Raw genomic sequence first — 115000 nt, 5'->3', positions numbered from 1 at the left:
GGGAGGGGAGGAACATGCCAGCGGTTTCAGAACAGCTGAAAGAAGGCCTAAACAAGGCACTTTCACCTCCTCACCATCTACACAAAAACCTGCCTCCTCTCGCTAAAAACCAAACCTCAGTCCCTGTGTGACCTGTGGCCACCCCGATAGAGGGACACTGTGCGTCCAGCAAGTGGAACAAGCAGGCTTGGTCACTGAGTTACAGAGTGCATGAAGCCCTGCTCCTCATTTTCAGAGGCTCCACAATGCCAACGCAGTGAAATAAGACCCCGCTCAGGTGAAAAATCCCCGAAACAAAGAAGTGGAGATGCTCAGCACTGGAGTGAGTGTACATGGGGTTAGTGCTTGAGCTGAAGCTCATTCAGAGACTCACAGGGGTGTCTCTGTGTTACACAGAGCTTAATAAAGCTACTGTCAGCACTGTGGGTGTGGGGGGGGGTGTGGGGGGGGTGTGGGGGGGTCAGCACACGGCCAGCACGGGCAGAGCACCTGCTTATTCATATTACCTCATGTTAATCCTCCGTGTTATTCAGAATCAAAGCCCAGGTGAGAGGCAAAAGAGGACTGCTACAGTTTTACATTTCAGTACACTTCATTACTCTGTAACATCTAAGTCCAACAGCTAAACATCCTTCTATTCTTATGAGCTGATTAATTACGAATGATTATCACTCGGTTCATCTTCATTTAGCATCCTGCACAAAAGGTTACCCTTCAGTAAAGGCATGCTGGAATGTCTTCTGAGTAAGTCAAACTACAGAGGAGCTGGTCGGACACACAGTCTCACCGTCTGCCTAGAACACCTGGTACATCATTTCTGTTTCAATTACTTATTGATTTTATTTTCCAGAATACTTCAACTGAATTCTAGCATTAGATACATGGTTTGAATGATGGCATGGTAAATGAATGATAATATTTCTGTGAACAGTCATATGCCCTGTTGTTTTGGGTATATATGGGTCAGACAGGTGACAGCATGCACAGATTCCTCACTTGTAGCTAACCATGGAGGATCAGCTCTCTCATACCCCACCATACACACACAAAAACACACACCACTGTACATATGCACACCACACAGATGCACAACTACTACACATTCACACTCAGACGCACACGCACACACACACATACACATATACACACGCACACACACACACACACACGTTGAGAAGCACACACACGTTGAGAAGCACGCACACGTTGAGAAGCACGCACACGTACACATGCGTGCGCACACACACGTTGAGAAGCACACACACACAGGTACACATGCGTGCGCACACACACATTGAGAAGCACACACACGTTGAGAAGCACGCACACGTACACATGCGTGCGCACACACACGTTGAGAAGCACACACACGTACACACGCGTGCGCACACACACGTTGAGAAGCACACACACGTTGAGAAGCACACACACGTACACATGCGTGCGCACACACACGTTGAGAAGCACACACACAAACACACACACACGTACACATGCGTGCGCACACACACATTGAGAAGCAGACACACGTTGAGAAGCACACACACGTACACACACGCATGCGCGCACATACAGTGAACAGTCTCTCTCTGCGTCTGTCATGCCCTCCACTAAAGGGCAGCATTCCGAGGTCTAAGCCCGCTCCAGCACTGTGTGCTGTCCTGCCTGGGGTGAGCATTAGCACGTAGACCCTCCTCTCCCCATAATAACCCAGGAAAGAGGCACCGTCCACCTGTGTCACAATCAGTCCCTGTGTCACCTCAAACAGCAGCCACCATCAGGCCTCTGTGACACTTTCCAGGGATCTCTGTCGGAAAAGACAACAGGACACAGCTCCGCGGGCAGCTAATCCAGGATCAACACCTGATAGTGAAAGCAACCTCCCACCGAAAACCCATGACCAGCTACACATGGCGCAGGCGACCGGTCCTGACCAGTTCTACAAGCCCAAGGTGATCAGGGGCTCCAGCACCAGCGCAGGAAGTCCGGCTTGGCGACTTCCTCTTCCAGAACCGGATTTCAGGATCAGTAAAAGAATTTCCTGGCATGCACCAGAGAAGGAGAGCTGGTGTAACTTAAGATGTCGACAGCACAAAGGCCTTGGCTATCAGCTTTTAGCGGATGATGCATGGTGACCCCCACAGTGCACTGCACTCTCCATAGGCCCTGCTGTCGGACTGATTTCACTCAGAAAGTGTTCGCTGGGCACTGAGCACGTATGACAGCCTGATGAAGCAGGCCGGGAACACACCTGAGAGAGGCAGGAGGAGAGGAGCCATCACTCAGAGACAGGGGGAGACAGAGGGAGACAGGAGGAGACAGGAGGGGAGAGAGAGGAAATGGTGAAGACAGGCAGTGTAAAAGGAGAAAAGAGGGAGAGGGAAAGAGTCACACTGGGAATAGAGAGGAAGAGGAGGGAGAGACAGAGAGAGAGAGAGAGAGAGAGAGAGAGAGAGACAGAGACAGAGACAGGGGGAGACAGACAGAGAGAGACAGAGAGAGAGGGGCCCTCCTGTCAGTTACCCTAACCCCTGAGAGTGCTCGTAATGACAGCATGGCACAGCTATGACAGTCACACCCCACGAGGCTAACAGTGGCACCCAGGATTCTCCCAGTCCGCCACGCCACCGTTAATCGGAAAACATTTCCAGCACCTTTAAATACACCCGGCTGCTCGGCTGGCCCTTTCCGGAAAGAGCCGTGCCGTCTGATCTCCTCAGCGAGGGAGCTCAGCGCTGCTGCGGAACAGCTGTCGGACCCAGGCCTGACCGCTATGACCGGGCTGACGTCACCCACTCCGCAAACACAACGATGAAAACATCCGCACCATCCGAGCCGCCCGATCGGGGCGGCCGGCGGGCCCCACCGAGCCGAACAGCCCGTTTCAGAGAGAAACCGCCGGGAGAGAGAGAGGAGAAGTGGCCGGTTCGCTCTGAGAGAGACGGGCTGAGCCTGTAGCCCTGGCACTCAGCTCAGATTACAGCGCAGAAAACTGCAGAAAACAGCATGTGGCACATGTCACAGTTTGAATGAAAATATATTTAAAAAGCTAATCCTTGCATAAAACCCACATTACAAGTTACTGAAGAACACAGTCTGAGATGACAGGAAAGCACAGAGACAAAAAGAGACATCTTGTATCCAAATGCCGCAGGAAGCACAGTCCCCAGTCACGCCCAAAATGCAAATGTTAGCTTTTCTCTGGACTCGAGTCAACAAACCAAGAAATAATGGGCACTTTTCTTTTGGAAAAAGAATAACACAGCCATATCAGTGATATAACCACAAGAAATGCTGGAATTAATTGGTTCAGACTGGGCCCATTTAATGCCTTTCACCATGGTGTCATTCTAATATTTTTTTCACTCCAACATTATATCATTCTGACATTCTACCATTCTATGATTGTAACACTGAGACTTTCTAACATTTTCATTCTACCATTCTGTCATTCTCAGATTCTCGCTGAAGCGCATGCACTCTCTTTTCCGATGTTGAATGGAGGGACAGTAATCGTGCCGCACGAGGTGTGTGGGGGGGTGTGGGGGAGGAAGCATTTCACCAGCGCACGCATCCAGAACAGACCTGCTGACTATACACTCAGCTTGCCAGGTCCTTGAGACGAAAATAACCAAAGGCCCAATCAAAAACAGACAAAAATAGCCAAGAAGCACACTGAAAAATAGCCCCACATATTGCCCCAAAACCAAACTTTAAATCTTATTTGGCTAATTTTATGTCAGATTCTCTTAATTGCAGTTTTCCACTGATCAGACAGTGACTGTACACGTGAGCAACAATGACAGTGATCCAGTTAAAACTGCACGGCAGCCAAAACCACCTGGGTTTACCTGTTTAAGTTTGAAGTTCAGTGGCATCGCCACAGTCAAGAGAAGAAATCTATACAGCACATTTAACAAAAAAGAAAAATGCGGTTCATCCAGTTTTTCCTGGGAACACCTGATCTGAATTTCACGTTTTTCAAGGGTGAGGAAAGTAGTTACCTGCATCAAATCAAACAAATTATTGTTATAATGAGTCAGCTGATCAAACATCCGGATGTAAAATGCACCACCTGACGGAGTGAGTGAGAGAGAGATCTGCGCAGACACAGGCAGAATGAGAGATCTGCGCATAATGACTGCAAGATCTGCGCAGGCACAGACAGAGTGACTGCAAGATCTGCGCAAAATGAGCGTTAGGTCTGTACACGGCCAATTTAAGATCCACACAGCGCAAGTCTGAGATCTCTGGAGGGAGAGCACGACACTGCACAGGATGAGTGCGGGACGGTACAGGACACGTTTGACGTCTGCGCAGATTTGCGCAGAGCCAGTGGTGATTCTGCGCAGACAGCAGGAACACGACACCTGCCGCAGACTGTAAGACAATGTCAACGCGGCCTTCCTCTTCCCATAACCCAGTTTCATTCAGGATCTGCTGCCAAAGGAAGAAACAAGAAGTGTGACAAAAGTCTGAGAAGGACATGGGCTGGCAGCCGTTGCTGGGCAGAGACTTATCCTGCTCACTGCAATGCCCCCTTCCAGGACCCTGTGATTTTAAGGTGTTAATTAACCGTCTGGAACTACACCAACAAGCTGCCTCATACACTAATCACAGCGGTCTGCATCCCTTCAACTGACAATGTTTCAGTATTAAGGCACTAACTGGTACTAACGGTGTGGGTCGCAGCGATTTAATATCATTCTGAAACCTCTGAGCTGGAGAGCAGTGCACACCCCTGCGGTGGTGTGTTCTCACGGAAACCAAAAGCGAGATGGCGAGATTTCGGAGAGAGTTTCCTGTGGGGTGCATCCCTGCAGCGCGCCCTGCTCAGTTCGGGGGAAGACGCTTGTTTGTCGAAACGCTAAACAAACTAAACACACAAAGCCATCAAACATGAAGAAATTCACGTTCGCAGCGGTGCTCAGACATCCCACAGTGACACCCCCTCACAGTATCAAAGCTAACGTGGAACAGGACAAAGAGGGGAACTTATGAGTGAAACACGCTCATGACTAACGATCTCAAAAACAGTTTTTTAATTAGTTAAACAATGAAGGGGATATAATACCAGGACCTCACAGAAAGCACTGATCTGAGATCAGCAGGGAGCGAGGGAACCGCTGACCGTCTGAGCGTTCACCACAGCCAAACCCAGCAGACGCTGAACCGCACCAGAGAGCTGTCAGAGTGACACAGCTGTCAGGACACCTGGCCGCGACGTGCGGGGGTAACAGGGATCAAACACCACAGGTAACACAGCGAAAATGCATGGATGACTCAAAGCAACATACACCTCATCTCACAAAACAAGGAAAGCCACCTCACACGCACCGTTCTCTCATGACACACTTCCAGCACGTGGTCACAGTGCTTCTGAAGGCTTCATATAAAAATGCACCGCAGGGGGTTCCAGGCGCTGTGGCCTTATGAGGGTGTAGCTCTTCCCTGTATGCACAGCTCAGCAGCTCCACACACTGTCCTGAATCACCTGTGCACCTGCGCACCTGCGCACCTGTGGAGCGGAGCACAGGGAAAGCACCCGGCCGCATACATACTCTTTGTTTTCTGGGACTTAAAAAAGCACAATAATGTACTCGCTTCGATCTGTCATTCAAAAGTGACAGACAGCGCAAGCCCCTCCCCTTTTACTGCCTGCCTCACAATCAATATGCTCAGATAACAAATCCTCTGCAAGCCGATTAAATGAAGGCATGGAGTTAAGTATTCCTTTGAAAGACTCTTACAGCAAAGAGCCTTTCTGTGGTGTACACGCGTTAGTTTTGCTTATCCTCTCAGCATTGAACACCAGTGCGTCACCCTGAGTGACTCTGTGCGTTTGAGAGGAAGCGGGGTGACACCACAGGCCCATATTCTCTATTCTGCACGCATTTGTTTTTAAACCCCATTAATATCCATATTCAACAGGCAGCAGCATTTACAGCAACCAAAAACAAAACATTACCTGGACATTACCCCCACAAAAACTAGAGGTGTCAGTGAAAAAGGGCCTACACATATTTTTTGTTGTTGATTTATTTTAAAATAATTTTTAATCCAACAACAGCTGCTCTCCATAACGGAGAATGGTGTCTTCCACACTGCCTGCCCCCATCTGTGCTCATGCACCAACCCACAGACCAAAACTGCCTGCTTACCCTAACCTCTGAGAGTGCTCGTAATGACAGCACAGCACAGCACAGCGCTGACAGTCACACACAACGCAAAACTCGGCTTTCATAAAAGAACTGCTGCAGGGAAGCTCTGATGATGAAGCCATGTTATCTGGACTCTGCTGCACAGTGCTGAGCCCCCCCCCCCCCCCCCATAAGAGCACATATCAGAGGGTCAGGTATCCTCACACTGAGTCCAAAGGCGACATTGCCGGCCAATTGCAATGTTCCCATTTTCCCTCTGGGAACTGAACCCACGACCTTTCACTTACAGGACAGATCCTATCCCCATCTGCTGAGAGGAAAATTCCAGCATCATTCCCTCCACAGCTAAGCCTGCTTCACTGGGAAACAAGGAAGTGCTAAAGGTTTAGCGGAAGAGACTGAATATCCCTAAGACTTAAGGGGCATTCAATCAAATCACCACAGTGCCCTGACCTTTCAGCAAGTACTATTTTTTCTTGATTCTCACAAAACACTTTCTAAGAAAAATGACAAATAGCAGTAATAACACATTCAAAAGCATTGCATAAACATTCTTAATCCCTCATGCCAACTGACCCAAGCTCTTCCGCAGGGTGCAGCGTCCTCATACACATTGTGTCATTACCACGACATATTAAATCAGAGCGTTATGACAACATCCTTTATGACATGGAAAAGATATCCTTATGACAGTCAACGGAATGTCAACTGGAATAAGTGGATAAGAATGATTACATAAAGCTTATGAAGGCTTTACATAATTCCCATGAAGGACCCTTGACAGAAAGTGCTACCAAAAATTCTTCATTCATTTCAGGATCCTCCGGCCTTGTCGCGGTGCCTGACTGTGCTACACACTGATATTAGCCGCTGCAGAGTAGCAGGTGGTGCAGAGGTTGCCTGCACACTTCCTCTGCCTTTCACAGAGCGTTAACCCATTCCCTGCAGAGCCACAATGCTGCATCTGCGGTGTGAGCTGGCGAAAGCCAGAACGCTCTGTTGAAGGAGTCTGTGTGCCACGCAGACTGTACAGATCAAAGGACTTCCACCCTCTCTGACCGCTGCCATGGTGCTTCAGATGCCTCAGATGTGACATCAGAACTCAAACGTAGGAGCGGAACAGCGAGCGGTCAGAGGGTCCCGAACAGCGCCCCCTGAGGGCCAGAGGGCAGGTGTGTTTGGGCCTTACGTCACAGAGAGCCAGGGAGGAGCAGTGCTGTCTGGAGGCTTTGATGGAGGTCTGTCTGACATTTAGACATTGACATTGGCTTTACATCAGTTTTGCATCAGTGATGTGCTTGGGGGAAGCCTTTCCCAGGGACACCTACATGCTACGCACACATCCGACATCATTCCAATGACTGTTTTTACAGCAGAATCTGTGTTCTAGAGTGGACACGTGTACACCAGCAGGATTCAAACCCATGTCCGACAGGTGAGGTCCCTCCCTCCGGTGGTCTCTGCTTTGGGCAGCGACAGGCCTGCCACAGTGCTAACACTCAGCAGAGCACAGACAGACAGAGGTCACAGTCTGAACACATCAGCAGCGGTCCTACGCCACACTCATGGCTTTCTAAGCATCGCCTGTCCTGGAGACCAGACTGCCACTCCCACCCCGTCTGCGTGTCTGAGCTACAGCAACTCTTTCACCAGCACGTTCACTCCACGTTACCATGGGACGCAGAAAACACCGTTTTCTCATTATCTGAATATCTCATTATCTCATTAACACTGTGTGACACTGAATAACACTTGCTTCGGTATGCCTCATGGCGAGTCCACAACACTGTAAGGCTAGCAGGCACAGCTGATTATCTCAGCGCTGCACAAAGCCTTCGCCCTGCTCGCCACCTCCAAAGCAAGGCCACGCATTTCAGGTACATCCACCTGCCGACATCAAAGGGCCTCAGATCTTTCCCGCGAATCACCACACAGAGGCACTTTGATCTTGGGAATGCACTTCAGCATAGTGTCTCAAATGCAAACAAAAACTGAAATCATTCTCCAGCTGCTTCTTCCCCTCAAAAATGGTGCAACAATCTGATGGACATTTTCGTTTTTTTAAAACGTGAATTTCCTTTCGTTATCGCCGTTACAGGCGCAGAATGTTGACGTTTCATGACTCGCTGAACCCTCAGCACGGTTGTCCCGCTCCATCCCCATGGCGACCGCCGGCTGAAGCGCGAGGGGGTTCCTCCCGCACGCCCTGCACGGGTCTCACCCTCCAAATCCCACCGGGCTTCCCTCTGTACACTGCCGGTAGGGAAAAAAAACGAAAGGGACGAAAAAACCACTTCGGTTTTTTTGTGCAAGAACTCTTAACGTGAGCAAAATTGTGAGTGTGCTTCTGTTCACCAACTTGCAAGTCATACCGTTGCAGCAGACAACCCCCCCCCCCCCCTCCATGGAAAAAAAGGAAAAAAAGAAGAGTTCCCCGCGCAGCCTCGGGATCACCGATCGCTGATGCACTGGGAATGATGACGGGGAGACCCCGGCGGAGACGCGCACAGCACATCCCCGATCCAATGTTCCATGACCCGGTCATACTTGTTGCTGTAAAGACAGTCGTCCAGGGCCGCATATTCCGAAATCATCGGACAGCGCGGTCCAGCAGTTCACAGACACACACAAACACAATGTCTGCATTTATAGCAAGATGTGGCGCTTGATCTCTTATCTGTGTGTGTGTGTGTGTGTGTGTGTGTGTGTGTGTGTGTGTGTGTGTGTGTGTGTGTTGGGCATTCCTTGCGTGACATTACACATCAGTGCATATGGAAAGGTTTGCAAAAAACGATAACTGCAGACGGCTACGTAGACACAGTTTTCGACAAGTAGCCCGTGTTCTAGAAAGATCAGGTGCTCACCAGTAGATCGTTCTTTCTCACAGAAATGTAGTGGAGAGGCACAATGCATGCGAATCGGTGCTTACCTGTACTTGCGGAAACAATCGCGCCGTCTGAAGCTGCATTCGCCTGATCATTCGGATAGCTGCTCCCTAATCCCACTACCGCACAAATTAAGAGTCCACGTAGCACCACGAGAGCCACAGCCCGGCAGAAGGAAGTCATCGTGAGAAATGTCTGGAAATCCTTTCCACGTCGGAGGAAGAAAACAAAATAAATTTATGCCAAGCAACGTCTTACGAACGCAGATTCTGCCGGTTACAGAAGCACTACGTGTCCATCGATTGCGGTCTGGCCAGGACAACTAGCAAGAATGACTCGAATCACAAGATTGGAACGTCGGACACAACTGTTGTTGCATAAAAATACACAGTTTAAATATTCGCGATATTTTGAAAATACCAATGCACATTAGTACGAAAATATAACTATGTGAATATAGACTACTGATAAAACGATCCTAAAAGAGTTTGATCAATGTAAACACCTTAAATCTCTACAAAAATATAGCTAGCTTTATACGTTCTGTCCATGAGTCCGGAAAGATCAAAGATAATTTAAGACTTTAAAATCTCATCATTCATCGTCACAACAGTGGCGTACTTATCACTCCAAAATAGGACGTGAAGCAATTTCCTTCATACCGCGGATTTAGACTAGCTAGAGTCAGGCAAACCGGTTTGAAGCTCACTCAATTTCCAAAGAAAAAGTGCAAAATATTTTGGAATTCCCAGTCTAAAAAAAAAATAAAAATAATATTCGAAACAAAGAAATGTAGACGCTTGCTGCCAGGAAATTGTGTATCCAAGCTGGTTTAAAGTGCAATATTTCGATCCTTACGATTGAATTAAGACAAAACAGTCTCTGTACTTCCACATACAGTATGCAAACATTGGAGATGTTTTTAGCATATTGAGCACGCAGTATGGCATAGGTCCGCCTCCTCAAATGAAAGTGTCGGTGCCTCTGCAAGAGCGAGGAGTTAGCTAACGTTGCCAGCTAAGCTAGTGATCTGCCAGCTCGGTGCTTGTTTCGCCGGGGCTCGTCCGAACTTTTCGAACCGCGAACCGTCCACGGGCAGTCATCCAAAGGTCTCACCCACTTTTAAGGTGGAAAAAGTTAGCTAAATGTCAGGTCTTCATGTCTCCGTGTGACACATCGGTCCCTCTGCCGTCTCAGCTGCGCGGCGCCTGATGCGGAGCTAAAAGTGTGGGGCGGAAGTCGGTATGCAAATCGCCTGACATCAGCGACAGCAAATTTATTCTACACCCCTTTACTTGCGATAATGGCCGGTTGTGCGTGAAACGCTAACATGTGTTGTTCTGGTCTATACTGGGCGTTGTAGGGTGTCCTGTTTTTCAATGTGTCCTCTCCCTGAGCAGGCGTACGTATTTTTCCAAAATGTAAATAATACTGCCGTGTATTGGTGGGGAAGAATTTAAATAAAGATGATTGCTTTCTATTTTTCCTCTCTAAAACCACGAATGCTCCTCATTTTTAAACATCAGTTTTTGTTGGTAGTTTCCTTTTTGTGGTGACATTAATAACGCCGATTATCTGTCCATCCATGTTTTTTTGCTCGCTGTAGGTCGCTATTGGTTAGTTTGCCTAAACATGGCAGCACGGTATTGGCTGCCAGTGGATTCATTGTTGTACTTTTTTTAGGGGAAAAAAAGACAAAGCGGGAAAGAAGATGCCGGCGCGTTTCAATCTATCCGCAGCGGACCACATTGGCTTTGTGTGGCCAGATTCACCACGCGTTACATTGTAGCGATCCCTGCATTTTATGTCTTTGTCATTTGAGTGACTGCGAAGTTATGCATCGAAAGTATGTAGGCATCTAAAAAAAACGAATATTTATGTTAACTTCACTAATTCAAAGCGCGAAGCTGTTTGATGATGTGTTTGATTTTATTAGTTATGGACTAGGCTACAGGGCTAGTGTCAAGTGATGATTATTACTGTTAGTTTAATTTGTTGAGGAAGAAGCACATGTATGTGCGATATATATCGCCATTATTTGACAAATATTAAAATTCTATACATAATTGCGTGTATTATAAAGATTTTTTACTGATGGTGAATAACGAGAAAATAAAACTGTCATATCCTATAAAACTGGATCTATCATGTTAAGCAATTCAAATTAGTACATGTTTAATAATAAAATCTCCAAATGGCAACATTTTCATATCAGTATATGAACAGATAATGTTCTTCATTTGTAATTGTACGCATTGATGTATTGAAGTGAATATATTCCAGTTTTACATTAAATGATTACAGGCTCTTGTGTATGAAAGTGACTCTAACCGATACATTTCAATATCTGACCTGTGTGAGGCCTGCATGAAAATATAAACTATTCCTAACACGGAAAACTTTGTCATACATTCGCGTAGATTACTTTGGATAAGGGAGGGCGGGGTCTTCCTTTGGAAAGCACAGCAAATGTTATAATAAATAAATAAATAAATAAAGTGCCAGAGATTCGGCCCGGGAATCTGATAGCGCCATCTACAAGAAAGCTTTCAGCAGCGGCCGCGTTCGGAGTGATGAGTGACGGCGAGGTCCGCCTGTGTGCAGCGCGGCGGTGCGGCCGCGGGGGGCGCGATAACCCGGCCGGGGGGTAAAAAGCGGCGCTGGCGGTTAGCGGGGGGCGTGAGAGTGCGGGGGAAACAGGTGGCAGGCGGGGCAGGATCGCCTGGGCCGCGGAGACCAGCGTGAGGCAAGAGAGAAGCAGACGGGCAGAAAAAGAGGGAGAAAAAACAAGAGCAGCATAATTTGATATGAGCCCGCGCGGAGGACGGGCAGGGGGAAGCAGTCGCCAGTTGTCCGGTACAGACAGATGAGAGATCTCGAACCCCAGCACAGAGCGCTGGAACTGCGCTCTCTCTTCACAGGGAATGTGCAACCAGAATTACACTTAGAAGGATTGATTATCCATAAAAAACTCGGTGCAATATGGAAATAAAATAATTACGCCAGGCCATAGCAGAGAGATTTAGTCATCACCGTCCAGTGACGGAAACAAGTGGTAATGTGGCTCGATGAGCTCGTGACTTACAAATGAATGCACATCTCATTAACGACTCGATCCGTTTCTGTGGACTGTTGCCAGGTCAACTGTCAGACTCAGGCCAGGTCACAGTTCTTCTTAATTTCAAAAAAAGAATGCAAGTGTTCCGTTTTTCACTGGGGACGGTTGAACTCAGAGAAATGTGCGAGGAGAAGCGCTTGCATTTCATTCACTTTCTGAATGAATTAAATTATTATTATTATATAAGGTTAAACCCAGAGCCTGTGCGCTAATATAGCTCCTAACTTTACTGAGACAAGACGTGTCAATCCACAATATTACACCACAATACGCCACTTTATCTCCAGGTCTGAACAATAACGTAGATAGGCATATAATTACATCTTACATAGGCCTACTGTATTTGTATGTATAGGCTGGTACCACCACTCTGACCTTTCACTTTTCTTTCACATTTTCTTTCAATCAGAAATCACTTAACAGAATTTCAAAAATCCTTACCCAATTGATGTAACTCATAAATGAACAGTGAATGTATTGCTTTCCAGTTAAATAGCCGACTATTATTTTGACTGTCAGCCCTGAGGAATGAATTACATGCACTTCCTAAATACAGCCCATTAAATATGCACAATAATATTACTGAATATGCTGGTTTGTTGGATGCTTGGTGTGCTGTCAGTGAAGTTTCACCTCTGTACTTGACAGAGAAGTAGAGAAAGGAGGACAGAGAGTGGGGCCAGGCTGTACCCCTCTCTCCTCCGCATGGCCGATTCCCTGCAACCCCCACACATTAATTAGAGCAGCACTTCCCTGCTTCAGTGGCCTGGCAAAGCCAGAGCTCCTGCCCGACACTGGCTGGCCTGGGTTCAGTCCCCATGCAGAGTCATGCGGAAGACTTTAACAAGGGAGGCCCGGTGCCCCCTGTTCTCTGATCAGCACCTGGCATTAGAGAGAGATGGAGGTTACCAGTATTTCTGCTCTTCACAGCAGAACGCCATAATTGGTTCTAGTCAGTGGTGGCCAGCGCATCATGGCTGTGTCCAGTGTGAGGCTTTGGGAGTTACCAGACCTGCCACTGACTGGCTTCACAGTGTGGGGAGAGGGACCTGCTCAGACCTGGCCTCTGTCCCGGTCAGACTCCTTTAATTAGTGCAGTAATGAGGCTCCTGTCTCTGTAATGATCTCCAGGTGTGTGTCTCGGCCGGGACCCTCGGCAGGACGAGCACACCTGTGGCAGGGAAGCAGGTGGCCTCCAGCCAATCCGCCAGCTGGCACCCAGGGAATGACAGACGCACTGTGGGGACACCTGGCGTAACCTTGCTGCTAACGAGAGAATCAGATCAATTCAACACTGACATTGCTAGCTGCAGTTTCTTCTTATTTTATTCATTGTATTAAACAAATGTGTCAAACACAAAGTAATGTATGGATTTTATCTTTTTTGAAAAAAGAATAAATAAACATAGGTTACAGTAGTTCATTTCCACTGATTGCTCATGATATAAACGTACATTCCTAATGCGTTCCTTGAATAAGCACAGAAGACAATGGCACAATGAAACTTCACATGAACCTGGTCTGAGCATTCAGCAGTGCTGCACTTTAGGGGCAGTAATGGGATGAAAGACGATGGAGGGTAATGATAATACCACAGGCAGCAGTGAACAGCCAGCAGTGAGCAGCCAGCAGTGTGCAGTGAGCAGCGAGCAGTGTGCAGTGAGCAGTGAGCAGCCAGCAGTGAGCAGTGAGCAGCCAGCAGTGAGCAGTGAGCAGCCAGCAGTGTGCAGTGAGCAGTGAGCAGTGAGCAGTGAACAGTGAGCAGTGAGCAGCGAGCAGCCAGCGGTGAGCAGTGAGCAGCCAGCAGTGAGCAGCCAGCAGTGAGCAGTGAGCAGCCAGCAGTGTGCAGTGTGCAGTGAGCAGTGAGCAGTGAGCAGTGAGCAGTGAGCAGCCAGCGGTGAGCAGTGAGCAGCCAGCAGTGAGCAGTGAGCAGTGAGCAGTGAGCAGTGAGCAGCCAGCAGTGTGCAGTGTGCAGTGAGCAGCCAGCGGTGAGCAGCCAGCGGTGAGCAGTGAGCAGTGAACAGTGCTCACACCCTCTGCCCTCACAGACTCCAGTCCTGCCAAAAGCAACCATGAAAAGAGGAATACAACACAGAGTTCCATGCAATTTCTGCTTCAATTAAATACTTAAGGGTGGCAAGCATTGGCATTTACACAGTACACTCCTGTCTGAAAGGGGAGGCTCTAACTATGGTTAGTCTTCATAGTGGGCAAATTGCATGCTATAATATGTTCATGTCAGCTATGAGGTATGTAATGAGATATTGTATTTCTTGCTGAGTGAATAGTTTAAAAGCACAATGTCAGTACAAGAATAAGACAGGGAGGTATCTCTGTAATCTATGCATTTGTGTTTCTTTTTGCATCTTTCACACGCTGGACTGGGTGCAGGTCCTGTCAGACGATCGGGCGTGTTGCCACGGGAACGGCCTGGCACCCCCGCTGCCCCCGGCGATCCTCAGATGGTGGTGGCGAACAGGAAGATCTGGAGGAGGGGCATGACCTTCAGAGTTGAAAGGTCGGCGAGGACTGCCTGGGGTGAGGTGACAAAGTGCCCTGCGTCATTCTCCCAAGCTCCGCCTGGCAGGAATGTGCCTCCCCCCTACGCCCCCACACCTCCCACACCTGCGCCTTTACCACAACGTCCAAAAAAACTGGGCCTCCCTCGTCATTTAGGAAAAAAAAGTGCCTCTCACTGCACCACGATGCAATACATGCTCATCCTCACAACCAAGCAGCACATACCCTGTCCTCCGTCTTGGCCTTTTGGGATTAAGGATTAAATTTAGTGACCTATCATGTTTACAGAAGGAGGCTAATATTTCACCCTGGCCCGAGGCTAAAAATAAAGCCATGTTACGATACCTTCTCCAGAGAACCAGGTGGTACATGAGCAAGCAAATAATGTCGGACAGCATCTGAATATAGGGCCCATCTCACACGTCTGCGTCAGCTTCACATGAACTACAGCTGTCAATCAGGGGCAGGGAGGGAGGGGTCAGAGGAGCCATTTTACTGAGCCTGGGCACGACCTTACAGACCCTCATCTCAAAATGAAATCAGTCTGTCCTCCCAGTGAGTGTCGGAGGCACAAACATGGTACTCACAATTTCCATGTCCTTAAAGAGAACAAGCCAAGTTAAAATGACCTCGACTTAAAGGTAATTTGGTTTATTGTAATAACAATTTGGACAGCGCAAAATGTTAAAAACACACAAGCATGTACACTGAGGCACACTCAGGCACACACAGCACCGTATTAATTACGCTATCAAAGTTTCATCCAGGCATTTGCAGTGGCACTGGGGCTGCACATGCAGGCAGAGTTACTGGTGAGGGCTCAATTTAGGTCCGCACTGGAGCGACGATCACACACTCACACACACACACACACACACACACACACACACACTCGCACGCGCACACAGACACACACTCACACACACACACACACACACACACACACACACACACACACACACACACACACACACACACACTCACACAGACACACACAGACACACACAGACACACACACACACACTCACACTCACACGCACATAAATACACACACACACACTCTCACGCACATAAATAAACACAAACACATACAAACCCATACGAAGACACACACACTTACACAAACACAGACCCGCACACAAACACATACAGACCCATACAAACACATTCACATACATGCACACAGACACAGACATACACACACACACACACACACAGACACTCACTCACACTCACAGACACACACAGACACTCACTCACTCACACACTCACACACACACTCACACACACACACACACTAACCTCGGCTGCAGCCAGTGACATCACTTCCATCAGGTTCTCAGCTCTGTAAGCAAACACTGCCGCCGCCAGGGCTGAGGGGAATAAAAACACCCATGATGCACTGGGGCATTAGCGCCCCAGCCTGCACACTGCCCCAGCTGAATCCAGTCATGTCCCCAAAGCATTAAACGCAACACAGGGAAGCAGCCTTTCAAAGCTGTGAATTTAACACTGCAGCCAGCCCTGCGTCTTCCTCATCCACATGACTTATAAAATATAAAATATAAATATTTTATTTATTACAGTATTTATTCCCAGGTAGGGCAGCTGCCATTTCATCCCTGAAAATAGTAATTAATTTGACTCACTTAAAAAATATCTAAATAAACAACACGTAAAGCACAAGCTATGCAAATAAGTAAAAAAGAAGCAGAAATGCTTCGCAGCATAACTGTATATATAAAAACATGTGAGGCATTTATTCCACTGACAGTCCTCTCACCTGCTACGATCTCTAAGGAGTCGTAGCCCAGGATCCGGTCCCAGAGCAGCAGGAGCTGGTCAGTGGACAGGTAGCCGGAAAACGCCCGCACCATCCACTTAAAGGCAATTCGCAACCTGCCGACAGGCACGCATACACAGAGAACATCCAGAGAGACAACTTCACTCTGTTTCATACATGGGGCACAAATTATTCCTTCAACATAATTTACCTTCACACCCCTGCACCTAAAAGACCACCTCACCAGCATCTATGCGCTACAGGGCTGAGCTTATATTATTATTGGCATTTAGTAGATGCTCTTATCCAGAGCAACTTACATCAGCTACAGGTTTTTACAATGTTATCCATTTATACAGCTACAGCTGGATATTTACTGAGGCAATTATAGATACAGCAGCAGTGCCCCCATTGGGAATCGAACCGGCAACCTTTCAGTGACAAGTCCTGCTGGTTAACCACTATGCTACACTGCAGCCTGCATATGAGCTTCAGTGATTCAGTCTCTCTGTGCTGAAAAGGGCTGACCAGTAGAACAAGACACTGCAACAGTACTAAAGTACTTTTTTCTTTGTAATACCGGTGGTACGCTAAGGACTCCAAAATCTTTTCACTTACCGCCCTCAGTTTAAAATCATTTCCTATCCTCATTTTAAATGAAAAATACAGAATATATTTGACGGAAAATTCAATCCACTGCAATGCTTTTTAACCTGAAGAATCTCACCCTCCCTTTTCAAATTAGTAAAATATGTCTGAATCATACGCTGTCTGTCTTCTTTTCCAATTCACAGGCTATTAACGCTTTATGAGTCCAACAGCTGCACACAGCACATACTAAATATAGTTAAATACTAAATATTTCATGTGCAGATCAAAATTCAGTTACAGTCTTTCGTCTATCACTAGTTACATTCAGAAATCTCCAGTAAATAATGTGGCACTCAAAAGCATATGTGCAGCCTATTGCCACTAGATGGAGCTCCATCACCGTAATGGTTTCACAGGTTTCACCAAGAGGTTAGTTGGCATAAACATCTCACCGCAGAAGGGAAATCTTTCCTGGTTGCACAGAGCAATTATTCACTACTATTAGATTACCTGTCGGTGCGCATATGATACTGCATGTAGAGACACCTGAAGTGGTTTGAGGCTGGACACTAAGAAACGTGAGTGATGAAGACGATGATGTTATGGTGATAAAGAAGAGGATGTCAGTGTGAGGAAGGTGAGAACGGTGGGGTGAGCAGCAGGCTGCTGAGACCAGCAGCACACGGCAGGACTCACGGCTGAGCTCCGATCTCTCGCAGGTGGTAGAACAACTGGGGAAGGTGTGTCTGGAGCAGCTTCTCAAACTGCAGACAGAGCGAGACGATGCCCTGCAGAGACAAGCACACAGTCAGACGCACTGTAGACAGCAACATTATCCCCTCAAACACACAGTCAGACACACTGTAGAGAGAGCAACATTATCCCCTCAAACACAGTCAGACGCACTGTAGAGAGAGCAACATTATCCCCTCAAACACACAGTCAGACGCACTGTAGAGAGAGCAACATTATCTCCTCAAACACACAGTCAAACACACTGTAGAGAGAGCAACATTATCCCCTCAAACACACAGTCAGACACACTGTAGAGAGAGCAACATTATCCCCTCAAACACAGTCAGACGCACTGTAGAGAGAGCAACATTATCCCCTCAAACACACAGTCAGACACACTGTAGAGAGAGCAACATTATCCCCTCAAACACACAGTCAGACACACTGTAGAGAGAGCAACATTATCCCCTCAAACACACAGTCAGACACACTGTAGAGAGAGAAACATTATCCCCTCAAACACACAGTCAGACACACTGTAGAGAGAGAAACATTATCCCCTCAAACACACAGTCAGACACACTGTAGAGAGAGAAACATTATCCCCTCAAACACACAGTCAAACTGTAGAGAGAGCAACATTATCCCCTCAAACACACAGTCACACTGTAGAGAGAGCAACATTATCCCCTCAAACACACAGTCAGACACACTGTAGAGAGAGCAACATTATCCCCTCAAACACACAGTCAAACACACTGTAGAGAGAGAAACATTATCCCCTCAAACACACAGTCAGACACACTGTAGAGAGAGCAACATTATCCCCTCAAACACACAGTCAGACACACTGTAGAGAGAGCAACATTATCCCCTCTAACACAGTCAGACACACTGTAGAGAGAGAAACATTATCCCCTCAAACACACAGTCAGACGCACTGTAGACAGCAACATTATCCCCTCAAACACACAGTCACACTGTAGAGAGAGCAACATTATCCCCTCAAACACACAGTCAGACACACTGTAGAGAGAGCAACATTATCTCCTCAAACACACAGTCAAACACACTGTAGAGAGAGCAACATTATCCCCTCAAACACACAGTCAAACACACTGTAGAGAGAGAAACATTATCCCCTCAAACACACAGTCAGACACACTGTAGAGAGAGCAACATTATCCCCTCAAACACACAGTCAGACACACTGTAGAGAGAGCAACATTATCCCCTCAAACACAGTCAGACGCACTGTAGAGAGAGCAACATTATCCCCTCAAACACACAGTCAGACACACTGTAGAGAGAGCAACATTATCCCCTCTAACACACAGTCAGACACACTGTAGAGAGAGCAACATTATCCCCTCAAACACAGTCAGACGCACTGTAGAGAGAGCAACATTATCCGCTCAAACACACAGTCAGACACACTGTAGAGAGAAACATTATCCCCTCAAACACACAGTCAGACACACTGTAGAGAGAGCAACATTATCCCCTCTAACACACAGTCAGACGCACTGTAGAGAGAGAAACATTATCCCCTCAAACACAGTCAGACGCACTGTAGAGAGAGCAACATTATCCCTCAAACACACAGTCAGACACACTGTAGAGAGAGCAACATTATCCCCTCAAACACACAGTCAGTGCAGTCACACACACACACACACACACACAGTTACACACACTACATTATAATGGCATGATCTCTTGCAGTCACACACACACACACACAGGCTCGCTGCACTCACTGAGGGGGAGGAGGAGATGGAGTGCAGTCTGAAGAAGTATCGCAGGTACATCTCCCTGAAGATGCGGTACAGCCTGGCCGGCTCATTGTACAGGAAGCAGAGAGGAGCCACTGTAGAGGAAACACACATCACTACAGAGACATCACACACTCTGCAGCCTACAGGCCTCACTCAATACACACACACACACACGCACGCATCACTACAGAGACAACACACACACACTGGCCTTCCAGTATTCAGACCCTTATTGGCTGTACACTGTAAAACTAACTTTCAGCTTGATCTGAAACCATGCAACAGAAAAAGAATGAAAACTGTGCTCTTGAGTCAGCTTTACCTTTACGAAAAACTCACCATACATTGAGAAGCCATGAAAAGGAATTACACCTGGAAAAAAAAACAGTGTAACATTTCCACTGACATATTATACATAACTATACACTAAAAATGGCTTTAATTAATGTGTGGCTGGTGTTCATTTGTGCGTGTATTTAGTCAGTATTTAATTAGTACCTGTCAATTTGGATAGTATTTGATTGGTGCCTGTTCACTGGCTGGTATTTACTGTTGAATGAAGCAGCCCAGGTAATAGAGCTCTTACCGTTGGGAGGATAAACCACAGCATAGCCCTCTACTCCCTGCTTGCCTGTGGGAAATCATGGTATCATGAACAGAATGAAGGATAAGACATTATTCTACATATTAACACAATTGCACAAGGTAAATTCATTTACCTGTAAAAAGACATAACAGCAGCCAGACATTAGATAAGAATTCCAAAGTAACACAAGCACACACACATTCCCGTATTTCTCACCCCGTCTGAGTTTAAAGTACAGGGACAGAGATGTGAATGGTGACATTTTCAGAGCCGTGGTCCAGGGCAGGTTACCTTGGATATAGGATTTGGGAGGAGTGGCGCTGTTATATCTGAAGTGCTCCAGAACCGCGGTGTCTCTCGAAAAACACAGCAAGACCTGCGAGGACACACAGACGCACACACACACACAGGGACACACAAGCACAAACACACACAATTCAGAAAAGTACTCTGTCAAACTGTGAGCTCCCTCTAAAGACAGCCTCTTCACTGACCCCTCTCACAACAAGCGAAACGCGCTCCCCAACATCTGACATATCCAAATATAACACCCATCCTGATTCCCCGACAAACCTGGACACTTTCAAGAGAAAATCCACGCGCTGGAGAACAGCAAGGCCAGATGAAATACTACCTGCACATCCGACACTTGCTTTAAACAGCTGGGAAAACAGATCAGCGCTGCCGAGGATGTTTACCTTCATACCATATGTTTTATCCTGTTTCGTACATGAGGTGCAATTTTTTTCCTTTATTTACCTTCATGCCTGTGTGCCTGTAAGACCACCTATCAATGAGCTTATATGAGCTTCAGTGCTTCAGTATCTCTGTGCTGATAGGGGCTGACTGGGGAGCAAAAGACAATCTAACAGTATTTCCCTTTTTCCTTTGTAATTCTGGTGGCAACTTTAGGACTCCAGCATCCTAATAAAGTGAAAGAGTATGTCTGTGCAACGTTCACTCTTCCCCCTGTTGGCATTTTCATATTTAAATCGAAGTTGGTCTCACACCCACCTGATATAAGTAGTCTTCAAACACAAAGTAGTAGTCATCATTACTGGCTGTGAGCTTCACATCCTGAAGGGAGAAGGAAGACAGTGCGTATTCACCATATGCGTTTACATTTTTGAGAAAAATATTAATTTTCATTAAGACTTATTTGGCAGACACTTGTTTCCCAGGGCAAATTCTAAAAGAGTCATGGCAAGATACACAAACTGCACATCAGAAGAACTGGGGCTCCGCTACAGCATAGCAAATAACACATCAGTGCTAAACCATCAGGCTGAATAGCTGAGCTAAGAATACCATCTGCCTAGGCATAGCACTTACACATGATGATACAAGGAGCATCACTTTTTCATAGTACAGATACAGTACCTGACAGTGACCCACAAGATCTGCATAAATCGTATGCACCTACGGTAACACATTTCCAAGTGCAGTTCAACTTCTGGATACATTGAAACAATCAGAGCGAGTTTAAATAACATTATGATGTAACATTATTTTGTACCTTCATCTGATCCAGCATCTATTATATTTAACAAGTCCTAAATCACTGATGCTAATACAGAAACTGAAAAAACGCAAAACTTCCACCTGGTGAAGATATGAAATAGGACGTAAGAAGGATAAGGGTTTCTGGATGGATGTGTCACTGAAGATGTGGCGCACCTTGTAGATTAAGTTGTCTACCAACAAGTCGTGATTGATCACCCCTGACTTCAGCTGCTCGTAGTGCATGATGTCCTATGGAGACAGCAAGACACACGTTAATGTAACCTCAGACACCTTTATTACTACTTACAGTTTAAAGGAAAAGGAAGATTTAGCCTGCAAAACATATACCTTTAAAACTGCATGTTAAAATAACACCTTTAATTACATGGGATCTTTAATAAAACGAAAGAGGACTATGCCTTTATTTTAAACTAAGATAAGAGGAACTTACATCATACCCTTCATTCATACTACAATAAACTATTTACACAATAAAATAACTCACTTAAAATAAAATAAAAATGTACAAGCTAGAACAACAATTTTATTTGAATAAACACACGTGTATATATACTCTGACAGTGATTTTGTCCAGCCAGGTTTCAGTGTGGTGCATTATGTAGAATCTGCTGTCAGGAGAAAAATGAAACCAGCAAAATTATATCCCACATTCCCCTCAATCAGAGATTAGGTATCAAAACAGGACAAAGAACAGAGGAAGAAAGACAGAAAGAAAGAAAAACATTTTAACAAACTTCGCAGGCAGGTTTGAGGCCAATCTGGCAGTGGAAGAAGGGGAGACGGGGGAGCGGAGACGGATGAATTTGTGATGCGCGGGTCCCACAGAGAGAGCAGACGCTTCCAGACGTCTTCAGACACAAAGACAGGATTTAAAGCTGCCTGGACTGTGTCAGCGAGAGTCATAACAACTCCCCCAAAGTTCAAAAAGAACAAACGATAAAGTTCTGCAGAAGCCGGGGGGCAGGCAGGGGTCAGCTCCAGTCCCCCCTGATCAGAACATAGCTCGGCCAGGCAGCCCAAACCTCCTGCGTGGGTGTGAACCTGCGCACTGGCACTGAGGTGCAGGGGGGGTAGCGGGAGGATGACGAACGCACCGCTGTCCTACTCTTGGGCAAGGAGCTTAACCAATGTCAAATAATTATGCTGGGCAAATGGATACTGTATAAGTTAAATAAATGTAATATATGCATGTAATGACTTATTTGTAGTATTATACATTTTGAGGAAAACCTCACACAGAAGTATTAGGCCCTCTACCTGATGGCACTTACTCACCATGCTAACTGAGGTACCTTGGTACCTTGCTCAAGGGTAAAACGGAAATGCCAGAACTAGGACTTTCCTGTTGGTTGCCTAACCACTATGGCCTGATGATTTCAGAGTGAACACATCACGTCTTCAGATCAATATTCATCCATATCCATCACAGGTCAGAGCACTGACTGCACAAAAACTAGAGAATAAGGCAGGAGAGGATGATATGTGCAGGAGGAAAAGCACTCATGAAGAGAAACTCTTGCAGCATTGTGTCATCACAACTTCAGCGATGACTGTTGCTAACTACCGATTACCAAACATTGTGTAAGAACAAAAATGGTGAGACTTTAGAGCATGTTTAAATGCGTCATTCAAAATGCAGAAAAAGCACCAAGCTTCTGACTGACTGCTTCCTGTGTAATGAGGCTCCATCTTTCCCCTCATCTCTCAGAGTGAAGGGGAGGTTTCCGTGACAACCACCATCCATCAATAACATGTCGTTAAACAGCGTTTTTTATCCATTAGTCTCTATGCTCCAGTCAAGTAAACAGAATTAAGCTATTTTTAGACTTCCTAATTTCATATCCATACATCGCAACTGACCAACTGTGACAGAGACAAATGGCACTGTGATATCATTTCATAAATGTTCATTACTTCTGTGCAGTGTCATTAATCGTCTGATGCTGAATTCTACCTAATTCATCAATTGAGTTTCAGGTTTCATTTCTATTGATTATTTTCCTTTCAGATCCAGTGCTGCTCATGAGTGATGTCATTACTGCATACGCAGGCAAACCCGCAGTGTTACCTGAGCAGGGAGTGGACTCACTGTGTGTGTGATGGTTTCCACACAGAGGAGCACCGGAGAGTCTGTGTGACAGGGGTATACATACCCCTGCAGCAAATAATGAATCACACCCCCACCCCAACCCAGAGCCATTCATCAAGCAGGCAACGAGCCTTAAAGAGCACTCTTTCACCAGGCTGTCAAAGTTAGCAGCTCTGACCTCTGTGAGTATAAAGGATTGTGGGAAAAGTGGCCCTGGGTGGAGATGAGAAATGATGGACAGGTGGGCCCTGGTGCAGGGATTCCGGAACCCACCATGCCTCACTCATTATTATCTGTGATATTATTATCTGTGAGGCCACAATGGAACACCTCAGGGTCGTGTGTGCAGGCCTGACACAGTGCCTGCCGTGTTAAAGGGCCTGCCGGCACCGTAAAGCACTGGCCAGGGTGCAGTGTTTGTCCTTTCTCTGACGGGACAAGAAAAACGTGTCCAGACGCCGTTCGATCCGGAACATTCAGCGGGGATCAATCTTCCCCAGAGCAGGCTTTGTTTGAACTGGGAGAGGGAGTCTGGTGACTACTGCCGTATACAAACGCGGGGGAGATCGGCCGCTCGCCACACATGGAGCAAACAAGATGAGATAACTTTGCTAAATCGCCCCCGTTTGATTACGTTGGCATCCCAGCGGTGAGACAAGTTACCACGGGCTCCTGTAAACACCGCCACGGCTAATTTATGGCGAAGATGCGGCCCTGCAAAGCGGCCTTGGGAACATCACGTTGCCTGTCGTTCTCTATTTACACAAGCCGTATGAAAGACAGGCCGACCCATCAGCCCCAACTCTGACACAGGAGGTCAGGCAGCAGCTCCTGTCCGGGCCGCAGCCTCTGCTGAGACAGAATGAACTCTGTGCATTTATGCACATCCAGGTCAGCTACCATTTGTACTGCGGGTGGAGGAAGCTCACAGATTCCCTAAAGGCTCCCTCAGCGGCAATCGGCAGTAATGACATTCTACCACTAGGGGGCAGTACGATCAGTGAATTATCAGCCTGCTTGTTAAATTAATAAACAGTGAAATCACATAGACACAAATATCCATAAAATATACTGAAGCACATATATGTATAAGCACTCATACAAGTATACATACCCAAAATACACGTAAAGACTAACGTGTTCACGAATACCAAAAAGTTTAAATACACATAAATACTCATTAAGACATACAAATCCATAAATACCCAAAGGTACAAATACACGTAAATACCCACACAGACAAAAAATATCTGTGAACACCCAAAAGTATAAATACTCATAAACATGCAGCAGAGAGGATTTGTGAATTATCATTACAAATTGTAACAACAGTCTGTGTAAGTTGTAGAGCAGTCTGTTCCTTTTAGCTAAAGAGGCCCCCTCAACATCGCTGGGGTCAGTGAGATCAAAGAGCCGCAGAGAATCATTAACTTTAGTGTAGTTTTAATGTCTGATCTTACGAGAGCTGGAGCTTGGGAACCCCAGCAGCTGTGTGTGTGTGTGTGTGTGTGTGTGTGCGTGTGTGTGTGTATATGTGTGTATGTCTCTAAGTGTGTGTGTGTGTGTGTGTTTCTGTATGTGCGTGCGTGTGCACGCTCTGACCTCCGGTTCATTGGTGCAGTTGAGGATCAGAGCCCAGAGGTCGGCCCTCAGTCCCGTGGGGCAGCCCTGCCGACTGTACTGCTGAGCTGCAGCACTGTCCCGCTCACTGAGCACTGGGGGGGGTGGGGGGAAGAGAGAGGGGAAGAGAGGGAGAGAGAGAGAAAGACAGAGAGGGTGTGAGAGAGAAAGAAAGAGAGAGAGAGAGAGAGCTTTACTCACACTGACCACTGACACAGACTGAAGCTTTATCCACACTGACCATTGGAGCAGAGAAAGAAATTCAAAGAACTATTGGAGTGGGAAAGGAAGAAATGTGTAGAGGGGAGGGGTCTGTACTTCCAGCACACTGGCCTTCCTTCAGAGAATGCTCCACTGACAGACAGCACTTGCACAGGAGTGAAGACCCTTGAATCTGTGTACCTTCTCTTTCTTTATGTGTTCCCCCGGAGTCTGATTCATTTCCATCAGTGCCTGTGTGTTTACACTGCGCTCAATTTACAATCCCTGTTAAAAAGCCCTGCAAGAGGTTCCTCGCCCATTTGCACAGGATTGTGGGACGCAGGCACTTGAGCCCATCGACAGAGAGCAGCTTAAAACCCCTGCAGGCACAAACACTGCGGCTGCCGGCAAGGGCCTGTTTACAGCAGCCGGGAACCAGAGGCCAGGGTTTGGCTGGGGGTGCTGCAGTCTGTCCAAAAAAGCCCTTCCCAGATCAGGAGGGCGGGGCAGGAGGTGACCCGGCACATCGCCCGATACCCCCGAATCTGGGGCCAAAACCGGTATGGGTGAAGCGGTACTGTCCTCAGCTCACCTCTTTTCCCGATGCGAACATGCTCCGCCTCAAACAGATCTGCACATTACAAGGGAGGAGAGAAGGGGAGAGAGAGAGAGGGAGAGAGAGAGAGGGAGAGAGAGAGGGTGAGAGAGACAGAGAGAGGGTGAGAGAGAGAGAGGGAGAGAGAGAGAGGGGGGTCAAATAAACCTGTTGTCATGGAATGAGTTTCAGATACACACAAACATCCACCCCATCCTGGCGTGAATCTGGAGACTCAGGCATTTGTCAGGGGAAAGCCCTAATGACCCGTACAGCAAGTTAAATGTCACTGATAGGATATCTGCCAAACAGCTATGTATTCCAAATGGTCTTTTAACACTTTCACCTGATATTTCAGGCCATAAGAGAGGGAGCAAACATTAAAGCAGGCCTTTCGTCTTTAAGTGTGAGCTGGGAGAAGCAGAGCACCCTCGCAATAATGCTGCAGGGGGAACAGGAAAAGCCAAAACAGCCATACTGTAGAAGAAGGTGGGTTTACCTGGAGGAACGTGGGTGTGGTCATCGATGCCCAGCTGACCAGTCATCAGGCCCAGCTCAGAGAAGCCTTCTCGCTGAAACACAGGCAACAATCCCCACTGTCTGTTTCACACAACTCATTCCTACATGCATGTTTCTAAATAACAATATGGGTAAAGGATATGGATCTGGATAATGCATGTACCCAGAAGGCCTCCATGACATTATTCATTACATTATGATCATTTAGGAGATGCTCTTATCCACAGCAACTCACATGCAGTAGGTTACAGTTGTTTGGCAATTATGCGTTAAGTACTTTGCCCAAGGGCACAACAGCAGTGCCCCATCAGGGAATTGAACCAGCAACCTCTCTGCTGTGCATCTGTTAAAAAGAGGCACATGTACACCATCCTGTCTCCTCCTGGCCAATTACATTACACTATGGTCATTCTGCAGACACTCATATCCACAGCCACTTACATACGGTACGTTACAATTTTTACTGTCATCCATTTATACAGCTGGATATTTACTGAGGCAATTCTAGGTTAAGCACCTTACCCAAGGGTACTGCAGCAGTGCCCCAGAGGGAATCGAACCAGCAACCTTTCAGTGACGAGCCCCACTCTTTATCACTATGCTACACTGCAGAATCTACTCCCACCCTTGTTGGATAAGTGCGTGGTGACAGTGGGGTGGGGTAGAGGGTTAGGGTTAGCGTTAGGGTCGCTCCATTCGGGAATGTGACCGTGACCGTGGAACAGGTGGGGGACGGCACATCACACACGCCGCGGCTGCACAGACAGTTTCTGTCCCGCACTGACGGGGGGCCGGCGCACTCACCATCTCGCGCACGTCTCGGACCCCCAGCGGCACCTGGATCAGACCCCAGTGGGAGCGGCTGCTGGCCTCGTCGCTGCAGTTGTGGTTCGGGTTCCGCAGGCTGATCAGAACCTGGAAACAGAGGGTGTCACTTCTGCTGAACGGGGCATCCCCCCCAAACGGGACACCTGGCTCCCCGAAGGGGGAAACTCCCTAACAGGGGATCTCTCTAACAGGACACCTTCCTAATGGGGTATCTCCCTAAAAGGGGCACCTTCTTAATTTGGTAGAGGTCACCCCAACTACCACCAATGTGTCGAACCCAGCTGTGTTTGCCGTTCACCATTATCATTATCATTACCACTGCTACTTTGCGAATCATTTATGTACAGTACAATGCTTTGGCTATGCAAATATTGATTCAGTCATACCAATAAAGCAAAGCGAAACTGAAGAGCTGGACTGACTGCATGGTTGCCTGAATAGGTTAAACTGGTCTGACAGACAGTACAGTTTGCATATCCATGCTGTTTCAGGCCCATAAATAATAAACAAGGACTTGCGCAAAATCAGACAGGAACAAGTGCAACTGGAGCACGCAGCCTGCACGATGCTGTACTCTCCAAGTTCTGTTAGAATCCTCCAGTGAATGCACTCACCTCCAGAAAGTCTTTAGGGGCGTAAACAGGTCGGAACCGGCTCAGATCTGTCAATCAGAGAGAGAGAGAGAGAGAGAGAGAGAGAGAGAGAGAGAGAGAGAGAGAGAGAGAAAGCGAGGGGCATGGTAAAGTGAAGCCTCGGATCTGTGAGAGCACTGCCGTGACTATGCACTGACTCGGCTGTGACTCCTCTCTGTGGCAGGAGGACGTAACGAAGTAATTTTTTTAACCGCCCCTTGGTGTGGAAGGAATGTTAAAGTATTTTCATTATCCCAATCCAGGATCTCCAGTTTACCCTTCTGCCAGGCAGGCACATGTAAATGTTATCATACCCCTTTAATGACAGCAATGTTATATCAGTGTGCGGGACTGTACACAAACGACATTTCACTGAGTAAGCATGGTGTAACATCACGACAGCTCACCGTTTCCTTGTGGGTCATTCTCCAACAATACGTAAGGGCTATGATATAAGTCAATGTTGTCCTTTTAGGCCTTTCTGTGGCACCATGCATAAGTTAAGACACAGGGTAATGTTGTTCTTATAGGTCATTCTCTGCAAATATGTGAAGACTATGATATAAGGTAATGTTACTCTTACGGATCATTCTTTGGCACCATATGCACATTGTGATTTAAGCTAATGTTGCCCTTATGGATCATCTTCTGGCGGTGTGTGCCTCCTGGCACAGTTACAGTAATGTGTAATTGTTTCTTCATACAACGCAGGTTTTTTTTACCCTGCTACTGGCTATTCTGAGCCTGTGCTCTCAGTGTTTTTGATATGCCTGTCATATGCGTTTAATGTATCTTGCCATGACGTCTTGTTTTCGAAACAAGCAGCTCTGGATATAATCATCTGCCAAATAAATTAAGAAATAAGCATGAATCAAAACGTTACCATGAGTATAATTGTTGTAATTGCTGCTGTTAAGTGTCTGTGTCTGTAAACTAAAACAATACACTTACAATTCAAGTAATTATTTGCTGTTAATAATGGAAATTATCAGCATTATTAGTATTAGCAATAGTAGTGGTAAAAGTAGCTTTTATCATTGCTATTGTAATGTGATTGCATCAGCAGGGTGTGGCCGGAGACCTGGTTCATCTGTGCCCATCTCATTCCACTTGCTGATGAGCTCCCTCTGCTCATGGGCGGGTCTCTGTGGGAGAGGGGAGGAGCAACAGCAGACTCAGATGCTATTCAGAGCCCCACATCCTCATTCCCTTCCGTTCCATTATTATTACTTGTTACGCTCTTATCCAGAGAGACTTACATACAGGCTACAGTCGTTACATGTTATCCATTTACACCGCTGGATATTACAGAGGTAATTCTGGGTTAAGTGCCTTTCCCCAGGGTACAGTAGGGCATAGCAGCCGTGCCGTTACATAATCGCTGCCTCTACCACAGGGGCACAGGGGCACAGGGCACACGGAGCTGGGCTGACAGGCAGAAGGCTGCAGGTTCGATTGTCATTTCACCATTTCACAATGTGCCTAACCTGATCCGCATCAGTAAATATGAGGTCTAAATAAAAGGGTCTAAATAGCAGGCCTTTAAGTCACCCTGGATAAGAGTCTCTACCAGGTAAATAAATATTATGATGATTTGCTTGCTTCCACTTCAGTACGTAACCAGGCCATTCCACCGTCTTCACTCACGGGTGTCTTACCTTGCGAGCCAATGGGACGCCCAGCTCCGTGCACATGCTGTTCAGGCTTTTGAGGATCCGATTCTCCCAGCTCGCCTTTGTTTAAAGCAAGAACCAAGAGCATGACATCTGACAGCTTGATATTCCACATTTCAAACGTTTTCTTTCCCAGAGTTTCCTTCCATTCCACTACTGATAGTAAGAACTTTCAACACACAGTTTTAGTCTTTAGTCTAAGACACTTCATGAATCTTTCATAAACAAAATGTGTATTTCACAAATCAAACTGGTGGGGTTATCAGGTTTTACTGAGGTATGTTTTTGCTGCTCACATTAGTGTATCAAAAATCTCAAGGTTACATTACGTGTAATGTTACCAAAATAATTAGCAAATGTAAACTGAAAAGAAAATCAAAATGTGGAAAAAATCAAACTCTACAAAAACAAACATTTAATGCTATGCAACCTTTTTGATATACCCACCCACACACACATGCATGCATGAACACGCACACGCGCACACACACACACACACACCTGGGCTTTGCGCATGTACACCAGTGGCTCCTTCATGTGCTGGGGGGGTGCCGCTGGGTGGCTGGGGGGGGGCAGGCTAGAGACAGGAGACACACAACATCTCAGATAACACCTCCACAAAGAGCCCGCTTCCTCCCTCTCTGGCCTCTGGAAAAGGCGCTGTTTACACCGGCCCGTATCAGGACAGCCACCCAGACTCCCCCCCGTTACGCAGGAACAGACGGAAAACCGCTGCGGTACTGTTTACCCCTTCTGCAGGGCTCGCAGGACACAGTGCCCCCCCCTCGCCCAGCCTCGGCCACTCATCATCTCACTTAATGACTCCGCCTGTCTCAACAGGATCATGCCTCTTCAGCGACTCCTCAAACTCGTCTGGTGTCCTGAAACACTCAGTCCTACATAAACATTCCACGTTAAAACGAAGGTACGGATGACTCACGTTTGACAAAGGAAGGCATAATTCCACTTTTATGTAGTGGTGAGACTGGGAGCCATTAATATCAGCACTGGACAGGTCATAAAACCGGACACAGTAAGAGAAACAAAAGTAAGAGGAACCGAGACTATGACATTCACAGACTTCATTTTTAAGGTTCCTAAGTCTTTTACGGGTCAGATAAATATATGTCCCCCACAATCTGATGAAAGACTGATGCTCAGACTATCACGCTAAGAAATGACAGCTGTATGAATCAGTGATGTGAAACATCTGAGAACGGAGAAATGAGAGCAAGCCGAGTAAGATTCAGAAGTAAGAGTCAGACTTTTTGATATTCATTACAGCGTTCATTGCATTCAAGGTACTTAAAACAAAACCTGGGCAAAGAAAGACTTTCTGATTTTATAGATATAAAACCCTGAACCAGAATATTGATTTTAGGCATATATATAACTGTCCATTAGCACCTACGCAATCATGACCTGCGCAAAGTCAAGACCTGTCATTACATAGTGATGTAGAATCACTTCGTCATCCAAAATGCATTATTTTATGAGCCTGCCATTTGCATTATCTTTGAAATGATCATTTAAATTGAAAATCTAATAATGTGATTATTGTTTGATATTACCTTTTGGTCTAACTGATGACGGACTGTGTAAACATAATTCTATTTACACCTTATCCAGGCGGTTTAATACACTGATTGTGTGTGAGTGCGTGTGCGTGCGAGTGTGTGTGTGTGTGTGTGAGCATACCTGTCTGTCTGTCTGTGCCTGTTTTAGTCACATCCTTATATGTATACCAGTAGAGATATGGACAGGCTCCCTGTGCCAAAAGGCAAGTAGAGTGCTTTATCTTCATAATATTTGAAAGCAGGGTTTATAAGTGACACAGGTGTCTAAACATTCTAAATGAACACCACAAAATCAGAGATTCAGGGACGGTCAAGCTTTATGTCTCTCTGTGTGGCTGAAAAAGACCAGAAAACGAGAAAGAAAGTAAAGAGAACCTTTCCTCCAGGGTACAGTAACTGAAGTAACTAAGTCTTTCCTCCAGGGACCAGTCACTAAAGTAACTAAGTATATCCCCCAGGGAGCGGTGACTGAAGTACAGTGCTGTTTCTTCTAGGGAACAGTAAGTAAAATACTGGAGGCTTTCCTCCAGAGATCAGTGACTCACACGTGCAACTCGCGGTATACTGCATTCTGCAGCGCCCTCTCCCAACCTGAGAAAAAACAGAAACAAAAAGAAAAAGTCAGGAGAGCAAGACTGTCGTATAAGAGCCAGGGAGTTTCCTGCAAGGTCAGGAGGTCTTAATGAATCCTAACAAATATGTTTCACACCAAATATTGCGAATGTTCTAAGCAGTACTGATATAGCTAAACACTTCAGGAGTAATTTAGGTTAAATGCCTTATTACCTAAAATACTAATTTTACACAACAATAAGTGAACTATTACAAACAGGTGGAGCAACACGAACTTAATGGAGCTTTTTGACTCCTCACTCCCACTTCTTCCTTCATAAAACAAGCACTTTGCTGCATTCACCAACTGTGCAGCTGACCCATTCCTAAGGGTAAAAGCAAGCAACAGCAGGTTGGAGGACACCCCAGGTTCAGCTCTCAGGGAATGACAATAATCTATCTAAGACTGATCAACTAAATTTACCTGTGTTCTTCAAGTAATTCCGGACGTCATCTTTGAGACATTCAAGCTTTATCTCTGGTTTGTGCAAACACTCCTGTGTGGAGAAAACCTACAATGAGGGCTTATTCACACAAGCAGAGAGCAGCAGTGAGCTGTGTCCGAGTGTGTTTAGGGTGAGTGTGCTTTAGCCTAGCCTGACATGGGCACAGCTGCATGTCTGAGGATCAGTGCCATCGTGCTGCAGCATGACCCCGCAGCCTGTGCATATGTGGCTCCTGCTGTAAACCAATCAGCTTTTACATGACTGGGCATTGTGACATCAGCTGAATTTGCCATTTCTCATCTCCATCGGTGATCATAAAAAGCCATGCTGTTTTTCCACTGATGAAGGCTTTACAAAATAAGACAATTCATTCTTTCAAGTTTAATTTAATCTCTCCTTTAAGGAGTATGTGATTTCACCAACATCTGTCACATATTACTGTAAAGTAAGACAGTTACACGAAGTTGGTGGAAAAGTGTAACATTTAAATTCCAATTCGACTTAAAATGGCATTCCAAATGCTTCGAATCTAAAATGAACACTAAGTAAACTATTAAGGTTTTTGCATATTCATTGTAGCTCATTAATAATTTCCTGACGTATTTAAACATTGCTACTACTACATCTGACATTGTGCTATTATTAATTACTGTATACGTTGCAGTTAAACCACACTGGCGTTTGCAGCGTGTACACAATAATGATTGCTTCAGATACTTCGTGCGAATAATAATGTCCAACTATTCAGTGTTATTTACCAAACTAGCTTATACAGCTAGCTGTTTGCTAACATTGTGTTAACTAATTGAGGATTTAGCACCAGACAATGGAACAGCATGTAAAGTTTGCTCGCTCTTTAGCCAATTACCAGAAACGAATAATGCAAAAATCAGATCCGCTACATGACATATGCTTTCGCTGTTTCAGCTAAAACGGATGCGGTTCTAGCTGCCAGCCATCAGCAGGACAGTCTGCAGTGCTGCACAGGGCGCAGTCTCACCTTGGCCTGTTTTTCTAGCTGAGAGTGTAAATGGCTTCCTTTCAATCGCTGGACTACCTGCGCGATAGTCATCGACAGCTCTGTTGCTTCGTCCATCGTTTGCAATATTTAATTTATTACAGATAGCTAGCTAGGTAGCTGACTGATTTCTTTCTTGAAAATCATGAAACGTTCCCTGCAGGTCGCTCAGTAGTAACTAAGCAACGGTACGGGATTAAAGAAACCTGGACGGAAACATGCGGGGCGAAATGTCGTTCCTAGTGTCACACTGCAAGCTGTAATAGTAACAGTAATTTCCTTTTACCGAGGGCAGTTTATCGGTGGTCATGCCATGCGGTCCGTTTAGTACTGGGGTAGGCTATTGAATTTGATGTGCAGATCATCGTAAAACGCTTCAGACTGTTACCAGACGCCGAACAACGCAGTAAAGCAGACACGTGTGAATTCATGACTTTTTGATCACTCTTATTTAAATAACGTTACATACATATATAGGCTAAGGCTACATACATAAAGATACAGCAAGACAGACAGACAGACAGACAGACACAGAAGTACTACAGACTGTGCATGTGTGGAGTTCTGCCAGCGGAATGTGATCTGAAGAGACGCCTATGTGTCACCACTACAGACCTCTCTGCAGTGTTCACGTTGGAGATCTGAAGCATATTCAGCAGTATGAAAGCATATATGCACATAAAACAGCATGGTCATGATTTATTCATGTTATTTCTTATTTAACATATTTTGCCTTTATTTTCATTTGTACTAAAACTCTGATTTCTATTTTTTACTTCCTTTGGTCATAGAAGGACTGGGAATAAAGCTGTAAACGTCGGTAATACAGTAGGCCTATATATGATCTGAACAAGTCAGCTTTCAGTCATGTGGAACAGGATGCATGTATGTTGATTTGAGTCTAATTGCTTTTGATGAGGAGTACATTGTCAACAGGAAATTGTCCATAAGCTAATAATCATATCTTATCTACAAAATTACTGGAGTAAATAATCTTCAATATTGCTATTGGAATTGACTCCTGGTTAGTTATATAATTCAAATGAAGAAGGAAGCAAAAATGAAGATGTATATTATTTAATACAGCTCTAGGTAAATAAAGCAATTTATCTTGATTTTATCCAGATTCGTTTTCTTGTAGACAAATCTATTTTAAAATGTGTAGATATAGATAGCTATTCTACCATGGACAATGAAACCTGTCAATATTAAACGAATAAACAAATAAATAAATATTAAAATGTATTAATACATCGTGCAATAGATGAGCATTTAAATTCTGTGAAATCTTACATTCTTACATCTGTGAAATCATTTTTTATAATAAAACTTCATATACACGTATAATAAACTGAATGTTTATTGTAATTTTCTTGATAATACCACCATTCAAGTTGTCATGAAATGAGGTAAGGTATAATGAAAATAATATTACGTCCAGTATATTACAGAATTTCAATTATTTATTCATCTAATTGTTTGTTGGTTAAGATATTTTACAATTAGCCTAATTAATGATTGTGTTTATTCTGTGTTTTTTTTTTTATCCGTAGGTTCCTTTGCTTATGTGATTATTTTACTTTGACAGGTTTCATAGCTCAGATATTCTGCTTTCCCGCTGCTGATCATTTTGGGTTGGGAACACTTCTTATTGCAAACCTCTTCTTTAACATCTTACATTTAAATCTCAAACTAGTTAAACGTTTGACAAGAAAGTTTACATGAAGTTGTTTTGACACATCTGTATTTTTATAAGGTTAGGATACACCTGGGGCACATCTGATACATCTGATATTGATGCGTTTGTCTTTCTTTGCAGTATACATTGTCGGTTTCAACAGATTTAATAACAATGTAGTTAAAAAAGGTCGCAAGTGCATGCACTGCACAGTGGGGCAGGCACGCGTGAAAGGCGGGGTTTCAGCACGCGACGGTCCTGTAGCCCACTGTCACCTTCAAGCCTCGCGCACAGTACTGCGCGCACGCGACAGCTGCAGGGGCACGGGGACCTCAGCGGACCGCTTAGTGCTTTTGCAACAAAATCCAAACTTCACTCACTATTCATTTCACTCATGCAAGAAAATATTTGGTCAACTCTACGGACCTGACGTGGTTTGCAATAATTGAGAACATAAAGTAAACTGCGAAATCAATTCTTGTTCAACTGATCAACTGCAAAATCAACCAGTTGTTTTCGGCTGGTGTTACTTTGCAGAAATCTTATTCCGACTTTAAAAGGTAGAGTGCATGTTTGTGGTGCATAAAGGAACATGACACGTACACTTATATCATGCCATGTCGAACAAAATTTCTCTTCAAGTGACTCGTATGGGTGGGGATTAGTGTCTATCTTTATTCAAGATTGAAATCGGTGTTGGAGAAAACGACCTGAAAATGGAGACCTTTACATTGCCCGATGTTTTAAGAAATTCTACTGACCTTTACAAATTATTGTGCGGACTTGGAATCAAGAATGACTCGGATTGCGACACTGGATTCGACCTGGCGCCGGAGCCTCAAGGTAATCTAACAATTTCCTCTATGGTAACATCACGTAATGTGTATTCCGGTCTTTTCTCATCAAAATGTGCATTTTGTGGTTTCTTTAAAATGGTTATAATTTGGACACTGTATTCGAGCACTAACTATAATGTGTTAGGACAGCATTGAAACCAATGTACAATTTATTTTAGATTTCCCCGGAAAAATAAGCAGGTTTGAAGAGAGCGTCCGAGCGCATGAGATTCAGTGGTTCGCTTTTACACGGGTCCCTACAGTCAGAACGCCGGGACTGGCTTCACTCTGATATACCAACAATAAAGGAAACTTTTTCTTCCTCTGGTGACATGTTTAATATACAAAAACAACAACATAACATTTTTATGCACGGCTTAAACAAACACATCTGTACAATTTATGAATATTTACGTTGTCAAGTCTCATCGAGTTTTTTGTCAAAAGGTTTACATGAGAGAGAAGAGTTATTTGCTGAAACAAGATTAAATTTTTTTTTAATTTACACAGTATACATTTTCATTATCTAGGCTACTGCTAAATCAAGCTGCCATCAAACAAGGTAAAGTAATTCGAGACACTGTCCATGTACAAACAATTGATACACAGACAAGAAGCGCTCCTGCTGTTCGCGCGGAAAACTTGCGCGCATCATTGGCACAGAAATCTGGAAACTTCGCGCTGAATACACAAGCCCGCTCTTCGGGGTGAGGGGGTCTAAGACTGCCATAAAACTCAAATGCACACGCTGAGGAAAAAAACGTTTTTCATCTGGAAAAAGGGTGCTGCTAATTTGTGCCCGCTTCAGTCAAATAATGAATTATAATAATGGATAATAATTTCCTTGGACCAACTTTAAGCCATATATATTTCTAATGCGAAATAATTTTTCCACGCATGCCCGTTTTGACCACCTTAGTTATATGGAAATAAATGCCTTGTAGTTTGAATTTGCGAAAAGAAAGCGATTAATTAGAACATCGTTGTGCCTGGCGGTATAACACCCACAAGGAATGGCGTCAGAGGGCATAATCAGTGATGTCATAAAGTAAACACTTTTCCTGCCATATATGACCTCTGACCAGAAGATTACATCATTGAGGAATCTCATCAATCTCGTCATTACTAAAGGAGCAGTGTGTTGTCCAATGCCACAGATGGGATCATTCTCTGCCCCACCTCCTTCCTAACAGTCAGACAATCAGGGGCAGCCTGACATGGCCGAGACAACCTCAACCAATGCAGCCCACTCACCCATGCATCTCATGCAATCCGGTGAAGGTGATCCCCGGCAGAGCCAATGAAACCAGCGGCCTTTCAATCTACCCAGAGCCAGATCTGAGCAGCCCAAACTGAGAATCTGAATTCAGTCACGGAGGTAGCGCTGCTCTGGATCTCTGCCCCTTACTCAGTGACACAGTGAACAGTGACACAAACATTGGATTTGGGTTAAAGATCGACAGACGGATTCTTCAGTGCCTCAGAGGAATCTGTGCTCCACACCTGAACAACCTCTTCCTGGGAAACAGCTCAGCTACATTTGTTACTGAATTACCTGCATGTTGCACACTCCTCTTCTAGCAACCACATAAAATGGCAGATAGTACTGTTCTGAGGCCATAGCACATGAAAGCAGTTGTGACACCAGTTGTGACATGCATCACCTGAGGCTGGATCAGATGGGCGAGGTTCTGAAATCTCTCTCTCTCTCTCTCTCTCTCTTTTTGTTTTGGTTTCTTATTTTCCTTTTGCTCAGACATGAACCAGACGGTGCGGATCGTCCTCTACAGCCTGATCTTCCTGCTGAGCGTTCTGGGAAACGCGCTGATCATCACGGTGCTGGTGAGGAATGGCCGCATGCGGACGGTCACTAACCTGTTCCTGCTGTCGCTGGCGGTCAGCGACCTCATGCTCTGCCTCTTCTGCATGCCCTTCACCCTCATCCCCAACCTCATGCGGGACTTCATCTTCGGCAGCGGCATCTGCAAGGGCGCCACCTACTTCATGGGTGAGTGAGGGGGAGGGGCCTCCCGAAACAGGCTGGCATTCACGCCTGGAGTTTACATTACATTACATTATTGGCATTTAGCAGACGCTCTTATCCAGAGTGACTTACATACAGGTTACAGTTTTTATATGTTATCCATTTATACAGCTGGATATTTAGTACCTTGCCCAAGGTACTAAATACTCCTCACTGAAATCCCTGTTTCTCTGGTGATTGGGCCTATCTGAGTGAGGTTGCACCTGGGGCTCTCTACTGCTTTTAATGTTGGGTTAAAGCTGACTGGTGTGGGGTGGCACATTTCTTACTCTAAAGTATATAATGAAGGTACTGTAATGTAATGTAGAGAGAGAGAAAAACACATCAATGACCTTCTCCCACACCCTGCCTGAAGTGTGTTCCATGCTCTCTGTGACATACTTGAAAGTGTTGAAGAGTATTTTGACATTGCGGGTCACAATGAAAGCTGTGTAAAGGTGTAAAGGATAGAGTGTCTAAAAATTAAAGGGTGCAAAAGACATCTGGAGTGGCAGTGAGTAGAGTGTAGCAACTGGAGCTGACAGCTGGAATCAAGATGAAGGTCACATTAAGCTTTACTTTTACTTTTCCTTTCTTGGTGAATAAATAGCAAGGATGACCAGTCACATACTTCAGCTGTGATGTGATAAAGATATACGAATATAGACACATGTACATATACGTATGCACATACACTGTGTGTGCGCGTATGTACATATACATTTGTCAATATTTGTATATCTTTATCACATCACAGCTGAAGTATGTGACTGGTATACAAGTATACATATATAAGTGAGCTAATGACGGATACGTGTCACATTTCATTAAATGAAGGCCTGACAGGGTTCACGTGTAAAGATGCTTGGGGCAATTGTGAGTACTCAGCCAGCTGGTGTTAGGGGACCAAACAAAGCCACAAATTAATCCGACCTTAAAATCACACTTAGCAGATAGAATAATGTGTGTGCAAATATTTCCATGGTGCTGCTGACCGCTGGAGAAATGAGGTGAGTCTGACACGTACAAGTGCACCAAACAAAAAAAAAAAAAAACCAGCGCAGAAGTTGCTGATGCATTCATGCGGCATGCAGCATCAGTTCTGCCAGCGCTGTCCGCTAATGCCTCATCCATACACACTGCCAACACATAACACATGTGGGTTAAATATTACTCTGTTTCAGCTATGGAGCTGAATCATGGTGAAAACTTCAGCATCTTAGTTTGTTACCGTGTTTGCAGTGCCTGAAACCATGGAAACGCACTGCGCTGCTAAGATGCTTCTGCGATCATTTGGAAGTGTTTATAGGTGTTATGGTTATGCCTCTGTGAGGCTAACGTTTATTAGTAAGGAGTGATAGAGTGTATGGCTGGGAAGAGCTGGAACTTATCGCAGCCCCAGGACAGTTATGAATCGCAGAGGTACACCCTGCAGATGTGCCATCTACAAATGGCACTGAATTAAACCGAATCGTTGACTCATCTGCCTCTAATCGCTAATGCCAAACCTGGCAGCAGTAGCAGCACGGTGGCTGGTGTGTGTAAAGGAGCTCTACTCCAAACAGAGCTGACCTGTATCAGTACCGCCGTATTTCTGTGTCAATGGCAGACGCCATTTTATCCTTTTATTTAACAAAATAAAACATTTGATTTAATTCCAGCACTAAACCTGGCTTGGTGAAATGTCAACAGAATGAGCTATTTGGGTTCTAAATCTATCACCCTTATTAAAAAGGATGGACACAGGGAAAGGTTACAGTTTTCACTGACTGCACTGACCTAAACTAATACACAAGCGCTATGAAATATGTATCTATTGAGTACACCAACGTTATGAAATATCTCTCTATTGAATACACCAGCGTTATGAAATATCTCTCTATTGAATACACCAGCACTGTGAAATATATCACTATTGAGTATGCCACCACTGTTAATTTCTTCAAGATCATTTTTTTAAGGCACTGTTTTTAAGGCACCGGTTGGCATGATCAAGCTCAATGTTGTCCATTAATAATGTTGTAAATTAATAAAACATAATACACAGACAGTGTCTCTTTCACCAGCAGATATGTAGGTGAAAAATCAGGTGGAATTTCAGAGACTACAGTCTGTCTTGTCTGTGTTAAGGCATTAAAGGCAAAAGGCATGACTTGTGATGTAGCTGGTAAACCACTGAAATAAACGGTGCTGTTAATAGGACGGAAGTTACGTTTAAGGGAATGTGTTCTTCTGAAGGGCTGTGATTTGAATTCCAACTCTACTCCCCAGGTGTCTCGGTGAGCGTGTCCACCTTCAACCTGGTGGCCATCTCTCTGGAGCGGTACAGCGCCATCTGCAAGCCGCTGAGCTCCCGGGCGTGGCAGACCAAGTCTCACGCCGCCAAGGTCATCACGGCCACCTGGGCCGTGTCCTTCGTCCTGATGCTGCCCTACCCCATTTCCAGCACGCTGGTTCCCTTCACCCGCTACAACAACAGCACTGGCAACATGTGCAGGCTGGTCTGGCCCAGTGACGTCATCCAGCAGTCCTGGTGAGGACCAATCACAAAGCTCCTTTCTCCCTAGAGGATTATACCTGTTAATGTCACTCAGAAACTTGCCAGTACCTAGTGGCGCTCTGATGTCATTGAGCAGTCCTGGTGAGGACCAATCAGGAAAAAAAAAATCCTTTCTCCTCAAAACTTCACCTGTTAAAATCACCCAGCAAATCCACGTTGCACAGTGATCACAGCCTGTGCCGGTTTCTCCCATGCAAATAAAGTAATCAGAACAGGTCAGCTGAAGACATCCCTTCCTATAGAGGGTCAAATCAGAATCCGTTCTTAAGGTTCAGTCATTTTAGCTTTTAGCCTTGCTGCCAGGATTCTGAAACGTCAGGTTGCCGCTCTTTGAAAGACACAGTTTTGTAAAGGCCTTCGGCTGATGTTGCGATGTCACCTGCTCTCAGGTACGTGTTCCTGCTGCTGCTGCTCTTCCTGGTGCCCGGGATCGTCATGATGACGGCGTACGGCCTGATATCACTGGAGCTCTACAGGGGAATCAAGTTTGAGATGACCAACAGGAAATCCAGCAGAGGTAAGATCTGCCTAGCCTGGTCCTTCCCTGACCACACCAACTGCACACGGCAGGCATGCATTCAACATGCAGCCTCTACAGTCTTTCTCTCAACTCTCCAGTTCAGGAAGTCAATGTTTGAAACACCTCAGACTCAGTTTTAGACTTAGTCTCAGACTATAAGCTACAGCGATTTCCACTAAGATGGTTGCATTTACTTTTCCATAAACAACATGGATGACACCACAGGATTATTCAGAATACAATGAGAGTTGCTTTAGCTATTCTTCTGAACGTATCTGGACACATCAGTACTTAGCTGAAACTGCCCTCTCAGAACTATGAGACACAGAATTTCAGTGGCTCTATAAAATAAAAATAGTCCATATACCGGCAAATCACTGTTGCCCATAACTCTGCCGTATTGCAACAGCCCACTGAACGTCAGTCTGCATCTTCCTCATGCACTCTGTAACCCCCGCCCCCTCCCGCCCCCCCCAGAGAGGCAGGCCAGCACCAGCAGCCTGAAGCCCTCCGACGGGGACGGCTGCTACCTGCAGCCGTCCAAGAGGAGGACAGTGGAGCTGCAGCAGCTGCAGACGCAGCCGGCGCTCGGGGTGAGCTCCAGCAGAAACGGCGGCTGGGCCAAGCTGACGCGCGTCTGCAGCAACAGCTCCGGTGCCAACCTGATGGCCAAGAAGCGAGTGATCCGCATGCTGCTGGTCATTGTCTTCCTCTTCTTCCTGTGCTGGACGCCCATCTTCAGTGCCAATGCTTGGCGGGCGTTCCACCGGCGCTCGGCCGACCGGCTGCTCTCTGGCGCCCCCATCTCCTTCATCCACCTGCTGTCTTACACCTCGGCCTGCGTCAACCCCATCATCTACTGCTTCATGAACAAGCGCTTCCGGCAGGGCGTGCTGGCCACCTTCTCCTGCTGCGGCGGCCGCGCCCGCCACGCCCACCTCGGGAACGGCCGCCTCCGCCGGGGCCCCGCCCCCACCCGCGACGGCGCCGAGGACGACGGACACACCCACTCGGGCGGCACCCTCACCCGCTTCACCTACAGCAGCACCCGCGGCTCTGCCCAGGCGTAGCCCCCGCCCCCGGCTACCCCCCCCCACCCAATCACGCCGTGCCCCTCCTTGCCCTCCCCCGCTCCCTTGTGGGAGAGGACCCAGCTGACCAATCAGCACGCGCCTATGCAGCATGTCCACACCCCTCCTCCGCTCTCATTCTGAAAACAGGCGCTTAGCAGAGCCGTGCAGACCTGGACGACCATATAAATGATCGACTGGAGCCAGAAGGCTGAAGAACCGAGTGTGACCCAGGAGGCCTCTGTATGAACCCTACAGGGCAGTGTCAGCGCTGGGGAACACGGCTGCGTCCCACATATTCAGCAGAATGATGGAGAAAGCGCACAGTGGACCCACCACCCAGTGCAGCCAGCTGTTTTGTGCTTTGTGCATCAAATGAACTTGCGGTTGTTGGTTCAAATATTTAAGCGAGACCTTGAGGGGCACCTGTGGACGGTCATGTTATCACCTCTGAGGAGAGAGGCCTGAGTATGTCTGTGATCCAGGTGTTACAGGTAGCTCAGCTAGATCTGACAGAGCAGGTGCTGCAACGTGTTCTTCCTTTTCGATGGTTGAACCGCTTATGACCACGGTTCTGTTGCGGTTGAGTGGGAAAAACCCGGTCCTGTTAAAGAGACGCAGATGAGGGGGGGGGGCAGGCAGACGGCAGCAAACGGCAGCTCCTGCAGTTTACTGATGTGCTTCTCGATAAGCGGCCCTGTCTGCCCTCGCCTACCCTGCGTAAACACAGACGCTTTCGCAGCTGTCCGAGAGCCACAGCTGGCTCAGAGATGTGCTGGTGCCACAGAAACGCAGCTTTACGTCGCCATATTGCCTGACATGCAAAGACTAACCAGCTTCAAAATAAGCAGCTTCATCGGGGGCAGTATACTGGTGATGGCGGATGAATCCCAGCTGCTACGAACCTCCCACTGATCTGAGCCTGTCGTAGTGTTTTACTGTGGAGAGCAGAGTCTTTCGATTGGTTCATATAAGTCAGTGATTGACAGCTCTACCCATCATTGAATGTGGAGCCCATGATATGAGAGCCTCTCTCTCCCGTCCCCACAGAACACTGCGGGATTGGTTGTGCCTCGAGCAGGTGCCAGTTTAAGTTTAAAACTGGATGCGGTTTACACATCGGCCTTTGCCGATGCTGAGTTTATGGGCTAGCAGTGTGGAGTGTGTCCTGTGTCGAGAGAGAGAGCGAGAGAGAGCGAGAGAGAGCGAGCCTGGGCCACTTCAGGCCCTCTCAGCCTGGATCCCCGCTGCCCGAGCAGCCGACCCGTTTGACGGGGCCCAGATGACACAGAGCACTCAGAGAGGCGCTTTTAAAGAGTATTTTGACAGTGCCAGTCAGCCAGAAGTCTGGGCAAGACGAGACGTGTGTCCCGTAGGCGAGTGGAGAGAAAACAGGCAGGAGAACAGCGGCAGTTATAATGAACCGCATCTCCTCATCGTCGCTAAAACACCGCCCAACCGCTGTGCAGCTGATGGAGCTGATGGAGAGCAGTCTGTGAAAGGTTACACACACGCTATAACCGCGCACAGCCCGGAGAGCTCTCCGAGAGACGAACGCGGCCTGCACAGCTAGCATGCGACATTTTTACGATGTTGCTGTTGCTCCATTGTGACGTCTTCATGATGCTCATAGATGATTTAAAAATTTCAGTGTGTTAGCTTGGGGCGTTGGGGGGATGGGGGGGGGGTTTGGGGGCGGGGGGTAGGGGCAGCTACAAATACAAGTTAATTGACATTTTTAAATTTATAAAAGGACTCAATAAGGTTAACTATAATAGATTTTTTGGGGGTGAGTTCAGTCTGTAAAACAAGAGGACATAAATGGAAACTAGTTAAGAGTAAGTTCCGCACTGATATAAGGAAACATTATTTTACACAGAGTTATCAATACATGGAATAGGTTGCCAGGTCATGTAGTTGAGGCAGAGATCCTTGCTGTGTTCAAGTCTAGGCTTGATGCAGTTTTGGATACTCTTTAATTAAGAAATGGTGAGCTTAGTTGGGCCGAATGGCCTGTTCTCGTCATAATATGTTCTTATGTTCTTATGTACAGTTTGTGTAAAAACAGATCCATCTGTCCAGTGAGGTCATTATCTCATCCTTTTACAATGTTGTACAATGTGTTTTTTTTTTGCATGAAATTTCTACAGATGTGGTGGTGTTTTTTTGGCCTTGACCCACTGTGTGCCGTTATGAACGCTGTGTTTGTGCTGTTATCTCTCCATGTGGGAAGTTCTGCACCTGTACTACCTTCAAAAGACTCCCTCCCTGAGCCACACACCTGTTCTTTATTGATTCAGCCAGCAGAAAGTGGCCTAACGTAGCTCTCTTTCCCCAAAAATATTCTCACTGGGTGTGTACAGGCTTTTTCATAGATAAATCTAATATTCACACATTTTCCCTGACATTCTGATTTCTGTATAAGGGAAGTTTCACTCTGAATGTGTTAAATGTCTGTTTTGAGTGTGGTAATAAACAAGAATGTTGTTGGGCTACTGTCCATGGATATCACTGTCCTGAGAACCACCATAACTGTGGGGTTTGACTTCTCCTTGCTTCGTTTTTGACCCGAAACCCGGTTCTCATCACACAACTAAATTCAACAGCTACACCAAAGACCAGTGTCGTTACCAGCTGTGTTAAAGTTAACTAACCCCCAGCTCCATAGGCAACAAATGGCAGCTAACTGAGCCTCAGGGAGTGACGTCACCGCTGAAACCGCCCTGACACCCTACTGGCTTTACACAGGACTCGCACAAGTCAGCTCTGCAGCAATCTGCAAGTGCTAAATGACTAAACATCATCGCTGTGTTCAGACCAGAACGTCCCCAACAGACATGGTTTGTTCCCTTGGTGTTTTTTTTTTTTTTGCCTTGCCTTGCCTGACTCACAATGGTGACGTTTACAATAAAACCGTACAAAATGCCAACTTGGCTGCAGCCGTGGGCGATGGGCTCGGCACGGCCACACCTGCCCCCCGTCTCCTGGGCAACCAGGTGTTGCAGAACGCCTCCGGCTGGCTGCTGTACAATAAAGCAAAGTCTGATCAATTCTCGCCATCTCCAGGCAGCTGTGCTGCCTTTGCTCTGACTCAGTGCTGAGCGCCGCAGCTGCAGCAGTGACATTTTGTGGAGAATCCTGCCTCTAGTGGCCACTTCTGTTACTGCAGATCAGATCACTGCAGATCAGTTATACCAGGATCCAATCGTTTCATCCTGTGACAACAAACTAGCTGACTGCTAGTCTAGCATGGTTCACAAACTGACTGATTTCATTCAGCTGAACTTCTCAGTGTGTCAGGTACACCCCACATCACACGTTTATCATTGTGTGTATTACTCAAAGTTCATACACTTTTCATGCATTTTGTTCTGGTTTGTCCCTGTTTGTATACGCTAGTTGTTATTTCTGTGTCCGAGTTCGTGCAAAAGTAACAGCTATTGGGCTGTGGACAGATTTCCACTGGGAAGGACAATAGAGTGAAATCTGAATTTGAAATCATAAACACAGACATCCATCTGAAGCGAGCAGCTCCATCTGTGCCCTGTAATCCTTTAAGCCGTAAAAGACGACCCCGCATTTTACTGCCTTCTCTTGTGTATACAGAGGTGCATAAATGTTCTGTTTATTTGAATCAAACGGGATTATTTTTAAGCTTTTAACAGGCAGGCTGAAGAGGAACTGCTTATAAGAGCGGGGGGATTACCTCACTGGCAGCGGTGACAGGCTGGCTCTGACATCTTCCAGCCACTGGCTCTGTGCCGCTCCATCTCCAAAGATCTCACCACCTGCGCCCGTACACCCACTGGCCAAAGTGACAACTTTCCTCTCTCTGTCCCCAACAGCCAGCACCTCCCTCTCATTCTACCCAACAGCCAGCACCTCCCTCTCATTCTACCCAACAGCCAGCACCTCCCTCTCTCTGTCCCCAACAGCCAGCACCTCCCTCTCTCTGTCTCCAACAGCCAGCACCTCCCTCTCATTCTACCCAACAGCCAGCACCTCCCTCTCTCTGTCCCCAACAGCCAGCACCTCCCTCTCTCTGTCCCCAACAGCCAGCACCTCCCTCTCATTCTACCCAATAGCCAGCACCTCCCTCTCTCTGTCCCCAACAGCCAGCACCTCCGTCTCTCTGTCTCCAACAGCCAGCACCTCCCTCTCATTCTACCCAACAGCCAGCACCTCCCTCTCATTCTACCCAACAGCCAGCACCTCCCTCTCATTCTACCCAACAGCCAGCACCTCCCTCTGTACACAATGACCAACAGCTCCACCTGACTACAAACTTCTGTCAACCGCCAAGATCATCACCCATATAACACCCCCCACACACACACAAACACACATCCAATCTGCTACATCCATCACCCACAAACACACACACACACACACACCTGTACATCTACCCAACGACCCTCCACACATGAAGACGCGCACACACACACACACACACCTGTACATCTACCCAACGACCCTCCACACATGAAGACGCGCGCGCACGCACACACACACACACACACACACACACACACATACACACACACACACAGTGTCACCTGTCATCCTACTGAAGGAGAGGAGGGCAAGTGCTTTTACACTCTCTGGATTACTCTCATTTAAAATGATAAATTAATGTAGAAATGATAACACAGCACAAGCATGTGGTTTACATTTCACTTTTTATTTCTTGATTTTTTTGCCAATATTGTAGGTTTTTTTTTTTACTTTAATGTAATATGGAACTGAGCAGGTGCAATATGTACAAAAAAACCCTATCATGTGTTATCAAAAAAACTCCCCCCCCCCCCCCCCGCCCCCCACCCTGCCCCGATTCACGTTATTGCTAAAAGGTTACAACTGCACAGGTCCTACCACTCTACCCCTTTTCCGAGCACTGAGAATGCTACTACACAGAGACTGCTTATGCCTAAAAACACACAGTGGAGAGAATGGTCTGCTTCTCGCGCACTCTCTGTCCCGCACCCTCCGCATTCGCCCTGCGGGGGACAGTGACGCAGGACCAAGGCCTCTCCGACCCCCACGGCGGGCGGAGGCTCCGTGCTGTCAATCACCGACCGGCACGGGAGGACCAATCGAAAGGCTTCACTCTCCACAGCAAAAAAAAAAAAAAAAACGCAGCCCGACAGGATCTGATCAGTCCGCCCGATGGTCCCCGCCCCGGCTCCGCCCGTCTTGGAGCTGCGGAGGCCTCAGTCCCACGTCAGCAGTGGCCAGTGCGGACAGAGATTTACTAACATGGCTCTACTCGTGTAAAAACGACATGTAAATGTTTGCACAGGCTGGGCGGGTCCTGCGTTAGGCAGACTGGAACCCGAGTCTTTGTTCTGAGCGGGGTGTAGTTCTCCTACGCAGGTGGAAGCTACTGCGTCTCCAGATTTCGAGGTGCGTTCGGCTATGCACGTTTTTTTTTTGTTTCGTTTTGCTTCATTTCGTTTTCTGGCAGAGACCAGAGACCAATAAGAAGCGTGGCAAAGAAAGAGAAACATTAGTGACGCAGTAACGGGCAGCTGGGAGATTCTCCCGTTCGGATGTTCGCCAGCGTTCTGCGGCAAGACTTATGCTCTGGTTCGTTCAGCTGAACTCACATCAGGTACCCTGGATGCACCTGTGTGGGTAGCCAGTAACAGGGTGCATTGTGGGTAGAGTAGCTACGTCTAACGGAACTTTCCACCAGCGCACTGAGCCTGTGTGTGTGTGGTGGAGAGAGAGGCCAAGTGGCCAGGACGCTGCCCTCCCCGCAGACAACACGGCCCCTGGGATACACACGTTAAAGAAGACACAGCGGGCCTCTCTCTGTCCTATCAGTCCAGCAGTGCCTGAAAATCTATGTTAAAACGACAGTAATTTGGCAGAGTAGAGTTCACACATTTTGTTCAGAGCTCATACCAAAAAAAAAAACAGCTGCTTTTGGAAGAAAAAAACTGCTAAAGCATATTAGAAAAAGCATCATTTACAAACAGAAAACCTAACATAAAACATGTAGAAAGTCTTTGTTCTGTCAGCTTTGTCACCATGTCATACAGATAGTTAAGAAAGGTCTGTAACATCGTTAAACACCCCCCCACCCCCACCCAAGCCACCTCCACACTGAGTGAAATGCACACAGGCTGGTTTAATAGAAAAGGAAAGCAAAGCTACAATCAGTACTTTGGACCGTGACGCTTCCTCACCCAGCCGAACAGCAAGCCCTGCATTCACTGCCCAATCCACCCAGTCTCATGTAAACAGTCAAACCAGTTAAGATTGTCAATCAGATATGTCCGAAATGTTCTCCATCACCCCATCCCACCCCACCCCCTATCCCCCCACCCAAAAAAAAAACCCCAGACGTGGTGTCTTCCTCCCCTCGGCGTTCACAGTGGGATCAGAGCGTGTGAGGGTGAAGGGGAACACCACAGCCGCCCCCAGAGGCAGAAAGGGAGGGGGCAGAGAGGAAGACCACCATCACAACATGTCGACAGTACAGATCCCGCAGAGAGAGGGCTTGCGGGCTAAGAAAGGCATACTCCTTTTTTCCTATTCATTTTGTTTTTTTTTTTTTTTTTGGAAAATAGATCCATTTCACTATGATATTCATGCAACCCTAAGCAAAACAAGCTACGGAACACCAGCCGTCGGCAACCCGCTTCCAAAGGGACCAGTGGGTTGCCATGGTGACCGGCAGAGGGGCTCCACCGCCACGCCACGCAGGCGGGAGGGGCATAATGCACTTGTTTAATTGGACATAACACACATATCGGGGTAAACGTCAACAACAATAAGTTAAAAAGCACAACATTGGACTGTGTAATGGGGACAAAAATGGCTGGGGAAAAGGTCAAAACAAGGAAAACGTCCCTCAATGGTTTCCATCATCCTCCTTTTTTAACGAAGCTGGAAAATGGACAAATCAAAGCACCCCTTTTTTATCACTCCATACTTGTTATCTAAAATGTTATGGAGGAGAAAAAAAAACACATACAGACATTCAGATGACAGTATTGACACTTGTACTGTAATTAAGCCACCGGAGTATTGCCTTTTTGCTGGGACAGTGTGGATTACTCCAGGCATGAGGCCAGGATCTGAGGCCAGCGTCAGACTTCTGGAGGAAGACCACTCAGATCCAGACTGGCCTGCCATCTCCGCTTAAATGTGTTTGGAACATAAGCGCTTCAGATCCGCAAAGTGGAGATACATCTTCCTGTAGGAACTATGAGCTGTGGTTCAATGACAGGCTGCCACCAACACCACGCCGACTGACTGTTCAGAATCGCCAGCTTTTCCGTCTCGCGTATCGGACAGTGACTCTTCCCCGAGTCAACGCTTCCCTAACGCTGAGAGTCCACACGCACTGAAACCAACCAGCAGCTGCAAAATACACGGACTGGACTTGACCTATGTTTCTTTTGTCATAAAATATTGCTGTTCATTTCGCTTGTGGAAACATCCACACAGAAAACACAATGAGCATTTCCTGACCAAACATCCCACTCCAGAGCCCCACCCCCCTCCCCCCACAGACAGAATGAAGCCATGACAAATGCAAAATAGCTATTCTTTAGCTAAACATTGTACATATAACCATCTAACTCTTATTACCGAAAGCGCAAGTACAGGCTATAGTCCACTCAAGAGTTAATTATGTTCACGCTAGTGAATGCCGAGAAACATAGGTAATTGCATTTATTAAAAATAATAATAATAATAATAATGACAATAAAAAAGAAGCATGATGAAATGAACGTAGTATTTGAACACCTCATGTAACTGACACAGAGAGGACTGCTAGGACGCCTAATAGCAGTTATTTATTGAGAGGCGAGTTTTCACAAGGCTAGTCTTAGAGAAGGGGCAGACGGAGGTGCCGGAGCACCGGTGAGGCCGAGGGGCAGCCAGGACCTGCAGCGCTGCCCTGCACAGCGCGCTCTTCCACTGAAGACCACAGCGGCTGAACTCCAGCTGCAGGTTCACACGGAGCACACACACGCACACACACACACATACACATACACGTACACACACACACATACACGCACTCACATACACGCACTCACGTACATATACACACACGCACGCACACATGCACACACATACACGCACACACGCGCACACACACACCCACACACACACACGCACATATACACACACGCACACACACACGCGCACACACGCGCACACACGCGCACACACGCGCGCACACACACACACACACACACACACACACACACACACACACACACACACACACACACACACACATACACACACATACACACGCACACATACGCACGCACACACACACACACGCACATATACACACACGCAGACATACACACACGCACACAAGCACAGCTGAAGTCAGGATCTCTCAGCAGGTTATTAAGCCGGAGTTACGCCAGGCTGTGACGTGTTCACTTACTGGCACCAAACTGAAGCCGAGGCTTTACCTCCACACTGATGCCAGGAACTGGACTCTTCACTGCCCGTCATAACCGCCAGTTTAATAACCCTGAGCTCCGGACACATACATGGAGTCAGGACAAATAAGTGTGGCCAACTGAAAAGCTCAGAGGGTTGTTAACAGTGTGATGAAAGCTTAACCTAAAGCACCAATCTGAACTCAAAATCTGTTACCAGCAGACCCACCACCTTGCCCTGGCCTGGAACTCTGGTTTTACAGAAAAGGATCCACTCGCATTGCTTCGATTTGAAACAAATGCTTAATCAATATGCAAATTAGGCCAGCCAGCCCCCACATAGCCCTGTGTGGCAGCTACAGCACTGATTCCTGCAGGCGAGTTTAGCAGAGAGGTAGGTGGTCATCTTCAACAGAGAGAACCTCCTATTCACTGACACGGCTTCCCAGCCCATGCCGTGTCTCTGGGGGGAGGGGCTTGTGTGTGAGTGGTGTCTGACGAGTCAGCGCTGACAGTGTTGGCCACAGGAATATTCCCTTATAACCGTGACGGTGACGAGCGCTTTCTGTTGGCCACGCTCATCAGTCCGGACGGCAGCAGCTGAGCACCCTGGCTCAGACGGCGTCTGCTCGGACTCCTGGGTCGCTCTTTTGGTATAGACGTGCGCTGAGTGGTTGCAACATTTGCCAAATTACCGATTCACTGCCGAGATGTTTCTCTACGGGAGGAACAGGAAAACAAAAAACACACATGCGCGCGCGCACACACACACACAGACACGGGCAAACAGGTCTTTCACAAGACACATTTCTACAGATTCTCATATACCAAATGTAACAATGCAATCATTAAAAAAAAAAGAAAAAAGAAAGTGTAAGTAAACTGTTAAAGTGGAAAGGCAGACAGAAGCGCAAACTGACTGTAGGCAACAATTAAAATGCAGATAGAAAAAGAACAACAAAAAAAAAAAAAAAACAAAACAACAAAAGTTGACACGGAGGTCACAGTAAGGCCACATCTCACTGAAGTGTCAGTCTGTGTCTGAGTGCATTCAGCGGTTCGCTCTCTGAAAAGGGTGGGGTTATGGTGACAGCAAACCTGGACAGCTGGAAGACAATGTGGCCCAGCGTGAATGAAACCTTTCGACAGCCGCGGGTCAGACCGGGCAGCTAACCTAACACTCGATACTTTAACAGTGCTGAAAGCAGTGCTGCCACCATATCAAGATACTAGATATGCCAAATGAATCCGACATTTTCATGTGTGATATACAGATGTAAACTCCTCTATAGCTACCGATGATGTTACGAGTTCTTTTTTTTTGTTTGTTTTTTTTTCCACACAATTCCAGGAAACTGAATTTTCCTTTTCTTGTATTTTTTTTTAACTCACGTAAGAACTCTAGCACTTAAAAAAATGGAAGAATTATCAGAGATCGCTATGGCTCCTTTTGTGATACATTTTCTCTCTTTTTTTTTTAAAGGAAACTTAGCGCACGTTGAGTATTGCAGGCAAGGCAGAGGCGTTGCTTAAAGCTTTTCTTTTTAAAGACTTCATATAAATGAACGGTAAAACCCGGCCCTCTGAGCTTCTCCCAAATCAAAATTAAACACACCTTCGGTCTCATATAAAAAAAAAAGTCATCAGACTTCGCTTTTAAAAAAAGAAACAAGATATTTAAAAATTAAAAGTTCCGTACAAAGACCAAAAAAAAACGCAGGGTTTTTGTCGGAAGAGTAAGGTAGCTATAATACACAAGCCTGGTCAGGGCCGAAACCTGACACACACTTCAGAGCTCAAGCTCAGAGGAAAATAGAAACTATTTGGTAACAAAAGTGTACTTACTATATGTTTAATACAAAAAAGGTATGGAGAAAATGTACCTTTACTAAAGCTTATACAATATCCTTGGTCCATAAAAACTATGTTATTATCACGTTTTATATGTGTTCATCTACTTCTCCGTTCCACCCACAGTAATACATCCTGCCGCTTTACAGAAAACGCACAAACAAAAAAAGAAAACAATAAAAAAAAAATAAAAAAAACGAACCAAGAAAAAAAAGCGAAAAATAGACTTTTCTTTGAATAAAGATTTATACATGGCTGATGTATCATTGTGGTGGTCTCTTTTTCTCCAGCCTGTTGTCAACACCGGCGATCCGAGGACGAACAGATCCCTCCCCCTCCCAAAATCCGCCAAGACCGGACAGGCACGTCCCTTATGAAACCACTAGAGGGCGCCGAAGATAGATTACAGTTTTTTTCTTTTTTCGGTTTTTTTCTCTCTCTCTCGGTGTTGCCACTGCTGTCGCTGCCGCTGGGTCAGTTCACAGTCTTTGTGCGCGTGTTAGGACACGACGGCGGCGGCGGCCGAGGAGGCGGTGACGCCGGCGGGGTTGGGGGCGGAGCCGGCGTAGCCGCTGGCCTCGCTGCCAGCGCTGTTGGTGCCGCCGGCCCGCAGGATGGCGCCGGCCGCGGAGCAGTGCGGCCTCGGACCCGGCTCTGGCGTGTAGGTGAACGTCAGCGTGGTGGAGTAGATGATGCCGTCGTTGCGCACCAGGGTGACGGGCACCTGCACCGGCTGCCGCACCCACCGCCAGCCCTCGCGGAACGCGGAGATGTCCGGGACCACACAGAGCATGCTCTCCGCGCACCTGCAGTGGGACGAGGAGGAGGAGGAGGTCAGAGAGGAAGAGCAGCCCTTTACACAAGACTCCGGCCAGTCATTTTCAGAGACTGAGTGAAGAAAACGAACCAGAGGAGCAGCAGTGACTGGCTAAGACTGACCCTCCTGCTTGAAGCTGCAGTAAGACATAACTGGCAGCTGGGATGCCAGTCTCAGACAGGTTCATACCGGTTCAAACTGGATCATACCGGTTAGTAGTGGTTCATATAGGCATACGCTGTCGCTAACAAGATCTAATGCAACTTCGTGTTGACACTGTCATACCCTCAACAATGAGCATTTAACTGACATCTGAACGCAATTCCCATGCAACGCGCACTGAAATGAACATGTCTTTAGACTTTACTTTGTTGTTGATTGATCTGATTTAATATCCAACAATCTTACCACTGCGGCTTACAAGTAAAGAGGTCCACTTCTTTTACTGCGATTTGCATGGTATTAGTTCTTTTTCACGTTTTGGGAATTACTGGAATTTATATGCTAGGTGCGTTTGCAGAGGCCAAAAGGGTCAAAATTAGGACCACATGATCAAACTGAGAACTCAGAACACACACACACAAACACACACACATATTTCAAACCCTCTTGTAATGATGATCTTTTTTCTTCTAGAAACTACCATCCCCAGATTCTGTGTCCCTCTGCTGCAAGGCAGTACTGCTGTGTCAGAGATAGGCAGTGCTTTACCGGTACATGGTCTCTGCCTCTACATCACCAAACCAAACTCGCAGATTTGGAGTGAAGTTCTGTCCGGTGAGTTCCAGCATGGCCACGTCCCCTCCACCGTTCAGCTGCCGAGAGAGAGAAAGAGAGAGAGAGGGAGAGAGAGAGTCAGTGATTTGTGCACTTTGTTAGCATTTATTCCTCCAAGCAATTCAAAACTGCTAATTTGACCAGGTTAAGGGTTCTGTCACAATCCAACAGTCTCTGGAAAGGATGATGAAGGAAGAATGAATTTTTCTTTTTTGTGTGTATCAACAAATCACAAGGCAATTCTCTGTCTCCAACCAACAGAATAAGGTCCCTTTGTAGTTTCTAAATACAGACTAAATACACTCTTCTCTTAAGTGGCGTGACACTGTCGTGCAGCATTTGGATAGCGGTCACGGCTGTCCATCTCCCAGGTTACCTGTAAGCTCTCGACCACAGGGACAGGTGTGACGGGGGCCTGCACGGGGCCCATCCCCTCGTAGAAGGTGTACTCCGCCTTGTCTGTGCTGATGATCGTCCACGAGGCACCGTCGTTGATCATCTCTTTGTTTGGTTCCTTTGGGCATGGAGTGGCCTGGAGGAGAGGGGGGAGGAGCAGGAGTCAGAGCGCGAACGCCCCAAACACAGCCACCGAGTACAGCGCAACACAGCCACCGAGTACAGCGCAACACAGCCACCGAGTACAGCGCAACACAGCCACCGAGTACAGCGCAACACAGCCACCGAGTACAGCGCAACACAGCCACCGAGTACAGCGCAACACAGCCACCGAGTACAGCGCAACACAGCCACCGAGTACAGCACAACACAGCCACCGAGTACAGCGTAACACAGCCACCGAGTTCAGCACAACACAGCCACCGAGTACAGCACAACACAGCCACCGAGTACAGCACAACACAGCCACCGAGTACAGCACAACACAGCCACCGAGTACAGCGTAACACAGCCACCGAGTACAGCGTAACACAGCCACCGAGTTCAGCACAACACAGCCACCGAGTTCAGCACAACACAGCCACCGAGTACAGCGTAACACAGCCACCGAGTACAGCGCAACACAGCCACCGAGTACAGCGCAACACAGCCACCGAGTACAGCACAACACAGCCACCGAGTACAGCGTAACACAGCCACCGAGTTCAGCACAACACAGCCACCGAGTTCAGCACAACACAGCCACCGAGTACAGCGTAACACAGCCACCGAGTACAGCGCAACACAGCCACCGAGTACAGCGTAACACAGCCACCGAGTTCAGCGCAACACAGCCACCGAGTCTACTCTTCCACTTTCATTCTGCCTGAGCGCTGAATCACCCACCTGGGCCATCTGTCACACTAAACCAAACGCAGGGTCGTTCAGAGAACACCAGAGGAGCAGAAATATGAGTAAAAATATGAGCCGTAAATGATTATTTGGACCATGTGCTGTACACACTTCCTCATGCTCACAAATTCATTTACAGATGGATGACTGACCGCCCCCTGCAGCGCTCTGATCAGATGGCCGAGGTCTGGCCTCCCTCCATCCCCTCTTTCATCAGCCAAAGCAAGACCCCACCACCAAGACCACACTCAATTCTGCTGATCTCAGGTCAGAGTTTCTCAGTCAAAGCAACAACACACAACCCTGAATACCACGCTCAAGTCTGTTGCTCTCAGGTTAAATGCTTCTGCCTGAACTAATTGAGGGGGAAAAAACCTATTACTGATATTAGTTCTTCAAAAGGGGTAATAAGGCTGTGATTGAAAACAGGGCTGGATGAGAAAGCCTGATGCCCCCCCTGAGAAAGGATGCAGTTGGAGGAGCACAAAGCCATTCTGCCTGGAAAAACTGTCCTTTCCGAACAGCACAACAGAGTCTTATTCAATTATACCTGCATTACAAATAATACAGCCCAACAGCAACATTCCGCTAATGGATTACAGCCCCTCAAAGAGGAAAGAAAAAAAACATGCTGCTCTTTGTCACAGTCCATCGGAGAGCAGAGAGACTGTTTCATCAGGAACAGAACGCTCTGTCCTACGGCTGCTGGGGGCGGGGCAGGGCAGGGCAGGGAGGGGAGGGGCTGGGCAGGGGCGGGGCGGCTCACCTGAAATTGGATTATCCTCTCCTGGGAAAGGCACAGGTACATACGCTCCGTATCCTTCAGGTAGAAAGCGCATTTGTGGAGCTGGGAGACGGGGTCGTCGGCGTCCAGCAGCGCGGTCTGCTTGTCCACTTTCCGGATGATCTGCGTGATGCAGAGAGGAGGGGACATTGCGTTACGAGGGCGTTAAAACCAGCGCATTAAAACGGCCGTGTGTCGGGTTCAGTTAAAGACAAACCCCACAACCCCAACATTCATCTGCCAGCTGCCTCAGTGAGTTACTGTCCCTGGTCGACTCGTCAGAGATGCAGAAGTAAATGCAATCTTCTCAGATGTGCGCTCCACTCTCTCTCAGGGCAGACGCTTCGGCTGCATTCTGCTAACAGCATCATAAGTGTGCAGTAAGTGAAAATAAGAATTAGCAAATCCTCTCAGAAACAGTAATGAAGGATCAGTGTGCGACCTATACATGTTTCCACAGTCTGTCTTGATTTCATGGATAAAGCAAACTGGACAAAAAAATCCAAACCTGATGTTTTCCAAGCGTAGGGTTTATTTTGTGCATGTTTTGATACTGAGAGCTGATGTGATATGCATCTAAAAACCAGCATGACTCATCCGTAAACACAGATAAATAACAAGGCTGCTTTCAATAACTGACTCTGGGGGCTATCCAACCCGCCGCCATTTTCCCTCACTTTGAGTCACAGACCTTTCTGTCATCGATGTCTGCGGCTACCAAACCAGGCTGTGTGAATAACAGCTAGAGCACCACAGCTTCAGAGTGTCTGTCAAAGTTAGGAAAAGAGAAAGACAGGAGGAAATGCGAGAGAGGGGGAGAGAAAGACAGAAAGAGGGAGGGAGAGGGGGAGAAACAGAGACAGAGAGAGAAAGAGAGAGGGCAAGAGGTAGAATGGGAATCAATCCAGTAAGAAAGAGGACAGAAAAAAGGTTCGGAGAACGGGGAACAGAAACAGAAACAAGAGAGAAAGAGCGAGACGGAGAGATCTAAAGAATGAGGGAGGGAGGGGGACAGAGAGACAGACAGACAGGGGCAGAGAGGGCGTGGAGTGGAATCAGTACCAGTCTGGGAAGTGCCATGCCAGTGACTGAGCAGACGAGTTTGACGGTCTGGCCATAGTGGATGTAGCCGTCTCGTACGGTGAACTCCTCCCCTTCCGACTCCTCGTCATCCACTGCAGAAAGGCACACGTTTAAACAGAGAGTGCGCACACCTGGCTGGGTCAGCTCAAACGACACTCACACACAGTAAAGCATGACTGAAAAAATCAGAGCGCTTTTTCATCTGTGGCTACACAATGTGTCTGTCCACTACTGCGTGAATGTACAGCTATATATATATTGTATACAGTTATATTAAATCTGGACTGGTGGTGCAGTGGTCCCGCTCAAACGCACGCTGAAGGCCCTCTGGGAATCACACAGCCGTGAGCTGCAGTCTCGGCCTGTCCCGGCTTAATTACAGGCCTGGCTCTGTATTTAAGCGCTGTGGGAAAAGCGCTCGAAAAGTGGGGGTGTACCCATGCAGCGAGGGATGTGGTTATAAGCATCGGGGGTAATGGACGTGTTTAAAAAAATGAGAGAATTATCAATGTATTAATAAGCATATAAACATGGGGGAATTATGTATGTGTCTATAAATATGGAGGAGTTTTGTAAGTGTTTATGAATATGAGAAAGTTACGTATGTGTTTCTAAATATGAAGGAGTTCTATAAGTGTTTACGAATATGGGGGGTTATGTATGTGTCTACAAACATTAGGGGGTTACATATGTGTTTATAAACATGGAGGAGTTATGCAAGTGTTTATAAACATGAGGGAGTTATGTACATTTCTAAAAATAGAAGGGTCATGAATGTGTTTATTAATATGAGGTGGTTATATGTTTACAAGCATGAGGGGATTAAGTGATCATAAGCATGGAGTGGTTATGCAGGTGTTTATGAGCAGAAGGGTCTACACATGTGTCAGGGAGGTTACGTGTTACGGGGAGAGGGGCGTAATGTGATCGTTGGGGGGGGGGGGGGGACTCACAGAGGTGGATGTAGAAGGCCCCCCACTGCTGGGAGCTGGCGTGGAAGTTGCCCCCCTCCACGTGCAGGTAGCGGGTGCTGACCGTCTGAGAGCGCAGCCGGTTAAACAGCGCCACCTTCGTCCCCGACGCAATGCACACTGCAACACAGAGAGAGAGGGAGAGAGAGAGAGAGAGAGAGAGAGAGAGAGAGAGAGAGAGAGAGAGAGAGGGAGGGAGAGAGGGAGAGAGAGAGAGAGAGATGGAGGGAGGGAGAGAGGGAAAGATGAGGGTTAAATGACAACACACACAATGAATAACACACACAGACCAAGACAATGAGAGGGAGACAGCGAGTTTTCCCTACAGGAAAAGTGGCAGTCTCTTTGGTATTAGGGAAATCATTTAGTGTAACCCAATCTCCCTGTTACACTTAAAATGGTTTAATATGAACTGCACAGACATTAAGACACAACCACATAGATGGAATCAAAGTAAAAATGAATCAGCTGACGAAGCTGTGTTTTTCCCCTTGGGTACTGCTGTTATGTTGTCATATCAGAAAAAGGGGTTTTTCCTTGTGGGGCTTTTGAAACGTTTTCACAGATACCTCATGCCATGTTTAAATATTAACCGCTCCCCTGAAAGCCCAGATTACCTCAGAGAACGGCAGGCCATTTTTAGCTGAAGGCTAACACGTTCTGATGCAACTCAACTTCAAGGGATGACTGTAGGCAAGTGGCTAAAAACACCCCAATACCAAAGCAAAGAAAGTAACTGCACTGTACACATTACAGAGCTTAATGCCACTTTCTGCCTTCATTTGCCCAATAGAGCCTTATGAACTACAGTGCCCTCTAGCAGGACGATGATTCGGTGGATTCAAAGGATCAAAAGAATCTTTCCACATTTTAATTTCTTTATGATTTCTTGTTTTATTCAGAAGGAGAGAGGGGAGGTTTGGTCTTGTGTGTTTATGGCATAAAATGTATTGGTAACACTGGGTCACCTGTCCTGCTAATGAAGCAGCTTCATATCCTTGAACCCTTCTCAGTTCCTCCTGCCCTTCACCAAAGAGGCAGCCAGCCATCAGGAATGAACATCAGGGGAGTGGATACTTACAGTCTGCGTTTTTCAGGGACTGTTTCTTTTTGGAAGGTTTGGAGATGACCTTAATCCTCTTGCTGAGGAAGACGCCGATGTCCGCGCTGTTGCCGTAGAACATTTTTACAGACAGCATGAAGTGCTTTCTCTTGTCCGAGTCTGATATGTACAAAGTTTTGGCTGTGCAATAGTTCTGCAGGAGAGAGAGGGAGAGAGGGACACAGCCGTGAGGGCCCGTTGCAACTCAGAGCCGTGCAGAGGAGTCTCGGTGATCTTAGAAGTGCTGCTCATCTCGCGAGGGACTGAGTCAAACGAAGAGAGCTGTTTATTCACAGGGGTTTTCCTCTATCTGCGCTCAGCAGAAACTAACGGCAGGCTCGTGCCACTGCAGAACCGTCTACAGATCATCACTCTCAGAGCATTCTTATGCAAGGCATACAACTGTCCTAGTACACTTCATATTTCCACACACACCCATCCCTGCAGTGTATATGAAGGTACATACACTGTGAGGACAGGTAAGAGTACACCTGTACTCAGTGTAAGGGTGGCGGTAAACACCGGTCCTGACAGTGTATCTGATACTACACAGCGGTCCTCACAGTGTAAGATCGGCGGTACACAGCGGTCCTCGAAGGGTTAGATCGGCGGTACACAGCGGTCCTCGAAGGGTTAGATCGGCGGTACACAGCGGTCGTCGCAGTGTAAGATCGGCGGTACACAGCGGTCCTCGCAGGGTTAGATCGGCGGTACACACCTTTCCCTCCAGGTTGAGCTGCTGCATCTCCTGGTCGCTGTTCCCGATGCCGATGAAGGCACAAGGCTGAGACTCCTGCTCCGAGCTGCCGTCACGCTCCATCTGCTCCTTCTTTTTCTTCCAGCCGCTGCCCATCAGGTACACACAGGGAGGAGGGCAGAAGAACCTGACAAACACACACACACACACAGCATCAGCAACACACACTGCATCACACACACACACTGCATCACACACACACACTGCATCACACACACACACAGCATCAGCAACACACACTGCATCACACACACACACACACACACTGCATCACACACACACACTGCATCACACACACACACACACACACACACTGCATCAGCAACACACACTGCATCACACACACACACACACACTGCATCTCACACACACACACACACACACACTGCATCAGCAACACACACTGCATCACACACACACACACACTGCATCACACACACACACACACACACACACACACACACACACTGCATCAACACATACAAACACACACATATGCTCAGTGCCAGTTATACACACACAGCATACTTTGAATACGTGTATACTTTCAACTCCAGTACTCCTACACACAGACGCAGTGCTCCAGTGTCAGCATCAGTGTCTACACAGACACTGCCTGCATTTAGGAGTATATTTGATAACCTGAGGACTTGGCAATCGATGATTTCAGCATAGATTAAACGTGCAAGACCATGCAGTGAAGCCCAGCAGCTGTGAAAAGTCTCTCACAGCCACAGAGCTGAAGCCATTCATGTTCAGCCACAGTCTGCCTACAGGCCAGAAGTCATAGCAGATCCCCATTCAGACTGGCCTTTAGCAGGCCATGCATACACACAAGTGCTGTTCTCTATTTCACCAGCAGATGGCAGCATCACACACATTACAGTGCTACTTTTGGATAAAAAAACATCCTTTATGTAGAAAAATTCTAAATCGCAAGCAGACATTATGATTTATTTGGGAATAAGAAATAATGGAGTGAGTTCTGTTGTTTTCCCCACTTGTCTAACCCTTCAGCTCAACGCCTCTAAGCAAATGAGTCCCTCAACAGCACGCCCCAGCCATCAGAGATTGATGTGGGGAGCATGTCAATGAAAAAAACAACTCATCCATTCTGTCAAGGAATCGGCAGTGACATCTCTCTGGTTCAGCTATGCATAAAATGCACCAGCAATCATTTTAAAATAGAGCCGCAAACTACGCAACCGAACTTAGCCTGGCAGCTTAAATGAACTTTAAACCACAGGCCTTTCATTCGTCAGTTGATGACTGTACCGGAAGGTTTTTGTATTTTTCTCTTTTTTTTGGACGGGAGGGGAACTGGTCACAGTTCATCTCTGCAGATCTGTCTGCTTTCACATCCTAAAATCAGAGTAAAATGAGGGCTGTTTCTGACCCCAGCGCCTCTCTCTCAGGAAGTCACCAGCACACGCCATGCTAACGCTGCTAACACTGCCAAATTAAGAGAGCTCGCTGCTTCCTTCCCCCATCTCTATACTTTCACCTCACACACACACACACTCACACACACACACACACACACACACACACACACACACACACACACACACACACACACACACACACACACACACACTCACACACTCACACACACACACACACACACACACACACTCACACACTCACACACACACACACACTCACACACACTCACACACACTCACACACACTCACACACACTCACACACACTCACACACACACACACACACACACACACACACACACACACACACACTCACACACACACACACACACACACACACACACACACACACACACACACTCACACACACTCACACACACACTTACACACACTCACACACACACACACACACACACACACACACACACTCACACACACGTGTGCCTGTGTGAGTGTGAGTGTGTGTGTGTGCGTGTGTGCGTGTGAGCGTGCGTGCATATGCATAAGGGATATCAGTAAGATCTTTACTAAGAACAAAAAACTTGGCGATACTGCTGCCACCCTGACCGCCCCTTGCTCTCCCAGAATGCTTTGCTGTTATGGAGCCTGGACCTGTCCAGTGAGGTGCAGCTCAGAGGGACAGCAAGCACGAGGAACAGAGACTGCCTCTCCTTTCCTCTTCTCTGAGAGTGAGAAGGCGGCCAGCTCGAGATAGCAATCTAACAAACCGCTCCAGCCAAGAGTGGCTCCTGAGAGAACAACTGCTGACCTTTCACCTGGAAGAGGAACGATCCTGGAACTGTCTCAGAGCTTCTCCACACTTCCTGTCACAAAGCTCTGAATGCAGACACCATACAGACGCCCCTCACCTGAGGCCGTTCTCAGCACACAGCTGCATTACTGTCAGCTTTAACAAAATAAAAACCAGACATACCTTTTTTCATTGCCGTACGATTTTTGTGCAACCTTTGCGTGAAGAATTAGAACGGTTTGATCTCCTCGCTCCTTCAGGTAATTCCGCATTGCTTCTCTGTAGAGGGGGGAGAGAGAGAGAGAGGACAGCTGATTTAGAATCCGCTAATACCAATCAACTACCTGAATGAGTGTGTGTGTGTGTATGTGAGAGAGACTGTGTGTGTGTGTGTGTGTTTGTGTGTGTGTGTGTGTGCACATGTGTGTCAGACTTGTGTGAATGAGAATGTGAAAGAGTGTATGTGTGTGTAAAAGAGTGTGTGTGTGTGTGTGTGAGTGTGTGTGTGCACATGTGTCAGACTTGTGTGAATGAGAATGTGAAAGAGTGTAAGTGTGTGTAAAAGAGTGTGTGTGTGTGTGTGTGTGAGTGTGTGTGTGTGTGTGTGTGTGTGTGTGTGTGTGTGTGTGTGTGTGTGTGTGTGTGTGAGTGTGTGTGTATGCACATGTGTCAGACTTGTGTGAATGAGAATGTGAAAGAGTGTAAGTGTGTGTATAAGAGTGTGTGTGTGTGTGTGTGTAACATGTATATGTGTGTTAACACCAAGAGTAACCCCATGAGAGTAAGCGGTTTAGCAACCAATCTGCAATGGACAACGTGGGGGGTTCCCATCATTTCAGGATATAGACTGAGAGAGAGAGAGAGAGAGAGAGAGAGAGAGAGAGAGGGAGAGAGAGAGAGCGCAGGCAGAGAGAGAGAGAGAGAGAGAGAGAGAGAGAGAGAGAGAGAGAGAGCGCAGGCAGAGAGAGAGAGACAGAGAGGGAGAGAGAGAGGGAGAGAGAGAGAGAGAGAGAGAGAGAGAGCGCACAGGCAGAGAGAGAGAGAGAGAGAGAGAGCGCAGGCAGAGAGAGAGAGAGAGAGAGAGAGAGTGCACAGGCAGAGAGAGAGAGAGAGAGAGCACAGGCAGAGAGAGAGAGAGAGAGCACAGGCACAGGCAGAGAGAGTGAGAGAGAGAGAGAGAGCGCAGGCACAGGCAGGGGTCACAGGCAAAGAGCACAGGGGAGATATATTACAAGGGTTTGTGGTTTCATGTGTGATCTCCATTCTTACCAAGGAAATGACTCTAACTGTCTGCAGTGCATGTGCTTTGGAACCATTACTTTACAGTCACTTAGCAGACACTCTTATCAGGAACAACTTATATGAGTTACAGTTTTTACAATGTTATCCATTTATACAGCTGGTTGTTTACTGAAGCAGTTATGGGTTACATGCCTTTGCTCAAGGGTAGAGCTGCAGTGTCCTAGTGGGGAATTGAGCCAGCAGCCTTTCGGTTGCGAACCCTGGTTCTCACCACTATGCCACACTTCTGCCTCAACCGTTGTAATTAGGAATCCCTGAAATTTGTGACTGTTTGCCACTTATTGCTGCATGATGTGTGTTTTTCTACTAAGCCATATAATGGAGAGGTTTCTAAATCTGAGTCTCTTTCAATCTGTTCAGCAAAACACACACCCTGTCCCTTTCTTTAAGGCTTGAAAAAAAAGACTGATGCCATGCCTCTCAACTGGAGAGCAGGGTAATGTTCTCTCTACATTGCGGCAATGTTGTAGTAATGTTGTGGCTGTTTCAGTCCTGCACTGGCTGGGACTGTGTGGGGAGTGACATGCGTTACTCGGGGGGGGAAGGGGGGGGGAGGCAAAGGTCACTGAAGACAGAGCAGGAAAAGAGAAGGGGGAAAAAAGGCAAGCAGAGACGGTTTGCAGGCACAGATGTCAGTGACACCGAACACGAGGCCGGTCGGAGGGGCCCCCCCAGCCAAGGTCAGCATCACGCACACTTCAGACCCGCTTTTGTCATGGAAAACAAGGGCTCCCCCCGCCCCAATCATACACATGAGGGGGGTTAACACACTGCCCACCACACAGGGGGCAAGAACACTCAAACAGCACTGTCAGAGAGAGACACACACACACACACACACACACACACATACTCCAACTCCAAACTCTCTCACACAAACATCTCAGAAAGATAGACACAGACAGAAACACTCAGGCATACAGACCACATGCTGAGACAGACAGACAGAAATGCCACACGTTAAGATATAGAGGAACACTGCTCTCAGACACAAACACACACACACACACATACACACACACACACACACACACACACACACACACACACACACACACACACACATACACACACACATACACACACACACACACACACACACACACACACACACACACACACACACACACACACACACACAAACATCACACCCTGAGACGCAGAGACAGAAGCAGAACCCTCACTCTGAGACAGACAGACAGAGCGACCTCACTCGGACAGACCGACCTCTGACTCAGACAGACCGAGAGAAAGCTCATCATTTATTTAGCAGTGGTGCCATTATCTCGAATGTTCAAACACAGCGACACAGAGCCGGATCAGCGGAGTCTACACTGCCCCCAAACTCGCTCTGCCTGACGTCACCTCCACCTCCAGAGTCACCCAGAGGTCTCATCACCGCAAAGCAGGAAACCAGGCTCTGTACCTTCTCAGCCTGGGGGGACAGGGAGAGAGGGAGGAGGGAGAGAGGAAGGACAGAGGGAGAGAGGGAGGAGAAAGAGAGAGAGAGGGAGAGAGAGAGAGAGGGAGATAAGGACAGACAGAAAGAGAGAGAAAATGAAGGAGAGAGGGAGAGAAGGACAGAGGGAGGGAGGAAGAGAAGGAGAGAGAGGGGCAGAGGGAGTCCCATAGCGGCAGCAGTGAGGGTGAGAGTGCAGGATGGCCGGTGTCTGTGGAGGGAGGAGAGGGAGGAGGGGTGCAGACAGGCAGACAGGCATCTGCCCTGTGCATCTGTCACAGCGTCTTTATGAGCGAGGTCCTGGAGCAGGGGGCAGGGTCACCCCACTCTCCTTACACACACACACCCCCCCAAATCAGGCGCTCAGACCCACCGCTCAGTCAGACCAACACACACGCACGCACGCACGCACGCACACACGCGCGCACATACACACACGTACACATAAAGACATATTTACTGCTGTTTTTATGACTTGTTATTAAGAGTTTTCAAAAACAGAAGTTGTACTCTCAGACAGAGACAAACGCAGCGGACGGTGATCACAGCCCAAAGTAAGTGCCTTTCTGAGAGGAAAATCTCACAGCCCCCTGCGTCTACAGCTCCATCTGCATACTGTACAACTGTAAACACAGTCAACAGCTCTACCAGCATACACAACTGTAAATACAGCCAAACAGCTCTACCAGCATTCAGCACAACCATAAACACAGCCAAACAGATCTACCAGCATACACAACCGTAAACACAGCCAAACAGCTCTACCAGCATACACAACCGTAAACACAGCCAAACAGCTCTACCAGCATACAGCACTACTGTAAACACAGTCAAACAGCTCTACCAGCATTAACACAGCACATACAGCCACGCAGCTCCATAAGAGCAATACAGCCTCTCCATAAAGCCAAAGACCTGTTGCAGCTCCATGACCGAGTCACCCCGACAGCACTGCAGTGCTCCAGCAACGGGGTTAAGCAGCTCATCCCGACCTTCTGACTGTCTGAAAGCTGACAACACTCATGCAGACCACAGTGCTTTTACCATGTTTCACCATGAGTAAAAAAAACACCACTGCTTTTGGTTTCTTGCATATCAAGAGTCTGTACCAAGAAACCCGCTACTGGAAAGACATGAGTTAGAGAGGACATCAAAGGCGCAGACTTTCAGTGCGTTTGAGCATTTTCCACCGCAAGCCCCGCCCCCTGGTTAACTCTCCCAGTCTACAGCTGCAGAACCCAGCCCAGCTCCAGACTCACTGGGCTTTCATGCTACATCTACACGCTACATCAACATGTGCCAGAGGGAACGCACCTTAATCATAACCACCCCCGGCCAGCAGAACTGCCCCTCCCCAGGGACAGAGGCATCTAACATCAGCTTCAGCTAACTCACCAGCCTGTCACTGCAGAGAGAAACACTCAACCCTCCCAGAGTGCTGAGGGACGCTCTGAGCAAACGCACTGAAGCAGCCGGACTGACACACTGAAGCAGTCGGACTGACGCTCTGAGCAAACGCACTGAAGGAGCCGGACTGACGCACTGAAGCAGCCGGACTGACGCACTGAAGAAGCCGGACTGACACACTGAAGCAGCCGGACTGACGCTCTGAGCAAACGCACTGAAGGAGCCGGACTGACGCACTGAAGCAGCCGGACTGACGCACTGAAGGAGCCGGACTGACGCTCTGAAGCAGCCGGACTGACGCTCTGAGCAAACGCACTGAAGGAGCCAGACTGACGCACTGAAGCAGCCGGACTGACGCTCTGAGCAAACGCACTGAAGGAGCCGGACTGACGCTCTGAGCAAACGCACTGAAGGAGCCGGACTGATTATCAGCCTGTGGACATAAGGAAGGAACTCAACTTCAGACCAAACCACTAATGTCATGGGACAGACTGTGCACTTGTGTGCACGTGTGCACACGTGTGTATGCGTGTGTACATGTGAGTGTGTGAACATGTGTGTGTGTGTGTGTACGTGTGCGTGTGTGTGCACGCATGTGTGTGTGTACACGTGTGTGTGTGCGCGCATGTGTGTACGTGTGTGTGTGTGTACACTGTGAGTGTGTGTGTGTGTGCGTGCGTGTTTACACTGTGAGTGAGTGTGTGTGTGTGTGTGTGTGTGTGTGAGTGTGTGTACGTGTGTGTGTGTGTACACTGTGAGTGTGTGTGTGTGTGTGTGTGTGTGTGTGTGTGTACACGTGTGTGTGTGTGCGCGCATGTGTGTACGTGTGTGTGTGTGTACACTGTGAGTGTGTGTGTGTGTGTGCGTGCGTGTTTACACTGTGAGTGAGTGTGTGTGTGTGTGTGTGTGTGTGCGTGCGTGTGTACACTGTGAGTGTGTGTGTGTGTGTGCGTGCGTGTTTACACTGTGAGTGAGTGTGTGTGTGTGTGTGTGTGTGCGCGTGTGTGTTGCATTAAGAAATGAGCCTTCTAACACCTTGAATTCAGTAGCAAAACTGAGTTTTGCAAATGGATTCTGGGTTCTGCAAGAGGAAGCAGAGGGAGGTTAATACACTCTTTCTGAGGCAGGTGCAGCTGTCCTCTGTCAAACACTGCCTAAGCGTTTAAGCTGGGCTTATAACCGGGAGGTTGCGGGTTTGACTCTAGAGTTGGACACAGCCGGTACACCTTGCTGCAGTTACTTGACCTGCAGCGCCTCAGTTAAGGCCCAGCGACACGTGTTTGATGTGTGGGAAGCCGAGCTACGTGGGCCGCCCTGGATGAAAGTGTGTGCTAAGCAGATAAAGGAGGCTGATAAAGCATGAAGGTGCGAGAGCAGGGCTCGTCCCGCGGCCGAGGGGTGGGGCTGAAGGGCGGGGCCTCACCTCGTCAGGCGCTGTGGCTGAGGGCGCTCCCCGAACTTCCTGTGAAGAAAAAACAAACAAAAAAAACTATTAACAGGAAGAACTTCAGTTTAAGCTTTCTTTGTGTGCGGCTCAACTGAAACACACACAAATACAAAAACACCTTTCACAACCGAGAGCAACGTTCACGCTCTCCCAAACACAGAGACCACAGTGACCACAACACAGGCATCACCAGCAGGCCTGCTCTGCTACCAAAATGTGTCAGAGGCCACTGTCACAAACACGGGCAGACACATCATTTTTTGTGAACATTTTTTAATTTCTTTTTCTCCTGGGGCACAAGAGACACCCCACCCAAAAAAGGACAATGGGGTTAAGCTTCTGAATTGTGCAACACACCCCACTCTTTTCACATTCTGTCTTAAATAACTTCACAGAATGGAAAAGCATTTTCCTTATGAATGATTTTCATTATTACATTATATTACTGTCACATACAGGACACTCTTATCTAAAGCAAATTACATAAGTTACAATTTTTACATGCTCAGGCAATTCCGGGTTAAGTGTCCTGCCCAAGGGTACAGCAGCAGTGCCCTGCCAGAGAACTGAACCAGCATGAGCCCTGTTTCTTTCCACTGTGCTACACTGCCACCCTCTACAATTTCCCCTTTTCCACCCTATTTGGAATGGCAGACTGTACTACACTCAGCTCATATCTACAAACCCCTCTGTGCATCAGAGGAGCACTGAAGCCAGATGAAGGCACTGCTCTGATACACTGGCATACTACAAGTCCCACAATGCACTACCACCGAGCAAATGCCAGTTGGAGGATTGGCATTGGCAGTGGACACTGGCTGATGGAACCCACCCTACCCTAGCAGAACAAAGTCAGCTGTGCTCCTCTACAGTGGAGTCCCTGTCACTGTCAAGTGGCACAGCCAGGACTTGAACCTGAGTCTGAACTGTACGACTCAGCCTGCCCTAACCAGCTGAACCTCTCAGGAGATGCCAGGAACAGCATTTCGAACGGCAACCACACAATCCCCTGTCCAATATGCTTTAATTAAAGTCCTGATCTGAATATGAGATCAGCTAATTACAGCACGGGGCTTAATTAGGTCAGAATCAGTTGTTCATCTCGGGTTCCTGTTGGCGTGGCGTCAGTGTGCGCTGGGAGAACCCCAGCCGCTCATCAAAGGGCCTCCTTTAAAAACACGGTGCTGTGCACTCATACACAAACTGCAGGGGAAAACGCTAACTTTACACTAACGTGACTCACACCAGCGGCTCACGCGTAACGCAGGGTCTGAAACACAGTACAGAAACACAGAAGAGCAGTCTCGACCTCAGCGTTCACGGCCATCCTCTGAGACCCGTCTGAGAGCATCTGTAGCACCTATAATGCCCCGCTGCCTGGCCATACGGCCCCTGCCACGGCGTCTTACACCCAGCCAATGACGGTAAAACCACCGCATGACTGCGGTGTCTGACGGTCACAGCGCCTCACGCTCACTGTGTCTGACTCTCAGGAGATGATGGAACATCGTGCCACCATAGCAACGTGTGGTGGAAGTAAGAGCAGAGATACGCTTTCCACTCAACTTAAAGCTTCCAAGACTCTCATCAAAGCAATATACACCAGCATAAACAAGCCTTCCCACCACACAAGAAGCTGTGCTACATTCAAATGTATTACATTCAAGAGGCAAAGATGGCATCTCTGGGAAAGGAGCTCATTCTCAGAGAATTCTGGAGGTTTTTCTGTCTCTCAGAGGCTGGAGGGAACGTTGCAGGCAGCAGCCCGGAGACCATGAGAGAAACACAGGAGGGAGTTAGCCTGACCCTCCGCCACACACGCCCAGAGATACACCGTCACACAGATCACTCCCCATTCAGCATCTTAATTACATCTTAACACTTAACATCTTAATTACTGAATGGCGCACTGATCTTTTTTCCTTTCGAAGAATCCTCATTCATAGCAAATTCCGAAAAATGAACTTTCATTTTGAGATTTGCTCGAAGAAAAAAAAGGCTTAAAGTTAGCCTCATTGTGTGCACCTTCACATCTTCTTCATGGTGAAATCAGGGGTGTCCATGTTTCCACCAATGCACAAAAGCTGTGGCGGTCGGTGCTTTGGGGTGACGGATACTGCAAGCGCGGGGGGGGGAACGGCTCTCCCGGGGGCATCTGACCCAGTCCAGGTTTTAGCAGAAGCTCCCTGTGGATGGAGTAAAACCTGGACCGGATCCCACTGCTACATCACAGAAGTGCCACTTTCAGCTCTTCCTGCTTCTGCCGCACACACACCGAGTATATGACAGGCCACACCTCCACATGATCCTCAGAAAAGGGGACCACTGCATCACGAAACAAAGGCTCTCCAACCTTAACGGCCGAGAGCTTTGACACAGCTCACCCGACACAATTCCCTCCAAAGCCGAGAATTTACTTGAAGGTATTTCTGCAGGAATCACCTGTAGAGTCCACAGCCAGATGGAGGAGGTAGCTATGACTAAAAAAGGAAAAAGGCTCAAACAGAAGATGAGAGTGAGGCGGTTTAGCCCACAACAGACAGGAACATGCAGCATACGAACGCTGAGAACGAGGGAATAATTAGAGGAGGCAAATCAATGCAGTTCCCACGGAGAGGCAGCTGATGGGCGAGCTGAACGGATAATGATTACAGGCCAGTACCTGGGCTGGTGCAGGGTGCCCACAGCACTGATCCAGAGCACTGATCTACGGCACTGATGCACGGCACTGATCCAGAGCACTGATCTACGGCGCTGATGCACGGCATTGATCCAGAGCACTGATCTACGGCGCTGATGCACGGCACTGATCCAGAGCACTGATCTACGGCGCTGACGCACAGCACTGATGCACAGCACTGATCCAGAGCACTGATCCAGAACGCTGATCTACGGCACTGTTGCACGGCACTGATCTACAGCAGCTATCAACACCACTGATCTTTGGGCCTGGTCACCCGCAGACCTGCTCCTTGCTTCAGAAACCACACACATCCATACCGTTATTCAGGCCTTCTCATACGGCCAAGTGAAGAACTACATGAGTAACACCACGAAATACACGACATCACGACAGAGCTACACAGATGCGCATACACGACATCACGACAGAGCTACACAGATGCGCATACACGACATCACGACAGAGCTACACAGATGCGCATACACGACGGAGCTACACAGATGCGCATACACGACAGAGCTACACAGATGCGCATACACGACACCACGACAGAGCTACACAGATGCGCATACACGACGGAGCTACACAGATGCGTATACACGACATCACGACAGAGCTACACAGATGCGCATACTGCATCTGCTGAGAGGACCGCACGGAGCCGGTTTGGACAGAAGGGGAAGACTGAGTAAATCTGTGAAGGCTGAAGCCGCAGCTGGATGTCAGGTTAGACTGAGTAAATCTGTGAAGGCTGAAGCTGCAGCTGGATAGGAGAAGCTTTGCTCCCTCCCCGCCGCAGCACAGAAATGTCATCGTAAGAGTGAGAGAGCCAGGCCTCCGGTTCCACGAAAAACCACCAGCTTCCTCCTGCAGCTCGAAAGCAGGCCCACAGGCGCATGCAGCTAAAGCTGCCACCTGCAGAGAGCTCCGAGGCTCAGCATGGAAGCCGCCACGAGAGCGCAAACAGCGCCGTCGCAAACACTCACACCTGGAGACAACAACAACATCCTGTTTATTTTCGGGGGTGTCGTGGGGGGGTGGGCTGTCAGAGTGGGTCCCGCGCGTGTGCCAGGGCGGGGCGGACTGGCGTGGCGTGAGAGGGGGGGTGGGCACACAGCCCGCCAGCGGCGGCATGCGCTTCCTGGGGAGGCTGAAAAGCAGAGAGAGGATGCAGCATTGCACTGTTCAGCATACCGTCCTCAGAACGGCTTTTCGTCGGAACTGTTCTAACAAAGCAGTGCTGTGAAATACAAAACACTCATTTTTTCAACTTAACATAAGTATGAAGTGCAGAAAAGGCCCCTCTACACCCCCAACCCCACCCTCCTGCATGCGTACAGCATCCACAGCCATCAGATGAAAAGGGGTCAGCAGGGGTCGATTCAAACACCTCTCAGAGGGGTTACATTCACATGCATTCAAACTGCCACCACAGATATTTTGGGGCCATAAGCATAATGCATGAAGAAAATGTTTGTATGAGCAAATAAGAATAATAAAAATATATTTCAGGGCATCTCTGGTGCCTCCCCCTAGTAATAATAATAATAATAACTGAGGTGTGCTTTTTGATATCTGTACTAGATATTTACTGGCTGGCAAGTTCAAAAGTACACCAGGGCATGGAGGTCTCTGAAGGGCTACACAGATTCCACATACTGTGGAAGGAACCAATCACACCAGCAAACTGAGTTTTAGGACCAATTAAAACGCAGTTTTTAGACAGTTATGAAGTGCATTTTCTGGGACTGGATTCAGTATCTCACAGGCTCACTAAAGGGACACAGACCGTATAGAAATTTAGAGGGTGGTCACATGAAGCTAACCAGATGTAACTTAATTTATTTTGTTCAAAGAGATTCGCAGCTCCGCTACTCTATAAGTCTACAGGACTCCTGTTTCACTGTGCAAACGTGAAGACAGGCAAAATCAGCGCACAAAATCTGTTGAATCAGACGCTTTCCGAAAAGCAGCTCTGAGCTCTTGCAGAATCTTTTCTGGCGTTTTTTCTTTGTTTGTTTGTTTGTTTGGCTGGTTTCCACACAGACCACAGAGCTCCAAACCGCAGCACCCCAGCGATCATGTGCCTGTAGCAGCCACGGCCTCAGCACGGAGCGCCCGCTGCACAGCGCAGACGATAAAATCGCTCACTCTTCTTTTCAACTCCTTAACCCCATATATTCACTCACTGAAAGCACCCAAAATATTACGTACCTGTACTCAGTGAAGGGCAGTGGTGTGGTATAGTGGTTAAGGAGCAGGGCACGTAACCGAAAGGTTGCTGGTTCCATTCCCCTGGGGCATGGTACTTAACCCAAAATTGTCTCAGTATATATCCAGCTGTATAAATGGATATGTAACCTAGGTACATCGCTCTGCTAAATGACAAATTAATGTAGCATAAAGCAGTGAATCAGAGCAGCAACTCTTACTGGTGTTTGCCTGACCCTGTGAAACAAACATCGGAGCCTCTCCGCACTCTGAACACACCAAACAGCCACCAGCTCATTCTGACCGGTCCAGCGTTTGACAGGACTGTAATTAACTTCCACAGTCCAAAGAGACAGAACCAGCGGAGCTCTTTCAGGGGGCCCCCTCTGAGCTAGCGCTGAGCTAGCGCTGAGCTAACCTGCTGTGTGACTGCGCAGCATCGGCCGAGTGCCAACCTGGTCCTCAGAGACCAGGACTTCCCGCCCGGGAAACACAGGAACAGCGACAAACGCCAGTGCCAGGCCAGCGGGAGCCCCACGATGAGCTAAACTCGGGCACCACCAGGAGCCAGTCATTTTACAGGCTCAGAGGTCACACCCGACGACCCTGGAGCAGATACTCATGGCGGGGGGATGACAGCAGCTAGGGTGACAGTTTCTACGTGTGTGAGCTGCGTGTGAGCTGCGTGTGAGCTGCGTGTCCAGCCGTGACAGGGGGCTTTCGGGTTTGGAGGCACTGGCTGAAAGGTGTGAGGGCGGAACTCGGAGGCCTTCTGTAGAACTGGGCTTACTTCCTGCCCTCTGGGGCCCTGCAGCGCCCGGCTGCTAAAAATATCGCCTGACAGACACAGCCCTTTTTTTCCTAACGATTCTATTTTCTTTTTCTTTTTTTCCTTCTGAGTACTGACAGCAGAAGTGTTGCTCAACGGGCCCAACTGGGCGAGTTCTGTGGAAAACGCCGAAAACGCAACGGAACGCCCCTCTCTGATATCTCCCCTTCAGCACCGGGGCCAGGGGTGCAATAGAGGAAAAGGAAGTCATGTCGGATCGTATTTTTATCTGTTTTTCTCGGTTTTATCTCCCTTCGCTTCCTTCCTCCTTCCTTCTCCCCTTCTAACGCCCACTCTGTCCCATCACGCGTCTGTCAGAATTCCTCTGGTGGGGGGGGGGTTGGGGCTTGGGGGTTGGGGGTGGGGGCGGCCCCCGTGTGTGCGCGCACACAGAGAGAGGGGGCGCAGATTTGGGCTCCATACCGCCAGGCATTTCCACGTCCCCAACACAGCGCACCCCAAACACAAGGCCGACAGAGCCCCGCAATCTCCGCTGAAACTCAGACCTACACACATTGTGTTCCCAGGACTTTCCGTTTTATTCATATTTGAATATTGTAATAACCGCTCAGTACTTTCTCCCCCATGCAATGTATGGAAATATAAGCCCTAAGGACCTGCTGTAAATGCATATGCATTCACCGTCACTGCCACGCAGGAAACTGAGCTACACTAATAAAGCTTTAGTATTATTCTTAGAGCAGTCCTGTACAAAAACTGATGAGAAAGAATACAACGCTCCATTTTTTGTCTTTTTGGTAAACAATGCTGGTCTCGTCTCCACCTTAAACATGAAATTTATTTCATTATTTTTACTTGGATCTTTACTTCTACTTTATTAGGTCCGACTGAGATAAAGAATCTCTTTTGCAAGGCATGTGCAACACCAGGGCAGTACAAATAACAGGCGTAAAACATGGACCTTATAAAACACAATCTAAAACAAACCTGAAATAACAGTGCATACGTAAAATGATAAAATTATGGCCTTAAGCAAGAACAGCTTACAGAGAGAATGCCAATTAACTTCCATTTGAAACCAGCCAACGAGGTGAGGGACTCAAGTCTGATACTGGCCTGCAGCTAGTGACAAAAAATACATTGCTATTTGCAGCTTTGGTTCGGACACTAGTTAAAGTGCATCTTTCAGATCTTAAGATTGTGGCTACTCTGTGAGAATAAATATTTAGTGTTGATGAACACTGGTAGTTTGCCTAAGATGGCCTTGCAGGCCAAAAGTTATAACTGTAATCAAAAGTGATGACACAACGCGTAAGTTATGACTGCAAGCGGTGAATAACTTCAGGCTAATTTAACAGTAACAAGCATGCCACACCCTGAGTGCATCGTCATTCCAGCACCAGTACAGCAGGACTGGGGCTCTCTGTGAGCTCGGCTTCTGGAACACTGCACTGGAACACAGCAGCATTTCTCATGCTAGCTGACTATTCTGCAGACCGCGCTAAGCTTGTGTCTGTGCAGGAACATTTCAGGTTTACTCACTCTACCTGAGTATTCTGCAGACTGCGCTAAGCTTGTGTCTGTGCAGGAACATTTCAGGTTTACTCACTCTACCTGAGTATTCTGCAGACCGCGCTAAGCTTGTGTCTGTGCAGGAACATTTCAGGTTTACTCACTCTACCTGAGTATTCTGCAGACTGCGCTAAGCTTGTGTCTGTGCAGGAATATTTCAATTTCAATGTGGGGGGATGGGAGGGTTTGGAAAGATGGGGTTTGACAGTGCCTCTCTGTGTTGAAAGTGCCTCCCACCGCAGTAAGAAGACACCGAACAGCATGATCACTCAGGAGCAAACACAGGAGAGGGCAGCAGGAGGGTGAGGCTTCATGAACCTCAGTGAATCCGTAGTCATCTGTGACACGGTGGGTTAAAGCGTACAGAGAAGTGCTGGCAGCTGAGGCTCCGCTTGTTACACCGAGTTACAGCAATGCTGACGTGTGGAAAAGAGCTGCTTGTCACAGAGAAGAGCATGCAGGTGCTGGACAGGGTTTAAACTGTAGGACTCTCATCCCGTGTCTATCAGGCTGACAGCCCATCTATCTCAGGTTTTGCAAAAAAAAAATAAACAGTAAAAACAAAAACTTCACCTGGGGATTGGGACATCCTGGGTTCAGAAATAATAATCATTTAATTAAAATAATTCCTCCAAGAATAAGTGAAATAAGTAATTTAATTAAAATAATTCCCCTACGTGGTGTGATCTGTCTAACTTCCTAGGATAAATGATTATCCACACTCCACACAAATCAAGAGCTAAGACAAAAATTGGGCACCTGCTGATTTTAGATTTTTAGACATGGCTGAAACTGCAATTTCATTGTGACATCACTACAGACCATTTAGCTTACAGAACGACACAGCGCTCAAACAGGGAATTTTCTTCAATTTTGCACAGTGTGGAAATTACCAGAAAAAGGGAAATTATTTATTTGTGTCACATTAAATTGTGTCACAGACAATTGCATTCATTTCAGATGCCCTCCTAGGGGATACCTTCAGGATGATATGCCCTAGGGTAATTTCAATACCACAGTGCACAACAGCACTTACAAGAAATAACATAAAAATTCAGCACAACTTGTCAGATCATTTGAATGTAAGACAGACGGAAATTCAACATCACCCCACTTTGAAAGAGTTTTTTTTTTTTTCATGAAACCACAAAGAGATTTCGGAACGGGGCAGGCAGGCGCGAGCCAGCGTTACTGGGCAAGAGGTGACAGGGTCACACTGTCAGGAGCACGCGATCAGCGGCCAATCAGAGACGCCGTGAGTCAACACGTCTGCCTCGGCAGAGACTGTCGAGAGGGTGAGGTTTTTTTTATCAGGTTCTCCTGCAGCCTTCCCTCGGCACTCGCTGCTGTGTAAGTCACTGTGCTCTCAAACAGCAAAAAAAAAAAAAAAAAAAACAACAAAAAACCGGTACTTTAGGGCCGTTTCAATTTCCTGCACTGTAGGAACCCCCTTCCAGGAGGGGTTGCTTCTACAATCCCCACCCAGGAGGGGATGCTTCTACAATCCCCATCCTGGAGGGGTTGCTTCTACAATGCCCATCCAGGAGGGGTTGCTTCTACAATCCCCATCCAGGAGGGGTTGCCTTTATTAGCCTCATTCAGGAAGGCTGCCTCAACAATCCCCATCCAGGAGGGGCTCCCTCTACCAGCTTGATACAGGAGGGGATACTTTCAGCCTTTCATGCTCACGCTAGCAGACGAGTCTTTTCATTCATTCTCTCCTTTCATCTTCACTAATCAGAAACAGACACCCACACATCACATCACCTTACCCGTCTCAGACAATGAGCGCTGTGAGATTTTACTTCAAGAAAGCATTACGTAGCACTTCTCAACAGTACAGTTTGTCTGACTTCTTTTGCAGTTGCAGAGATGATGTTCAAACTCCTGGCGGAATATCCGACCGCTGTCATGTGGCAGAAGCCCTGTGAGCCTGAGTCTATCAGGGGTGTTCAACACAGACACGTCCGCCATCTGCCTCCACGGCAAACCTCCCGATTCTAGCAAGGGTTTGCTCCTGCTTTGACACCAACTCTTTCTGAACCGCATGCTCCATGCGGAGGAGTTAACGCTGCCTACAGAACCCACATTCTCCATATCGCCACCCCCAGAACCCAGAAACAGAACCCACATTCTCCATATCGCCACCCCCAGAACCCAGAAACAGAACCTCATTCTCCATATCGCCACCCCCAGAACCCAGAAACAGAACCCACATTCTCCATATCGCTACCCCCAGAACCCAGAAACATACGATGCACATCCTGGGTTCATTAACAATTAATTAACGTCAGAGCTTAATTTGCGAATCGTTCCGCCTGTGGAAGCAGCTGAGCTCGAGCATCATGCAGTCAGATTTGAAGGCGCTTTGCTCTTTCGCCCCGGCTGAGTCGCAGGTCTCTAATCCAGTCTGGGTGCTGTAAGGATCGCACGGTTTAGAGCATACTGCTTGTGCCCAGCTGACTACTTACTGAGGCAGTTTGGAGCACCTGCATTCTCCTGGTCACAGGCAGGGTCTCTTCCCAGCCGAAACGCTCAGTAATGAGCTCTCCTAATCACGTGCTGGAAATCAGTACCCAGCTGTCCGTGTCCTGACTCAGCACAACAGTCAATGCCCAGCCCACAATGGAACCGCTTAGGGGGACAGGATCACTGTGGCACTGACCCTGACCCCAACGCAACCACGGGCGGTCAGGGCACAACACCCTAGTAGAATAAACTTTGCTTTTTAAGTCCATTTTACGCTGCACACAGCCTCTGAGGTGTGTGCGAAACTAACAGAGCCCAGATCAGGCTGTCCCTCTGTTGAGCTTTGTGTTGGTGCGCAAGAAGAGTCCCTGCAGGAAACTGGATAGCAGTGAGGAATGTCCGTCATCTCAAATCGCCCCCCTGCGCCCCCCCCACCACCACACTGAACCCTCATGTGTCACTCTGCCGCTGCTCTGAATGGGACGGCCGGATAAATCAGGACCCAGTATTGATTTCAGCGAGTGCTTTCAGAACAGAGGAGTAACGTTCTTCTTAATGGAGGCGCAACTGAACCGTGTGTCACAAAGGGATCCTGGAACTGTTCTCAGTGAGCCCAGTGAAAAGGCAGCGTGTCATAATGAAAAACCCCACCCCCGCTATGTCATAATGAAAAACCCTGCCCCCTACCTGCCCCACTCTGGACCCACTTTACCTGGAGGGACTGGCTTGGTCAGGTAAGGCAGGGAGGTCACCGTTCCGACCGAAGCACCTGGACACAGTTACACAACCATTCGCTTCACTTCAAACGTGTAACATCATCACAGACAGCTCCGCAGAGGGGGGCTGCTCTAAGCTAAAGGAGGGGATTAGCAACGCGAAAAAAGAGGGGGGTGTTCAATTACACTCCCCGAGGGCTGGAAGGGATGTGCTTTTCATTGCGAATGAACTCTTGATTACCTGAAAGCCAGGTTACCGTTCCTTACCAAGGAGACTGCATCTCCAGTCCCTCTGGGCAGCACTAAAGTGACTAGGCCGGGCCGAACCGAACCACACCGGGCTGCTCTGGGTGATCCTGATGCTCCATCTAGAGAGGCAGCAAGGGGGGGGGGGGGGGGTGTCTCCAAACACCCGACTCCCACAGACCCACCCCCCCACAGCAAGAAGAAAACACAGCCGAGCCTCAGGGGAAATGGTTCTCTGTTACAGTAAAGCAAGCCGTTGGTGCCCCACAGCAAAAATCACCGGGGAGATGGAACAAGCGACCGCTGCTTCCTCCGAGGGCCGAGGGCCAAGGGTGCACCCCCCCGCCCCCCCCCGGACTCAGATCCAGCACTACAGGAGAAGAGGGAAATGGGGGGGAGAGACTTTGCTGATCTCATTGTGCTGCGCCCCCCCCCCCCCATATGGTTGCACAAAATGACATATCCCCCACCCCCACATGCCCCATCTCCCCCCGGACAGAGAGAGGTGGGGTGGGGGTGGGGGTGGGGACATACCTCAGAGCCCTGTGTCACGGCAGCTTCATTTACAACAGCAGCCTATTGTGAAATACCTGAGCCCTGACGTCACCCTCTGACTGTCAAACATGCCCTGCGGAGGGGGACGACCATATCAGCGAGCAGGACTACAGCAAAGCTAACTTCCACAGGTCGACAGCAAAGCTAACCCCCACAGGACTACAGCAAAGCTAACCCCCACAGGACTACAGCAAAGCTAACTTCCACAGGTCGACAGCTGTGCTAACCCCCACAGGACTACAGCAAAGCTAACCCCCACAGGACTACAGCAAAGCTAACCCCCACAGGACTACAGCAAAGCTAACTTCCACAGGTCGACAGCACAGTGCTGAACACCAGCCACCAACAGGCCCCCAGTGAATATGGAGAGCAGAGGCACTATACTTTAGGCAGGGACATTCACAAACTAGCCTTGCAACCATGGGGCTACAGGTTCAACTCAAAGCTGGGGCACAGCGCACAACCATGGCACCCCTCAGAAAGGCTCTTCACCTCAACTGCTTCAGCAAAAACTTCCAGCTGCGTCCATGGACACATACAAAAAGAGACCGCTGGTCAAAATGAGCTCGGCTGGCTGTCCCCTTCCTGGGAGGAGGGGAGACGGTCATGAGACGATAGAGAGGGAGAAAAAAAAAGGAAGAACGAAAAAGAAAAGAGGTTCCAGCAAACTGCTATCTGATCGCACTGCCTGGAAACAGACCACACAGCCGTAGGAAATCGTCTGAAGGAATGGCGTCATGACATTTTTTTTTCCATAACGGTGGCCCGCGGCTTCTTTCAGCATGTTGGCCCAGCGTTCCTGACACTCGCTGCCTTGGACCTGACCGGCTAACTGAGCGGAGGGAGCAGCGCTAACTGAGCGGGGGCCGCAGAGCAAGACTAACTGAGCGGGGGGAGCAGCGCTAACTGAGCGGGCCGCGACGCTAACTGAGCGGGGGGAGCAGCGCTAACTGAGCGGGGGGAGCAGCGCTAACTGAGCGGGCCGCGGCGCTAACTGAGCGGGGGGAGCAGCGCTAACTGAGCGGGCCGCGGCGCTAACTGAGCGGGGGGAGCAGCGCTAACTGAGCGGGGGGAGCAGCGCTAACTGAGCGGGGGGAGCAGCGCTAACTGAGCGGGCCGCGGCGCTAACTGAGCGGGGGGAGCAGCGCTAACTGAGCGGGGGGAGCAGCGCTAACTGAGCGGGGCCGCGGCGCTAACTGAGCGGGACTCATAACCCAAAGGCTGTCAGCGCGCTTCCCCTGCAGAGCGCTGCTTAACTGCTTAACCCAGAATTCCCTTGCATTAGATCACATTATTGTCATTTAGCAGACACTTTTATCGAGAGTGACTTAAATTGGTTACAATTTTACCCATTTACACAGCTGAACATTTACTGAGGCAGTTCTGGGTTAAGTGCCTTGCCCAGGGGTACAGCAGCAGCGCCCCAGCAGGGAATCAAACCAGCAATCTTTCGATTACAAGCCCTGCTCCTCACCACTACACCAGACTGCTGGCCTAACCTTGCCTTAAAATACCCTCTAAAGAGGATAACATGCAAAAATGGTAAGCTCTGAATGAGAGGGTTTGCTAGGCTAATGCTGGCTGCGGGTTCGAGCCGCACTCTGAGCCCTGATCAGAGTTCTTCACCTGAACTGCTACCACTGCAACCTCCTGTGCACCTTGATGCAGCAGAAAAGGTGAGAAATGTTTTCTGGACTGGATAAGACCGTCTGCCAAGTAAACGAATGAGCGTCAGAGCAGCCGGGCCGACTCCCCGGGCCAAAGGGCAGGAGGAAGCACACTCAGACGCACAGCAGGCTACACGCAGTGCTCACAGTTACTCTAAGTGTCATGGAAAAAAAAACCCGCCAAATCAACTTTACTTTTTATCCTCCGCGAGGAAACACAGAAGCTGCTCGGTGCGCAGTGGCCGGAGCCAGAACGGGCCGAGAGGCAGACCGCTTCCAGCACCGCCCGCGGGACCCGCGGGTTCAGAGGGAGAGACAGCGGGGTCAGGCCCGGGACGGGTTACTCCGGGTCGGAGATCCACACAGCCCCCGCCAGCCTGCGACTCCTGCGCCTCTCTGACGTCCTCTGCTCTAATGACAGGGCCCCAGCCAGAGAGACGGTGCTCTCTGACCACTTCCAACATCACGGCCCATCACTACTCCATATGCAGCCCTCTGGAGACTTGTACTGTTGGACACAGGCCTAGAATAATCACTCACTCACACACACACACACACACACACAGACATGCACAGACACATGCACACAGACACACATATACACACAAAGCACAACACCCACCCACACACACACACACACACATGCACACAGTCACACAGTGACACACACAGTCTCCAACACACACAGACACAAACACACACACAGACACAGAGTCACACACCCACACAGTCACAGTAACACACGCATGCTCTTAAGCTCATGCACGCACACACACACACACACACACACACACACACACACACACACACACACACACACACACACACACACACACACACACACACACACACACAGAGTCTAAGACGTGTACACACAATCACACAGTCACACACAAGCATACACGCAGTTCAAGTGCACATCACAGTCATAGAGAGCCACACAGACATATGCAAGACAAAGAAACACACACTCCCTCTCTCCCTTTCTCTCCCGCTCCCTCTCCCTCTCTCCCCTCGGACATTTGATCTTTGAGCAGAAGAAACCGTCTTTGTGCATTCTGCCGCGTGTCTCAGCTACAGAGCAGATTAAAATAAACCATGAGGCCATGTTTCTTTTGCACTGCAAGGGCACAGCACCCAAACAGCCAGCACTTTTAACTTTTAACATCTATCCACGCTGCTGAAACGCACGTTACTGTTGGAGCCGAGGCTGTGATATCTGCTGTGGGCCTGTGGACAGCGTGAGGTTTGACCATCAAAGGGTCCCTCTCACTCACTCACAACGCCTGGACAGAGGGGAGCCGCCCGGGCAGCCTCCACACTCTGCGCAGACGAGACGACAGAGGCAACCAGACATCCATCTGAGCAGCTCTGGAAATAACCCAACCGAAAAGCACAGAGCAGTTTAGCCATAAACTTTCAGTAAAGTCTTCATGCCAGTGTTCATCACAGGAGTCTCTCATCACCCTGTCCCTATGAACAATTAAACAGTGGTAGTTAACGTCATGCATTACAGCAGACACGATGGTGGGGGTCAGCGATCTCAGGAATTCTAGCTGGATCGGTAAGTAAAAGAGGCCAGTGCAGTCTACTGAAACCAAACAACGCCAAATAAACCTTACTGCAAAACGCTCCAGTCCTGCCAGTTTCCAACACTTTTTGCTTGACCGGACTGCATCCTTCGATTCCAACTAAACCAATTAGCGGTGCAACAAAATATAATGATTCGTAATTTACAATGTAAGGTGAAATAAATACAGAGACCCCCACAAGTGGCGGCAAATCTTTCCTCTCCACCTCCGATCACAGCTCCACAGCGCAACAAAACGGCGGGAAAAGAAGCGCTTTCTGAGCGTGTTTGTAAGCATCCTTTTCCCATCTTATCTGCTTTCGCGCCCCCTCTCTCTCAAGCCGCGGGAGTCGCGGGTTCCGCACCTGCATACTCCTAATCTCACCCCTCTGCAGCTGAGGGAGAGCGACCTAAACGCAAGAGGAAAACAGAACTTTTATTCCACACCTACTCCTCCTTTCTGTCCGCGCGTCTTACTTTAGAGGGACCGTGAGACGCAGAGCGGCTAGCGTGCAGATCCACCGATCTCTGCAGCACGCGGATCTCTGCAGCGGCCTCGGTAAACGGGACGAGCCGTTCCAGGTGGTTTAAAGATCAGAGAATCTGCGCAGCAACAAAACAAAAACCGCGCTTTTTTTCCCAGTTTCCTAAAATTTATAAACAGAAAACACCACTGGTAATAAATCTCCCTCTGTATACGCCGTGTTACTGTCAGAGATGTGATGAGGATGGAACAGGAGAACCTTCACAAACCCAATGACTCTGTACCTGACAGTGTCACTCACGCTGAGGTGATGTCACAATGAGATGGCCTGATGAACATGCTCCTTTTCATAAAGTATGGTCATAACTGAAGCATACACGCGCACGCACACACGCACGCATGCACACACACACACACACACACACACACAAACTCGCACACACAAGCAAAAACAGTTTAATGGTGAAAAAAAAACTGAACTGCAAATTTCCGGGTAGCAATTCCCATGTGTACTTTTAAACGCGCTTCCAAAGCACGACATGTTTCCTTTGGCTTGGTTTAGTTTGTTTTAGGCTCTTGTGCGTGTGATAACCTTTTGCACAAACCATCACCGCAACAGAGTGCTACAAGCCCATTCACCCTCTGCCTGGAACTCACTGAGGCCCGTTCCAGGATCAGTGAGCTGAGTTTAATCTCTGTCTGGAACACCGTGCGGCCTGTTCCAGGATCAGTGTGCCGTGTTTAATCTCCGTCTGGAACACTGTGCGGCCTGTTCCAGGATCAGTGAGCTGGGTTTAACCTCTGTCTGGAACACGGTCCTGTTCCAGGATCAGTGTGCCGGGTTTAATCTCTGTCTGAAACACAGTAAGGCCTGTTCCAGGATTAGTGAGCTGGGTTTAACGTCTGTCTGAAACACGGCGAGGCCTGTTCCAGGATCAGTGTGCCGGGTTTTACTCCAGCAGCAGGGCCAGGCAGAGCTGATCCCGGTTTCCCCGCTGGCAGGGTTTGCTGTGACCACATTCGAGCACACCCAAACAAGCGGCCGCACGCACAAGCACATTTCAGAGGCCGCCCCGCACGAAAACTCAGCGGCGCAATCGACCGGAGGGCTCACACGCTCCGATTGCGCCTCTGTCCAAGAGCGTAATGAGGAAAAACCCACGCGGCTCGCGGGAGAGCGGCCGGAGCGTAGCGGAGCCCAGCCAGCTGCCGCCAGCACCGCCGCCTGACGGCTTTACTGTAAATCTCCCCAACTGGAAGTCGCCCCGACAGGGCAGGCCTAGGGACAGACAGGAAAATAAATGTCGAGCAATTTGACGTAATTAAAATTAATTTGACCAATCAAAGGTCTGTTTTTAAAAAAAAAAAAACCCTTGTAAGTATGATTAAAGGCTCTAAATCTGTCAAGTGGAGGCTTGTTCTGAACTGCAGGCCTGGAAGGCGGGTTTATTACACGTTTATAACAGTTTCTGCTGAAGGGGGGCGGACCTCTCCAGCACAGGAGCAGATTGACTCTGCGAAGCTGCTGCAGAGACGGTTTCCCGTCAGGGAAAAGGCACGCTACACACACACACCACACACGCACCACACACGCAGCCTCCACACCCTCACTTTGATCTGAAATGCACGATGATCTCTTCGGTTAATTAATGACTGAAAACGATGGCAAACTCCGTTTGCTCGGTACACCCCCTTCATCCAGGGCGGGTTACACTGTTTACAGCATATCCATCTCTACAGACGAACACAGAGTTCAGATAAAGTACATCCATTTCACCAATGACACCGATAAAACACCCATTTTTTTGAATGAAAACATTCATTTCTTGCTAGGTACAATGTAAATTTTACAACAAAAACACAGATCTTGTAGGGTTTGTTTTGATTTTTATTACCTGGAATTACTTACTGACTAGCTGACTAGCTGCTACTGGCATAAACATTCAGTTTTCTATACGTACAATTTAACTATTTATACGTTCATCTACAATTTAGTTCATACCTCCTTCACCTTTCTCAGCTAAAACTTGCACTGAAGGCGAGTTAAAAAAAAAAAAACTGAATTAATGATATTCTCAAAGGTGTCCTTCATGTGGTGTCAACCTATAAATATCTGGGCTTTATCCTTGATAATATTCTGTCTTTTACATCTTGCATTAAACACCTTGTCAAACAGCTAAAGGTGAAGTTGCGGTTTTATTACGGGATTAAGTCCTGCTTCTCCTCCAAAGACAGACATGCACCGGTCTCTGCTCCATTTGTGTAACTGACTATGGTTATATTCTGCATATGCTCACACTGATTCAGTGCAAGGCATGCTTGACTGTGTACTATAGTGGCATGAGATCTGTCACAAACTATGTCTCTTACTCATCTCTGTCCTCTGTACCAGAACCCAAACTGGCCCTCGGTGACTGTCCACAGACAGAGTCATTTGCACATTTTTATACATAAACCTTACAACAGTTCTTCCAATTTATGTGCTTTTTTTTCCTCAGTAAAGTAACAACAACTACAGTCTACAATCACAGAATTTTATATTGTTCAACGTTTCAAATTCCAGAACTGAATTTGGCAGAAAGGCTTCTAGCTGCTCCATCATCGTGGAAATTATAACAGAAAGAAGTAAAACCAAATCATCTCATCATATAGATGAATTTAAGAATCAGATCAAGGAAGTGGAATATAAATGATGTATTAACTGTTCATGTTTGTTATCCTTGTTAAATGGTCTCAAATTTACTGGCATGTGGCATCGTGTTTGGCTATTCACTGTTAAATTCTGCCGTTCTTCGTTCTGTGAGCTTATAAATTCTATGTGTAATCATGTGTCCGGCTTCTTGGCCAGGATTCACTTGGAAAAGAAATTTTAAATCTCAGTAAGACAGTTTCCAGGTCAAATACATAAATAAAATCAAGAACATGTTTAAAGCTAGTCAGTATTAAATTAAAACCAATTTTACTGCAGAAAGACACTGAATTATTGATATCTTAAATTGTAATAATTAAATTACAACTTGTAAAAAAACCTAACTGAACAGATGGCAAAAATGACTTGTTCATATCTTAAAGATTTTTTAAAACAAGCACTGCAGTTATGATTCATTAAATTCTGGGTATCTGAATCATAATTGCTCAGACGCCAATACATAAATAAATTACAAGAAACACCATAATTGTTCATATCTGCAGCTGAATTTGAAGCCTTTAGTAATTTAACTGCAAACACACACATTTACATGATAGCAAGTAACAATTAAATGACATGGGGTGCCTCAAAACTGGCCGACATCTAATTGGTAGATATCTAAAATGGGACTGCTGATATATTTAAAGTCAGTTTCAGCCATTCAGAACAAAACTGCATCTCAAACGAATCAATGCCTAAGCAGTAAGAAATTCATGCTGACATCTATAACTGGCTATATAGAGAGTAAGAGGTGAACTGACTTTTAACACTTTTTACAAATCGGAATTTAATTCCCCTTTCCCAAACCACACTCTGAAGGAAGGGGTTGACACTGTGGGGAAATGCCTCCCCCGCAAACTCTCACTGGGATTACCGTTCAGTTACGAGCAATGGGAAAAGGGTTCACTCGCGCTGCTGCTAGTGTTGATGTTTGCTAACGGGCCAGCGAAAGCCGCGGTGTTTCTCCCCCCCCCGACGGGCCGAGCAGAGACCTCGCTTTCATCATCCCCCTGCTCCACAGCCACGTCGCCTCTGACTCAGCCATCCAGAATCTCACAGGGGTCAGGGGTCACACTCGCTCTTCCTGTAGTGTGTCTGCACGCACCCGAATGTGACGACTGTGTGTGTGTGTGTGTGTGTGTGTGTGTGTGTGTGTGTGTGTGTGTGTGTGTGTGTGTGTGTAACACTCACACACACACACACACACACAATGACCTACAAGTGGTTGCAAAAGGAAAAACAACCGGTACCAGTTCCACCAACTGCCTTCTCAAAGTCAGACGTTCTAATTAGAAACTTCTGAAACACTCCACGAACTTTAGCCTACTTCAGCAGTAAGGAGGAGGTGGGTGTGTGTGTGTGTGTGTGTGTGTGTGTGTGTGTGTGTGTGTGTGTGTGTGTGTGGAGAGAGGGATCCACACAGTGTGTCATGTGATCGGGGCCTTTTGTCTGGTTTCTGTATTTGTAATGTTATAAAAGTTCCTCTGAACAGTCTGCCACTCTGACAGGGGCCTGGGGGAGGTGATTCTTTTGGCGTGTCAGACCTGCAGTTTTGTGATGAGTACAGCGTGGAGCTGGGACATCCAGAAAACCACCTTCAGCCACACACTGCGGTGTGCTGGCACATTCCTCACGACACCATGCGAATCACTGCAGCATCGCGGTGCAGCACGAATCACCGCACACAGAGCCATACTCTCATAAACCAGGCTACGCACAGTCTTCATGGCCTCAAAAACACCCTCTGTAACTACACCTACTGGGGACTGACAGATTGGCTTAGTAATCTTGTCTGTAGCCAGAGAGCAAAATAGCAATATTGCATCCACTGAGCTGAGTGTTAGCATGCACACTTTATGGAGAGAAGTCGGACACAGGGGTTGCCTTAATGTTACCACTAACACAAAAAACGAAAACTGCTGCGACTGGTTTTCCACAAAGCAACACAAAGTGTTTTCCTGCTCGTCTTCATCTGACTTTTTATACAACCAAGGATTTCTGTTCAATTCCTCGTTTTCTCGGCAGACGCACTCTGTGCGTACTGCAATGTGAACGCCGCAGCAGGTCTAACGCACAGGCCTAAAGAGCAGCCGTCAGGAGTGAAAGTCACTGAAGAGCAATGGCTTCAGCGGGGAAACGCAACTAAACCACTTTGGTTAATATCCAGCCGTGTGATTGGAAGCAGGTTTTAAAAACCGCAAGCTGTCTTAGTCATCCTTCATGAAGATTTCACACAAAGGAGAGCGAGTTTGTCCCACGTCCTTCTGTGTCCAGTTGCCATGCCTCTTTCAAAGTATCAATGGCATAAACATAGGCAATGAACCTGCCAACACCCATCAGACAAAAAATATCAGTCACCAACTCTTATTAAAGCTCAAGGTCAATAAAATTCCCAACCTTTTAGACTGGCATCTGTCCCTCCACCCCACCCCACAGTTCTGCTCTATTCTCACATATAGGAGAGCTGCTAGTGACGGGAGGGGGAGTCTTCACTGGACCCCCTCATTGGCGGAATAATCCCAGTGATCCAATCAAACGATTTTGCTCTCCACCACAGCACAGGATGATTGGTCGAAATCAGTGAGTCACTGACTACAAACAACAACCCCACTAATTTCAGAGGTTCAAGAAACCTCACTCTTCTGTAACTACAGGGTGTCCTGTGCTATGAAGAAACTGCCAAAATAAAGGAAGTTCTGTTGATAGTGGTGGAGAACGCTGTCTCCTGTGTGCTCAGCTGGGTTGATATCAGGAGAGTGAAATGGCCATGGAATGTTGGTTTACATAATTTTCATGCTCATCAAACGTTTCAGTGACGACTTCTGCCCTGCGGAGAGGGGCACTGACTCCCATCAGAAATGCCTTATCATAGGATCAAGGTGATCACTCAGAATGGCTTCGTATTTACTGATATTCTTTGCGCTCGAAGTGGTTGATTGTACCTAAACCATTGCAGCAGAACATACCCCCAGGCCACAACGGAGCTGGAGGAACCTTCACTGTTGGAAACAATCACTGCAGGTTTCTTCTGGCGGCACCACACATGCACTCATCTCCGTGTTGAGAACAGGGTGCTGAAAACTGCCTCCTCGTGCCCTAGACTGATATCTGACATCAGCTGATTCAGAGCCACTCGTCTGTTTTGCACCTTGACCCAGTGCATCACAGTTGGGGTGAACAGAGCCCACACCACAAGGCGGGCTGAAAAAGGCTGCTCCAGGTGCAACCGGCCACCTAGTGCGCGATGTGGACAGGGCATCATTTACATTCACATTTACATTTATTCATTTAGCAGACATTTAGCAGTGGTGCAATGACACCACATTTGGCAGACGCGGGCATATTCATAGAGCCCCTAAACGAGGGAGCAGCCAAACACAATGCCAAAGCAGATAGTGCCATTTCCCATAAACAGACACCATTTTTATAAGCAAATACTGAACATGACCATCCAGAGAGAGGGGGAGAGGGGGAGAGGGAGAGAGGGAGAGAGGGAGAGAGAGAGAGAGAGAGAGCAAAGAGAGTGAGAGAGGGAGAGAGGGAGAGAGAGAGCAAAGAGAGAAAGAGAGAGAGAGAGGGAGAGGCGGAGAGGGAGAGAGGGAGGGGGAGAGAGAGAGAGAGGGAGACAGAGAGAGAGGGAGAGAGATCATTTCCTGCACCGGTAGAGAGAGGTTTCATTTTCATCAAACTGGAGTTTTTTGTGCTCACTAGTTAGCTAGCTACAAAATGGCAGAACGCAGAAAGGCAGGACTGCCATTTACATGATGTTTCAGACCCAGCTGTGCAGGGGGACATTAAAATCAATCATATTTCTGCATCATCACAGCAACCTATCTGCTGTCATGTCAGCAGGCGCAAGGTTTTCAGCTAGCTAGCTAGCAGTTACAATAGTCGCTAACCAGCACGTTGTTTAAGAGTGTAACAGAAGTGTGCCGAAAATGGGCTGATGTTGAAATAGGCATGCTTCTGTAGCCAGCTGCACCCCAAGAGGATGTTAGAAAACGCTGATCATTCTTTAGACAGACCTGTGCCCCCTGAGGCCATCAACCCACAGGGCACTCCCTGATGGAAGCAAGCCAACAGAGGCTAATCAAAGAATTACTTAAGAATTGAAGTATTAGCAAATACTCAGATGTAGTGGCAAGCAATTGTGACAATCCCAAACTGGGACCTTGGCCAGAAACACCAAAGGTATCAGTGGCACTTCTTGTTTTGTCTGGTACATTATATGATTTTGTCACATTAAGTTTTTCAGAAGTCCCAATGTTACATCTGAGCAGAGTACGGTCTTGGCATATCACTAACAAATTCACTGTTCATGTCAAGTCAGTCGATTCGTAATTGGTGAAAATCACATGGGTAAAGTTCGTCCTCCATTTGAGCTCACTGGTCCGCTCACTGGGGCTGGCGGTGATTGGTCAGTTCACTAGGCAAGTGGTACTGGTCTGGTAGCTGAGGTGACAGGTGATTGGTCTGCTTGTTGAGGTTTTTGGCGATTGGTCCTTTTGTGGAATACAACATGGTGACTAGTGACAAGTTATTTCTGATTAGTTTGTTCGGGGAAACGATTGTTCTTCTGGCTGTAAATGCCTGTGGGCTCCACCACAATCACACCGAGGTAGACATGATCCAGTGACCTTTCCAACGGACGTGGAATTTAACCTCTGCTGAGGCGCTCAGCCAACTTTGCCAAAAGACTAGCGAGGCATGGCGAGCCCCGACCAAACGAGGCCAGGGAGTGATGTCACCACCTGCAACGGCACCTCTAAAGCAACCAGGGCCTCCACAAGGTGAAACTCCGATTGATCCGTAACGGAAATCATTCTCCTCCAAAATCAGCATGTAGCTGTGATTTCAGAGGTCAAACTCCAGCACTCCTTTCCTGTACTTTGTAAAAAAAAAAAAAAAAAGGGGGGGGGGGGTCTCACTTTTCACAGACCAAGCCAACTTTTTTTTTTCTTTTTTCTTTAAAGAAAGCTTGTTCAAAAAAAATCTACAATGCTTGGCCTGGAGAAGTCTCAATAAACCCCCGCCCCCCCTCTCTTTTTTTTCCAAGAAAACAGAAGTTGAATAGAGAGAAAAAGGCAAAAAAAAGAGTACAGTCAGTGCCATTCATACAGGTTCCAACTGCCTTCTCTCTCTCTTTTTTACTGCCATAAAGATTGCAAAACATGGCACTTGGCTGGAAACCTGCTGAATGAAAGTAAAGAAGAAACAGGCAGCAGATCGCTTGGTGTATTTTGAATGAAACATCCTGAACATAAAAATGCTGACGCTTTTAAAAAAAAAAAAAAAAAAAAAAAAACATGTTCCCTTGGCAATGCTGTAATCGCTACCAACAACAGTAAAGGGCCTCTGTGAATGAGGAAACACTACACAAGCAAAGATTTGTAAACAGGATTGTAACGAACCATGTTTAAATTTGCCTTTAAAAGCACACTGTGTGCCACAGACAAATGCACAAACCCTGTCCAAACTGCCGTAACCTCTCAATCATGACATTCAAACCTTTCTCACCCGCACATTGGACATTTATTAAATCCAACTTGTGCTTTTATCTCAAATAGCATTTCAAAAATTCCATATGAAACGAGGACTACTTTGTTCATTTTGTTGTTGTGCTCATGGACAGGAGTGTACTTTTTCACTCTTCCCCTCACTGGGGGAAGAGAAATGAAATAGAATGTTCCCTCTGGACATCTTTAGCCAAAAACTTCCAACAAAAAGTGGGGCCTAGGTATTCAGAGACCCCTTCCACACTAAATAAAAAAGTAGATTAAACTGGTCATCAAGAGCCTGACAGTAAATCTCATCACAAAAAGAAACACTGAAAACTACAGACCAAAAAACTCCTGCAATTCATTCAGAAGCCACAAACCCCCGCTGCAACGCAACACACACGTACATGCACAAACACACACACACACACACACAGTTGCATGTGGCTGAGGACCAATATGACCACTGCTGCCAAACTAAATTACTCAAAAATGTGCTTTTTAATCTGGCGGGTTCCTCTCATGGCTGGTCCCTGCTGTCTGGGCTGAACGACTGAAAGCTGCCACCCTGTGCTGTCAGAGGCTGTGGTTCAGTGGTACAGGGGGCGGGGCTCGTAAACAGAGGGTTACAGGTGTAATTCTCAGGTGGGCCTCTGCTACTGTATCCTTGACGACACTACTTAACTTGAACAACTTCAGTGAACATCCAACTGTATATATTGGCAATGAGTTAAAAATGGGTGTCTGCCAAGCAAAAAAAAAAAGAAAGAAAAAAATCAGAACTACCAAACCAACCATCTGCGTGCAAACCCACACACACGCACAGACACACAGAGAAACACACACGCACACACATCCACGCGGTGGAATGCCCCTGTCCGTGACAGGAGCTGGGGAAGCAGGTTTTTAAGATGAAGTGAAAGATGAAGTTTACGCCATTCGACCAAACCTACCAGCAGTGTAACACACGCGCTCCACCCCCCCCCCCCCCCCCCCCGCGCCCGCTGCACCAACGCACCAGCATCACATGAGCTCAGACCCCACACCCCCTGCCCGCTCCACAAGCTGATAAACACCGTTTCTACCTCTCTCCATTCAGCATCTAAAAGCACATCCACTTCAGTTAAATTACAACAGATTAACAGATATAATAAAAATCACAATCACAGCACCAGCCTCTGCTACCCTGCACTGTTCAGAGGGACACCGCTGGCTCTCCCTCTGAGCTCTGCTCGAACCCTGGCCAGCCTCACACATCTCCTGCTGTTCTTCCAGCGTTTCCCTCTCGAGAAATGAAACGGACGACCAGTCACCCCCCCCCCCCCGCTGGGACGGCTCCGTACCCACCAGCGGAACCTCGTCGCAGGGAAGCCCTGTCTCTAATAAGAGCGTTTAACGGAACAGCGTAGCTACATGTGCTCAGAGGGCTGAGCGGCGCTCCGCACCGACACTCTGGGGAGCGCCGGGTCCCGTTTTGGCAGGAAAATGAAAAAAAAAAAAGAGGAATAAAAGAATGTGTCCTGCGGGCAAGGCTGTACGGTGCAGAGCAGCGTGATTCACGCCGGCCTTCTTCCAGGTGAGTCTGCAGCTGCGCACCTCCCTGCCTCTCCGCCCCTGACCGTTTACGCACGCAAAAAAAGCACGTCCTGCTCGCTTTCGACACTCAGAGAGACGGGCACATCCAGCTGGCATCCGTCCAAAGCACAGGTGACTCTCTATGAAGCAAACAGGTGGTTTATCACAGTCTTGGGGGGAGACACTACTTCTGACGGCCAGAGCAGCGGTTCGGAGGACATGCTCACCTTCCTATTCTCAGGACCATCAGCGTTTTCTAACAAATCTGAGATGCGCTCAGGACGAGCAGCAGCAATGTGAAAGGAAATGATGCGACTCTGAAGTTCGGAGAAGCACAAGCGCGTAAACGGATAATCCAGGTGCTCGTCTGGACTGATAGAATGCCTTAATCGATGTAACCTGCACGCAGCTCTCGTGGAGTGTGCGGGTACCACCTTTGCTTACCAGTGTGAAGACTGCCACCCAACAACGTCAAACCGCAACATTCTAACCCACAAGAGCCTAAACCTAACCTGCACCAAGCCGGTCAGTTAAAACTGTGGATTACAACCAACGCCTTGCAGTTTTCATTGTACTTCAGATCTACATCTCTCTGCTGATGTCTTTAAATGATACGGACATCTAACATTATATGATTCACAGCCTGGATAAGGTGTGGATATGATCATTCCAGGTCAACCACTGACATAATATTAATAATAATAATAGTATTCTTATTATTATTATAATTATTATTGTTATTATTATTAATAGCAGCAGCAGTAGAAGAGATCTATTGTGTCTTGTGAAAACTCATGTTCTAATTTTGAAAACAAAAAAATGCTCTATTTGTTAGTTTTCTTAAACTTAGCAAAAGAAAACGCCACTCTACTAAATGTTTATCATAAAAAATAGCCTGATCAAAAAAGAAAAAAAAAACTTTTGCAATAACAAGTTTCAAAAGATGTTAAAAAAAAAAAAGAAATACGAATCGTACAGAAAATCTTGCAGAAAATGACCCAACCTTTCCGTTAAAAATAAACTTTTTTGGCAATCCACCTAATTATGTATGGAGTGAACTGCATGTTATTGCGTGTTCATATGTGCACCGAAGCACGCAGGTCCTGTATTTTCCTCTGGCGTCCCACAGCGGCGCCCTGCCCGGGATTATGAACCCAGCACCTTCAGGTCATCAGACATGCACGCTGAACTGCCGGGCTGGTCGCTGCGCGGTGAGCAGCGGGGGGCGTGACGTCAGAGACCGTTGACACAGTGATCTCTGCTGCCGCCGTAAACACGCCAATTATCGCTCCTTCTGGCAGTTACCAGCACCCCCTCACCCCAACCCGCTCCCAAAAAACCACAGCTAGATATCTGGACAGGTGGCCAGCCGGCTCGTTATTTCCCTACCGAAACAGAACCATATCAAGTCTTAAGGAACCCCCCCCCCCCCCCCCCCCCTACACACACACACACACCCCCTCCAAAATCTTCACTCCCCCCTCCATCAAACGACCGACACCCACTGGGCTGTCTATGCGAATCACATATTCACATATTCACCGGGCGAAAAGACCATGCTGCATTTACCAAATCTGGTTCAAGCTCAAACCCGTTGTTGCTGTTACAATATCGCGAAATACTGGGATGGTAATATAAATTCAGGTGTACATGATACATAAGATGAAACAAAATATATTTCGAATATCGAAATAAATCATAGTATACAGTAAGAAAGTACACAGGCTTTTGTTTTAGTTTTGAATTAGAAGTAGACTGATATCACAACATTTCACATGGTATAATGATATTATTAATGTATATCGTGAACTGACACTAATTATTGCACACATACATCTGATAAAACAATATTCCAATTCACAATCTATTACAAGCAATGGTGCCGTGACACTCATTTGTTGAATTACTCTCAGAATGTAACACCAAAGTAGTCACTAATCTCACAATTACACAATTACTGTCAAAGAAGAAAGAAGTCTAAACTCGAAGAACACAATGCTGGACGCCGCACGGCCAGATGCAGCCTGGAGCTCTTTCCAGTAACCAGGGGGACTTGCCTACACGTATAACCCCGGAACGTTACAACTTCAATACACAAAAACTAAACTAGTAGCTGTTTAGCCGACCACTGTGGCCAGCTATTCAATTTCACCAAGCAAGAGAACCACACGATCTTCAAAAAAAAGCCAGCTAACGTTACCTCACATTTTGTGCATTTAGCCATACAAGCCATTGCCATCACTCCTGCTAACGAGCTACCGGTGGCTACATGTATACAATCAACACAATAATCAGCATTAAGAACAATGCAAGTTGCCCATTTTTTATTATTACTGTGGTGAACGAGACTGCAAACCCTTGCCCGTCTCGGCATCTTTGTGTTTTTCAGCCCAGCTAGCTGGCTAATGTCCTTAGTTGCACTCCTCATTAAATAATAATTCGTCTGCGCCGATCGCTGGGAGAGCAGCGACGGGTAAAAGCCGAGGGGCTGGTAGGTAAACAGCACTAAACACCAGAGAAATACACACACACACGCAGCTACGCATGTCAAAAACACTGTTTCCGAACACGTATGCAAGAGTTCCCAGACAAATCGATGATAAGATGGCTAAGCTAGCGAGCCCAGACCAGGAGCGCACAGTCAAAGTTTCAGCAGAAAAAGCGGCTGGGACTTCAGAAAAGGACGGAAAAAAAACAACAAAAGCCCGATAAGCCAAAACAAAATGCTACAATATGTTTAAGAAACAAGCACTCCTGCCGTTTGATCAATCTGAATTAAAATCCACTATTGTTGACTAACTAGCAGACGATTTCCGAAAACGGGGAGAAAATAAAACAGTGTGATTTTGGATTTTTTTCAGCGCAGTGATTGCACTGGTGTCGCTGTCTGGGGCGCAGAAAGAGCGCAGATCGCCAGGCTGAACTCCGGTGCAGGCGGACTGGCGTCGGGCTACAAAAAGCCCACAACACGGCGCAGTCTATACACTCAAACACACAATGCATTTATAAGAGAGTGGGGGGAAGCCGAGAGCCCGCTCCCCGAGAAAAACAAGGCTAAACGGGGCGGCGGGGAAACCGACCGGTCCGAGCTCAAGCGAAACGCTTTATTTTAACTCCGATTAGTAAATTCCACTTTAAACTCTTCGCCCACCGTCGGCTCTGAATCTCAGACTTACCCTGTCACAACAGGCGCCATCTTCCACAAACTCTCACCAAAACTCCAACTCTCGCGAGATTCCCGTCCTCCCCCAGACCAACGCGCCGCCGAGACAACAGGAGCAGACTGGAGACGGAGGAGAGAGGGAGAGAGAGAGAAAGGGGCGGGTGAGGAAGACGGAGGGAGGAGGGGGGAGCGGCGGGCAGGGAGAGTGAGAGAAAAAGGGCAGACGCCACAACAACAGGCGTGGGAAACTTCGGAAATCACGCGAGAACAGGAAAACTCTCACAATAGACAAGAATGGAGCGGGGCTCGTCCCATCGCGAGAAGTGTGTGCGCAGCGTAGTTGTCGCCTATTTTACGGTGCTGTAATTGTATTCCCACGTGTTTACCCCCGGTTATAAATCACGGCTCTTGTTGGGGGCGTAGTGTGCTTAGAAATTTCACACAACGAAGCGAAAAAGCTCGCCTTTTCCCACATCCCGCTACCGATAATTCACTGATTATATGCGCGTTTTTTGTTGTTCCGGAAGGTCAATAACATGTGTCTTCCTCAGCCGACTTGCTTGTTCAAACAGTAGAAGTGAATCATAATACGCGATGTTAACGTGCCACTAATAATACTTTACGCAATGTACATATTTTATTGAAAGTATGCTTAGGTTTTGATAATAAATCGGCAGAGAAATGTGCTGGATATGACGTGCCTCTAGTCATACAACCTTCTACATTACATTAGGTTTGCTGTGCGAATTTCTGTTCATGTGTGTCGCATTCCTTGTTGCTGAAAGTATTATTTTCAGATGTATTTTGTTAATTCATACGAATCGTATTGCGCAATGCCTTTGGAGTGTTCGTTAAACCACAGAGTACTGAAAAAAACAGGGCTACAAATCAATAATAACCACAACTAGAGAGCGGATTCGCTGCTGCGCAGGGAAACACGTCCCCGAGTGGCTGCGAAGATGGACTGGGAGGAAGAGTTATGGCAGACTCTGTCCTTGTGAGAGAACAATGGAGTAATGAGGGCATTGTGATTAGCGGGGGGTGGGGGTGAACTGTGGGAAAAACCACACCAGGGTGCTACATTACAGATGTCTCTGTGCTACAGCACATCATCCAAACATGCAATATGGCTGACGGGAACACAGCGTTGATATTGCACAGTGATCTGGCAGTGACCGGCGAGGTGGAGGTGGAACAGAAGCAGTGCTGCTGTTCCCTTCAGTGAAACAGGCAGCCTCATCGGTATAATGGACAACATGTTAAATACAAGCTAGCACCCTGGATACTGCCACGCAGAATTAATAAATATGAAGGGGAATGCTAGAGACAGTGATTATGCTGTGTGCAGTGAGACTCTACTGTGAGAATGTAGCCTCAGCCTGTTTCAGACAGCAGGACATTTTGGGCATTGACCTCAGCAGTAAGTTGGCAATACCTGAGTGAAGTCAGTGGCATTTCCTCTTTTTCACCTTGGCTTCAGGTCAGTTATTATCAGAGGGCATCTGAAAGTGCTTCCCCAGCAAACTGACACAGGCTTACAGTATGACAGCAGATTGGCCTGGAGCCCAAGGGAGTCAAATAGAGGTAGGCATGTTTATCCTGTGTAAAATACCACAGGATAAAAGATAAAATATGATCCCTTTTTCAATTTTCAGTGCTTACTTACATCTCTAGTTCTATTTCTCGTTCCTGTCAGGTAGCATTGTCTGGTTCTACGTGTTCTCTATAGATCACGGTAGCCTAAACAAGCAGTTTTGCCTCCTGAGCTGTACCTCAAATAATCGGCATCATTCCCCACAATCTTTTTTGTTTCCGGGCTCTTCAAAACAGCAAGGGCAAAAGCAGCCGGCACCCAGGATCACCTCGCTAGCATAGGCTAGCAAGCAGCTGCGCAAATTTCTCTAACTCTTCCGGTCATTTATTCACAAGTGAACTCGGCGCTAGAGGGTGGAGGTGGCGGCGGGGAAGCTGAGCTGCAGAGGTGTCGCCGGGGTCAGCAGCGCTTGATCGCAACAGTAGGTGCGACTCCACCAGCTGAGAGGCAGACCGCCGTATTTGCTGACAACTGAGTGGTGCACAGAGGGCTGTGGAGCTGGGCCTTAGGTGTGGGTCACAGCTGTGACTGGCCCACAGCAGTGCTGTCTTTGGGGTGGTCTGCTTCAGGATGGTCAGGGAGAGGCCGTAAAGGCTCAGACCTTTGTGATACGCTACTGGTGTTTAAAGAAAAGCGAGGGGCGCAGATCTGTTCTCACTTTCTTTCAGGGAGGCATTTGAATTTCTTTGTGTTTCCCCTCTTCCTCCCATTAGGGCTTCTTGTACTCCGCTGAGCTTCAAAGAGCACATCTAATGGGTTTACATTTCTGCTGCCTCCCTCACCTCCTGTGAAGATGCTAATGAGTGGACTGTACTTGTGTGTGTGTGTGTGTGTGTGTGTGTGTGTGAGTTTGAGTGTGTGTGTGTGTGTGTTCATGTATGTGTATGTGTGTGTTTGCACAAGTGAGTTTTGAGTGTGAGTGAGTGTGTGTGTGGGTACATGTGTATGTGTATGTGTGTGTATTTGCGTGTGTGCGCGTACGCCAGTGAGTTCGAATGAACATGAGTGTGTACTTCTATGTGTGCACATATGTATCTTTTTACATGAGTGTGAGTTTGAATGAGTGTGTCTGTGCTTGTGTGTGTGAATGTTTATGTAGAAGTGAGTGAGTGTAAGTACATATGAGTGTTTGTTTCTGTGTCTGTATGTATCTAAGTGTGCACGAGTCTGTGTGTGCATATATGTGTTCGTGTATTTAAGATAAATGTCAATGAGTATATTTTCTTCCAAGAGTGTTTCCACGGATGAATGTTAAGATACCCTTGAGAGAGGATGATGACTTCTTTCTTCCAAGCACACGGTTAAGATGACCTAATGTCCCCCCCCCCCCCCCCCCCCCCCCCCACCATCACCATTTCCCGCACTGCAGGGTGAAATAATGAACAGTGATTGGAAGTTGCCTTGTCCCAGGGTCTGTGTGTGACGTGACAGCCAGGCGCCAGACCTATGGGCTAAAATCAGAGATCTGAAACAAGGAACAGTACTGGACAGTCTGTGCCCACTGATCTGGGCTTGGTGGCCCTGCCCCACTCCGATGTAATAACACAGCAACAGGACGAGATTGGAGTATACTTCATCCTCGTTTGCCTTTTTTTGAGGGTCCGTGAAGCACTGCCACGGTCCAAACCCTTCCAAACCCCACACAGAACCCATGAACAGAGAGTCACAGCACGCAGTGTGCATGGTGAGAACAGCACTGAGGAGCAGTGGAAATCAGGCCTACAGTGGTGCCTGAGTGTCCAGCATCTCACGGCTTCTTTAGCGTCCCTGGATGTGCAGTAGGGACCTTAGTGAGGCAGAGGGGCTGAGCGAAAGAGAGAGAGAGAGACGAATCCCAGGCCTGGTCCGTCCAATGTGTCATATAAATCCACACGTTTCATATCCTTCAGCTGCATAACTCATTTTTATTAGCGCTTCAGAAATCTGCCAGAGACAAAGAAAAAAAAAAGGACAGACTTTGCATCAGTCCGTGATTGGCCGTGAGCCGGGAGCGAGTGAGCAGAGAGAGGGGGACCCCATCCCCCGCGCGGGGCGCTGCAGTCAGATAGAGCGTTTTACAGCGAGGGTAAAATTCCCTAAATCTTTTACAGCTGAAAACAATAAAAGGCTACAAGTTCAAGCGTTTAGACAAAAATAAGTAACACGCAAATGGAGTTATGGCTGTTAAAGTTTGCGGACATTAAAGTCTGCAATGGGGCTTTGGAAACCAAACAGCTGGAGCTGACCTTTGACCTGGCAGTGCTGCGGAAACTCATAACATTTTTTATGATTGCTCACAGACATGATTTAAAGTTTCCTTTTGCCATTCTCTCGTATTTCTCATGTCAGTCTTTGCAGATTTTCAGGTTATCATACCTCCCGTTCAGTAGAATAACATATTCTATTATAGCAGAATAGCAAGTATTAAAGCGATAAAATATATAAATAATTGTCACAGTTTAGGCAAATAGCAGCCTCATTCAAAACAGTCCTAGAGAAGAAACCTTTAGTAGTAAAAGCTCTTCTTTTTTTCAGTCACAAAGTGATTATTTTTAATGGAAAGGAACCATCTCTAGAGATCAATGATGAAAGAAATTTATCTGCCAGTTCAAGCAATCACAGTTAAGCCGTGAGTGTACTCTCCATAAATCCTCTGTGTGACTGGGCCTGTGTACATACAGCTAGTCTCATTTAGCAGACCTGCGTGCTGCTCGTTACCAGATGTTATTCCACGCAGACCCTCAGGCCCCAGATCGCTGGCTATTTGTCACCTTCTCCGATGTTCCACTACAGAAAACTTAATCACATTTCCATCATCAAGAGAAAAAAAAGGAAAAAGAAAAGAAGCAGGAGGGGATGTGGACAGTGTCAGATCTTTCCAATGAAAGGAATGTTAATAAGCAAAACAAAAAAGTAATTTATGAAGATGGAAAAATGTTTGTTTCACGTCCAATGCTTTTTTTTTATTTTGATTTCTTACAGGAGAGTGTTGAGGGCTCCTGTGAATCATGATTATGAAGTCTTTTTTCATAGAACAAGCTTCTGAAAAAGAACGAAGATTTCTCACTGCCCCACGGAAAAAGTAACATACGTGGAAAATGAGCGAGACTGAGAGGGATGCGTGTGCAGCTCTGTGACCGGTGTCGTGTAGCCTGCCATCACACAATTCTATGCTGTAAAATATGTATATTTAATAGTATATTTAATAATATGATTAAATTTAATGATAGCAATGAGCAAATCATATATAGTGTTTACCATGTCTATGTGGGAATTTGACAAAGTGGGTAATACTCTGCGGCTTAAGTATGTTCTGTATGACCACTGTGTGATACACATCCCCATGCATCCACATAAAGAGATAACAAGGAACGGAGATGGAGCCTTAAGATCCTCACCTTCCCCCACCCTCTCGCCCTCCGGGAGGGGTGCTGGCCTTGATGTATGTCAGTATACAGAAAAATAATGTAAAAATTCTGAAATAAAACTAATTATTTGTGTTATGGCCTGTGACCTAAAATTAAAACGTCTGTTTGTTTCTCTTATGTAATATTGTGTTCCTATTTAACCAGGGATATGAATAAATATAGAGGGCAATGTCTATGTATTTATGTGTTTTGTATGTATACGTGTCACCTACAAGAGAAATTATTTATAAAGTAGCTCCTGATAACACATTTCTGCTCACTAATCTGCATATTTTTCAGTCTCCTTTATCACTGAGAGCTTATAATGTTGTATAACAAATAAGAATAAATAAGTAGCCTTTGCTTAAATATACTGTTTAAATACTAAGACGCACTGCTTTGCTGTTAGTCTGAATAAGGGCCAAAGTTACAAAATGTTAAAATGTTAAAAAAATCACACACTGTGTGATTAAAAATGTTAAAAAAATGTTTAAAAAAATCACACACTGTGCTGAGGATGAGAGGATGAGATGAATTCAAGTGTTTATTCTCAGAGTTCAGAGCAGGCTAGACCACTAAAACAAACCCCTTCAGAAATGCAGTTTTTTTTCTCAAAACAACTGTAAAATATACAAACATAGCTATAAACACACTAGTACATCATACTCTTATACCCTTGAGCAAGATTCTTCATTTGAATTGCTTCAGTAAATATCCAGTTGCACAAGAAGATAAGAAGTAGAATGTAAACTCTATAGACTGAGGCTTCGTTCACACGCAGCCCTTTTGACTTGACAGGCACGGGAAGAGACCTGCACCTGGTGATGTTGTGTGCTTGCGGACACACGCTATATATCGAGGGAGTGACTGCGCTCCCCACGCGCCCCAGAGCAGAACTCATTCCTGTCTCGGACGGCCGCCCAGTGATCTACCAACGCGGGAGTCAGGACTGAACTGCAGGGATGAACCGTCTGCCAGCTTCTGTCTTGCGGCTCTTGACAACGGACTTACTCTTCGCAGGCAGGAAATCGCAAAGCTCGTTGATAACACAAAGCGGCCAGAGGCGACGCCTGGCACCTTTACTGCAAAACCTGTCGATAACAAGATAATGGAATGGAATAATACACTGCGGCTCTACTACCAGTAGCCGGCTGTGCTGTTTAGCACACTAGGCAGGACTGCTAACAGGCCTTCTTCCAATGGGGCTAATGACTGTGATTGTCTCTCCTGCATGTAACAATACGTGAGCTTGACTGTATTATGTAATCACAGAAAGGGGAACTTCCAACTGTTCATAGTCACCCTGGATAGGCATATGAATATAAATCATAAATTATAATATATTATGTATTACCCAAGCTACAATATATTCACTGCTCATTATAAACTGACATCATAGAACAGTCTAAGCTTTTTAAATACATATATTTCGTCTTGTATACATGTATTGTTTTATCTTTTTATCTTGCTTTTATCTCTGTCTTATAAACTTGATGTGACAGGAAATTTAGAAAGGGAGCACAAGGCCCAAGTGATGATGGATTATATGGGCTTAACTGCAACGGAAATACAGCAGGTGATTAACTGAATATCAAAGAATCTGTAATATATAATAAAATGCATTTTATGAATGTGCAGGATGAGTCATGAGTGAGCTTTCGTAATGAATGAAGCTGAGATTAGGCAGAGTCTTGCTCTTCAGAGCAAGGAAAAGGGAACTGCATCTGAGGAAAGAGCCTGACGTACCAGCCCTGTGTCAGGCCTAACACATCCGGAGGAAACCAAGCTCGAAAATGTGATAATGTATGCACCAAGGCTGAGCAATCAAAAACAGCAGGTGATTCAACTGACTAATCTGTGTGTAAATAGCCATTTTTCACAACATATTGGAGAAGTGAATTGCCAGGCAATATTTGTACCCTGCAGTTGGGGATAGCCCATGCATGCTTACCCTAACTGAAGCACATTTGTTTGTTACCAGACATTTATAAGAGGCTGAAAAAGGCCAGTCTGGGACATTACCAGAAAGCAAGACGAAACCCAGAGAGGCCAGTCTGGGGCTGTGGAAAGGCTTGGGAGTAGGTCTACACATGAGTATCTAACCCTGGCTGTGTGCATGCATGCAGTGAAATGAGAGATACAATCAGCCCACAGAACCAAAGACCTTGCTGTCACGCTATCACGGGAACTAAGCACGCTGCAGGATGTGATGTAGGAAGTGACATCACCCGCCGTGGAAAATGTATATGTACATGGTCACTCACGTTACTAAATTCTGTCACGCAAACATTACAAAACAGGTAGCAAAACTATCACTGCACCCTCATAACTTCAGGGACACTTCAGGCAATGTGCACGTTCACCCCACAGCAACCTTTCATAACAGAAAAGGGAGCTCTCTGTTACATGCCTGTGTGAACGGTTATTACCGCTGCTGAAGGATTACAAATGCTGAAAACCAACACAGACGTTCCAGAGTTTGTGGTCGAGTTCCTGTTTGTTTTCCTGTTTGTCTTACTGTTAGCAACATCTCAGTTCCTCTGAAGGGAGAAGGAATCAATTAGAAACAGAATATGCATCGTTTTTTTAACCAGGATAATAGACTCATGAGGTCCCTGTTCTCAGTCAAGATTTATTTCATTTGATTTTTTTTTTTCATTTTTAATCATCAGCAGTTTTTAAACCACAAAAATATTTTTTTCTGTTATGAGGATGTGGTTTGTGTATTGCCTCTTGGATCGGGTTGTGCAGGGCTGTGGTCGATACGACTGCAATGAGCAATGTTTTCTGTAGACACATCTCCTATAAAATTGTATGGAATTTTCTGTAGCGATTTGAAAAAGCCCAAAGTAAATTGCATAACAGTGACCATTCACAATAGGCATGTACTCTCAGATTTCTGAACTATCACCCTCTTCCACACTGGCACGATGACAAAAAACAGAAATGTCTTACAGGTAAACAGTGGAATGATGACATCACGTGACCCTGCTTGTGCACACACATGTCCCAGCACTCAGGTGACCTTGTGTTCGAATGCTGGATGGTTTTGTAAGTGCCACAGTCATTCAAAGATAAACAGTGCAAACTCATCCCACAGCACAGCACATCTCATTCTGCATTCCAAATCACAAGGTAACACAAATTCAGTTAGAAATTAGCAGTGAGAACAGGTTCAGTAGAGATGAGAATCTGAGGAAATATCAGAACAAACCTATGTGCTATGATATTACATTATTGTCATTTAGCAGAGGCTCTTATATAGCTGAATACTTAAGGCAATTATGGGTTAAGTACCTTACCCTAGGGTACAACATCATCACCCCTGCAGGGAATTGAACCAGCAGCCTCTCAGATACAAGCCCTGCTCCTTTACCACTAGACCACACTGCTGCCTGCTTGTTATTGTGTGTATGCCCGTCTCTGGAAGCACAGTCCTGAATGCCACATCGAGGGAGAAGAGGTCACTTAGTGAGGGTCATATCAGCTGGCCAGGGCTACGATGTCCATCGGACGGAACAGGACAAACAGATTTCTGACAAGATCCAGCATCAAAGTGCACTTCAGTAAAACTGCAATAAAGAGGCCCAAGAACACAGCACACTGAAGCTCTACTTCTTTTTCTCGGTTCCTTCTAATAACAATGTCAAGTTCTCTTTCACAGATCACACTGATACATTTCTTCTCCGCAAAGGTTTTTTTTTTTTCAACATTTCCAAGCCATGAGGTCATTCATAATGACCTCATAGTTTAAAAATGTAAAAAAAAAAAAAATTCCAGAAAGGAGGTGTCTGTGCATTGTTTGTGGGTGTCAGTGTGAGTTTCAGAGTAGTTTCACTTAGTGTGGGTGGGGAAACCGGAGCCAAATGTGTAGCCTACTGTGAGCAACTCTAGGGCACAGACTTAGGGGAAGGTGGCAGACAAACACGCATTTTTAGATGGCTCTGAAGGGGGGGGGGGGGGATGGATGGCTCTGGCGGGGGGGGGGGGGGGGGTGTTAGTGTGTAGAGATAGAGGAAGCTTCCTGAGTCACTCACACCCAAACGGCGTGATGACCTGTCACGCCGCGAGCGCCACCACAGAACAAGACGAGACGCCTCCACATCCTCCCTGCAGCTACAAACCTCACTTTACTGACACCATGCAGAGAGATGGAGGATGCCAGACAGGCAGGCAGGCAGGTAGACAGGTAGGCAGGCAGGCAGGTAGACAGGTAGGCAGGTGGGCAGAGAGGGATACAGGTAGGGGCACATGGCATCCGCCGCCACATAGATAGCCTCCTTAACTTCAAAGTGAAATCCAAACCTAATGGCTTTATTGAGCCACTGCACTGCAACATTAGTGACGCAGTAATGCAGGTTCAGCAGACCTGTAGAAGGACATGCTCACAGATCCAAAACCGACATGAGAGAGCCCAATCTATTGCAGGCTGTTCTGAGGCGGCTCGATTCAGACTGAACGGGCTTCTCCGTGAATTTTGACTCTTTCCCTTTTCATATTTGCAATCTGGAGGACAGGTATAGATATGCAAGCAAATATAATTAGCATATGGCTCATCTTCATCTCTTGCACATCCGTTCAGGATATCTGGAAGAGGTCACTTCCTGTGGGCTGCTAGTGGCGAAAAGGTTTGACAGGACTTGTGTCACTTGTGAAAGATTATTTCCTTTTTCAGCCACATCACAATTTGTTTACTCCCTTATCACATAGCAACACAATAAATATTCTTCGCCACGATCACATTTGTAGGTAATATCGGAAACATCACGTAGTGGAATGGACGTCTAACCATGACAGCGGAGTTGGCTGTACCATTTTCTTCCTTATTTGAGTGTTGGTTTCCAGGTCATCGGATTTTTATGGGGACACATTATATTTGAGAGTGACGAAAGACTTGCTTCAGTCCCTTGTGCATTAAAAAGAAACACTCGAGTCTTCTCGTCTGGACTGATGTTTACTCCATGGAGTCGTCATGAGGTGGAAGGTATGACGAAGCTGCTGAGGTTGGCCCAGAAATCCGCCGTGTGATTTGGTCCTGAGATTCAACACGCAGAGTCTAGGTCAGCCATTAGCAAAAACCGAAAATTTTAACTGCTGAGAGACATGAGAGACATTGGCGAGACATGTCTTAGGATTAGTGATACTTTCATTTTAACCATTTCACATTAACCATTCAAAACCTGGGGAAGGCACTTCTGATTTATTCTAAAAATCAGTGAAAGCTCAAGTGCTCACTCATAGGTGCTGGAACATGCGGGTGACACTCCAACTCATGGTGAGTCTGTTCTCCTCTAACTGGTGCAGAGCAGTCCTGGCTATCCCAGCATGCCCCGGGAGAGTGTTAGAATGGTATTTATTCCATCATGAATTCACTGTCCTGACTTGCTGGGGGCTGTCAGGTCAGGATAAGGAGGCCTTAACTTGTGGAGTTCTTTATATGATGTAAGCAAAGCATTACATCTTCTCTCTCACACACATAGTTTCACACACACACACACACACACACACACACACACACACACACACACACACACACACACACACAGTTACACACACACACACACTTATTCCCCCTGTCATGCACTAATCTGGTGATATAAACTAATAGGCCACAGTCTGTAGGAAAGACGCTTGTCCATGAGGAGTTTGTATGGGTGTGGAGATGGATGTGTGTGTATGGGTGTGGAGATGGATGTGTGTGTATGGGTGTGGAGATGGATGTGTGTGTATGGGTGTGGAGATGGATGGGCGGCAGCAAGCAGCTCTCATCTTCACTAAACCTGCGTTAACAAAACGTCTGAGAAAACAAAACAAAGGAGACAAACCCTGACACAAGCGCATTGTTCTCAAGTAATTATGACAAGAAGCACAAAAAGCCCTTTGCAGTGAAGGAGCCAGAAGTTGCAGTTTCGTAGTGAGGGTAATATATGTGTGTGAGTATGAGGTATGCATCCTGTCTTTATTCAGCCCAACCTGTTTAAACATCATACCACGCTTCCCAGCAATACCCCATCACAGGCAGCTACTCTGTCAGTGCGCACTGACAGCATAATGACAGGGCAAAGATGGAATTTTATTAACCATCGTAAAACATTTTATATCTTTGACATTTAATTACTATTCACTTTAATAAATGGAACTATTTTTCTACGTGTGGTCAGTTTCCTTGACCCTTATAAAACTATTAAAGTATATTTGTACAGTAAAAATAATAATTATTTTCTCTTATTAAATTCCTCCTAATTAACAAAAAAAAAAATCCCAGAGCCTTCCTGTGATGTGAAATTAGAGGCCCTCTGTCAAACGTACTCATGTAGGAGCAGTGCAGGAAATTTATCACTGTGATAGCTCAGAACAGTGCTTTGGTCTAACAGCGAAGCCACAACCAACATTTGATCATTTCCCAACAGAAAGCCATTAGAAAGGCTACATGTTCTGTTGGATTTTGCATTTTTCCCCAGTTCCTGCCCTTTGCAGATAATGTTTACATATGTGGCCTAAACTGTTGTTGCAGCACATTTTGGAGAGAAATGTCCGGTTCAGCCAAAGGAGCTGGCCAGAACTGATCCCCTGCTCCCTCCCCCCTCGGCTGTCTCTCTGTAGTGTTCTGTCTGGAGCAGGAGGAGCAGGTCTGATCGGATCAGAACCGACCCACTCTAGAGGAATAATCCTTCCTTAGCAGGAGGAGCAGGTCTGATCGGATCAGAACCGACTTGCTCTGGGGGAACACTCTCTCTGTAACAGAGGAACAGGGCTGATCTGACCGCACTCCAGCCGAGTGGCCGGTTTCTGACCTCAGCTGCACTGTAGTTCTGCTCCGGCCCTTGGACACTTCGGAGCAAACACACACCCAGGCCACATGAAACCAACCCACCCCCGAGGGGTTACACCGGGGGAAGCAGACAGGAAAAATGTATCTGCTGTTGTTAAATGCTAAAGATTTTAGTGCTAATGAACACGGCCAGGCTCACAGGCTGACTTGGGGCTCAGGGAATGTGGCTTTAAGCGGGTGACCAGAGGAGACAAGTGAGAAGTGACCGTGTGAGCGGCTCAGCGAGTGAATGAGTGACTGAGTGAGTGAGTTACAGGGTTTGTTCAAAAGCAGAGAGACACTGTGTGAATGAACGAGTGAGATACCATGAATGAGTGAAAGGGGGAGTGAATGAGTGAGAGAGTGTGTCTGTTTATGAGTGAGTCATGAATGAATTACTGAGTGAGTATGTGAATAAGTGAATCAGTTAGTCAATCAATCTGTGGTGTAGCCTGCAGTGACTGTGTATGAATGAGTAAATGAGTCATTGAGTGAATGAGTGAGTCAGTCTGTGGTTTAGACTGTACTGACTGTATGAGTAAGTTAGTGATTCATTTACAGAGTGAGTGAGTCGATCTGTGGGACAGCTTGCAGTGACTGTATGTATGTAGGGGTTAGTGAGTGAGTCATTGAATGAGTGAGTTATTGAGTGAGTGAGTCGGTCTGTGGGACAGCCTGCAGTGACTGTATGTATGTATGAGTTAGTGAGTGAGTTATTGAGTGAGTGAGTGAGTTGGTCTGTGGGCCAGCCTGCAGTGACTATATGTATGTATGAGTTAGTGAGTGAGTTATTGAGTGAGTGAGTGAGTTGGTCTGTGGGCCAGCCTGCAGTGACTGTATGTATGTATGAGTTAGTGAGTGAGTTATTGAGTGAGTGAGTTATTGAGTGAGTGAGTGAGTTGGTCTGTGGGCCAGCCTGCAGTGACTGTATGTATGTATGAGTTAGTGAGTGAGTTATTGAGTGAGTGAGTGAGTTGGTCTGTGGGCCAGCCTGCAGTGACTGTATGTATATCCAGCTGCTGCAGAGAGAGCGGGCCTGGCAGGCTGTCACAGACAATGTGACATGGCACACGTCATTAGTTCTGGCTCAGCAGACCCCCCGCCTGGCCATCTGCTGGGGTCAGGGCGTTTGCCGGGGTCGGCGTCGTCCTCGGCAGACACCCAGCCAGCGCCGCTCACATTTACATAGACAATACAGGCAACCTGCCTCTCCCAGCCCGCGCTCAGCCTCTCCACAATGCACTGGCAGCTTGAAAGGCTCCAGAAGTGATATACATTACAAAGGGCCTGGAGCGCGGGGGGGGGGGGTGGGGTGAGGAGGGGCGAGGAGGGGCGAGGGGGGGGCGCGGGGTGGATTCGGAGGCAGCAAGCCTGCCGTTTTGTTAAATTCATGTGATTTAACGTGTTTTGATTAATCTTTCCCCATTTTGCACTGGGAATAATTTAAACATTGAACTCAAAGGAGGTGAGGTGCTGGCCGTTGTAAAAACAGGTGGAGAAATTAAAGAGTTCGACACTTCTCACAGACAGCTGAGAAGAAAAAAAAGAAAATGTTTATGTTTATTTGTAAATTCTTTGATACCCCTTTGTGTTACTGATGTTTATGAGATTTTACTAGTATGTTCTGATGCTAGCTACTGCTCTGTGGCTGTTTAAACTGTTATTCAAATTTTTAATCTGAAGATTAACAGCACTAACAAACTGGCCCAAATGTCACGTCTGTTTTTTTAATCTTTTTTTTTTAATGTTTATGTTTTTATGCCTATATGATGTTGATGAGTTTAAGATTACAACCCCCAAAATCTTTTAATCATCTGGGTATTCTGTCTGGACATTACGACTAAACATAGATCCACCTCAAGATTTCTGCTCACTAGTTTACTCTGAACAGACATATGCGTTTGTGTTTCTAGAGTATATTCCATCTTTATAAATATTTATGTTATAATTTGCATCACATATTGAAAGATGCTCAATATACATATTCAGTTAAACAGAAAATGCAAAACATATTGTAAGCAAAGCTGAATTTATTAAGATATGTGCAAATAAATCAAATTAAGTAAGATGCTAAAAGCTTAGATTTTACAAAATGTATTTTTAGCGAGTTTCTGCCATTGTCAGAATCCTTTGAGGTCAATTTTCCAAATTGATACGGTTCCTGTGACGCTAATATCAAGGCTGATGGACATTTTCACTAACTGATCTACAGAAAAGCCCAGCTGAGCCTGATGTATCTGCCCAAAATAACATTTTTCTCTGGGTCTGATGCAATCCTGTCATATTTACAGTAAACTGAAGAAGAAAATCAGAATGAGTCATTACTGTGCGCTGCTTCATAGCAGTCTGTTGAGAATTTTATACATGCACTGAAATACTAAATCAACATCCATGCAGGTTTGATAATCACAACTGTACTAAACCAGTACCTGATACCTGAACGTGTTTCAGGCCTGTCTTTGAGTGGTCTGAGAGTGTTTGCAGCACAAGAAAAGCTGTAGGTAACTGACTGTGGAGTGTCGGTTAACAGCTGGTTTTGCATTGCAGGTCGTGTTTCAGGCTGGGGGGGGGGGGTGAGACAGAGAGGTTAACCACACTCGTCTTAGTCTCATACTGGGCGTTGGGTTCGTTTTTTAAATTGCGGAATGAACTCATTGGAACTGATGCCATGAGAGCAGGTAAAAAAGAGGAGGGTGTTGGGGTGGACTCCTGCCTCTGGAAGCAGCAGGGCGTGGCCATGAAATGACACTCCCCCTGGAGACGGAACAGGAAGCTGATAGTGGCGGGAAAAACAGATGAATGACTAAAACACGAATAAGTGTCCTTTGGTCCTACTTGGTACTTCTGCTGCTACAGCTACTACCACTACTTCTACTACTACTACCACTACTACTAATGACGATAATAATAATGACATTGTCCTTAGTGAAAAGGATATGCATATAAATGTACGTAGAAGTAAAAATATATCAGGTCATTTATAGAAAATGGTGTGTCTGTAACTATGAGTGACTGTAAGTGTGTGTACATTATATAAAGTGGTCCCTTATATTACATTATTTAGCAGACGCTCTTACCCAGAGTGATTTACATAGGCTACAGTTCTTTACAACGTTATCCATTTATACAGCTGGGTATTTACTGAGGAAATTATGTGTTAAGTACTTTGCCCAAGGGTACAGCAGCAGTGTCCCAGCGGGGATCGATTTCGGTTACAAGTCCTGCTCCTTAACCACTATGCTACACTGCCGCCCACTGCCCGGTCCAAAAGTCATACCCCATATGGATGTTAATCAATGCAATATTTAAACTGTAGGCTGTTTATTTTTCAGGCGTTTCTGTTCATCAGGTTTATGACGTGTGAACGTTTCCCCTTCGTCTCTGCAAGCCCTGCTGTTCCCACGGTTACACAGTCGATCAGCAGCCCTCTGGATCCCCCTCATTGGATTCCACGGCAACAGATCGATGTACAGAACCTTTCCTTTATGTGATTCTGTGCGCATAAACTCCAGCTCTTCTCTCTTCTCAGGTTAACTTTGCAGCCACGGCTTATCCAGTCAGAATCATTATGTGGCCGATATCTCTTTTTAACAAATGTCAAAAGCACACAGGTACAATTACAAAAGTATGAGGTATTGCTACATCAATATGTATAGACATAAACTGTCCTCTGAGATGCATGATAAAAGCACAGAGGTTGGCAACCTACCGCTGCAGTGGAGAAAGATCTGGATTTGGACCTGCAGACCTGATTCCCAGTGGGGCACTGCTGCTTTACCCCCGGCTCAGGTAATACACCTGAACTGCTTCAGTGAACACCAGCTGCGCAAACAGTCAACACATAAAGCATGAGATCCAAATCATTGTGGATGAGAACATCTACTGATCAAATAAATAAAGGTTGCATAAGCAGTCTGCCTCAGATCTTCCTATCGTACATCAGGACTCTTTTGGTACAGGGCAGGCTCTCTTTTGTTATCTGCTGTTTGGTGATCCTGTCTCTGCCCTGACTGGGCTGCAGCCTCTGGCTGGCCCACAGCACAGAGACGGACGCTCTCTCTGGTGCATTTCACAAGCCCCGCTGTCCTCTGCCTGTCTGTTTCACCCAGGAAAGGCCTCTGACACACTGAGACACGTGCTAATAAAGACGACAGCCGTCAGAAAGTCAGCCGAGACCCAGAGCTCTCCGCAAAGTATCACATGGGGAGACCATGCAAATATAAAAAAATAAATAAGGCAGGAGTGTCTGCCAAGCACGCGAAAGGCCGTGAGGTCAGAGAGGCTCGATAAATATTGTTCTGATTAAAATGTGGTGCTAATTCACCCGAGGACGGCCTTCACAGGCCAGACGCGGCGGAGGAGATAGCAGGGCTGAACAAAGACGTGCCCTGTGCAGTGCGCTTCCCGGGGAGTTCAGCTGACACAGGGACCCCCGGGGCTGCGAGGCGGGTGGGGGGGGGCTCGCAGTGTGCCATTGCAGCACAACCCCACTGTACCCATCACTGCGCCTGCCGTCCCTGCGCCCGTCCCAGTGCCCACCACCACACCCGTCCCTGCGCCCGTCCCAGTGCCCACCACCACACCCGTCCCTGCGCCCGTCCCAGTGCCCACCACCACACCCGTCCCTGCGCCTGTCCCAGTGCCCACCACCACACCCGTCCCTGCGCCCGTCCCAGTGCCCACCACCACACCCGTCCCTGCGCCTGTCCGGGTGCCCGCCCCAGGGGCATGATCTTTCCCCACTGTTCAGAGCTGCCCTTTAAAAGCCTTAAACAAAAACACATTTTCATTTCTCCCTCTCTCTCTCTCTCTCTCTTTCCCTTTCCCTTTCTCTCTCTCTCTCTCCGTCTCTCCCTTTCACTCTCCATTTCCTTTTCTCTCTCTCTCTCTCTCTCCTCTTCTCTTAAAATCTTTCCTCTGAAGGAAGAGATGTTTCAGCGTATTTGCCTGTGAGCAGTATGGCTGACAGAAGCCAGCTCTGGCCCCATGCTGATGTAATGCTTTATTTAAGTGGCTTCTTTCAAAAAACCACCATGGATGACATCCAAGTGTCAGGGAATGTTCTGTTTTTTTTTGGTGTGTGTTTTTTTGATTCCACTGGCCCACACCATGTGCAGTGGTAAGGGAACTGTGCTGGCAGAGAGATGGGTGCCGGTTCCAATCCTGGGCTGGACTCTGTCTTGCCCCCTTGAATTCAGGTACTAAATCCTCATTTCCTCACACAAATGTCCAGCTGTATAAGCAGATTATATGTAAAAATGTGAGCTTTGTAAGTTTACTGTACTGTAAGTAAATAACTGATCATCCCATGGCTCCTCTGTGTGTGTGTGTGTGTGTCTCCCATACTGTGGGTCAAGCATGGAGGTCTTTGAAGATGTGGACAGACTCCAGACACAGACCTCTCACCTGTATATCCACACAGGAATGAGGTCAGAGGTCACCACATTGGTGACTCACGTCTGATCCTGAGTGTTGTCCCCAGCAGTGCTGATGGACTGTAGCAGAATCACAAGCCATCCAACAGGGCTGTTCACAAGCGTTAGGAGAAGTGCACTCTCAGCTGTGTGAGGAATGCCGCACTCCCCCTAGTGGCAGTGGACACAATGGCATGTGTCTCTCTTCTACTTCCCATGTTTGACTGCATCCCACTCTCCGCTGGAGGCATTTTATTTACTGAATCGGGATTTGGGATTGAAAATGAATCATAAGAACACAGAAATGCTGTACGCATACTGATACATACATACCATTCAGCTCAAATTAGCTCATTATTTTGACTATGGCGCTTTCACTGACAAATATAATCACAGCTCCACGTTCCTCCAGGTAGAAGAAGAGATTTGAAAAGATTTTGGTTTGGGAAACGGATTCCTTAGTGAGCGCGTGATGCTGTATGCGTGTTCGTGTGCACAGCTCCATAGGTGCACTGTCTCAAATCAGATGCAGTCTCCAAAGAGACAGAGAGGGTCAGGGAAACTCAGCTCACACTTCTCTTTCCTGCTTTTCCTTTTTTTCCTTCCTCTGTTGCAATCTGAGGTAAAAGGCCAGAGAACCAGAGAGTCCAGATGTTTCAGCAGTTAGCCTTTGTCACGGCTAATCTGGGGTTGACGGACAGGAGTAGCAACCATCGTTTGATCTGATGCAACGTGAAAACGGCTTGGACAGACCTCGCCTGGGCAGTCAATTAATTAAAAAGATAGGAGCTTAATGTAGCGCTGTCATTGGTCGGGTGTGGGGTTGGAGGTCACGGGCGTGGCCGGTGCAGACCCCGGGGTGTGCGTACCCCCGTCGTGCGACTGTAGGGGTGCACGGCGACCTGGCGCTCGCTGCGCAAACACCCGAGAAACGAACAGACGGTAAAACAAACACGTCATAAAATAAACTAACAAACAAACAGAGAATAAAAGGAGCCATATAGAGGTTAACACGAGAGAGAGAGGGAGAGAGAGAGAGAGAGGGAGAGGGGAGGGAGAGAGAGAGAGAGGGAGAGGGGAGGGAGAAAGAGGAGGAGAGAGAGAGAGAGAGAGAGAGGGAGAGGGGAGGTTGAAAGGAGGAGAGAGAGAGAGAGAGGGAGGGAGAGAGAGGGAGAGAGAGAGAGAGAGAGGGAGGGAGAGAGAGGGAGAGGGAGAGAGAGAGAGGGAGAGGGGAGGGAGAAAGAGGAGGAGAGAGAGAGAGAGAGGGAGAGGGGAGGGAGAAAGAGAGAGGGGGGAGGGGAGGGAGAAAGAGGGGGAGAGAGAGAGAGGGAGAGGGAGAGATGGAGAGATAGAGGGAGGGAGGTAGAGGGATACTGGGGGAGAAGGAGAGAGATGGAGAAAGAGGGAGGTAGAGGGAGGGGACAGAGAGAGAGGGAGTGAAGCAGAGAGAGGGAGGGAGAGAAGGAGGGAGAGAGTGGAAAGGAGACAGAATGAGGGAGGGAAAGTGAGAGAGAGAGAAGGGAGAAAGGGAGAGAGACAGAGGGAGAGGGAGAGAAAGGGAGAAGGAGAGAGATTGAGGGGGGAAAGTGAGAGAGGGAGAGGGTAAACCATAACATGGAAAAAGTGACAGGACTATGGTAGCTCGGCCAAAAGAATGGATTTTTTCCTTGTTTTCCTCCATTTAATGAACACTTAGGTCTGCTTCCTCCAATCGTCTCCCATTTTGTATATAGGGGTGAAAATATTTTACACGATCAAGGTTTTTGATTAAAAAACCACATTTTTACTTTGTCTCTCTGTTTTTAATTCTTTGTCCTGGCTCAGAAGTTGTTTTATTAAGTAGCACCATCTGCTGATTTGATACGTTTGTAATCTTTGGAATGGAAATTATTTTATTTTAGCTTGTAACTATCTGGCACTCAGGTTAGCTTATGCACACACACGCACATACACACACAGAAGGTTGGCAGCAAGAGGTTGGTACCAGAATGCAAATCCAGGCAGGGAAGCACCAGGGGGACATCTCTCTGCTCAGACAGCACAGGACACTGAGTGTCACAGAAAGATAC

General features: G+C 47.2%; 4 protein-coding genes across 4 annotated transcripts in view; 1 reads left to right on the top strand and 3 right to left on the bottom strand.

The window, feature by feature from the left end:
* Positions 1-9588, bottom strand: part of stim2b (stromal interaction molecule 2b) — a 41672-nt gene extending 32084 nt beyond the window's left edge. Inside the window, exon 1 of the mRNA XM_036551603.1 lies at positions 9091-9588. Within this exon, the coding sequence (XP_036407496.1) occupies positions 9091-9229 (139 nt within the window). The 5' untranslated portion in view covers positions 9230-9588. The remainder of the gene's footprint in view (positions 1-9090) is intronic.
* A 4555-nt stretch (positions 9589-14143) lies between these two features.
* tbc1d19 (TBC1 domain family, member 19) lies at positions 14144-33653 on the bottom strand. The gene is made up of 21 exons (XM_036551546.1): positions 33474-33653; positions 32452-32524; positions 31961-32006; positions 30340-30415; positions 29824-29898; positions 29247-29310; positions 28148-28194; positions 27510-27620; positions 26686-26758; positions 26184-26222; positions 25373-25485; positions 21835-21909; positions 21172-21234; positions 20449-20533; positions 20158-20202; positions 19911-19943; positions 19554-19663; positions 17755-17846; positions 16468-16583; positions 15987-16057; positions 14144-14697 (listed from the first exon to the last, which is right to left on the bottom strand). The coding sequence occupies exons 1-21, from the start codon at positions 33567-33569 to the stop codon at positions 14623-14625; spliced, it is 1578 nt and encodes a 525-aa protein (XP_036407439.1). The 5' UTR covers positions 33570-33653; the 3' UTR covers positions 14144-14622.
* Positions 33654-35885: 2232 nt separating this feature from the next.
* cckar (cholecystokinin A receptor) lies at positions 35886-42178 on the top strand. The gene is made up of 5 exons (XM_036551871.1): positions 35886-36012; positions 37762-38013; positions 40300-40561; positions 40978-41105; positions 41586-42178. The coding sequence occupies exons 1-5, from the start codon at positions 35886-35888 to the stop codon at positions 42176-42178; spliced, it is 1362 nt and encodes a 453-aa protein (XP_036407764.1).
* Positions 42179-52708: 10530 nt separating this feature from the next.
* rbpjb (recombination signal binding protein for immunoglobulin kappa J region b) lies at positions 52709-95828 on the bottom strand. Its single transcript, XM_036551219.1, has 11 exons — positions 95740-95828; positions 67815-67853; positions 62407-62502; positions 59989-60154; positions 59250-59424; positions 58151-58288; positions 57177-57289; positions 56097-56237; positions 54420-54575; positions 53978-54081; positions 52709-53255 (listed from the first exon to the last, which is right to left on the bottom strand). The coding sequence occupies exons 1-11, from the start codon at positions 95757-95759 to the stop codon at positions 52949-52951; spliced, it is 1455 nt and encodes a 484-aa protein (XP_036407112.1). The 5' UTR covers positions 95760-95828; the 3' UTR covers positions 52709-52948.
* Between the last annotated feature and the right edge of the window lie 19172 nt (positions 95829-115000).

This window comes from Megalops cyprinoides, chromosome 18 (genome assembly GCF_013368585.1).
Source record: "Megalops cyprinoides isolate fMegCyp1 chromosome 18, fMegCyp1.pri, whole genome shotgun sequence".
Taxonomy (NCBI): domain Eukaryota; kingdom Metazoa; phylum Chordata; class Actinopteri; order Elopiformes; family Megalopidae; genus Megalops; species Megalops cyprinoides.
The sequence above is the reverse complement of the archived record's forward strand: the minus strand, read 5'-3'. Positions and strand labels throughout refer to the sequence as shown.

Bases quoted from the DNA above. Each gene is read 5' to 3' on its own strand.
- tbc1d19 (XM_036551546.1), bottom strand. From the start codon at position 33,569: ATGGACGAAGCAACAGAGCTGTCGATGACTATCGCGCAGGTAGTCCAG. The intron at 32,525-33,473 runs GTGAGACTGCGC...TTCTCCACACAG, and splicing joins AGCTAGAAAAACAGGCCAAG to GAGTGTTTGCACAAACCAGA. The intron at 27,621-28,147 runs GTGAGTGCATTC...CTCTGTTTCCAG, and splicing joins CCCCTAAAGACTTTCTGGAG to GTTCTGATCAGCCTGCGGAA.
- cckar (XM_036551871.1), top strand. From the start codon at position 35,886: ATGGAGACCTTTACATTGCCCGATGTTTTAAGAAATTCTACTGACCTT. The intron at 36,013-37,761 runs GTAATCTAACAA...CCTTTTGCTCAG, and splicing joins CCTGGCGCCGGAGCCTCAAG to ACATGAACCAGACGGTGCGG. The intron at 40,562-40,977 runs GTGAGGACCAAT...ACCTGCTCTCAG, and splicing joins GACGTCATCCAGCAGTCCTG to GTACGTGTTCCTGCTGCTGC.
- rbpjb (XM_036551219.1), bottom strand. From the start codon at position 95,759: ATGGCGCCTGTTGTGACAGG. The intron at 62,503-67,814 runs GTGAGGCCCCGC...CCCCCTCTACAG, and splicing joins CAGCCACAGCGCCTGACGAG to AGAAGCAATGCGGAATTACC. The intron at 56,238-57,176 runs GTACTGATTCCA...TGCATCACGCAG, and splicing joins GCATGGCACTTCCCAGACTG to ATCATCCGGAAAGTGGACAA.